Below are 144,179 nucleotides of genomic sequence, written 5' to 3' on the forward strand. Positions count from 1 at the left end.
ATTAATATCACCAGACTCTAACATCTCGAACCGTGTTAAACGAACGAACAAATCGTTTTGTCTCGCAAGATCGTCTCGTGAAACGAAGAGGGGTACGTCCAGTCAAAGCAGAAAGCAAATGAAAAGCTAACGTTAATCAAAAGCGTGGAGACCGCAGCGAGGGTGGGTTCAAGAAGCGCTGGCCATTTGGTCCATCTGGCTTGTCGACGGGATTAAAAGCCCTCACGCACGTGTTCGCGGCACGTGGCCACTGTTTGCGCGCGTTGACGTGCTGAAAGCCGTCGAAGCTTCGCTGAGACCACTGCCTCAGCTCGCGTCGCGCCCCAGCCAACCCTCATCCACCCCTTTCCTCCGTGGCTCGATCAACCCCACTGAATTTTAATGCGAATATTTACCAACGGTTGCATCCGGCTACAGTGCATCGAGCGAGTTTGTTAAACTGTTCGTTCCCCTGGTCCCTCTGGAGATTCTATTAGTACTGCTCGTAACAGGAGGAATCTTGTTTCGCGTCCGGCACTAAGAATGGAAAGCTTGTACTTCGAAACTACCTCGTGGTGGGTCTCTGTCGCGATTTATGCCAGGATTGGGGTCGCACGCGATTGGCTGGGTTCGTGGAAACTGCGCGGAACTGGAATCCAGCAAAGAAATTTATATTAACGATTCCTGTTAGTCGAAAGTTTCCGAATGAAAAGAGGAGAAGTAGCAGCTGGGGATCGATCCGGTTGGAGGGTGCCTTGGAGCAGTCGCGCTCGACTACCACCCACCCCCTCCGCCTTGTCGAAGTATATATCGGCAGGATATGAATTATGCCGGCGAAACGTGACTGTTTGCCCCGGCGTAATTGCGTCGAAAGAGTTTTTGGGCACGGCGGGGATGGTTTATCGGCTCGTTAAATCGAATTTACCGGATTCATCGTTTAATTCGGTGCGCGCGTGCCTGCCCGCGGTATTTACATAAACCGATAATCGTTAGATTGCACCGGCGTCGGGTCGAGGAATTTAATAACGGCGTTCCCGCTGCTCGTTTCACGCTCTCGTTATCTATTTCGCCGGCACTCGGCTCGCGTCGAGGATACAGATATATTTAAGGGCGATTTCGAGCAACGAGAATTGCCTCATTGGCTGGCAATGCCATGCCCTTGGCATATGCGCGAGCTATCGCAAATTTATAATCGTGTATCTTAAAAACCAGTGGACGATTTCAGAGAAATAATTGGGAGGCACGTGTGAGAGTAGAGGTGGAAAAGAATGTCAGTGGTTTCGAGCAACGAAAATTGCCTCATTGGCTGGCAATATTCTTGGCGAATACGCGAGCCATCGCAAATTTATAATCGTGTATCTTAAAAACCAGTGGAAGTTTTCAGAAAAATAATTGAAAGGCACGAGTGAGAATAGGGGTGGAAGATTGTTGTTCCATGGAATAGAAAGTCAGTGGTTTCGAGCAGCGAAAATTGCCTCATCGGCAGGCAATATCCTTGGCGGATGCGCGAGCTATCGCAAATTTATAATCGTGTGCCTTAAAAACCAGTGGACGCTTTCAAAAAAATAATTGAGAGACACGTGCGAGAGTAGGGGTGGAAGATTGTTGTTCCATTGAAAAGAAAGTGAATGAAATTTCAAGCACTTACCTCGATTTACTTTCACGCACGGTTCTTTTTGTTGAGAGATCAAATGGTGGATCAGACGAAGGGGCACAGGGGAAGAAGACACGCTGCGATCGAATCGTACTTCGTATGGTAATTTATTACAATTTGTACAGATTACAAATCGGTACCTATGGTGTCGCGTTCCTCGTTAGACATCTTAAAAGGAGCGGATATTGAGCAGAACGCCGCTCGTCGCTGCGCTAACGTTATCGTTCTCAGTTAATATTAATTACCCCTGTATGTATATCTATATATCCCTCGATACGCTCGGTGAACACCGGGGTTGCTAAACGAACACGCGTAAAACCGGAACCCAATTAAACTAGATTCAACGAAAGTACCAAATCCAACAACAACAACAACAACAACAACGACGACCACCACGAAAAAAGAGAAATAAAAACAAAAAGGAAGGAAATAAAAAAAAAAAAAACAGGAATGGAAGCCAGAGAAAAAACGATTGACAGCTACAATCGTTTTTTCGCAGGGGTGTGTATCGCGTACAGGAGGTTACAATGAAACTTTTTCATCCCCTCGCCCCGATCCATTTTATTTTCCTTCGAATTTAAACCATGCTCTCCCGCATGTGCGTATCCGTGTTCACCACTCTCTTTATCCTGTTTTTCTCTCCTCTCTATACTGTCTTTTTTATCTTTTCTTTTTTTTTTACAATCGGATAAGTTCAGAAAATCGGTGAATAATCGTCTGCGTCACGTCTGCCCCGCGACTTTCGGTTCTCCAAGCTACTTCTTTTCGCTCGCCCCTCGGTTACTGACGCGCGTTTCTCGAAAAATAAGAACACGCCCAGCAGCTCTGGCGGTTCCTCGTCGACGCTTCTCGCGTTTCAAACACACAGGCCCACTCGTGAATAAAAATCAATTGTTATTCGAGCTATCTACCCCATACATAGTAACATACATAACTGGAAGCCCTAGACTACTAGGTTTTACATGGACGATGTTTCAATTTCTCTCTCTCTCTCTCTCTTTCTCTCTCTCTCTCTCTCTGTTTCTCCCTTCGTTTCGCTTTCATTTCCGTTCGGGTCAGACGGTGGCAGTGCAATGGCGGCCGCGTGCGAGCTACCTCGACTCTGTCGTGGCGAACCGCGCCACGGTCATCGTCATCGAGGAGGAGAGCAGGAACACGATGGTAGCCAGGATTAGGATCATCGTCGTCGCGGTAGTCCAGGTCGAACTCGTGCCTGCGGAGTTAGTGCCGCCTGTGAATAGAAAGAAATCAGAGATTTAGCATTCTCAGAGGATCCAGCTTGTAGTTGATGGCTGCTCGCCCTCGATTCTTTACGCGATTAGACCCATCGATAATTGGAATTTGTATTCCAGTACCCGTTTGGAAACCTCGAAGCGTTTTCTCGTCCCCAATAAGGATTGACGCGTCGTAAACCCGCGTGAACGCCAGATTTCCGATAATCTGGCTAGAGTTGGCGCGCAAGATTGCACGCCAGATTTCCCGGGGGTGAAGGCGTCTGAAATGTCTCTGCATTTAATGCCACTGCGTTTCGCGCGCGACAGATTTCCGTCAACCGAATGCATGTTTAAGAGACCTTCCTTTCGCCACTAAACATGCCGATAAAATACAATCGGTAATGCTTCATTATGATTTTCCTCTCCCTTTTCTCTCTTTTTTTCTCCTTTACGCGTCCTTTAACCGTTGTTTTTCGAGCTTTCGAATAAACACGCGATGTTCGACGATCGAATAGCAAAAGGGACGTGGAAAACCAGAATGTCACTGGGAATAGCTTCGCGTGCGGAGCACGGTCAAATTGTACGGTAAACAATACTGACATCCAATAAAAATATTGTCCCAACGTGGATCCTGTGTCCGCAAAAGAGAATGGGAATCATTCGACAATTTCAAATCGATCGCGAAACCACTGACGAAAATCGGAAGAGGAACGTTCTCGAGTTCAGCGACGTAATTCAGCGCACGAAGGGTTGGATTCTTTAACGATAACTTTTTTACCCGCCGCGGGATGATTAAAAACCGGTGTCGAAACGAAATTGTAACGAGGATCGAATGTCAAGGGACGAATTAATCCCGAGATACTTTCGAACGGCTCTGCGGGGGTGGCCATATCGAAAATCCATTTGCCGCAGACTTCCGGAAGCGTGCGGTATTAATCAAACCCTGTCGCGGTTCCATCGAGGCCAACGTGTTACCGGTCACCCTCGTCCTAAACCAGAGGCTTTCCTCTTCAATTAGAGGCACGCCAAAAACGATTTCCCCGCACTCGATATATTCCCCATTGGTCTACCTTTCTTAACCCCCCTCGTTCTCCGCGGTCGAGATATCCGTGGCGCGATATTTCCGCTCGGTTCCCAAACCATTCGATCAAATATTTCACATTGTCGATTTCTAATTTTTCTCGAAAGCGCGAGGCTATCCAAATAAACCGCCTCTGCTCGTGAAGAGATTAATTACGATCGAATAAAATCACGGATCGGAAGGATCGCGTAATTGATCGAGATACATAGATAGAGTTTGCTGTTCTCCAGCATGGTTTCTCTGCCAAGTTCCTCTACCAGAGACCTGTGAACTGACGTCGCTACTCGCAAGCCTTAATCTTAAATTATTCGCAGAAGGGTGACCCGGTTCCAGCAGGCCAGGATCGTTTTTCCGGCATTTTGGTAGCGCGATAAATTGAGCAGTTGCTCGGTTTAAAACGGTCCGCGGGCCAGCTGGGCCATCTAAGAAGGGCCAATTAGGCACTGCGGCTCCTCCATTCGAGGCGAAATAAAATGTCTCGCGCACTCGAGCTTGTTAAAAACGTTCGAAATTTTCCGGTTAAAGTGCTCAGCCAATATCCGCTCCTCTCTAGCCGGCTGACGGTGAAGGGCCTTCGGCGAATTTTTACTCTGTTATGGATTTAATCTACCGTCGGATGAATGGTGTAACTTTTAAGCGCTACTTCGTACACCCTGCCACCCTCCCACCAGGACCACCCCTCACGCTTCTGGCGCTGGAATTATTGAAAGTTTTAAGAATACGAATTACCGCACGCCAAGCTGGTTACATTTCGAAACGCGAGAGTTTCTTGTATTCCTTCAATTAATAAGGAATCCCAGAGGGGGAAAGGAATCATTAAATCTCGGTTAACGTCGTTAATAGAAAGCTCTTGGGTCTTGTTATTTTCGTTGGACCTGTCAGAGGAGCAGTTAGCCGCAGGAATTTTCAGCGAACTTTCGTTTCATCGTCAGAGTTTGGCAAACGAGGCGATTTTAAGGAAATTTGCCTTTCGAATGCTAATTATTACCCTGGGAATAATTTCTGTTTAATCGTCTCGCGCGATTTTAGTGTTATCCCATTCCAAATGTTTTTTCTTATCGTCTGATCGCGAGCGAGCAGATTACCTTCGTATTTTTCCGTTTCTGCTCAGGAAAATAGAGAAATGAGTAGTGCTAGTCGATATTAAGTCCGTTCGAGCTTATGAAATTTCAATTCTCCACGTCTAAACGTAATGGCGAACCTGTGACCGTGGAAACAGTTTCCAGTCCAGCGCAGATGGCGATCTGGCACGGAATCGCGTTCTTGCCTGACCGTTTTTAAGCCGCCGTTTGTCTCGCGTAGATTTCTTAGTCAGGATAAAGGGAAGGCCAGAGGATCGCATTAGGGGCGAGGCGCTCGTGGCGATTAAATTTTCGAGGGACAAGAAGAAAAGTAACAGCCAACCGCGAAGCCAGATCGTGGAAAAAGCAAATTACCTGGCGTCGCTGCGAGATATACTCGTCCTGGTGAAAACAGTCTCACGAAAACTGGGTCCATTCCACGTTTCCATTTTGTTTAAACTATTGTTCGAACAACGGGCTACATGACGAACAATCTCGCGTTGAACAGCATGCAATATACACATCGTAACGAGAAGCTTTATTGCGATATACCAGAATGGTTTTTTTAAATAAATTATTCACTTCTAATAAACAAACGTTACGCAATGGACTTTTTCAAACCGTAACTTGTCGTTTCTCGAGGACAATGAATCTGAAAAAGCATGGGATACGTGAATGATTCAATCGCGTTGATGTTACGCACAGTGGTCGACTTATTTACTAATAAACCACCGCGTTGTTGATTAATAAATATTAATCCCATTCGTAATTGAACCTCTGTAATTTCACTCTGTTAAGCGAATTATACACGAACGTTCTTCGACAAATAACTAGTATCAATAACAGAAACTAGAATCTTAGCCATGAAGATGTTCTTTGGTTCGCTCGTTACTCTGTCTGACCAAATACGTTCCAAATCTGGCAGTCGTGCAAGAGTTCTTGCCTTGCTACAAGTAAAACAATTTAGTCGATCTATCGATCTTCCAAGTAAATTATATTATACATATTTTATTACATATATACATGCAATATTTTGCAGTGAAAAATGTCGAGATTCCAAAATTTTGTGTTCCATCGTTTTCAAGTGGAAACGATATTCGCGACTGTTTCTCTGGAAATCGAGGGACGAAATAACGATCGTTGTTTCGCGTTTTCCATCCACTTCGTCAGGAGGAATCGGCTCGTTCGCATTTCGCAGGCAGAATTACGCGAGGTGGAAGTCCATTGCCGATACAGCGGTGCGGTATCGGGACGCGTTCGAACGGTGGAACTATTTAAACTACACGCCGCCGCCCACTCGATACTATCTGTTAATAATTATGCACCCGAGCCGGGAATCGTTTACATACAAACGGGCATTACTATCAACGTTATTACCGGGGAAATTACGGGGCGGCACCCGCGCGCGATTCGCGAAACATTATACGCGAGGCGACCCATCGAATCGTTGCGAAAATGATTTCTATCTGGCACGCTCTGCCGCGCCGCCATTGCCGATCGAAGCCTTTCGCTTAGCCCCGTTTCCGTTCTGCGATTCGAGCCTCGATTAGGGTAGTTTTACCCTTTGAACACTGTCTCGAAGTATATATGTACGCAAATTATTAAAATGGAAACGATGAAGATGATAGGAGAGTTTGTGGGTTCGCGATTGGTGAATGCAAAGTGTTGAGTTTGTGAATAACGATTTCAGAAATGATTAATTTCGAATTGCTAATAAATTTTACGATTCGAGCCTTGGTTAGGGTAGTTTATCCTTTTGAACACTGTCTCGAAGTATATATGTACGCAGATTATTAAAATGGTAACGATGAAGATGATATGAAAGCTTGTGAGATCGCAATTGGTGAATGCAAAGTGTCAAGTTCGTGGATGATGATTTCAGAAATGATTAATTTCGAATTACTAAGAAGTTCTACGATTCAAGGCTTGGTTAGGGTAGTTTAACCCTTCGAGCACTGTCTCTATATATGTACGCACGTTATTATGAAGCTTGTGAGTTCACAATTGGTGAATGCAAAGTATCGTCGCTCATGACTGACGATTTCAGAAATGATCGCTATCAAATTAACAATAAATTCTCCGCTACTTTCATCATCTCTCAACGATCCCCAACCTCCAAACACCCGCTTCCGCGATCATCCCCTCGCCTCGCTACATTAACCACCAGGATCAAGAACCGAGGATGAAACCGCGATGGCAACGAACGTCGACGAGGAACAGCAGAAAAATGCCTCCCCCTCTAAAAATAACAGAAGAAAAAACAAAAAAAGAAAGAACCAGCCGCACGCTCGCTCAAATCCAATTAATCGAATATCGATCGTCGCGGATCCGCTCGGCCCTCCACCCTTCTGTTTCGTTTTTCCTCGAGGCGTCCTCCTGCGCCGATACCCGTTCATTACGGAAACAGTGACCCGCCTACCTGGACAAACCGTGGCGATTCCGGCTTTATGAAGCGCCGGGTTATCTCGTTCACAGGCGTCCCTTTATCGGTACAGCGTATCGTTGGGTGGGGCCACGGCTAATAAACTTTCAGACGGGATTGCCGCGGTCAAGGAAAAAGAAACAGCGAGAGGGGCAGGCGGAGGGGGGCGGAAAAAGCAGGAAACCCGAGAGTTTTCGGGGCGCATTGTCGACTGCGGAAAGTTGGCCACCGGTTCCGCAGGATGAATTATATACCGGGTGGATTACGGAATTCGCGGCGACGTTGGATGACCAGGGCTGGTCTCTGGGATTTCGAGTCAATAATGCACGAAGAACGGACGCGAACCTTGCTTTTACTAAGCAGTTGTTTGCTCTACTTTTCGAGGGATGATTTAATTCACTTTTTGCAATTTCACGTGCGAAATGAACTTTCTTTTTATTCTCACTCTATCTTCCTCTGTTGTTTTTTTTTATTGCAGACAGCTTTATCCAAGCTATTAGCTACGAGAAATTATTGAGCCGCTGGTTGTGCGATATCGTGAAAAGATGAACGAGATGACTGGTTTTTGTGAAAAATTGATATTCTTCGAATGTAGAAAACACTCGTTCGATTTTCAGACAGAGTTCAATTGAACGTTTAGAAATGAAATGTTTATTTTCGTTGATGGAAAATCAATGAGAACGTCACGGGAGGTTTGTTCATCAGAGCAGCATTCTGTTCATTAGACAGCGCGGCCATTACGAGCCACGGTTCGCCCGTAAAAGAATGTCGCCCTGTATCTTGCGGCTGCATTAATTTTAATTTATTTACTCGCCACGTAACCGGTGTGCTAAAGTATGATAAACCAGGTCAGCTCTAATACTGGATACCGCCGTTTCGCGCTTATAAGAACACCGGGAACGCCATGAAACCATGGATTAAGCTGTGAATGCAACGTCGAGTTAAAAACCAGGCATTTAAATATCCGCGGCGCGGAGCCACGAATATTAAGAACGTTTTAATTTACTTCGAAACGCCAGTAAGAAACCGACCAAGGTGGAATTAAAGTGGAAACGAATATCGCAACATTCTGATTAATCCCCGTCGGTCGAATGACAAGACAAATCGAAGTCGTTTGATGAACTTTCGATCGTCCGTGGAAAAAGTTATGCGTTTACACGCGAGTATGAAAAAGAACGTTGTTCGAGCGAAAAAAAAATACGGTCGTTAAAAAAACTGTCACGTTCTCCTCGATTAATCTCGATCGATCCAAAAGAACCACGGAAACTCTGACGGGTTGTGTCAAAAGCCTGCTATTAACGCCTGTCGCTCAAAGCAAATCCTAAACCAGAGGCCCTTCCGAACCAATTGCTGTTGTTAGCAATTTGGTGCGCGTATAACACGCGAATAATCGACGCCTGGTGGATTCGATTTAGCGGTGGAAAATCGTTCCCAGCCTTTTATCTCTCTTTTTTTAACGAGTCTCCTGTTTGTATTGGCAGCTACTTGGACGGTTGCCGGTTGACGCGATCGATGCGAGTTATTACGTCGAACAATGGACCCCTTCGTGAGATCTCGTCAGGCTTCCAAGCATTTTTTGCAACGTGGACCTCTAGAGACCGTCACAGTCCCCATTGTCGTCCCTACATTCATTGTAAACGATTCGTTACTTCTTCCTCGTATTTTTCGTGGTTCAGTATGGGCAAAAATTGCCATTTAAAAACGGTGGTTACCTCGAAGGCATGTCAGAGTCTTGATAATCTTACTCTGTTTCCTCGAATCGTTCTACGTAAAAAGCTGCATTGGATTACTCTAACTTCTAGATGAAAACTATAACCAGACTTCTAATAACCCTTTTCGTTCGTCGCACGCGTATTTAAATATTTCATGGCGAACGAGGGCCATTTAACTCAGCTGGAAAGAATATTCCTCGCGCGTAGCATTCGAAACACAAACCAGCCGAACGAGGGGTAGAAAAACGGTGAAATAAGAGCCGGGAAACATTTTCGTTAGCGCCTCGCGAAAGTTCGCGTTATACAGTTTCGCCATTTTCCGAAATTTCCATCCGAAATGCCACGCTCGACGAGTATAATCCAACATCCGCGGAACGCTGGCAAAAGCTCGCGAGATGTATGCAAATCGACTCGTTCCGTAAGAAGGGGAACCCCTTTCCGATCGCGGGAGCCGCAATTTCACGGGATGCACCCCTCGACGTGCTCGAGCCGTCGAATTCCGTTGATTCGATTCTAATCGTGCCGCGCGTTTCGCGCGAGTAACGAACGAAATATCGACGGCCCGCTTCTTTACGAGCGCCGGTTTACGAGCCCAGCCGCGCGTCGATCGTATTCCCCTCACGAATCGACCGCGCGTCATCGAATGATCTCGAGAGAGTGTTAACGAGCCCGCAAGTCGATTTTACGACCGACCCGGAAGGAGATACGGTTCTCCTCGCTCGATGGAAATTTAGCGGAGTCAGATGGTCGAAGCTGATTGAATAAACGCGTGGAAATCTGAATCTCGCGTGCGGATATTGGAGAAGACACGTTCTTAAGTACCAAATACTATCATCGAATAAATAAATAAGTGTAAAATAACGATGTAACGATAGTTTCTTAAGCGGACCAGCGATGAAACGCGAGATTGACAAATTTCTTATGTTATCTTCTGTAAGAGAATAAGTATACTCCGATAGAATTTTCTCTGCCTCCTCAAAGAGTTCCACTGCGAAGCAGAATGAACAGACTCGAGCGTTAAATATTTTCCCGGTATTAATCCGGTCCATCGTACGCGAGGCAGGTAAAAAGCCTGGTCGCCTTGCAGAAGGGGATGAAAAATGACGGCAACGAACTGGTGGACAATGCGAGAGGGGTAGCTTGCGGGGGTGGGCGAGCAGCGGAGACGTTTGAACGGCGCGATATTACGTTCTCCGCTGTGGATCATAAAGCGGATAGGAAAATGGAATAAAGCGGGACGAGCTGCACGTAAACGAATATAAATACCCGTCTCGCGGAATAATTATTAGGATCTGGAAGTGTCCTGACAGCCGGATGTTACGTTTTCGCCAAGCTAATGTCATCTAGCGAGGAGTCGACTTTTGATTACGAGGCATCGCGATGTTTCACAGCGTTTCTTGAATTATTTCTGCTTGAAACTGGTCGAATGGCAGGTGTTTTACGCGACTCGTCAAAAAAGTCGTCAGTTGGTAACTTTAGATCGAGTTGATTAGGTAATTCGTGACGTTAGAATCGAGTTTAAGAGTATTAAGTAATTATAAATGATTTGAAACGTTCGTGGGGTACCATAGAGGGTACCATAAGCTTATTAACCTTTTGCATCGTATTTGTAGGAGTGGCCTAGTTTTTAAAGCAGTCAGTTATTCTCAAACTCGTTGACAACTAGATTTCACCGATGTTTCGGTCGATTCGATGCGTGCCAGTCGACTATATATCATTTACGCGTAGACAGTCGTGGCAGGAATTACGCGCTCGCAACAATGGCCCGCGCACCCCTTCGCTCGCAGGCCGCTACGTCAAATCAAAATAACGTGTAGCGCGTGCACGCTCTCACAGCTTGGCTGTCCGCCAATTATTCGTTGGCCTGGAAACGTTGAATTTCGTCGCATCGAGACCTCCGTCCTCCCCTTGCAGCCCCAAGCGTGACTATGGAAGAGGAAGAATAGACGAACGCTGGAGAAACGAAGACGAATCTGAAGGTGACGAAGGACAGAGCGTACTTCTCGAATCGTCGAACAGATTCGCAGATCTTTCTTCGTGCTGGATTCAAAAATGTGATTCCACGAATCAGTCGAAAATACAGGCGATCCTGTTGTTCGCGGCTACTGGCTCGAAAACGTGGCAGGGGTGCGTCGGATGGGGACGAGGGGTGACTGATGTCCATCAACGTTCTCTCGTTTCTGCATCGTTCCACGCCACGGTGATGTTGTTCCCTGTTCATAACAATTTCGATAGGCTGCCTGGTGTAATTGCTTTTCCGACGCGAAACAGGCTTTTCGAAAACGTCTATATTACCCTGGCCTCGGAATCGCGTCGCGATATTTACGACCATTTCGCGTTTAGAGCGGAATTGTTTTTTTATTAGATTTCCAACAATTTTTGCCTCTCAGGGGAACAAATTTTTTTTTTTTTTTTTTTCGCGGTAAATAGAAATTCGTCGCTGCTCTGGCGGCGGTTTGTAAATATCGATTAAACGCGGCACGACGAAACGTTTACCAGCGTAAACCGATTGTCCAATTATCTCGGATTAGCCGATCGTTAATTCGTTCGACGAGGGTGCTTTGTTCCTTCGCAAATTGGGATGATGAAGGTGATGCTGTTTAGGTTTGCATAGATTAGGTGGTTCGAGAGGACGAGACTCTATTTCAACGTTACTCAGGATGCTCGAAGAACAGCTCTCCCTTTAAATGCTCAAATTAATTTCCATTATCGAAAGACCTCACTCTTCGACATCCCCAAAAATCATGGAATCGAAGTAGATCGTTTCAAGTTCGAGCGATGAAAACAACCGTTGAACGCGATCGTAAATCGAGCAGCGATCAGGGCTCGCAACTCTTCCAGGGTACCAAACCACCCTTCGAGCGTGCCATCGCGCTACTTGTCATCCTTCTGGCGATCGTTTTCGAATATTCATTTCTGTGTGTCGCCGTTTCGCCACCCATCGCGGTGTGGCGCAATCAGACTGACAGGCTGGGCCAATTTACCGGCTAGCCGAAATTGTTTCGTTTTGATTGACAAGCGGACAGAACTCGCTGACCAGCGCTATCAAAGCAGCCATAGGGTTATAGCGTTCCTCGCGCGGATTATTCCGGTCAGAGGCGCGTCAAAGCGGATCCTGTGGCACCCACTTGCGGCGATCTCTGCCTGAACGAGCATTTATTAACAGAAGACGCGATATTGTTGGTAGTAGTAGAAGATTAAGAGTCAAAAAATGTTTCGATCGCAGATCGAATCCCCAAAAAACAGGAATATACCAGCCACCCCTCTAGTTTGGCGCAGTCAGTCCATCGTCAAGATCTTCATCCCCACCGTCCATCGGAATATCAAAGAAATCATCGAAAACTCAAAGAACAACTTCGTCCTCTTATTATCGCGCGAGCTCCTCCAACACGGTGACGAGAATAAATTTCCATACTTGTACTCCACCTTTCAAACCACCCCCGTCCATTCCACTCTCTCAAATCCCCTACCTCGAGGTTGCCCGTAATTCCTGGACGAAAGAAAAACAGTCTCTCCGAGCGGAGCTTACGTTACCGAGTTACTAATCGAACCAGATAGTACCTCCACCCCTCACCTCGCTCCTTTTTATCTCCTCTCCATTCCCTTCGCCTTTTTTCCAACGCTTCATTCCCATCGCTACCTCTCACACTCTCTCTCACTCTCTTTCTCTGCCCCTCTCGCTTTCAACCCACCTCCATCCTCCCCACACTTCTTCTTCAACCCCTTTTCTCGTCGACTTCGAAGCGCGCAGCGAACCACTCTCTTTACTATTCCGGGATACCCTCGAAAGTGCAGCCCAGAGAACTCGCCTCGCATTGATAATGCCTGGCGTTACGCGAGCGCACGGGCCGAGCAGGCTCCAGGGAGAACTCGTCCCCGCCTCCAGCGCGCGAGCAACGAAGAGAAGAAAGGTCGACGAGAGGTCGAACCAGGGTATCGGCTCGCGGCTCTGAACGAAAGAAACGGCCACGGGGATGAATATTAACCGGGACCCGTCCGCGAGCGATCCGCCCGCCTTTGACTCGCGCCATCGCGTGAAACTTTCATTCGACGATCGAGGGGACGTACTCGCTCGGGTGCTTTGTTTCTCGCCGGAGTCTTTTGATGTTCCGTGGGGGATCCGGTTGCGCCAGTGGAATCTTTCTCGAGCTGTTTTCTAGGATTAGAGATTGAATTCTAGAGACTTTCCGCTCTCCTCTTCGAATCTTTCTATTCCACCCTTTGTTCGTAAAGAAACTCAGGAATTTTGGAAATCTACTGCAGTTTCAATGGTAGAGGTAAACGATTTTTTTAATCTTGCAAATTCCGCGCCTCAATTACACTAATTCAACACAGCGCGGAGCATTTCGTGGTTACCGCCAGAGATTCCCCCTAAAACTCCAATTAATCTCACCCCTTTGCCAGTGCCGCTTCAATTCAACGTCCATCGAGCATTTCTCCAATCAACCCCGGATTATTCTTCAGCCCATTCTATTTTTCCCCGTTTCTACGCGAAACGATATCTGAAGCGCGGTAAATCGCGCCCTTTGAGCCATTGTTGCCATTCGATGCTGCGTGCGTCTGAATGACTATTCAGGGTGGGCTGGTGGGGTCGGTGGCGAAAGGGATCCGCGCACTGCGAAAGGACAACCACTCCCTTCACAGGCAAAGTAATTCGCTAATGGCATCGTGGGGATGCGCGAACGCGCGCGTATTCTTCAGCGTGGCGATGTCTTTCGGGAGTGATGCAGGCTCCAGGGTCCCGTCGCTCGACTCCATCCCAGACGTATCCCACGGCTGACGCTGCTGGCACGTGATATTTCGAGGGGAACTCTCTCTCTCCTACACGGTGTTCGAGATTGTAATTGAAGTTCGGTGTCTTCTTGATCTTGGGAAGAGGGTCTCGAGACGGCGTGTCGAGACGTTGGCGGCTGATGGATTTTACAACACCAGGGTAATATCCTCTGTGTTCCTGGAAACTTCGCTGAAGTTATCGCACGCCCTAATCTGAAATACCACTGCATTCGGTTGGTAGTTTGTTGGATGAAATCAGCTCCCTCGAAGTACGATATCTATCGCTGTTCCTTATTTTCCCTTCATTGAACTTGATAAAAATAAATGTGACCATTTTGCAAGCACGTGTAGGCTGAAATGACGTCTTTAAAATCGTCGTGGAAGCCGTCGTTCGCTAGAGAACAGCTTTGAAATTCTTCGATTATTGTAGCGCTGCGAGAAATAGTAGAAAAAATGGGGGAACTAGCAGTCGTAGTGGGACGTAAACGGTAGGGGCGCGAGAGTTCACCGTATCCGGTTCGCCTCGTCGAAGTCTCTTTCACGGCGCATAAAAGGAAGTGTTCGATTTCCGGCCTGAGAGAGTGCAGACACCGCGGGTAGCGACGAGAACACGCGACAGTCCTTTAACGGCACGTTTACGCCACTTTTACTGCCGAGTAATGGTATTGGCAATCTTGTAGGTGGTCCTCTATAGCGTCGCGACGCTGCGCAGCCCTTATCGCGCCCTCTTGATCGACGCGAAGCGATTCGACCGTCAAATTCACTTCCATAGTCGCCAGGAAGTCCGCGTAAATCAGTCGCGACACCCCATTGCCTCGTCTCTTCCTGGAGATGAGTCAGAGAGCGATGTAAACTAGCGATCCCTCGCTGCTACCCCAAAAGTTGGCTTACGACGGTTCGAATGACGGTGGATGAACGAATTTAGGTTCCTCGTCGACGCGATATACTTGCTCGTGGCCACGCGCGCATTTTGCATACGAAATTTTGATCCTGTCGCCGCGGGTAGTTTCAGCTCGACGATGCCTCTCCTCGCATTTTCACGCTTTTTCCTCGTCCATCGTCCTTTCCCCCTGCAGCTTTGTCCCTCTCTCTCTCTCTTTCCCTCTCTCTTTGTTCGCTCCAGCTCGATTACCATGGCCGCTGGACCGCAGATTCCCTTTTTTTCAATTTTAATCTCCCGCCGATGGCCAAGAACGGGTTCCACGGCCCCGCTGATGAGATCGAGCGAACCCACAGCGACAAACCGCCGTGAAATTGTCTTCATTAACCGGCTGCTGAAATTCCGCACGTGTCGAGTGGAATTCTAATTTTTTTCCCCATCTTCAACCCTCGACGGGGGGTTGGACGAGGGTCGTAAGACCATCAAAGTATTCAGCTATTGGAAAAATTGAGAAATTGCCGGGAAAAATTCTAATTTCCACTGGCATGCAATACCACGCGTGTAGATTGACATTTTTTTTATGGAGGAGTAGAAGAAATGGAGTTGCACGCGAAGTTATGGAAACGAAGCTCGTCGGTTCGAGCGGAGCTGTGCGAATGCGTGAAATGAGAGAGAAGAAAAAGAGAGAGAGAAGAACGTTCCATTCTGGCTCTGCTAACGAACTCATCAACGATGGTACCAAAATGGCGGAGTCGCGCCTCAGACTCTGGCGCGAACGTTAGAGCCAGGACAGAAATTCTATTATATAGAAACGGAAGAGGAAACGAGTCACTTTGTCAATGCTTCAGTCTCTCTGATCGCAAGTGTAGGATAATCGTCAGAGAAAATTCACGGATCTTCGATCTTAGTCTACTCGAGAACCGTCGAAATCCGCTGAATCTCCGATTCATCGACATGCAATAACTTCGTAACAGTTGCCTTAACCAGAGTCAAAGACACGACGGAAATCAAAGGGCAGATGAAAACCGCGGCGTAAACGGGTTCGATTCGAGCGTGGAGCGCGTGTTAATCGTGGCGGGGCCGGATAATTGCGCTGGGAAGAGGCAAAGCCGCGACAAACGGCGAGATCGTGGCGAACGATCCGGCCGGGGATCCCATTTCCTGTGGAAGGCGGTCTGGTACCGCTGCAACAGCCACATAACTGTCACTGGCTCGCTCGCGCTCGACGTTGCTCCTCCTGCATAAATGAAAAATACTCCTCTGCATTATTTAACAGGTCTGCTGTGCGATCGTCGAGAGGAATGCTTGGATCCGTGAGATGGTTTTTTCATTTTTGTACAGCAAAACATGTGGTGGACGTTGCAGAGAAGTGGAGCCTTCTCCAGATTCAGGGGACGCGTGTTCGTATTCGCCTACAGCCGTCAACAGACGCTGATCGCGGAGAGCAAAGCGTTATCAATCACACTCCATTACGACTCGCTACATCCGAGCACTTTTACCGCGGCTCCCTCCCTCGACTGGAGTTACGCTTTGAAACGAACCGAGGAGATTCGATAAATCCTCGAGTCCTTGTAATTTCCTTATTGCGTCGCTTGATAAATCGTTGATGTCGTTGTATCCAGCGTGGCGAGCATCTTGCGAATGTACCGCTGAATTTTGTCATATTTCTGCTCAAATATTTATTGTCGCACCCTTTCGTGAAGCGTTTGAGATCGTTATATTTATTGCTAATCGCGCGATAAAGTCTTGCATAGCTGATATAATTTTAATGACGAGTTACGAAGGGTCGAGAAAAACTTTTTCAAGAATTCGGAGAATTCTCGTGGGATTATTCGCGACCAATTATTTCTCGTCCGGTTTCGACGGATATTGGAAATGGTGCAGCTCATACAAGCATAAGTGGATCAGCTGCTCGTAAACACTCGTTGGATAGCGATCGACATCACCGTCTCGCGCATGCATTATCGAATTCGCTTCTTGTTAAGCAATGCAATTATTTGCAGCGGCACGTTTAAATTGTGCCCGCCGTAGTTCATTAACGAGGCCGATAACATTACAATTGTCGCGTATATTCCTTCGCAGAATTGTTCAGTTTCATCTCTGAATATGTCGAGAGAATTCGTAATTGGAACGAATATTCGATACATTTACCAATTTCTCAAAAACCCATTTCGATGAACGTTTTAATAAATCAGAGGATTAATATCTCTTAAAAAAGAAAAGGAATACGAGTCGTGAAAGGATCGAAGAATGCAAACGTGCGAATCCAATTGCTGCAAAAAATCACTGCTACCTCTATTTTTCTCCAACAAAAGTTTCTTCGTACCCTGAATGCATCCAGGCATACCTGTAACAACCCCCGCTACCCATTCATCCCCCTCGTCGCGCCAGAAATCGGCAGCCAGTGAGCCGGAAGGAAGATAAAATTCCTCGATTCCTGTGCACCTCGTTAGATCGGAACGACGCAATTAACAACGTCGATCTGCTCGATCTACTACCACGTACGCTCGAAGACGCTCCCTTCTCTCCCATTCGACGCGGCTCGAAAATTTTTTTACCGCCAGCGTTGCTCGACGCGATTATTTAGAGGTAGAACGTAGGAACGAGGACGATTGTCTTGGCGCACGGTTCCGTTCCAACCCTCTTTCCCTTTGTCGTCTCGCGCCCTGTCCTCGACGGAGGCGACTTCAGAGAGCCTGGTTATCTCACCGCCTCCCCTGTATTGACGATTCCAGTTGCCAGGACAATTTAGATCCAGCCAAGCGATAAATGGCAAGCGATTGAATAACGTCTTGATTAAACGCGATTCCATTTCTGATAATTCCGCGTCTTTTGCCGGCCCTGAACACCGCCCCGTGGAATTTTCCTCGCGATAACGCGCAGGAATTCGAGGGATGTCGAGGAACAGTAGGGATAGATTTTTAGATAAATCGATGGAGGATTGAATGTCCTTTTTTCGTCACGTTACGTCTAGTTAAAGTATCGAAGGAGAAATTGTGGGAAATTTAAAGAGATCTCTACGATATAAAGGTAACAGCGTGTATCTCTATTCTAGAGAAAGTAGAGAAGTTCTGGTATCCTCGAAGTACTGGTTTGTGCGTGAAAAGTGAAAGATGTACTCACGATGTTCACGTGGCGGTGATTCCCCAGTGATGGAGGCGATGCGCGGCGCGTCCTCGCTGATCTCGATGTCTGCGGACTTCCGGTAGACGTCAGCGATGGAGGCGATGCAGCGCAGGTGAAGCCTGCCGTTTCTGAACATGTCGTTCGTCACCTTGAAGTCCACGGTCGACTTCGACACTTGTGAATCGTCGTCCTGCGGGATGGCCAGGTATCTGGTCCTGTATATCATGCTGTCGTTCGCAATCTGCAAAGATATTCAAACGTAGCCGCGATTTAAAGTGAATCGCAGGCACGCAGGTAGATCGCAACAGGTTTCGCGTCACACGCGTGCCTCTCTTTTCTCTCGCTCGTCCTGTGCTTAACAGCGAGCGATGGTTTTAATTATACACGATTCGCGCACGGTTGCTTCGAAAATGCCGACGAAATTCAATCGCAAACTGAGGCGAAGTGCGTTTCAGTAATTTTGCAGCGGGAGGAATTGTTTGCGTTCGTTTCTTCCCGTTTGGAGAACGAACGGGGGCTTCGTTTTATTTCCTTCGCTCTGTCAACACTCACCGGCGATTTAATTACAAAATTACTTCCGCCACGGGCCGCGGCGCGCTGGGTATTCGCGCGTTAACAATGCAGGAAAACCAAGCGTGCACGTCAAATAAATATTTAGCGGGCAGAAAATGAAACGGATTAATTCTGCAGCCTGGCGTTGCGTACGTTTCGCGTACATCACCGGGACGACTGCGAATAAAGCATGAATTATAATGCCGCGAGGAGTTCGCCACCGTTGGAGACGCGACGATGCTACCACGCGCGCGAAAGTGTCTCATATTTTTTCCGCAACACAAAATTACCCTTTGTAGAGGCGCGTGGACAGCTTTAGCGTTGCATCAATTTTATCTGTACATTTCATCGCAGAACGTAACACACGTCTAACAACAGCACCCCATCTACGCCCTCGATTGACACATCCGGAAGCAAACCACTCATCTCCAAGGCTGTCCATCCCCCAAAACGACCCCAAAGCGAACCTGACCCCGCCATGGCGCTACGATCTCGAAACATTATCCCTGGACTAATACACCGTTCAAACTGTTACTCCACGGTTATTACATTACTATCCAGGTCCTTTTAACGTCCACCCGGACAAACACCCCCATCGATCGCCACCCTAGAACGCACCCTCCCTCTCTCATCCCTATTCAATTCAATTTCTCGCTCGCTATCGAAGATGGCGCCTCGAGATCTTCCTTCGCTGACAAACCCCCAGCCACTAGAGGGGGGGGGGGGGGGCAGAGATGAATCTCGTTCGTTTCTTCTAAAGATATTACGCAGTTTCGTTGCTCTCGAGTTAAACGAACGGTAGGAAAGGGAGCTTTGAGCGTTCTCTTCTTTCTCTATGCACGTCCAGCGATCACGTTCCTCCCCCGTTTCTTCTTCTTCTTCTTCTTCTTTCGTTTCTCTTTTTTTTCTCGTGGCAAGAGTCGCTCGGCGTTATTACTCCTGGGAACAAACGAGGCTGCGCATTAAGTCCGCGGACCCGCGACGACGACGCGAGAGACTACGACGGCTTCTGTTCATAAAACGTAATGCACAACGGCAGCGCCTTGTCGCGAGCCACCCTCCACCCCCGAGTCTCATCCCCTAGAGCGTTGGAGTCGCGATGATCCCGCGACGACGCGACTTCTTTCGCTCGCAGATATCGATGTCGCGTTGCAATCGCTGCAAACTGTGAGAACGCGCCGTCGAGTCATTCGTCGAACGTGAGAATATTCTGAGAACCTTCTTCAAAGGTTCGAAGTATGTCTCGCACGTGAAGTTCATAATTCTTCAATCTCTACGTTGACGTCAGATTTCGATTTCCAATAACTCTTTAAGCTAGAAGCGTTTACTGGGATCAAGCGGTACTGTTTCACTTGGTAATTACGCCTCGACGCCCACGAAATCCAGTTCCAAACGGAATTTTGAGCAATCACGACCTCTAATCAAGCAACGGCTGACATTTTGAGCCAACCAGGCCATCCCCGCCAGACAGCGCGCGGATTTTCACAGGGAAAGTGGACCGTAATCACGGCTGTTGGTCTCTCGAGAGAATATTTCGATCGCGCGACACTTCTCATTAATTTCCCCGGTCAAATGTAATTAACCCGATATCCCGACGTCGAGTTTCCATCAGGCCACCCATCGACCAGGGGTCGTTCGGGATTTATCGAGCCCAGTCGATGACGCGTAGGCCTATCGTAACTGAAATTTCTCGTAACTGAACTTCGCTCTGAATACCAGCACGTGACTCTCGTGACGCGATACTCTCGCGTTTCAGAATCAACCCCTTCGTTTCTATCCACCTTCAGTCGAACGTAAGAGATCGGTCAACGAAGCTGGAATTTAATCCAGCAATTTGACACGAGAATTGTTCAGACTTCCAACCACGATGTTGTCTCTATATTTAATCCCGCATTTTATCCTGGTAAAGTCGATGACGCGTAGGCCAATTGTAACTGAAATTTCTCACTGAACTTCGCTCTGAATACCAGCACGTGACCTGTTACTCTCGCGTTTCAGAATCAACCCCTTCGTTTCTATGCACCTTCAGTCGAACGTAAGAGATCGGTCAACGAAGCTGGAATTTAATCCAGCAATTTGACACGAGAATTGTTCAGACTTCCAACCACGATGTTGTCTCTATATTTAATCCCGCATTTTATCCTGGTAAAGTCGATGACGCGTAGGCCAATTGTAACTGAAATTTCTCACTGAACTTCGCTCTGAATACCAGCACGTGACCTGTTACTCTCGCGTTTCAGAATCAACCCCTTCGTTTCTATGCACCCTCAGTCGAACGTAAGAGATCGGTCAACGAAGCTGGAATTTAATCCAGCAATTTGACACGAGAATTGTTCAGACTTCCAACCACGATGTTATCTCTATATTTAATCCCGCATTTTATCCTGGTAAACACGCTTTTCCACGGTCCGTCAAATTGCGTGAGGACTTTATGAGTGTTTCGCGTCTCCCGCCACGGGGGAATTCCTCGCCGCTGTAAATTCACCGAGTTTTATCGTTTTCCCTCGAAGAATTCCTTGTCGCCGTCGTTTATCTTGGCTACGTCAGCGTAACCGTACCGCTTCATACAAAATTCCTGCCGCGGATCCTACGGGCAGAATCTAGGTCGCGTTCTTTCCACGATAGAACGGAAGCTGACGGGCTCGCGCCGGTCCGGGGCCCTGAGAATTTTTTCGCGTTTACCAATCACGAGTTCAGAGTCGAGCAGAAAAATGGAAATGAAACTTTGCTGAATTCTCGTCGATTTTTACTGGGACACCTCGGCTATGATTACGCTGGAAAATTGTTCCCGTTCAAACCGTCACCGAATCTGACTCGATTCACTGCTGCAATTCGCTACATTCTTCGAGCGCAATATTTACATGACTTATAAAAAATCCACGTGTATCATAAAAAAAAATACTGCACAATTTTCACGGTAACTTTCGTGCGAAAAGAATCGTCGATGGGTTACAACGAAATCCACGTCGATCAACGACCATTCATCGACGCGTGGCGAGCTCGAATCGCGTATAGAAAATAGCCGATGAATGAAAAAACAACAGAAAGGTAATAAAATAAAAATATCAATTGAATTCTCCTCGAAACACCGTTCGTTGTCGCCTGGCCGGGTTTTCGCCTCGATAATTCCGAACACGCGAGGTGACTCGCCGCGTTCCTCCTCGAAAATCGCAACGGAGATCGAGGATCGCACAATGACAGTGGGACGCGATCGCGTGGGTGGATGACACGTTTATCGGTTTTCTGTCCGACGCCTGTGCGGAAGAAGTCCCTAACGAGCGACGCGACCCCGCGCGCGTCCTCGTTCCTCGACAAATCCCTGACAGGAACACCCCCGTCGATAATGCCTCTCTCGATGACCAGAAGCGAACGCAGAGTCGCCTTGGAAGCTGAATCGTCGCTCCTCGAAGCCTCGACGCGTCCTCGCGACGGAAGATTTGTCGCTGGGAGCTCGTCGATGTTTCATATGGGTGGATGGTGCGCGCGAGGGTGGCAAAGGGCGAGCGAGCAAACCGGAAGGAACCGCGGCGAGAAGATACGAGCGCGAGGTCGCTTCTGGATTGGTGGAAGGCGCAGCCTTGGCAGAGGATCAACTACCCACTCGGTGACTGGGCTCGAGTGTTTGTTTGAAAGCGAGTTGATTCGAGAATGGAGAAATATATCGCGCTATGGAAGGTGGAAGAGATATTGCGAGCGTGCTGTTTTATTGGTAGCCGAGGTGGTAGCAAATAAAACGGTACGTTATATTACGCCAACGAGAGGTATTCCAGAATCTAATTAACCATCCCTTATTCCAGCTGACGATTATCTGAAACGACGCTGCGATTCGAACGCTTGTAATCCAGCGGAAAATAATAGCAGGGTAAAAAAGGTAATAATACCTTCGAGCGAGGTAGACGCAATTTAATCCCATCCAACATCGCTCTCTCGTAGTCTACGAAAGCTTTTAAGTCCCGATATCAGCTGTAGCCAGCCTGGCGCTGTGTATTCGTGGACGCGCGCGTCTCACGCGAGCGCGCGTACATTTTTGCAACACCCGTGCACTCTCGCACGCGTGTAAATTCACCGTGACAGAGAAAATGGTGAAAGGGTTGGAGGGCGAGCGACGGATCGATGGAAACGATTTTCTAAGCCAGTGGCCGTGGGTGTACAGCGCGGGGGCGTGCGAGAGCTAACCACCGGCTGTTAAGCCTGCATCTCGCCAACGAGGTCGCCCTCCGCATCTTGATCTTGGAGAACGCGCAAAAACTCCACTCTCGTCCAGCCCTCCGCTCGCTCGCTCGCTGGTTCTTCTGCTCGAGCTGACGCGCGCCGCGTTCGACAACTTTTCCCAGCTCTCGCACTTTTTCTTCCTCCTCTATCCGGCTGTTCCTCGGGAGATATCTGCCTGCAGCTCGCTCGAGGAGACTTAAAACTGTAGATCGTATTAAAAGTTGCATCGTCCCGTGCCGCTCAAGTAAATACTTCGCCTTAGGAGTCCTGGTTTCTCGGATGAGCGGGGTTAAACACCTCGATTCGCTGCTCCAGGAGTATCTCGCGTTTTCAATTTCTTATTTCACTGCTTTCGCACGAATCTTGGGAAATTTTTGCAAGAATCATCGACGCAATAGATATGAAAATAAATCTAAATCGCATATCTTTATTCAAATATGCGCACAGTGAACGTTTAATTTCGAAAGAGTTCAATATCGTTGACTATTACTACTGAAACAGTAATAACGCATCTAATTAATTCGCAGCTCTTGCAATTGGTATTCGTTTCATGCGATCCTCGTGCGAACGATTTCGTTGTATCAGACACGTGGAAAGGTAACAATACTAGACTAGTTTGGGCTCGTTTGTAGTTTCAATATCCTCTCGATTGACAATGTTTGTCCTCTGAATTTCGTTCGAATCGCGGGATCGTCGGATTCGCCGACGAAAATGTCTGTGGAATTTCGCATAAACGGAACTCGGGTCGTCGGGTAGAAACGGAAACGGTCGAGTCCGCGCGAAATCCTTATTGCACACCCGCGCAGCAGTTGCGCTTCGAGAATCGAATAAACGGATTATCGGATAAATATTGAAGCTTCGAGTTACTCGACGATTTCTTCGAAAGACACACTGTTCGCCAGTTCACGAAGTCCACGGAGTTGTCTTTGAATTTCAATTAGTACACGATCCACCCTCCACAGCGGTGTACTTTATGATTCCCCAGAACTTGGATCCTCGACGTGTCAGAGTTCGATCGAGACGAATCGCTTGGTTAAAACACATTTGAACGGCGTTAAACCGCGAAACACACGAGGAATCGACCACCCTTAACCACCTCGCGCCAACACCACCCCTCCTCCACGCAACCCTCTATAAAGCGATTGGTAGAACGACGCGGCAACAAAGTAAGGGGCCGCGAGGACATTAAGGGAAAGTTTCCGACAATGGGTATCCGTGGTGGGCGGTTTGGTTGTACGGTTAGCTTAGCCCCCGTGACGCGCGTGTCAGCGTCCACTAGTGCAGGTGGAAGCCGAAAATGGCAGGGTGAAATTGCCAGCTCTCGCCGCTGCACTTTCCACCGGCCATTGTTATGGGTTGGACACGCGAATTTTCGGTCACGCTTAGAGACACCCTTTCATCTCTCCTCACCCTCTCTCTCTTTTCGTTCTCCTCTTTTCCTCTGCACGTTGTTCCATTTCGTTCGACGAGAAACTAAATCGCCGCCCGCTTTCAGCTCCCGTCGCCGCCGCGTTAATTATAACCGATCCGATCCCATAAAGCGGCCGAATTTATTCCCCTGGCCAACCGTCGAGCCGGTGAAAATTATTTCGACGGATAAATCTTCGACGATGCCCGCGGATGCAACCCCCGGACTGCAGACGCGATAGAAAACCGTGACGGGTTGGATGTATCGCGTTGCGGGTGCCCGCGCGCCAGTGGTTTGTTAATGGGACCGGGTTGCGATCTTAATTAGGATTTTGTTCGACGAAAATTTACCGTTAGACGACAGCATACACTGCGTGGCAAGAATTAGAGCGCAGTGAATGGACAACAGAGATCTAATTACTTAGTTTAATACTATTAGCGATGATATCCAACAGAATTTCCTTTATTGCGTTCAACATCCGATCGATCGAATCTGCAGCTGGACTATGACTTTCTGATCCATTGTCGAGGGACAATGCGATGGAAAAATCTCGTGCAATGGCGGTAAGAAGCTTAAATCGTCATTTATTAGGAAAATACGCGAGCTTTGAAGTTGTTGGGAATTATCTATCCTCCCAGGTTCGAATTTCTTCGAGGGCTCGCGGGTCGAGAATTCTCGTCGCAGCTTCTACAGCTGCCCCCAGCCCCGTTGATTTTCGAAGTTTAAATAGCCACGTCGGCGGACGGATCGCAGCGTAGAATGTTCGCAGCGAGCGCATTAAGCGAGCGTGGCAGAATTCGAGCGACGTGAAACATTCGCGCTGTCTGGAGGATAGAGAAGACGGGGCTAACGAGAGTCCGACTCGAGTCGAGTAAATAACTCTGGCATCCTTTCCCTCGCGACATCGCGGTCCATCTCAGCCTCCGGCGGAATTCTTGAAAGCTTCGATCGCGAACTTTCCCTGCGACTCGAACACAGCTAAATACGTACTTGTCCGCTTCCGCCTCCCCCCGACACGACTACCCACTTCGTCCCTCCGACTGCTTTCTCCACGCGGAACCTACATTCCACCCCCTCCAGCCCTTGAACATCATCTTTACGTTTCACTAAGTTTCCCTCAAGGAATCCACCGAACATCCCCCAGCGGATTTTACGGTTATTGTAAAACGTATTTCGCTCGGAGATTTTCTTTTCATCTGAATGGCTCTTTTTATGCAAATTCACTTGTAACTCGTTTCTCCCCTGTCCGCCTCGCTTTTACCATTCTTACGAGATATTGTTAGAACGCTCTTGAAACTTGCAATTCCAACTGCCACGCGCTTTCTCTCCGTCTTTCTGATCTCGAGGGATCGAACAAACTCTTTTAACTTCGCGTAAGCATAGAGTGATGTGTGGCAATTAATTCTAGATCGTTCGCCATGCGTCGATATCGATACAAATGGAAACAGTTTCATCTTCGACGCCTTCGAAGCCGCGTTTGGTTTTTTAATTAGCGCACGGTGGTGTAACTACCCTGTTCGTTGCACGTTTCGTCGACCAGCCAAACCTTCGTTGTGGAAGGGGCGCGGCAGCGAGAATTAAATTTATCGAGATCCATCGAGATACACATCCGGCCAATCGGCGCATCCGAAACGACGCGGACTGGGATTGGACGGGGCTGGTGTACACTGGCTCGTTCAGGGTGCCTCGTATGCAAATAAATCGTTATTCCGCGGTATTTGTTAAATCAACCAAATTATCCCGTTAAATCGCCGCGGCTACGATCGCGATCGCTTCGCAACACTGAATCACACGCTTTCGATCGCGACGAAGCTAGCGTCTCTGGTCGTGTCTTCCGGTTTCTCGACTTTTCCGTTCACCACAGTCGACGTTCTTTCATCGTGAGACTAAAACGTACAATACTGACGTATTTTCTCTCTCCCAAAGTCCATTAAAAAACTAGCTTTCCCCAGAAAACTTGTCAGAGAGCTCACATCGAAAAATTTGATCGTAGTAAAAGCTTTTGTACAATCAACTGTTCTAATTGCACCCTGTTGTTGGAGCTTGCTTATAAGGCGATTGAATTATCTAATTAAATGTTAACGAGTTCGATCGATGGTAACGGTTCCGCTCTAATTTCGTTGTATCGGTTATATTTGCAGAGCTTTGAAGCCAGTCTCGTATCTCGACTGTTCCTTAATAAATTGGTGTAATTTAGCGCCGCTCTGGGCGAAAGTATTCTTAATTCGAACGGTACGTGGGAGTACGATCTCGTCTGATCGCTGGTGGAGACGATATTTCCACCAAAATTGGATTCCAGGGTATCACAGGGTTCAACTCCGATCTTCTTTGGCAGCGTTCTTCAAGATTCCTGTTGGGAACACCCCAGCAGAGACAAACGACGCCCATTAAAGCCCTGAACGGGGTTATTCGACGGGTATATAAGAGGTGTAACAGGGGAAACGATATTCATTAGTTTATCGTCAGACCTTCCATTGGTTACCGTGTCGCTGCGCGTCTTTCGCAGACGCTCGATTTATGTTTGGCTTCTTGGCACTCCAAGTGGACATTTTGCCACGTCGTCTGCCCACGATGAGGTCGCGTAGATTCTCTAGCCGTTCAGCCCTTTAATTGAAATTACGATCGATATTTTTCGCATTAAATTACATATTCTTTTAAATCTTTTATATCGACAGTCCATGGATTCCATCGTTGTAGAACGCTGCCAGTCGCGAAGCGCACTTTCGATACAATTCGAAAAAACCTAGCCTCGTATCGACGCCAGGAATTCTCAGCACACTTCCGCGACTCGTTCACCCTTTCGCAAGGGTTTTTCGAGAAGAAATACTCTGGGGGTAGAACGGCGAGCGCGCGGACATGTTTCATGGAGCCCCTCCTTAACGTCGGATTTCCACGGCGCGAGATTCGCCGAGGAATCGAGGGTTCGCAGGTATGCCAAGCGTCTCTCGAGGGTTCTCGTGAAATTTACCCACTTCAAACGAACGTCGAAAGACGTCTATCCGTCCGAACGATCGATCGTATCGGTGGGACGTCGGGTCGCTAGACGCGGTTTACGTCGAGAAAGAAATTTCGCGATAACAATACTCTGTCGTCTCTCTGTCTCTCTACTTTCGACTCTTTCCGCTTTTACGGTTTTAATTCGGATAAATTCGGCGCAGAGAGTCGAGTGTGTCATCGCGCAGATTGAATCGTTTTTACTTGCCGCGATAAATATAATTGCAGCTCGCAGAGCGGACCGCTGAACCGTGGCACCGATCATTCGTGTTCACGGTTGTTTACACGCGCCGCGTACACGGGGAAATAATTCGTTCGCCCGCGCAAATTAATTACGAATTATAAGCGGAACATCAAATTGGTCTAATTAATTAATCCGTCACAATGGGCCTGAATATGTGCTCGCCGGTGCCCGACTGGCTAATACCCGGCAACATTAATAATTCACTCGAAATAATGACGCTTCGTTATTGTTGCGCGTGCACCACCCCCTTCCGCGGTACTCAGCGGCCATTTTTATCGAACAGTGAATCCCCTCTATCTTCTTTCCACGGGAAAAATATGAAGTTTCACTAGCTTTGCAATTACGAAGCTAGAGGACGAATACTCTAAAATAATAACAATATTTTTCATCGAACAAGATGAATTTTCACCTTTGGTAACCGCGTTGAATTAAGAAATTTAGTTAACAACAAGTATCACCGAATTAAATCCACTAAAACTGTCCCAAAGCAGTCTTAAAACAAGCCATCCTCAACTCCCATTCTCCAACGGCCATCGTCTCCCTTATTGCTTCCCTTTGCTCGCGTAACTCCCTCTTCAAATAGTTCTCTTCGCAAGAAACACACCGCGTCGACGAGCGTACCTGCGCCACGGGCATAGGTGCGAACGCGCGTCGAGCGCAGCGAAGGGGTTGAAAAGGTAAATGGAAGGGAACATGGCGTACCGAGCTGGCGCGTCTGAAGTTCGTGGCGCGTGGATAGAGACAGCGAGAGGTAGAGAAAGACGGTGGAAGGAGGGTGTTCCTTGTGGAACTTTAATCATCCAGTAAGGTCACGTAGCTACCGCTCGAGGAGGATACTATATAGAAGGACGCGAGGTAAGGCGTGAGGTGGTTCCAGCGATATACTTACGAGATCCCCGTTCAGCTTCCAAGTAATGTAGGAGGCGGGCCTGGAGCTGCCAGTGGTGCAGTTCGCCCGGAGCAACTCGCCCACAGCGATCCTATCCTTCTCGATGCCGATCGCTGGGTCCGTTTTAGGCGCGTCTAAGGCATAATAATTACGTCGTTTAGGGCACGCGATTGCTAGCTCGACGCCTGGCCAGACGCCAGCCAAGTGGCGAACCGTTCTCGACGAGGGCGCAATTTGGGGGATGCTCGATGCGTCTATCTAACAATTACGCGCGGAACTTACGCGAGTAATCAGTTTTCTGTGCCAGCGATTTTTTTAACGCCATGCTTTTCTCAAACGAATTCATCGATGAACATTTGTCGGGTTCTACCGATATATTTTCTGTTCTACCCCCCTGCGAGTAGAATTAATTCATGGCCATCGTTCCACGGAGTCTTCTCGACGTACTGATTTATATTTCATGCGAAACGAAGACGTAGAAACGTTCTTCTGCTAGCGACAAAGGGTCGACTCTCGCGTTCCCTGCGGAAGTTCCTCGCGATCCTGTGGATCCGACATGAAAATGGGACTCACGTAGCCGCACGTGCGCGGCATTACGTACCGCTGGACGGGATTCAGTAACGAAAGGGATTTTTTTTTTACTTCGGCCCTCTACTTCCGAGTGGAACTTTTTAATTTTCGGTCCTCGAGTCAGAGCCAGTCCTTACACTCACCCACCACCTCCATCGTGGCCTTCTCGATCAGCGTGTGGTACGAGGGACTTCCGGCGGACACTTCGCACTTGTACCTCCCCGTCAGCTTCCTCGACACGTTCACCAGCGTCACGTCGTTCGCGTTCGACTTGGAGACCTGCGAAGTTCAAGGAAATCGTGAGATTCGTTAAACGACGGAGTTCTGCAATTGTTCATAGCGAGAGAGATATCTCTAACAGTTAAAACTAAAACTAATCCTAAAAATTATCTCCGCAAAGACGTTCAGAAAAATTTTAACTACCCGTTCGAACTCCGTAAAACCAAGAACGACCGAGAGTAGGACAGAAATGGAATTTTATTCGAAACCCCGCGGTTTCCTCGATCGTGCGTTAAGCGCGTGGGACAGAGAGACCATCGACGCTTCAATTTGGACCGCGGAAGGTCCAGGAGGGGTAGTTGCTCGGGGTTGAAACAGGCGCCCTGGCCACGAGGATACTTTTACGGACGATCGAGTCGCTGGAAATCTGATAGCGTAACGGCGAACTTTCTCTCCAACCCTTTACTCCGCCATTTCGTTCTCTTCCTCAGATATCGCCGTTCGAAGTTGACCTCGACTCGGTTACCGGACGGATGCTGGGGTTAAATGTATTCTCTGCTATCGGATCGCCAGAGATTCTTCTTGCTCAACTCACCCCCGCGGATTCGATTAATTCCCACCCTTCTATCTGCGCCCAACAATCTTCGATTCTATAAGGTAGGATTCTATAAGCTTCTATAAGCGAGGAGGAAAGGGTGATACAACATTTTCCTATGAAATTCACACAAAATTTCATACTCATAATAAATTTCCATTAATCAAGACTAGTAAAATTCTAAATAAAAAGGTCGCACAATGTAAAAATATTTTCTAATTTGTGCAAATGCAATTCATTAAATATCTCGAAACAAGAAATATCTGACTTAGACCGCTTTCATAATTATGAGCACAATTGTAGAACCGTCTATTCAACAATTTTCATCATGCGGAGTAGTTTTTCAACAGACGTTCCGTATGGCGAAGAGAAACGCGATCGAGCGATATATCCACGAACGTATCATTATTCTCCACATTTTGAAAACGGGGAAATCGTACCCGCGCGTTTTCACTGTCAATAATCAACAATCATACGAGGGTAGTTCGCAAACAACCCTTTCGCGGAAATTTCCAACAGGAACGCGTATAATTTCTCCTCCCGTCGTTTCCTCCGGTTCCGCCCCTTTTTCCTCCTTTTATTTCCGGCTCGATTCTCCTCTCCACCGGTGGATCGCAGCCGACGACTGAAATTACTTTGTATTCCACGCGACCATCGACCTTCCATCCAGCAGCCACCCCCCCAAGCGCGTCTAAATCTCGATCGGACTGTATTCTCCTCCGTCCAGCCTCTCGACGTCGCGATCATTTATATGCATCGCGGATGGCTCCCTTTTGCCCGCTTTACAAACTACATCCGGACGCGGAGACAAGCCCTTTCCACCGTTTCCGCCCTCACCCGATGCCAGTCGCGACCCCTCGAAAGAAATATCGACGGCCATCCGCGGACGTTCCCATGAAACATCGCCGTCCACTATGTCCCGCGAAATGACAGGGGTAACTTTATCTCAGCCACTTTGCATTCCTCCGCTGCGTCCCCGTTTGTTTCACTCCGACGATATTTCGCGTGAAACGTAAGACGGATAGAAGGTAAAGTTTCCCGTTGCCCTTTTACCGTCAACTTTACAATACCCGCGCCACTAACCGTGTTTCACTTTCGAACGGAACCTTTCAACCCCCTCAGAACGTTCCCGCGGACACTTAGTTCGCTTCAGCAATTCTATTAAATCCCAACGAGAGAACGTTGTTCGTTACTCGCGTCCCTCGATCAAGCGAGTATATCGTTTCAGGGTTGAAAAATTTTTTTACATGACTACGAGAAGGTTTAAAAGGGGCGAGAGGGGTTGTTCGCGGATAAAGTCCGTCGAGCAGCAGCATATCGTGGCCAGCAGTTTGTTCAGCCCCTGTGTCGTGATAACGTGTAATGACCAATAAAAGGGGATACGGCTAAGTGGCGATAAAAAGGCGGGATTATCGGCTACGTCGAGACAGCCTGGCCGAGGGTTATCATCCCTATTGGACTGACGTAATTCTGTCGAACGTAAACGGGGGCCCAGGCGAACCAGCGCAGCCCTTGCTCCTCGGCTACCCACACCTCCCTGCTTCCTGTAAATATTATACGAGCCGTCGTTACTTTTACACCATTGCGAGCTGAACGTTTTCCACGGAGATTACGAGATTTACTTTTCACGTCGTCGATACAACGGCTCGTTGCTACCGCGCCGCCATCAGGAGCTTCGCTTTGCTCGCTGGCAACGATATCGCGCTTTTCGAGATTTCTCTAGCGATCACTCGCCATTTGTTGAAGCTCTTTCACGGATAAATCGTGGGGATCATTTACAGCGCCAGGGACGTGAACGAGGCTGCGAGAAATGGAAATCGGACTTTTAAGATCGACGTCGCGAAGTGGCGCTCGAGAAACATTTTTTCTCGACTACTTCGGCGCGCTTTTAAGCGACAGTCGAGGTAGAAAAATGACGTTGTCGGTGCAGGAGATCCTGAGGGTGGTCTGGGTTGGAAATTTTATTAAAGATCCCTATCCCGCGGTCGCTCGGTGTCGCGCGAGTGAAAAATTTGTTTTCCACTGTCTCGCGGTCGACTCGAGGAATCGAATCGATTCCCTCGGTCTCCAAACTCTCGCAACTTGTCAGCATCGATTCGCCACCTTTGGCAAATGGGCGCCAACCTATCTGCCCATCTAGAACCGTCTACGGACCCTCCGTCTCTACCGTGGAACGTTTCAAACTTGTCGGTTCAGTTAAATCGCGCGTGTATCCAATATCTTTTGGGGATGTATCGAAATTTCATTATACGCGTACCCCTCGACGATTTAAGCTTTTGCTGTTTCGTTGCTATCCGTTTAGTTTTTCGATTCGAATTGAATAAGTTTGATAAACAATTTCGTTATCGATTTTTATTTTTCACATTCTCACGAAACTGTTAAAAATGAAATTTAAAGCATCGTTCGACCACCACCCCCAACGGTCTCACGTATATTTCAGTAACCACCCCGTTGTTTTCATTCCAAAGAGTTTTTCGAGCAAAGAAAACGCGGCGAACATCATCGAAGGGTCGTCTTAGTTGACCCGCGATCCATCACGAGGCGCCGCGTCGATCGTTGAGAATTCTAGCAAGCGACAGCTATTCTTCACGCGATAAAGTTAGCCAGGCTCGGCTGGTGTACTTTGTTCGAGACAGTGGCGGCAGGTGGACTCGATAAAAGTGTCGCGCGCGCGGACAGGGTGAAACTTTTTGCGGGGCCGCCCTCCTTGGGGAGCGTTCCGGGAGCCGCGTAAGTGCGAGAGGAGAGCGGTGGGCCAGCCAGCCGGGGGAAATCGATAGGGCTGATTTATGGCGTGTGCCACGACCGCGACACGACCCTTTGGAATCCTCGTTCGAGTGGATTTCACCCTGGCTACGGCGGCTTTCCTCCGCCTCCAACGCGAATCCACAGGGCGGAGTCCACCCTTTCGAGTTTCGACTCGTGTCGCGGTTTAAATATCTGTGGCGATACGCGAGGTCGTTAGGGGGTGGTTTCATTGAATCGAACTTGCCAGCTGAACTGGAAAGAGTCGTTGCTTCGAGCGGTCTGAATAGACTGATTGGATAATGGATTTTTTATTTTTAGGATATTGGACACTTGTATCTGTTTGTTGGCGATATGTTATTATTAATTGGAATGTTAATGGTTTAGCTAGTGTAGTTTTTATTGCAGTTCTTTATAGCTGAGATTTTTCTCGATTTAGAAATTTGGTCTCTCGCAATACTTTTCCACTTTGAGCCTTAAAACACTCGAGAAGCGACAAGCGCCGCCAACAAAGGGAGGCGACCGCGTATTTCACATGGAACAGAGAAAAACTCTCGTATCTCGTAACGCGGCGACTCTGGAGTGGAGGTCGGAAAAATTCCCGTAGAAAACGCAGCAGCGAAGTTGGAAAAGCTGAGCGATACCGCGGCGGGGTTAAAAACGGGGTGCTTGACGGGGGTGGCGGAAAAATCGGGACGATACTCGGCCTTATCTACGCTCGCTTTTCGAAACACAGTAAGGCGACTGATAAATGGACGTCGCCAGGATCGTCCTTGCGTCGACTCGCGAAAGAACGTCCCTGGTTTTTCCATCGCCTCTTCGTCGTGGAAATTTATCAGCGACGCGAAACGATCGACGCGTGGAATTTTTCTATGGACAGAAAAGAAAAAAGGAATGTTGTTACTCGATGCGACGCAGCGATGCGTGCATACGAATGCGAATACGAGGGACGTTGACGAATTTCTAACGCCTCCTCGAAGAATCGCGACATTGAAAGCTTCGTTTAGGGAGTGCGTTGATTCGCAGAGCCTTCGTTACTCGTTACGTGGTCTTCGACTTATCCTTTGGCTTCTCTTCGCGATAAGAAACGCTGTTCCCTGAGAAACATCGATCCAAGGAGAAAAATATAAACATACTCGCGAGCTCGCGTAGTACGTTCCTTGGAATCGAGAATTCCTAGAAATTCACTAATCGTACGCAAGGTGATTCGTACGAAGGTGATTTAGTCAGTTTCCCTTAGTCTGTCGAGCGTTCACTACGTAAGTGACAGCTCGCGATACTTTTATTCGAGTTTCCAGTGCTTCTTTTATCGCAGTGTTAATCACAGTGCAGTGTTAATTATCTCTACATCCGCATCTGCTACTCCTCAACATCTAACACGGTAAGCAATACACAGAGAATAGAACGGAATTATAAAAATGACAGATCTCGCGTCCTCGAGGATCGTTAAACGAATGGATGCGTAGGCTGAAACGCACGGGTCGTAAAGCTAACTGGCGCCTCCCGTAACGAACTTTTATCATAGCGCTCATTAGAAGCGTCGAAGTTTAATTGCGCGCATTAAGCAGCAGATTCGCGCGCAACAAGCACCGTTTTCGGGCCACCCCCACACCCTGGGGGTAGACACCGTTCCAGGCGTAATTAACAGCGTTTCGCGTTAACGGTGGAACTGTGTCGACCCTCTTCGAGGGAACGTTTCGCGTATGAATCTCTGCTGTCGTTTATCTCTGTCTCCGCCCCTCGTGGAAGTCAACCAGGACGAATTCATCCTTTCACGCGACCATTCAAAAACGCGTTCATCCGATTCTACATCGCATCTCCCCTAATTTCTCTTATCATATTTGTCTACATAAAAATCTGTTGCTTATCGAAGATCGTGAACTCGAAGAACACTCACGTTCACCTGGATTCCATCGACATCGAAGGTGCTGTACGGTGGATTCCTGTCTGGATCGTATTTGTAGAACTCCGCCTCGCCAAGGAACCATTGTATCGTGTACAATGGCAGGCCTTCCAGGTTGTAATGGCAGGAAAGCGTCACAGTGTCGCCGGACCGCACCACAGACGGCACGTTGATTGTCAGATCCTTCAGCCCCGTCGCACCTGTAAGTACAACAAGACAGTTCATTTCTCTCGTCGATTCTCGATCGATCGCCAAGAAATCGTTTTGCAGAAACGAAACGGAACCCCGTCGATTTCCACTCCGTTCTCGATGTCCCAGAAAACTGTCACTTGTCCCGTCCATCCTCGTCGTTCGATTGGACCAACGAAACGCGCGAGACCCTCTGTGTTACACGCGAGACTCCGTCTATTTTTCCACTGACTACCTCGCGTTTGTTCAACCGATACGGGCTAAAATGCTCGAGAGTGACCAGCAAAAACCGTCGAACGACGGGGGTGCGTTCGTTCCGCGAGCACGATTTTTTGCAATTAACCAACGACTCGAGAATCGCTCTGCTGTACGTTCTCACTCGTCTCTCTTATGGTCTGCAATTTTACCACGAATTGTTACACCTATTCGCGATCACGTTATCCTATCAAGATCCTTGGGTAGGTAATTTCGAGTGAAAGAAAAAAGAAGAAGAAGAAGAAGGGTGGAAAGGATTACGTTGGGTGTCGTTAAAAAGAATGTTCTCGCCAGGCACCTTTGATAAAACTATTATCGTATAGTGTGTAATATATATATATATATATATAAAGGTAGTTTTATAACAAGGCGGCGATAAGTTTAGCAGTGGTTGGCTGAAAGGATTAAAAACCATGTTGCGTACGGGCATTGTTCTTCCGCCCCTTTAACGCTTCCATCCGGCCTGGTTATTTATCGTTCTAATTAGATATTCCGGGCGTGGAGGATGTTAGGTCGTACGACAATTAAGGCCCGTTCCCAGCGCTAATCTAATCGCGCGAGCAAAGTCCATTTAGACCGCCAAGTATCTCTTTAAACGGATAAGCGAGCCACGGGTATTACGCCTAGCCTGGAAAACGTCTAATCTTGACGTTTCGCAGTTTCCGCCACGGTTCTCTGCCCCTGGCGTTCTCTGTTTCCGGTTTAACATCCATCCACACCGCGTCTTTCGGTTCCGTTCTTCGCGCGAACAAACGCCAGCGACGAAAGCTGCTCGTTGTCAAAGAATTTCATTTTTCTTAACCCCAAAACTCGCTTCTCAAAGCTGGCTCTCTAACTCTCTCGCGAAACGGAATAATTTCCAAAATGGAGACATTACGCGATTTCTAAACGTCACGCGACTTTCAAACGCGACAGAAGTTTCGAGAAATATTATTTTCCAATTCTAAACGCGACGAAATACACTGAACATTGGTACGAGCTTCTGAGAGGCTCGAATTTCCATGCCACCCTTCTTGGTTTCATCGAGAGGATCCGCTCGGGGGTTTTATTCGGTTTCACGGGTAAAAGGAGACGTCGCAGGCGAGCAGACGTACCGTAACGCGATGCATCCGTCCCGTTCGTCTGTTTCCCTTTTAATTTCATCGAGTCTTCGGCTTAGCTGATGGAGAGAAAAGTAAGAAGGAGTGTACCATGAGATACGTCTCTTGGAATCGAGTTTCCTTTTATTCTTTATACACGGTTCGCCTGGTACATATGAAACGTACATAAAGGGGAGAAAGAGGGTGCCGTGGGATCGATCCTCTCGCGTATTATCGATCCGAGTTCGCAGATGTTTCATTTCGCGCAGCTTGTTTTGCTTTTCGTTGCGTCTCCGTGGAACGTGAACCAACGAATCCGCGGACTTCGCCTCCTTTTGGTCACTCGAATACGAAAGAAATGTGCTTCGAGCGATCGACGACGATAGAACCGTGGAAGATACACTCGCGAACGTTTCGACGATCAACACCGTCCACGTTCGAGACCGCGCTTCTAATTATCGTTACGTCGACGTGGCAGCCGATAAAATTGCTTCTGAGAGCGATTGCACGCCTTGGCGAAAAGTCACGCTTTGTCTCGTTGGGGCTGCCAACCCTTGAAAGTCGCTTACGACGACGAAATCGTAGAATCGAGGTTACAGAAATTAAATTCTAGCGTCGAATCGTGCGAGGGTTGCGATGTAAAATTTATTTCCAAATTCGTGGAACGATAGTCACGGGGTGAAAATGAAATTCTCGTATAAAATCGTGGGACACGGTGTGGAAGGTTATAAAGCTCAATTTCCGTCTAAAATCCTGAAATATGCTCGGTATGATCAGTTATGGTATCGAAGAGTCCAAAGCTTCGCGAATTGTTAAAAATCCCTACGAATTTCTCAACAGTGAAAACCGCGAATAGTTTCCATTTGGAAACAGCGGGAATGGAACATCTTTCTATTATTTTAACGAGATAAAAGCCCTCTCGCTATAAATAAATGGCGGAACCCCATTTAGCCGAGTGCGAACAGTGATAATAAAGCGAGGGAATTTTTTTTTCTACAGAATCCCGATTAGTCAGAGAGAGGGGCGGCAGCCGCCTTTAAATTTCACCCCGCACGGGGGGGGTGGGGGATGGAAGGTCTCGCGAGCAGCTTTTAATTCCAGGATAATTCGACGCGGTCGACGAGAATCGTCCGGAACGGGCACCCCCGTCGATTTCATCGGCCATTGTGTCGCGTTGAAAAGGTCTTTCGTCGCTCGTTAAATATCGATTTTAAAGGGAAACGGACGCGACACTCGCGGTGGCCGTGTTTTTACGCGCCAGTTTAAACACACGGCTCGAAAACGGTCGTGTGCGCGCACACTCCTCCCTCCGTTTCGATATAGACTTATTCAGGGGATGAACGCCCCGGCGGGAACCAGCTCCCTCGCCGTCTCCAGCAGGCGAACGATATTGCCAATTCCGTCTGCCGCGACGAAACAATAACTCGCACCCCCCCTTGGGAATTATTCACTACCCCGTGTCTTTCTAATCCTTTGTTTCTACGGATATTGTTGGCACTTTTCTCCACATCCTAACGGGTTTTGTCGCGTAATTGGCGTTCGTTAATCCTCTGGTTACGGTTCTGAATGGAACATTGAACGGTATCGCGGTTCTCTTTTACAGTGACGCGTCTGGACGATTTCCAAAGAATCTTTTTCATTCGTTTTTTTGTGTGAATTAAATAAATTTGCGAGAATAGGTGTTTTGAAGAGATTGATTACTGCTAAGATATTTCGATATTTCGATGAGGTAGATCAATTGTTTTCCTAGCGATAGATTATAATTGGCTGCTCTCTCTCTCTCTCTTTCTCTGTCTCTTCTGTGAATGATCCGAATTGGCACGCGTAAGAGGCGACGATGGATTTGCACGATGACGGCCGTCGCGTTGGTCGAGATATTCCAGGCATCCGATCGATTCGCATTCGCATATCGCGGACAAATTAGCCTGCAATTTCGGAATGCTGTACGGAATGCTGTCGTTCGCGTTGACGATCCAACGCGTTCGTTTTTCTCGTCATTTACTGCGGTTAATTGGCGGTTCCAATGAAGGAGTGAATATTTTCTTTGTAAACTTTACAAACAGTTGTTCCATGGTTAATTCAAACACTTGTCTTCTTCTGTCAAATATCCTAAACTCACGTCAGAAGACTCTAAATCCCTCGATCAATCTCAATAGAAGAACCAATGTTTAGAGTCGAATAAAAATCGCAAACAAACCGGCCCACCATCCGATCCGATATTAAAAAGCGCAGAGGCAAACGTGCGTGGACCAATTTCCAGCACTCTCTCACCAGCGGATTGTAAATCTCCGAATGTACGTTCGTTTATTTGGCCAAGATCCGAATAAAAACACCAAAAAATGGGAAACAAAACGAGAGAGGAACTGCTCCGCGAACGTACAGAATTTCCACGGTGAATTAAATCCAGGGATATCGATAGCGTTAATCGTTGCCGTTTCAAACAAACCAGAGCAACGCGGTCAGCAGAAGCTTGCACGTTGATTTTCTCATCCGCGCCTCGACTAATTGGTTACACGCGAACTCCTCCTCGCACTCCATCGTAGCTCGCAGTTCTTTCCCTTAAAAACGATCGAATCGAGTGGAAGCCATTCGTTTGCCTCTTAATTTCGCTCGACCAGTCGCGTCTATGTCGCGGCTGTTAAAACGCTGGTCGCAAAAATATTTTCGTCCGTCCGCTGCGGATCGACAAACAGACGAATCGTCATCGAACCGTGGCGTCCATTTATTCGTTTGTTGTTCCGCTCGAGCGAAAAACCAGATATTAAACCGTGGCTAATTTCAATTCGCGCGCGGATCGAAGCGTTTCGAATGGTCGAGCGTGGACGAAGGGCGCAGCAGAGGAGCGCAGGGAGATCGATTATGATGTTCGACTGGTCGCATAACGGATTACGTGGGTGTGCGCGCGTGGGGTGGGCCGCGTGAAAAAGTAATCGCCGCTGCGATTCGAGCGTTCCGGTGCACGGCTTCAATTTCGAGCGGGCCGCTAAGTGAAACACAGGACGGGCCCGTGAAATGGCCATGTTTGAGCCGGCCTCGGCCTAATTACGCGGATAATTATCGGGGCTGATTGGTAGGCGGCCTGTCGGTGTGCCCCTCTAATGAATATGGATAAATCGTAAGTGGCTCGATATTGGTTCCCGCCAATACCATTTCACCGTGTAATATAGTCGATTTATGGAGATTGCCATCGGTCAGATTCGAGTTCAAAGGTGTATGCTAATCCTCCTTATCTTTTCGCTAACCTTTGTCATCACAAACTATCCTCTGACGCTAAGAAAGCTAGCATTTTATTCTTATTTCGTGAAACATCGCTATAAATTTTTTTCTTAATAGTTCATTCGCCATTATTTCGAATATAAGTTCACTTTTGGCAATTAAAAGGATCACAATCGCAAAGAGATCATTTTCGTTGGTACCACGATATCCAGTAGAGCTTCGAGTACGAGTGGACCATAATTTTTCGTAACCTTTGTCATCTCAAACTATTCTCTGACGCTAAGAAAGCTAGCATTTTATTCTTATCTCATGAAACATCGCTATAAATTCGTTTCTTAATAGCTCATTCGCAATTATTTCAAATATAAGTTCGTTCTTAGCAATTAAAAGGATCACAATCGCAAAGAGATCATTTTCGTTGATACCACGATATCCAGTAGAGCTTCGAGTACGAGTGGACCATAATTTTTCGTAACCTTTGTCATCTCAAACTATTCTCTGACGCTAAGAAAGCTAGCATTTTGTTCTTATCTCATGAAACATCGCTATAAATTCGTTTCTTAATAGCTCATTCGCAATTATTTCAAATATAAATTCGTTCTTAGCAATTAAAAGGATCACAATCGCAAAGAGATCATTTTCGTTGATACCACGATATCCAGTAGAGCTTCGAGTACGAGTGGACCATAATTTTTCGTGCACCCTGCAAACTTTAGTGCATCGTAGTTAACGTGATTCAGAAATTTTCCTTCCGCTGGAACTCCGTGTGCATAGCCCAATTAGGACGGGGTTCAGAGGCTCGCTGGGCTTCGTTGCAAGTTACACAGAATTAGTCGTCCAAATTTGGGTATAATGCCTGCAAAGATTCATTCGCTGTACCGCAGCTACGTTTCTCGCGTGAACGTGTGCATATCCGCCATCTCGCCAGCCAAAACCCGTGGCTAGCACCGAGTACAAGTAACAACACGCCTGCACCTCGATATTTTGTTGCATAGTTCCACTGAATGAATCTGTGCAGAGCACACCCTCGTCCACTCTCCTTCCTTCCCCAACACCCCCCCAAATTGCATTACTTTTTGAGTTAATGCACTTCGCTTGGGACTAGTTGCAACACACGCCCTGAAGGAAGTCGATTCGCGGTTATTAGCTAACTTGGCGAGCCAGCAGCGAAATATTTATTCGCCACGAATCACTGGGGAATTTGTGGCTCGATGTTAGTCGAAAAAGTTGAGGAGCAGAGGATAATCGTGCGATTGTAAAATCGCATGGAAAACGAGGATCGCCTTTGGCTTGGGACTCGAACGCAGCTCGACGCAGTGGAAAGCGTTGACTTCGACTACTGAGCCAACCATCCCCTTGTTACTCTCCTTCCTTTGACGGTTTTCGATGTGTGATATTAGTGCTGTTAATAAAATCTGCTCTCTTAACGTAATTAACTAATCCAATTAACTTCGATTCTAATCCAATAATGTTATCAACCCTGCGTCGCATAGTTCCTTTGCAACATCGCTCGAAGCAATTCCACCACAATTGTTCACCACGATTACCATAGTGCACTGTGGAGCGTGTTGTGCCAACATAATTGCTTTGAAAACGTTAACTTTTAAGCGGATAATTCCCATTGTGCTCGTAAATCGCCCATTAAAAAGCGATTCTAACCTGCTTCCAATTACCAGATTCTAATTGCAATCTATACGGTAGCAGTGTTATCACGAAAAACGATGAACTTGAATTCAATCTATGCGCCAGTCCGCTTCTAATTCGAATACAATCAGACGATCTCTATTGCAGTCCAATTCTAAACAAATCCCACGCTCGTTCGAATGTTTCTCGACTGTTCCACGCGAGTCGCGTTCTCGTTTGTCAGCCGATTTTCAGCACCCCCTCTGCCAGGTACGCGATCAGTCCATCCGCGAATTGTGCAGGCGCCAAGTTCCGCTCGCGACGCGTGAAACCAGCCGGCTGATAAACGCATTAACGACCCATCGAATAAACGTAATCACGCCTTTCGAGTCGCTTCACGATTAGTCTGATAATCAGCCGGTATTAGAGGTTTTATAGCCACGTGCGAATAATCGCGTCCGCGGTGCGCCACCGTTCCACCCTCGAAATAACTCGTAGGGCTCTGGTGACGTGGTTTTGATTGAACGAACGGGGATGGCGTGGACCAGGTTGAACAAAAAAACTTCGCTCGAGATCGATTTTGCTTGGAAACGGTGGGGAAATGATAACGCGGAGTCTGTGTTTGGTTTCGCTCGGACGTTCCACGCGGTGACAGCCTAGAAAATGAAGAGCTACCCGAAGAGTCTTTTTTTTTCTGTTTTCAACCCTTGAATTTAATTGCATTTTAACGGAGAATCGCATCCCCGTTGGATATTAATCTTAATTGAAAAAATGTCGCGTCTCGCGAACTTGGCTTCGTAGGTTGGGGCTGTAGCGGCTAGCAGTAAGGTACAATAGAAGACCTTTCGCTACAAACGACTAGCACGGTTTATGCGCAGCAATCGAGTCATTTTTGAGGAACCGTTTCAAGCTTCTAACATTTTCCAGGCATGCGATAATTAACTTTCTCTAACGGCCTCGATGGCCCAGCGGAAATCTCGCTACATGATCTGGTACAAATCTGGTAACAACAAACTTAGTCCTCACCAGAAGCACCACCATCCTTCTGTAAGAAGTTGGTGGCCTAAAGCAGTCAATATTCGGTGATTGACCAAAGCAGCCAAAACTGAATATCCAATAAAAAGTCGCGAGAGATGTAACGCGCCAACGAGGAAAATAGAAAAACAGAAAGACGATAGTCTGCGCTGAGAATTCCTCGGAAGAACATCTAATAAAAAACGATCGATTCTCTCCAAACGATTCTTGACTTACACCCTGTTTAGAACATCCTGGACACGCGTTAACAGTATAAGACAATCCCTTCAGCGCCAACTTCCCTCGCGTTCTCCAGTCTCGATAACCGCGATAATCAGTGGGTGACTGCGCCTGGTACCACGCACCTCTGGCGGCCATATTAACGGCAATCGCGACGGCGATAACAACCGTGGATGTAGACTGGGAAGTTTACCTGCTCGGAACCCGATCGTGTAACCGCAGCGGTATCGCGTGTAACGCGCCTTAAGGAGCTCCCCGATCGGCGTTCGAGCAGAAACTTGTAGCTAAAGCCTGCCAGGGACCGAATTTCGGGCAAAACTATCGCAGGTGTCGGGGATTACAGCGTAAACTTCCCGTTTAAGCCGTATTCGCGACTTCCTGCCCGCCCCTTGCGGCCCTCGCAGCGTCGTTTCCCCTTACGATCCTCGTGGATCCCCAACGAGGGATCCAAGTGTTCGTCTTAATCCCTAATTCTTTCCCCCCTCTTCCTCTTTATCGTCCTCTCCCCCTTCTCCTACAGTTTATCATCTTCTGAACTTGATTCTACTTACCTCGATATCTTAAGAAATTATCGAAATTCTGTTGGGATGAGTTGTTACGAAACCTTCGAATAACAGAAATTCAGTAACTTCCCAACAAGAATTGTTACGTTGCGATATTATATACGAGTGAATGAATTAAACAGTGTGACGGAAGAGCATTGAATTGTACAACAGTCATTAATAACTGTCTCTTCGTGCAGCAGCTCGTTCCATCCATCGCAATTACATATCACAATTGATTCTATATTATGGTTTCACTAATTAAATCGTTGGAACCTTCGCGTTATTTTTCGAACCTCGATTATTTCAAAAGGTCGCATGCAACGCCCGAATCGTTCTCTCTTTTTTTGCTTCTGTCAGATTCCGCGCGGAAAAAATTGCATTTTTATTCCTTTCCTTTTTCGTTGCGCTATTTTTATCCATTTTTCACACAGGGGCTCGCCTCTTTTCTTGTCCCGTTATATATCGCGTTGTATATTTCCCGGCACGGCCGTTATTCATTTATCGGGTAACGTAAAAACGCCGTAAAACCGTGCGTGCATAAAGCCTCGTCTCGAGCGATCCGCCATCGCGAACCTAACCGCGAAGTCCTCGCCGTTTCGATTTTTCGATCGTCTTATCGTCCCATCCACGGGCAACGGAAAATAATCGGGTGTTTCACGGCGTCTTCCCGCGGGATGCGTTTCTTTGTTCCGTCGCTGCTACGTCGCCGTCGTTGGGTGGCCATTGTTCCCTCTGGCTGTCACTTAAAACGCCATTATCTTGCACTGCTGCGCGCCGATTTATCCCGTTGACAAAGGTGTAAAAAAAAAAGGGAAACAAAACGCGCCACTGCCCTTCTCCATTATTTCCTCGCGATGTAATATATTTTATCGCTGCGATTACTTTTACGACCGCGCAAGCAGTAACTGGGGATACTTTGGATCGAACCAAGTCGAACCAAATGTCCTGGAAATGTTTCGATTCAGAGTAAATATAATACGAATTTATTCGTGTATTTATTTGTAAAAGAATAATTTATTAATTGAGTGGTTGGAGAGATACACAGGTCATAGTTGTTGGTCAATCTCGAAATGTAGAAAAGTGTTTTTTTATTGTTGAAATATCGCAGAGGGAGAGAGCAAGCTGGTTCATATCGCGTCCTTATCCAACATAGTGTTATCGGTCAAAGTGTTCCCAAGATCTCCGCGTTTTTCCTCAACGATGCCATTAAGTATACATCTCTCTCTTTTTTTCTCGTTCCAGCTGGATTGTCGCGGTATCTTCCGCCGCCTCTATAATCTCTTATCGCGGCAGTCCACATTTCCTAAGATACGCTGAAAATAATCGCGGCGTTCGCGATATTTTTAGGGCGATGCATCCCCTTTCGCGCCGGCGCTCGCGGATCCGCTCCACGCCGCCATTATTCCTCGCAGCTTCAGGCATAAAACTTCCCTCGCACCGTCGCTACGAAACACTCTATCCTTCCAAAAAATCTCGCATTTAAAAACACCATACGAAACTCAAAAAAATATATTTCAACCCCCAAATCGTCGCATGAAAACATTTTATTTAAAAAGATTCCTCTTCCGTTGGAAGTTCGATTCGAGAGGAGGCGTTGAGATACGAAAGTTAAGAGCCTTCTCGTTCGCATAAAATCTTGCATTTAAAAACACCACATAAAACTCAAAAATATATATTTCAACCCCCAAATCGTCGCATGAAAACATTTTATTTAAAAAAATTCCTCTTCCGTTGGAAGTTCGATTCGAGAGGAGGCGTCGAGAATACGAAAGTTGCGCACGAGGCCCAAGACAAGACTCAAGAGCGTTCTCGTTCGCGTTCGATGAAAAGTAGTCGAGCAGAAGCTCTCAGGAAGATTTCCTCAGCTCGAGATAAACACGCGTTTGCAATGGTCGCGTTATTTTAAATATGTCTGCCAGAGGAAGCAGCGATCGGGTGCGTTCTCCAGTTCATCCCCTCCCGTTCTCGTCGCCCTCGAGCGGATAATCTTCCCCGTCCTGGAATTTCGCAGCCGCGAGGCGCGATATCGCCTTAAGCTCGTCTTAATTAAGCGTTTCTAATTACTCGTACGACTACGGGTGTCGGGTACGCGTTCGCGGGAAATCTGCATTTAGACGCGTTTACGGTAACTTTGTTCATACTATCGCTGATAGTTTATGCTGTTGGTAGTTAAGGGAACGGTTATGCAGATCGTTCTTTTTGAATAATTAATATCGCTGGGATTAGGTGTATTAATGTGTGCAGGAAAATATTGCGTAACGCGAGGATTGTGAGACTATAAATCAGAGAAAAGGTTTCAAGAGTTATATCAACGCCTGCCTTCGTTTCAGCATATTGGTCCAGGTTATCTGTCGCTGAGTAAAAGAAGTAATAAAGCTACATTCGTACCATTATTTAAACGATGTGTTTTAAACAATTCAAGCATCCAAATTGATATTTATCTTTTATCGCATCTCGTCTAATTCAGCCAGTATTTCTTCACGCTAATTCAATTGTAACGAAGCAAAACCTTGACCCTACACTTCTAACTCTTCACTCGCAGGTTCAGCGCACGGCTATTAACTTCCAAACCACCCCTAACCTTCGCCCACGACGCACTTACCGCTCCACTAATCTCCCTAGTCGCTTCATCTCGCCTCCAATCCACCCCCTTCGACGTTCGCGCGCGCGTACAGACCCACCTTCATCGTTTCGCTAGCCGAGGAATCTCGTTTCTCAGTGTCGAACACTTTCACCCCCTCGCGCGAAATCCTTAATCGCGATCCGAAAAGGTCTCTCGCAGTCGCTGCGACTCGTTCGTCGAGGTTCACGCCGTCGATACGCGCTTTTGGAACACCCTGCGAGCGGGGCTGGCGAGGCTCCAGGCGCTCCTCTTAACCTGATTAAACGCCGTTTATTGTCCTTGCGAATGGGACCACGCAGCGGAGTATATCAATCTGGAGAAACAAAGGGTGGGAGGTCTCGAGGAGGGTGAGATCCAAGGATAGGATCGCAACGTCAGAGGGGTGAATAAAGTTACTACGTTTCCTCTCTTTAATATTAATACTCGTATAACATTTCTAGAGGGGGTGTGGGGACGATTTATTTCGTCCACAAATTTCATTATCGAATCGATATAGATCGGTACAGATAATTGAAACGACGCGATTCGTTGATGTTATTTCACCGATAAATACCCCGTTAATCATGTCTCGTTGGAGGGGGATCGATGGAATCGTTACCAAAGGGTGATTTATCGCCCTCGAATAGAGATAGCGCGGTGGATTTTTCTTATTTGCTCTGGTATCTCGACGAGCCAGCGTGGTGATGTTCGAGGGTTAATGGAACGTGATTTAAGATTCCTGCTAGAGGAGGGTTTGCTGCGTCGAGTGTTACTTTTAGTGGGAGCATCTGAATGGTGTATAGAATCTATTTATCCGCTTCTCCCTGTGCGATGGGGATCAGAATACATCCACAGTATCCCCTGCTTGTCGTAAAAGGCGACTAAAAGGCGAGGGGGTTGGTTAACGACGCGTTCCAATTCACCTTTCCTCTCCATCGAATCAATTTCCAGCAATCAGTCTCCATCGAATGATATTCAAGGACTCGTCGCCAGCGTTCGAGCAGCCTTTACGAATCGAGAAGACAATTAAGCGGATACCCGCCTCTTCGAGGGGTTGCGACCACCTCGAAAAATCCCGGATCCTTCGAAGACGCGACCAGGACCACTGGAGAACGATCCATCTCCAGCCTGGCAAACTCGTTTCCTCTCTGATGCCACGTAACCGACGAGTTCTATTCGAGCTCGATCCACGGTCTGATTTTGAAAAATGCAACGAGGGGGCTGAAGAAGCACTGAAACGGGAGGCTACACCGAGTTTTATCAAATAAGAAAGCTGGTCGGCGAATTGAATTCTCCATTCGCGAGCCGTTGGTCGAGACGGGGGTGAAACATAGGAGAGGGTAAGTTTCCTCTTCGCTCTCCTTGGAATTGGTGGATTCTTCCTTTCGTCCTCTACCTCGCTCATTTTATTCTCACTTTATACGAGCTTTAACGTCGCATTAATCGCGCACAAAGATCGCCACGCATTTTATTAAAATCCACTCGGCTGGCATGGCTAATTATTCTTGATTAATTTTTAATTTTGTTTGCGATAGACTCTCTGATTGAAATATGATCCAATTAGCGGAGTGAAGAGCATTTAACGATCGCGCGATATTCCACGGCAACAGGATTATTCCGTCAATTTATTTCCAATCGATTATTATCGAGTCGAATGTTCAAAGAAGAGCCTCGCGGGTGAAACGTTCCGTTAAACCGAGACGGTGGTTCGATCGCTTGAATTTTATCGCACGCTGTTTAGATCCTCTATGAAAGGGAACAGTTTCGCGGTTCAGTCGGAGTCACTGAAACTTTCGTCGAAAGTTGTTTCCATTTCGAATTTAGCGCGGCTCTCGAAACTGGAACGGTTTAGTGGAACGTGTTTTGCAGTTGTCCGACATTTGCATTTGTCGACGGCTCTGTTACAGAGTAGGTACCAGGAGCTTAAGCTCCCTCTGTCTCTGCATATTTTCCATTACACAACCGTACAGCGTACAACTTTTCCAATCATACTAAGTTCTCTTGCCGATCTGAATCCTGTGCAAGAGAAATTAGACGACCAGAAAAGTGCAAGAAAACGTTGAATCCTGTGGAAAACGAAGCTACAATATCGTAACCATAGAACGTAACAGTGTAACACAGTTGGAGGGGGAAATGTTGGGCAGAAGGAAATTAGCAGCGCGCAATCGAGAACGATGCCAAGCCTCGAATGGATCACCGCAGGAGGGCATCGTCTCGAGATGGTCTGAGGTCCTCGAGAGGCGGCAGGATCGGTGATAAGCCTTCCATCCGCTTGTCCTGAGGCTCGCCTCCTCTCCTATCACGGCTTCTTGCCCCCTCACAATCGATATCGCGGCTGCAATCGACCGGCAACGATGTTACGCTCTCGAGATAGTTGGTATTGGCAGACGGCTTGGACATGCGCCATTTCTTGCCCCCTTGCAAATGCCACCGGAAGAAGACCGTCGTCAGAGGGACGTCTCGCTGTTCGTCACTCGAGGGATTATCGGGACAGGGTGACAGGGGTGTCTTAGAGTGCTCGTGGGATGTGATATTATTCTCTTGCAGGAACGAACCGTGTTCTTCTGGCACCGCGAACGTCTGTTACCATCGACGATTTCTTTAAGAGTTTCCTTCGTTTGAAGATACTCGTTTGAGCGAAGCGAGAGATCTGAGACAGTTACTTAGATGATTTAGTGGGTATTCCAGGCTGAAAAGTCTTCGTCACGCGTTTCGCTCGTTTGCGAAAGAACCACTTTTTATCTAAAGTGGTTACACTCGAACTGTCGTAGGGAAGATTCGATCCAGTCTCGACTGATTACCTCCTTTTTCTCTCAAGCAAGAATCCTTCGAATCTCGTACTAGCTTAAAGATGTACACGTGGTTGCAATCGTTAGATTTGCGTTAATTTTCATGGCACTTCTAAGGGAAGAAATCATTAAATAGAGGGGATTTCGAAGAAAATACACGAATGTAATTCGACGATCGAGTCACTTGTTGAGGCACGGAAACCTAGCCAGTGGAGGGAACGCAAAGTTTCCAAATTTTCCAGCCGCTTTCGCGAAAATTCGTCGTCTACCCCGCTCGCACCCCTCGTTCTGTTTGCACGGAAAGTTTCGACCGAACCGCCAGTCAATAATTCAAGCATATTACAGCCGCGGACTATATTTCTCCTCGCCGCGCGGCAAGTTTCACAATAAGTTACCGCGGACTCGTTCGTTCCGCCGTGGCGGCTTGAATAATTCTCCCGGCGGGTTAAAACGAACCACCGACAGCGCTCGACCACGCGAAATACCCGGCTACCCACTTATGAACGCGAGGGGCGGCCGCGATTTTCCGAATACTTGTCATTTCAATTAGTCGCGCGCCTCGTTCGTTCCTGAGGGAATGCGCGGGCCTGGAAAGAGAGAGACCAGCGAAAACAGTGCCCCGTGGCTTTCGAGTAATTACACGCGCTTGTACGCTCCTGCATTTCAACCTCAATTCTGTTCTTCGTGCATTATAATCGAATGTACACGTTTATTGTGCCTCGCAGATTTTTAATCACTGATCATTTTATCGATTTGTAAATTTATGGCTTTCATAATACTCTTTCTTTTCACTGTTCGACTGACTAGATTAATTTTCGCGCTTGTACGCTCGTGGATTTCAACCTCAATTCTGTTCTTCGTGCATTATAATCGAATGTACACGTTTATTGTGCCTCGCGGATTTTTAATCACTGATCATTTTATCGATTTGTAAATTGATGGCTTTCATAATACTTTTTCTTTTCACTGTTCGACTGACTAGATTAATTTTCGCGCTTGTACGCTCGTGGATTTCAACCTGGATTCTGTTCTTCGTGCATTATAATCGAAGGTACACATCTACTGTGTTTTTCGGATTTTTAATCATTTTATCAATTTTTAGATTTATAGGTTTTGTAAGACTTCTTTTTTTCACTGTTCGACTGACTAGATTGATTTGGGTACACAGTATCCTTCGTTTAAACACACATTGGTATCTCGAGCCGAGAGCAAAGCACATTTTCTTGGCGAATCGCAATCCTCCTCGTCAAACATCCCTTACGGAAGAATTCCCTCGCAACTAGCACGCGAAATCCATCGCGTCTTAAGGAAAACGGCGGTAGCAACGAAAAGAAGCGAGCTGAGTCAGTCGACGAAATTCCATCCCCCAACGGGCACAATGGGATCCCGATCGCTCGACTCGCACCATCGACCACGTTCCCGACGAGCGTCGCGGTTTACCCTTAGCAAACTACGAGAGGAAAACACGAATTCGAGCCGCGAAGCGAACGTTTAGCTTCGCGTGATAAAAACTCAACTGAGGGTTGATATCGTGGGTTCGATTTTCGAGGTTGCGGGCGCAACGAAGAAGTGTAATTGCCTCTTTTAATACGTAGGAACGTTATCAGCGATTCTGACTTTCGATTTTTAGAATTCTCTATTCGACTCGAGCGAAACCTCGCGATGATTCCTCTTCTTTTAAGCGATTCGTTGAATATTCGAGGTTAATGGATTCTCTTCTGAGAAGGTTTACTTGTGACGTTACTATTGAGTGAGCAAAGAATTCTCTTTCAGCGTGATTAGTGGAAGACTCTTATTTTTATTTACTCCATTTGCTCGGTTGTTCTTTACAAAATAAGAGACTACGGATTCAAGGTATGCATCGAATATATTCCAGTACTATAGTTTCGAAGCGCGAGCGATTTTTTGCGGCGAACTGACGAAAATAGAAAGCAGCGCCGTGAAACCCTGTGCACGTACTCGTTTCTTTCTCGACGCGAGACGGTATTTTCCGACACGCGGATACGTCGCGTTAAAGAACGAGCTTCCCGCGGAACGATTCCGTATCCTGACACTGAAATCTCTTTTCCAGGCCAGCGCGAGAGGACCCTCGAACAAACGCGTCACGTATCCAATCCCGTTTCACCCTCGTCCGTTCCACGGCGAATCTGCGTTCGAGATTTCGCCTGGGTTAATTTAATGACCCCGAGGACCGAACTACCCTTTCAACCAGTGGGTTCGAGACCTAGCCAAGACTCCAGTTTATCCTGTCTGCGTTGAAACAAAGAGGCCCGCGGGCGGACGACAATAAGACACGCGCAACATTGGAAACTGAATGAACCTTGCGCGCGTCTGCTCGCTGCGTCGACCAGATTTCACCCCTGATTCGCGTTTGTGAAACTCTGCACTCGAGCGGGACTTAAGGGTGGAAGTCGAGACGATGACGCGTCTCTGCGATCGACGATGGTATTCCATTTCGTTATTCACTCTTCTGTGGAACGAGAGCATTCGAAATATATTCTAAAAGGATTCTAACGATTTTAGAAATTATTATTCACTCGCATTCATAGCACAGGGTTGCAGTTCAGCGTTTCGATACTTAATAATTAATTAATTTTCGAAGGGGTGAGATGATCAGACGAGACAGAGAGGTGCGAATCGGTGCATGGAAATTATTGTGCACTCACATGCATAGCACAGGGTTGCAGTCCAGTGTTTTGATCCTTAATTATTAATTAATTTTCGAGAGGATGAAACGATCAGACATTTCGAGATCGAGTAAGACAGAGAGGTGCGAATCGAATCGGTGCATCGTGGTATTCAGGGTGGATAAATCGAGGCTGGAATCAGGACGCAATTCTCCCGGAAGCGAACAGCCATCCGTGGCTGCCGCAAATTCCCCCGTCGAGCCGTCGCGAGAGCCAAGCATAATGCATCGGTGAAACACGCGTCCGAATATGCGTCTGTTAACCGACTGCACGGGTGCCCAAGGAACGCGAGACATCTCGGATCGTATTTTCCGTGCTGTCTGCGAAGAGGCGAGGATAGAACGGTTTCGTCTGTCCACGACGTTCCTTCGTGAGAGTTCCAGCGAAGATCCTGCGGGTTGGACGTTGTAATCAGGATTGAATTAGGATAAAACTGTGGTACTCGCGTGGCAGCCCGTATTCGAAGATTTCTCTATGGAAAGGACAAAGGTTTGATTCGTTGTAAGTGGAAATGATAGACAGAGGATATCTCACTTAATCTTTTGCTACTCGAAACACTTTTTAGCGAGTCGTATTGAAATTTATCGATCACAGTATTACCCATAATCCATATAAGAAGTGTTTACGATATCCTTTCGTATCTCAGCTAATCAGAAATCGAAATCAATCAAATCGAAATTAGTTAGAACCACTCATCGAGTTCCATCGAGTTGTAAATCGATGGCACCAGAAATCAACCTGCGAAGATCGCGACGCGTGTATCGTTATTGCGTTACAACGTTGCTTCGATTATCGATAATCCAGCGATAAGGAGTAGGAACGGGTAATCCGTAGGCGAGCGGATAATCCGCAAATCCTCGACAAGCGAAGCGCCACGCTTTATTACCATTATGAGTGGCCATGGACCCCCTCGAAGTTTCGAGTTTAATCCAGAAACTGGTATTATCCATTCGTGGATAAGCGAGCAGTTTCCTCGTGACTTTTGGGCCACTGCTAGATGCACAGCAGGGAAACAGTCGAATAGAGTCGTCGTCGTTCTCCATCGTAGCCGGAAGTGGAGGATCCATGGTCCACGGTTATCGAAAAAAAAACGAAATTCCGCACGGTTATTGGTCCGTCTCGCGGGCAACTGAACTCGAGCAACGAAAAAGTCAAATTTCGAACGGTTATCGCTCGCCTCTGTTTGCCTCGTTCCTTCGTCTATGGAAATTCTAGACACGGACGTGTCGACGAATTCGAGTTGATTTTTATGATTGGAAGCGCGCGAGTCCATTCGATTTTCCGGCGAAATTTCCACGCTCTGTTTGCGTAGAAGGTTTATCTGGATAGTTAGCGATCGTTCGACTAGCTTCCTTCTTTTTGTTTCTCTCTGCGAACGTTTAACGAGAATGGAGAATGTTTGTAAGACCAGCGATCGATCAATGAAAATTTTCATCCCCTTTCACTTCATACTCTTTCAATATCCTTTTCAAATATTTCTATCGTTTCAAGAATTTTAAATAGCTAACGTTACTTAATAAATAACAGAGAATGAAATTTGAGATTCGAGTAATTATCGTACAATCTCTCGATTTTCACTGAAAATCCTGCAGGCTTCCTCGACGATGGATCGTATCCATCATCCACTCTGATCGTTTCTTTATCCATCGTTACCCGTCATCTCCAGTGATACATCTGGGCCATTATTAACAGACATGTTCCAGTAATTCGATCGTAAGAACCGTGTCCACGTTGAACTGGTCCAGTTGGCAAGTATTACTGCCAGACGATCAGCGAAGACTAATCGCGACCAGCGTGGGACTGATTAAGGAAAAAGCGCGTCGCATTAATCACAAGGTGGATACTTTATCGCGGTGTAAGCTGCGTTTCCGTCCGCGGGACGGAACGGCTTAACGCGCGATCGATGCGATACGATCGTCGAGGATATTTCTTCCGTCGCAGGACAGGAACGGCGGAAGTCGATGGAAGCTTGCGGTCTGTTCCAGTCGCCACCGTTAATCGCGCGTTGGTCGACACGGTTTTTCCGCCCGACGCGTATTTAACGAGCCTCTGATCTTAATTACAAATCGCCCAGGAAATTGAATTAATTTAAACGTCCATTCGAACTGTAACGCTCTCGCCAGCGACTTTTAGTCAGTCTCACACAGCTTATTCTCTCGTTTTTCGACGTTCCTTGTTCTAATTAAGAAAATACTTTTATTAATTCGAACACGTCGAAGTCAATCGATTGAACGTAGTCGTTTCTTAAGGTAAGAATTATTCGACAAATTTTTTGCTCGATGTTGAGCAGTTGAAATTCGAATATTGTCAATGAAAGAATGTAAGTCACTTTCACACAGCTTTTTCTCTCACTTCTCAACGTTCCTCGTTCTAATTAAGAAAATACTTTTATTAATTCAAACACGTAATCGATTGAAGTTGATAGATCGAACGTAGCTGTTTCTCAAGGTGAAGCGGCTGCGCTGCTTCGGTTTTCGCTGTGCTGTAAAGATGGAGGAAGAAAGAAGGAAGGAAAAGAGAGGGGAAGAACGTTTCGTCCTGGGCCTGCTAGTGGACTCATCAGTAAGGCTACCTAGCAGGCCCTGCCTTAGACGCTGGGATATTAGGGACAGTTCAGAACTTCTATATATTGGAAACGATGGGTCATCGGGTACTTTCAGGAAAGTGTAAATGGTGCTGTCCCTCTAGTGGCGAGTGCCGCCACAAAGGTAAGAATTATTCGAGAAATTTTTTGCTGGACGTTGCGAGTGGAAATTCGAGTATTGTCAATGGAAGAATGAAGCTTAAGCAGTGTTGGAGGCGCAAACAATCGGCGGTCCAAAGGAAACTGGCAAGCCTCGGAATAGCCTCGACGTAATCGAGCGGCACGCTCGAGTTTCTCGTTCCGATCGAAGTGTCGGCGATTAACTCGATCGTCTAATTAGACGCGACATCGGCAATTACGCTGTTCCAGCTGCTGCGTCGCCTCGAAGTTTCGTTCTACGTAAGGAAACCTCGCATCGATACGAGCTGGTCTGTTTAGCGTCACGGTTTCCGTTTCCAAACGGCTTGCGCGAGTCCTCTTATTAATTATCTCCGATAACTTAAGGGCTTACCGGCTTCGCTCGGTTTATTCTGGCCAATTAATTCAATCGACGTGAATCGAGGTACTTCTTTATGGAGATAAGTATGAAATAGCTGGCGTCCATTTATTTCTTCGAGTATTGGCTATTAGTAAATTGTTTATAGATCTAATTTATTAGCTTAAGAACTTTATCGAAACGAATTTTATGTTCCACGTTACGAATTTTTATGTCTTCATTGGTTTTCTAATTTTCTGTACAGACGTGGATATCAACGAGGACGCAGGTGACCGGAAGAAGGGGTGCCAACAGTTTTCAAGCTGCCCCGCGGGAGTAATCCAGTTATCGCGAGTGGACCTGGTCTCGACGCTATTCATTCGAGCTCACCCACCGTCTGGATGATAATTGCTTTAGGACTCAGCGTCTACGACGTCGTTGCGTGGCATGGAGATCCTGTACCTGTCAAATTGGATCCCTTCCCTCCGGCTGGCCATCCTCTGTCACCGATCGACCAGCTTATCCACGCGTTCTCCCATTTCTGCTTCTCATCTTTGTTTCTATGATACATTCTACAATTGCATGCTTCCCTTTCATTGAATAGTTTGATGATTTTTAACAGTCAGAGAGCTCCATCATTCTTCACAGAGGACATCGCTGCGAACTCTCAAGAAACGAAGAAGAATTATTCACCTCGCAACTCTTAATTCCTCCACGTCCAAACGATTAAGAGTCTCTAATATGAAATTACCAGTGTTAAGTTAACGATCACGTAGCTATTTACATCCAACGAGATCGCTGCGAACTCTCGAGAAACCAAAAAAAAATTATTCATCTCGCAACTCTAAACTCCTCCACATCCAAACAATCAAGAGTGTCTAGCATAAAATTACCAACCTTAAGTTAACAATCACGTCGCTATTTATATCCAAAGCGATCTCTATGCGACGATTTCCACACCCCCATCGAATCGTCGACGCGAAACACTCGCGCGTAGACGCGAGTCGAACTCCTTCGCAGGCAACTCGTCGTGGCCCCCGTTAATTAACCCAGAGTGGCGTGAATATAAACAACTACGAGCCAATCGAGCCAGTAGTTAGCTAGGAGTTAACTGCGTTAACAAACCGGACGCGTCTCGATCCAGCCAGGGTCACGCGAGATTTTCTCTCGCAATTGTAAATTACCGGCCGTGGCGAGCGCGATGAACCTTTCCGATCGGTGCACCGCGAATTGCAACTGCGACAGGGGTTGGAAATTGGGAATGGCGCGGGCAGCGGGGTCGAGGGTGGTGCTCATTATCGGCTCGCAGTGCCTGGAGTCGCGAATTCACCGCGATTCTGGAATATTAATCGTTATTGGGGGGGCTAGTCGAGGGTTAATTGTTTAGATTCCCGCCTCGATTACATTTATTCAACGATGGCCGCTCTTTTCGTCGCGCGTGGAGATTGCGATCGCGCGACGGACTCTATTGACTCGTTTTAACGCTTGAAACAGCACGGAGGCGATATACGTAGGCTATGTGGAGATACACGTGTGCGTACAGTGTTTAAAGCGAGGCAGAGAGGTACGCGAGGCAGCGAACGAAAGTTGTAACTCGTGGTAATCAGTATAAATGTACAGGGTTGTTTAATCAGACGGTAAATCACGATTCAAGGGAGCGCTGGTAAACGAGATATAATGGAATCATCCTCTCTCATAGCAGGCTACCTTTACTGCCCGTAAAATTCCACTTCATAGAAATTCTAGCCCCGCAGCAACTGGTCTTCAAACTTTATCTCCAAATAACAGTTTACGAAACTTGAACAATCCTGCAGGTTTAACCACTCTTAAATCCACCGTTGTCAGACCAGTTACAGCGATTAACAAGCTTGGAACGGCTCGCGAAGAGGATTCGACGAATCATTCTCGTACGTAGTCGCGTGTGCAAGGTTAAGAAATGTTTCTGAATAGTTCACGATCGAATTGGCTTCGCGTGTTCGCCATTGAACAACAAATTCACCATAATAAGGCTATAAAAAGAGCACGCAGCTCTCTCGATCGAGGGACTCTTTCATCGCAGCCAACGACGCGTTCCACCGTGAACCAATCGGCTGCTACTTCGCTCTACTACTCTTCATCGGTTCTTAAACATCGATTCTCGTGCCGTGGGTTTGGTGAGAATATCAAAATCGCGGTCAGTGGAAGTTTAACGCTATTCATTTTCATTGAAAAAAATTCAGTTTCACTCGTGAAACATCAGACAGACGAAAATTCGTGAACGTTCTCCAAACGATACTCTCACAACTGGAGTCTTCAACGATTGTGCTATGAACACACGATTAATCTCCTTTGCTTTTCTTTAATGGTTAATTGATTCTTAAAAAATTTACCAGAGACTCGAACGTGACCATTATTTCGATCAGAAGATGATACCAGCAAGTACAATTAAATCCTCGCGATAGGAATGTTTCATTATAGCGATGGTAGGTGCGTTCAAAGTAAATCTCAGTCGAGTGTTTCGCGTTGGCGATCGAAAGAAGCCATTGATCGGCGCGTAAAAACGTTTAGAGGCACGATGGAAGCGCGGAGAACCTTCGTCCGCCTGTAATCGGTTTGGTATCTCCACGAGAAACCTTTGAGCGCCTTTTCTTGCGATGGTCAAAGGAGAAGAAATCGTCTTTTGTCTCGCGAACGCTTTAAAGTTCGATCTGAACAATGGAATTCGCGAAATTATTCATTTAAACGATACTGTACCCGTTTAGAAACGTTTAAATAACTTCTCAGCTCTCTTCGAGTCATTTGTTGCGATAAATTTTACCACCACGAACTACCCTTAAACAGTCTTTAAAGGTGTCTGGAAAAATCTCGCGGAAACTTTGATTCGAGGGTTGCCTGGCTGAAAGTATCGAAGATTCTCGTGGCAATTTACAAGAAACCCGCTGGAAGAAACCTGTAGGATGGCGGGGGGCTAGCCGTGCAAGTAATCCGTTGGGTCTACGCGCGATTAAATGGTCGTTCCTCCGTCCATGGTTCGCGCTTGCCGCGCCGCTGCTGAATAATGCAGCTAGACGCCGGTATCCGTGAACAAGCGGTGCGGTAATTACCATCGTTCCATTGAAAAGAACCTGGCTTGATCATAATTTCACCATTAGCCCTGCACCAACCTCTGAAGCAGTGGAGGAGGATGGAGAACGTGGTGGGGGTGGAAATCGGTCTGGCGAACGCTCTTGGTTACCACAAAATAGAAAATCGAGGGTAGAATAAAGAAAATCGTGTACAGAAGATCGAGAAAAAATTCGCAGAAGAAGAATAGAAAAACAAGAATGAAAAGCAAACGCGATAATGGAAAATGAGGGGATGCAAGAAGAAACGAAGGAGGCGAAGAAAAAATCGCAAACAGGGGAGAGATGCGAGAGAATAAAAAGCTTGGAGGTAGAAAGAAGATGGTGTTCGAAGAAAACAAACGCAAGGACGGAGATGAGAGCTTTGGAGAGGAAAAAGGAAGAGAAGGGATAAGCAACAGAGCAGACGACGGGATGGCGAAGATTCGAATAACAAAGAGGATGTTATACGAAAAAAGGTGAAAGAAATTTGATAATGGGATGGATCGAGGATGGAGGTTTAGCATGGAGGAAGAAGAAGCGCGTAGAGAAGAGGAGAGATAGAATTAGGGACAGAGGAAAAAGAGAGTCTCTACGGTGTAGATGTTTGAGAAGGTGGTTGATGCAATTCGCGCGGCCACCGCCTGCAGTTATTGCATTTTTATAAGGCGCGGCACTGGTTCCTCTAGCAGCCCCTACCCGCCATCGCGTCCTCCCTTTGTTCGCGCGAAAGACGCCGCTTAATGTTTGCCGCAGTCGCAGTTAACGACGATGTGATCACCGCGTTAAAATGGCCCAGTTCGCGGTTCACCGTCGTAATTCGATTTGTGTCTTTCAATTCCTGGATTACCTCGAAACGTCTACGCGGAGATTTCGAGGATTCGTGTAGGATTCGCATTGGAATATAGCTGAAAGCATCTTCGAGAAGAAGCTTTTTAAAGTGAACTGACCATGGTTGGAGTTTTCTACTTTCAATTCGAAATCGCCAATCTCATTCTTTTAATTTCAACATTTCATTTTGTTTTCAGTGTCTGCTTTGGACAAAAAATTGTTCTTCCGACGGAGACTTCGACTTAATATTTTTTCTCCCCAACACTCGTCGATTCTTTCAGCCCTCAATCGACGAGGGCCACAAAATTTCGTTTCCCCCGCGTTTCGTACACAACGCGCGCATATTAGCCAGCCCATCCGGCCAATATGTACGCAAACAATCGCACGAGTTGGCCGTCTTCCGGCGAACTTTCAACTTAACCGAAAGTTCCACGGCTGACGGGAACAATGCCAGACGAGTTTCATCCCCCGCGAGGGCACGCGAGACGAGGCCAGGCTGGGGGGTTAAAACGATCGCAAAACAAATTGCGAGAATGAACGGGGGTATATCGAGCCTGGCGGCGATTGGTTAGCGTGTACCATCGAATCGATACCTCGAGTTACCTCTCGCGGAACGGAAGTCGAGGAGGGGGTTGGTAGACCAGTTCAGGGGATCTCGAAACTTCTTAGGAAGACTGCCGCGGAGACTAATCGGATTTTTCGACTCGAACGCGGATGGAAGCAGATTTAACGTATCTCCGCCTGGTCCCAGACTCCTCTCCCGTCGAAAGTGGAGATTATAATGGATTTCTGAATCTTCGATGGGATCCTGTTTACGATATCGTCGCGTGGCTGATATTTCTTAACGGTTCGATCGAGTGGAGCGATTAATATTCATGGGGGTCAAAGGGTTAAGTTGCTCGGTTGTCGACTCGAGTCGACGTCGAGTGAATTATGGTCTCGCGGTCGATCTCGAAGGATACCATAATTTTTCTCGATCCATGATAATTATTTCTGGACAAGTAGAAAATAATATAGCCAGCCAGTCGTAGAAGCTCGCAGAGAAACATATATTTCCGTCTGGAAAGTTTCGTACGAACACGCTAGCGGGAACGGCTAGCGTGCTAATTAAATTCCACGGAAAACTGAAACGTTTCGCGCGAAGACCCGACTGAACATCTTCCGCTGATCAAAAGCAAAAGCTCGACAACATCCACCGGCAACTTTCCCCGGCTGTTGCCCTTTTCGAGCCAATCTCGCGAAGCAAAGCCTCGCCGCTCGCGGGTAATCATTTCAGACAAGTTCGCCGGGGGAACTTTAACCTAATTACCCGATGCGAAAGAAACTCGATTAGCGGCCGTGACATCGTTGAGGAAACGATGGCCAGAAACGGTGAACGGGCGCGGAACCAGAATCGAAAGGCGTTCTCCAGAGGAGACGCGCGCGAGCCAGGTGGCCCGCGATGGGGTTGTATTAATCAGCAATTATCGGGCTTCCCCGTTTCAGTCGCTCGCACCTCGCCTGCTCCCAGGGTTAATTAGTCGACTATGCCCCGGCTGGCAGCTCGCGAGCACCTCCGTCGGCAATTATAGCGACTCGAGATGCCTCTAGTGACCTGTTTTCAGCGTGCACGCGTTCGCGTGGAGATCTGGCGTCTGGTTCGACGGGTGGATGGGTCCTTGGGATCTAAACTCGGCCCCATTGCGAGGGAATTGGCTGACGGGAGCTCGAGGAAATAATTATCGCGGTTTTGAACCTGTTGCTGAAAGTTCGAGGATCATTGTGTATCGGCTGATTAATTCGTGATATAATCACGTTCGTCGAGGAGAATTCGTTTCCGGATTAATCACGACTTTGGCGAAGAGTATAATTAATGAAAAAATTCCAGAGGATCGATTCGTACCACGGTGTTCGCCTAATTCCATCGCGTGCATGCGAGGGGGTTAAAAGAATTCCTCGATCGTCCAGCATCGCACGTCGCCGCCATTCCAGAACTTTTTCCACGCGTCGCGTGCCAAAGGCAGCCGCGAACCGCACCCCAGACCCGTTCACGTTCCATCGACGAAACTTTGAGCAGCGAACCGTTCCACACGAGGCGCACGTTCGCGATAAAAATCACTCCGCGAGAGATCCAAACTAATCGCTCGCGAGCCGTCGAATACCAACAACCCTCTCCTGGTCACGCGTCGTTCTCCACTCAACCCCTTCAGAGCGCTCGAGAATCGAGCCAGCTCACCCTTTCTCTCTTTCTCTCTCTACGATTAATTCGTTTTGAGGCTCGTCCCAGTTTCTCCTCGGTCGGCGTTGCCGCGTGTGTTTGCAGGTAGTTAGGAAACGGTCGGTTGTTGCGCGAGTCGAACATTAAGGCGAGTTCTCTTAATTTCGAGGCCAGGCCTCCGCCTCGAGTCCCTCGAATCCCCGTGGCAGCGCGGAACCAGGCAAAAACGAAGCGTCTTCCGCGTCCGCGGCTCCAATTATGCTTCCTTCTCCCTCTCCACGCCCACCCCTTCGTCCTTCTCCCTCCAACAGCCTTAATTCGGTTTCTATCCAGCTTCCACGCTCGTCTTGCCGCGCGGCACAGGCTACGTCTCTGTTCCCAGGCCCCCTTTTCAGCCGGCAGCAAGCATCTCGTCGATGCTCCCGCGTCTCACTCGAGATTGCAGTCTCTCGTAAGGAGAGCAGACGTAATTAGCCGCTCGTATTTTGATTAAGTCCTCCATCGGGCGAGGGAAGGGGAGGGACGTAGCGAGGGGATGAGTCGAGAGAGTTGCGCGCCGCGCTGGTGTCCTCCCATGAATGACAAGCTTCATTAGCGGACACGCGGTAATTAGGCGCAGTCCCTGCGCGATAAACGTCGCGATATCCTTTCGACGCGATTCATCTCGCACTGGCTCGCGACTTTCGTTTCTGGCAGTCTTTCTTCCACTTTTAATCGCTCCAGATGCGAATTATACATGTTTCTATAATCTAATGTACAATGTACAAAATATAAGTAAAATAGCAAGACTGGATTATTCGTTCAGATACTAATTACGAATCGTGACATCATTTTTCACGCTGGGCTAAGAGAAAGTCGTGGTGAAAAAATGTATATCAAGGCAGACGGTTCGAGTAACCCAGGTGCCATTCATTTTCCATCCTTCGACTGAATTACGTCGATTTTCCCAGGGCGGAGGAACAGCGGACGTAGCTGATTGGACAAACACAGGCGCGTCTTTAATTAAACCCGTCAGAGAGACGCGACACCGCGAGTACGTGCAAGCGAAACAAACACTCTAATGACGTTCCTCGTGATCCCGCGTGCATCGACGGGGCGGCGTCGCGGATCGATTCCACGAGACAAGATGTCGATTCCACGCGGAAAAACGCCACGGTGCACATCCACGAACGACGACGACGACGAGAACGGGCCAAGTGACCGTTGGAAAGTTTTAATTAACGTGCTCGCGTTCCCATGGATACGTTCGCGACGTTAATCGCAAGGATCCGCGCGATCGAACTTGGAACGCGAGGATCTAATCCCTCGAATTGAAAGGGGAGAATCTTCGCGCGAAGATCCTGAGGCGAAGAGAATCTCTTCTTCTCTTCTAGATCAATTTTTCTTACCCTGGATTACCATGTTTTTTTATTTCTTCTTTAGGGGATGACGTTCGTTTGTTATTCTATTTTTTACGACCAATTCTGGATTACTTCGCTCGTTAATCTCGCGCGGAACGGAAACTGTTCTCCAACTTGTTCTGCACACGACAGCCAGTGGATTACGGAATGAGGGAATTTTTTTTTAAATTTCATTTCACCCCGCGATAAAAGTGCAGCAGCTACTACGGGGACGCAGTTAGGTCGTCATAAATTCCCAGGGACATCTGCACGAAGGTCACGCGCTCGCGAATAAATCGAATATCGATCTGGTCCCCGTCTAGCCTGGCCTGTCTCAGCCCCCGACCTTTGTTCCTTAATTGATCGAACAAGGAAGATCGGTGTCCCGGCGAGTCTTCCGCGCCGCCTCTGCCACCCCCTTTTCTTCGCCAGCTAGCCCCGGATTAAAGTAACGAGATCGAAGGAGAATTCGAATCCTACGGCGAGACAAGAAGCGCGAATTAAAATGGCCGTGGGGATAACGAAGTGAGCGAGGGAACGTGCTCAGCCGGTTCTTCCTCCGTCCAACCCCTCTCGCGCTCCTTCACCTCGTTATCTTTTCCCCGGTTACGTCCGGAGGGATGTTTCGATTTATTTCTTCTTTGTCGCACGGTGGAAGGGGAGTAAGGGGATAATTTTACAAATTTAAAGCGAAGTCCATTTAAATCCGCAGCCTGGGACAAGCTGCGTTCTTCTCGAGCGTGAAATTAATTTATCTATATCCCTTTGGACGCGTTCCTCTGCTCTGGAGCGAGGAACTCTGAAGCACGATCGAGTTGGGAGAAAAGGACCGACAGCTGATTTCGAGAATTATTCGCCAGACTGTTTTCGCTGATGATATAACTTGGATGAAATAAGAGGAGAAGGGAAAAGTAAGTTTCAACGTCGACACTTGCGGAAGCCAAAATCGATACGTTTTAATACGACTTCGATTCGACGCGCGACAAGAAACAAATTCGAGCTTTCGGGTTGTATCGACGAATGTAGGTGATTTCCAGAGGTCTTTTGGAACAGCAGCGGAGAAAAATCGACGAGAAGGGATAGACGCGAATTTGTTTCGGTGAAATATCCGCGAACAGTCTGACAGCAATGGCTGGCAGCGGCGTTCCGCGTTGGGGGTTGCTCGCGCTCCGCACGAGACTGTTACCAGCGATCACCCAGCCGCCATTTCGATGCCTCGTGGATTTCTACGCCCCCAGTTTCCTCTGGGAAATGTCCACGAAGTCGCCTCTGGTCCTATCTCGACGACCAACGGAACAAACTGTCGACGATAACACCACGAATCTCGAAACATCGAAGACAACCACCCCCAATAGTTCCACAAAAAGGTACTGAAGACTTCGATTTCGAGGTTCAACAAAAATCGCTATCGTCCACAGATACGTGGCAACAAAAGAAGCAATTACTCGATCGATAAATCTTATCTACCCCTTTCCAATTCCCCACAATTAACCCAGAGGAACCACCCCCTTAGTTCCATCAGCTCTAACCACCCTAAACCAGCGCAATCGTGTCGCAGTCGAAAATCGAGTCGACCAATCGTCACGAGGAAAGTCTCAGCCCCTCTCTGCCCCGTCAAATATTTGTGGACAAGCTTCGAGGCCACGGGGTAGGGGGTAGGTTTGTTTCCAAGCGTCGAACGAGAGCCAGTCGCCTTATCAGCCCGTTCGTCCGCGATATGGGGGCTGCTCGTCGCTTTTATGCGACGCTTTCCACCGTCTGCCAGCCGGCGCACGTACGCGTTTCCACGGGAACGACAGTTCCCAGCGAGTTTTGCCTCCGCCGGACGGAGATTTTTCGCCAGGATAAAGTGGGCGAGTCTTATCGGAGGGCGAGGCTCGGTAACAACTTGGACGATATTATCGCCGGTCCGCCGCGACGCGAACGATTCCGCTGCTCGGTTATACGACTTGTTTTTTTACGCCCCACGTTTCAGGGGTGGCGGAGAAATGGGTTTGTTGTTGAAGATCGTTCTGTAATGAGAGACACAGCCTCTAGTTTTCGAGTTCTAATGCATTTGGCTCTGATTTGTTATTTTCTCTGAGAGTCTCTCTGAAAGGTAGACAACGTCTCGATCTATCGACTAGCTTAGATCGTTCTGTAATGAGAGACACAGCTTCTAGTTTTCGAGTTCTAATGCATTTGGCTCTGATTTGTTATTTTCTCTGAGAGTCTCTCTGAAAGATAGACAACGTCTCGATCTATCGACTAGCTTAGATCGTTCTGTAATGAAACACACAGCCTCCAATTTTCGAGTTTTAATGTCTCTGGCTCTGATTTGTTAATTCTCAGTAACAACACTGTTCCTCGTTCGCGAGTTCAGTTCTTATTTTCTCTGAGAGTCTCTCTGACAGATAGATAACGTCTATCGATCTATCGACTAGGTCGGAACGAAAGTATCTTTCGAAGGGGGGTGGTTGAACGTACTCTTACTCGCGCGTGAAATTGCACGCGAGTCGAGAGAACGGTTTCACGGCGGTTCGAGACGGTTACGCTTAGTTTCGGGACGATAAACGAGAGCAGGCGACCCTTGGAAAATTTCTGAACCGCTTGTTGACTGCCTCGAACAGCCCGGGGCGCGTTCTCACAGTTGGTCGCGCGAGTGTGTGCCTCGAGTCTGGTCCCGCGTCAAAGGAAACGAGCTTTCCGCCACGATTCTTTGTTCCTCCGACTTCGCGGCGATGGTAAACGTCCAAAGTCGAGGAATAATTACTTAATAAACTCTCTATAAGTCCCGAATAACATTTAAACGAATTCGAATCGCTTCGCAGCGTCTCTGACAAAGATCTCGCGTATCGATTCCAGAGAAACGAAGAATTAACGCCGTGCAAGTAAAAAATTCTCCGTGCACGAGCACAATGAGAGGCCATAAACCATTTCGAGCGAAACGAGACAAGGATCGGAACACGGGAACGTTATTTAAACGTTGCCAGCGGGTCGATCGAGTTTTTCGAACCTGCTGAATTTCCATCCCCCCGCGATTCTCGCGGTATTTTGTTTTCGCGAAATTCTTCCGCGGCCCTTCGTTTCCCCCGCGGGAAATCGCGCGGAAAAATCGGTCGAGAATTGGAGAGCGACCGCACTCGGTTGGAGAACGAAATTGCCGGGACCGGATAGTTGGTCCGCGCTGCGAATAATTACTCGTCGAACAAAGGGGGATGAGAATAGACGAGGGAAGAAATGAAATAGGGAAAAAAGAACCTCGAGGTGGAAGAACAACGTTTGCACCCGTTATTGCGCGTATTAGTATCGAGCGGAGGGTTCGATCGACGTGGCTCTTTCGCTAGAAACGTTTGACGTTAATGCGCGCGAGGCCCAGACTTGATTAAAATTTTCATTTCGAAAACAGCTGACACGAGAGTTTCGAACGATCGATACGTTTGTCGCGCGACGATACAACGCGCGGTTGAACGCGCTGCAGAAAAATATGGCGGACATTAAAAGTGATAGAGCTCGATCCTCGGTGGTACGTGTCTGACCAGTTACGTTCTGCGACCACCGCGACTCAGAGGACAGCAGTAATTACGAAGCGTGGCGTTTTATGGCGGTCCATTTTACGAGTGACCCATCTGCATATCCTTGGCGCTCGTGGTTTAACGACCGTGCTGTTTCTCCCGACGTACGACAGAAGTAACTTGCGAAGCCCTAAATTTTGGCACGCGCACCTTCTAAAATAATTAAATTTCCCTGCTGTTTAATTGAATTCCGTCATCGGGACGAAACGAGCTGCGAAACGAGCGAAAAGAGGAATCTAATATGAAAATGCACCGAAATGAATTGCTAAATCCTCGCTGTCCGATATGAAAAATGCGCGAAGAAATAAATCGAAGGGTCGTGAAAGGTTGACGAACATTTTTTGTCGTACTTCGTTACGCTGGCTAGCTTTCATCGCGAATGGAAGCTCAGACTTGACAGACTATAAATCCAATCGCGTTACAAATGTTGGTAATGACGCGCTGCGAGTGTATAGTCGTAGATAAATACGTGAGCAGCTTTCATTTGAAGAGCTCTGGACTCTATCTAAGGGTCGAACGAACCAGCTCGTAAATTTCCTCCACGATTCGCGGGGGAGAGATATCTGCGATCGTCCAGTCCTGCCTGGACGCGTCGATGCTCGAAGATCAAGTTTTTTCCTCCCTTCGTTTCTTTTTCAACAAAAAATCGACGCGTAAAGCAAAGAAAATATAAAACTCGAGGAAGTTTTCCAGCTGAAAAATCGAAGCGCTCTTTTTTCAATTGACGGAAAATCATCCCTTCGATTGGTCAATAACGCGCAAAAATCCGTAGAGCTTGCACGCGTAAATCGATCCTCTTCGTTGGCGAATCATTCGAACGATTCGAATAACAATCGCTATATTCGTTTTGAAGTTACGCGCAGGATTGAAAAGCATGACAATATCGTGGATGATATTTCGATCCCTTCGACTCGTTCGGATAATATTTTTTTCCATAACAACGGTCCATCGTCGACTCTGTTCCATTAGCGAGAAATATCTTGGGAAATAAAAAGTGTGGAGCGTGGAACGCGGTATCAAATTACGAGTCGTTAGGCAGAACAACAACATTTCAGATTTCGCTTACGGTCGGGACATGAAACTTTCATCGCGAGCGCTCAGGGTGATTAAAAGCGTTCCACGCGGGCGACAAGCGTCCACCGTTCCCGGGAGATTCTCCCCGGGACGCGAATGTATTTTTTATCGAGCGAACGCGAGACGCGTTCCTCTTTTTCCCCCCTTTCCACCCGTTCGCTTTATTTATCCGGGGCTGAAGTTCGCAGCCTAATATCCAGCGAGCGTAACGAAGATAAGACACGAGAGGAGGAAACGAAGCGAGTGGCCACGGTTGAACGTCGAAACTTTTCGCGTAGACCAAGCTCGCAATTGCAGCGACGCTTTTCCGCGGGAACGCCCGCAGATAAAGCTCGCGAACACCACCGAAACGTTATTTACAATTACGAAGGAGTCGAGAAATATCCCCAGGAATGTTTTACGCTTCGCAGAATTCTGTTGCAAGAAAAAAAAGGGGATGTTAATACGTTTCAATCTTCGAGGACAAATACTGGAACGAAACCAAAGTTAAAAATCGAAAACGAGCATCTGTACAAATGTGAATTCACGTGCAAAAGAAGCATCTACAATCAGATTGAGTTGTAAAGTAGAAAAGAATCTTTCCCGAGGTAAAAGATACTTTCCCAAGAAGATTCACAGCTTTAAAACAGTGGAGCTACCGCAGTTAAAATAAGAAGAAAAAGGAAGCTCTCCCTCTCAGACGAAATACCAAAGAGAAACCTCGACAACTAACCGATCTACTAAGAAACAGTGTCTCAAAGAGTGAACGCAGCCGGGGTCTAATCCAGGCTTTCACCTGCAACCCCCGTGGCGCGACCACCCCCAACGCCACCCTTACGATTCAATCGTTTCTGCGCCCACTTTCGATCGTCTCGCGACGATGAAAATAAGAGGCACCCCTCGCGTCAAGGAAACGAAGGATTAAACGTCGACGATAAGCCACTAGAGAGGAACGAGAGGCGTTTTGGGGGATGAGTCCACCCTTCGTGGCACTGCTTTCCGCGCGCGGCTACGATCAGAGCAACGAGGCGGAGAAAGGGCTGCTTATCGACGACAGAACTGGGCGTGGATGGCGGCGCGCAGGATGGAACGACTTCCGTCGAACGTGGACGCGCGCGACAGCCGCTCCGAATCGGGACAAACGACGGACAAAGGGTACACGGTTCACCCGTAGAGCGACGGGTGAAAACGTTTGCAGAGGCACGTACGATTCCATTCGCCGTCCAGGCGAAAAACCGATAACAACGCCGGCTGCGTCGACGGGGGTGGGCGAAAGACTGACAGAAATCGAGGGAGCCGCGGTATGGACAGGCGGACGGACAGCGGGTTCAAAGTGTATTCGTTAACGTCGAGTTCGCGGTGGGTGAGTGGCGTTTCTCGGGATGGAGGATTCTCCTGGATGATCCTGCGGGTTGAAGGGTTGCTCGATGGTGTAGATGAGAGATTCTCTGTTAATAGACACCTCGAGATACCTTCTTTTTGCTTTTTCTATATCTCTCTGAGTAGTTAATAAGCGAGATTGTAAAGTGTACGAGGTGAAACATGGGGATGTTAAATTGGGCAATTTTTGTGGGAGGTAAAAGAATAATTTTTTGGTTTTTGATGGTTTTTTATAATCGAGAGTGAAAGTGTATAGAGATGACAGTATTACAAGGGATGAAGAGAACTATCGAGTTTCTTTCTGGTTTTTTTGTATCTCTTCGAGTAGTTAATAAGCGAAATTGTAAAGTGTACGAGGTGAAATATGGGGATGTTAAATTGGGCAATTTTTGTGGGAAGTAAAAGAATAATTTTTTTGTTTTTGATGGTTTTTTATAATCGACAGTGAAAGTGTATAGAGATAACAGTATTATAAGGGATGAAGAGAACTATCGAGTTTCTTTCTGGGTTTTTTGTATCTCTTCGAGTAGTTTATAAGCGAGATTGTAAAGTGTACGAGGTGAAACATGGGGATGTTAAACTGGGCAATTTTTGTGGGAGGTAAAAGAATAATTTTTCGTTTCTTGGTGGTTTTTTATAATCGAGAGTGAAAGTGTATAAGGTAACAGTATTAGAAGGGATGAAGAGATATCTGGTATTGTACTTGGCTGTGTAATTACGCGTATCGTTTACATCATTCTCCAGCGAGCGTACCTTTCATCCGCACGCATTACGGTGGACTGTTAAATGGAATAATTCAAGCTCGAGTTTCAGTATTCCCGCGAATCTCTTAGAACTTTATCTTCTGATTACCATTTGAATCCACCTACCTCGAAGCCGTTCTCCTCTACAAATACACCGGAGATGTTTCGCCCGCGTGTAACGCGATTTAAAGCGTTCCGCGATGCCTTGTTAACATCTATCTCGCCTTTGCGTTCCGATTTCAATTTTACGAAACTTTCGCTGAACATCTTCACTGAGAGTATTTTATTTCTGTCGTCGAACAGCCATCTTCTACGAACCGTTTCACGTGGAACCAAGTCAACGCGTCAGCTCGACGAGTCGTTAACAAACAGACGAGTTATATTTATTCCTTTTGCATGAAATAAAGCGCAGCAGAGCAGCAAATAATACGATTTGCTCAGTCGAATATCGTCGCAAACAAACGTTGTTTACCCTTAATTACGATCGCGTAATTTTACCGTCCACTCGGGCCAACCCACCCCCTCGCGAATCTATCAACGAAATCGAATCGCAGACTCGAAAAGGAAGCTGAAAGAATTAACGGACGCTCGAATGGGAACCGTGAAAAGGTAGTGCGGTGCAGCTTCCGACAAAAAGGTCAGAAGGCCAGACTGGAAATAGTTGAAAGCTGCGAACAACCAATACTCATAATGCCTATCGATCCATAGCGGAGGGGTCGTTCTCAAACGAACAAAAAATAAAAGAAGAAAAATATTCGTCTGGACGAACTGTTTTCTGGCTATCATCGAAATATCTTCCATTAATCCGCGTCTACGAAACGTCGAATTCTCGTTAATCAATCGCAGCAAGAAGAAGAAACAAAAATTTAATACATGTCTTACAACTAGCCCTTCTCGAAGAACCGTGAGATTCCATAATTTTCGAGGGTTCTTTCCCCTCGATGAGACGAACGATCAGTTTCGATATAATTGCACCGTTGATTACGAAATTCTTCGTTATCCTGTTACTTGTTCCTCCTTAAAGAGAGGATTCTCGAGTGGGAACAGAGTTTCCGTCGATCGAGAATTAAACTCGATCGTCGACGAAAGCATATATCTATTGTTGGCTGTTAACAGTGGGAGAAAGAAATGATCGACGATTAATTAAAACCCGATCAAGCCTCGACAAGGGAGAGAGAGAGAGAGAGATGTAGCCCAATTAATTGGAGCAATTCTTCGCCGCGTCACATGACAAATCCACTGCCTCGAATCCGAGCCCACTGATCCGATCAATTGATCCTTCTCCACCTCTCCTTCCACCTGATCGAGGCTCTCTAAAATCCTTGGAACAATTCCCACCGTTTCTACACCGTCATTTACACAATGTCCGATACTTTGCAGTATCCACGATCAGCCAGCAGTGCTTCGATTAATTTCGTCCGTGCAACCCTGTCTAAGAGACGCCTGCGATTGGATTTTGATAGTGTTCCGAAGCGAGACAATCGAGTTTCACAAATTTCTGCTCGATTCTAATTAACGAAGATTCTCGCAAATAGATCGACAATTGCTGATTTTGATTTCGTTGCTTGAAAATATACACCAGAGTTACCAGTAAACGAGGGCCACGCGATTTTTCCAGGGTCGAACGGTTCCCAAGTTAATCGCGCGGCATTCCTAACAAGCCTTTCCGTCGTGGAAACTCGCGAACTATCGCGCGATGGATCGAGCCAAAGCTCCGTTCGAAAGAGCAACCAAGAAGCCGAGTAAGTGGCTGGAAATCGGAGTTCGCTGGCCAGAGTCGGAAGCCACTTCCGGGCGCGTATAACGAGGGGTGGAAACGAGGGTGGGGGCGTCGATCGCCGGCTGTTAAACTTCTGGACGAGACCGCGAAACTCGATCCCCTCGCGTCTGAGCTACCAGCTGGGAGTGTGGGTAAACTTGAGCCACGGGTAACCAGGCTGTTAATAAAAAAAAAATTAAGAAACTCTGGCGCGCGTGGGGAGCCCGCTGCGACGGTAACTTCCGGTCAATCGGGAGCGCGAGTTAACCGCGGCCAACGGCGACCGCTAATCTTGGAAATTATTGGAAAACCGTGGACAAGTTCGCGCGTCCCTCGAGAGAGGATCGTAGGGGGTTGAAATCTCGCGGTAATGGGTTCAGAGGGTTTATTTCCGGTTGCGTCGCTCGAGTATGCGATTTCGTGAGTGGAGTAATGCATCTTTTGGGCCAGATTTCGATAGTTAATTTTTAATTTACGTTACAAAATGTTTGCAGTACAAGTATAGAGTGTGGAGAATGTATATTTGGAAAGATAATTACTTTCAACGAGTAGTGTGTTTAATAAATGAATTATCAAGACCGTTTAAGAGCGGTGTAATTGCCCGCGAGATAAAAGATCCGATTACGTAAGCGGTTCCGCGTACGCGGAACTGCATTGCAGTCTGGTCCTCCGGACACACTCTCTCGTTAGGTTCACAGAGACTAGGTGAAACAGAATTTTTTCAACCATACACGAAACGTTCATTTCGGCTGCTTATCCAGTCTGTAAGCAGACCTGCTCGTCCCTTGCCCTTTGTTACCAAAAAAAGGTTAAAGAACAGCCTCTGAAACGTTTTCTTTCTAAACCTTTATAACGAGCTGGTAAATCTGTATAATTACTGGCACTTGTTAGCGAGTCCGTTAAACGAGAGACATCAAAAGGATTATCACGCAAAAACAGCCGAGCATTCGCCGCAACATTATTCAGACTCGAGTGCCCGCACTTCCGTCCCAGGCGAGCCTCGCAATTTCCTAAACAATGCTTTCAATTAACAAATTGCCCTTGTGAACGGGAAACTTTTAAAGTCGCCGCGGCAAATAAGCCGTTTTATCGAGACGAGCGCCACGACTGAGGGTGCACGCGGAAAGTTGCCAGAAACCACCCCAGGAAATAAACGTCTAACTGCCAGGAACACAGTTTCCCGTGCACGTTTCCGAAATGCTTGGAGCAACGCTGACATACCACCACGCGGACCCACTCGTTCGACCCTCCACCCTATACAAAGGGTCGCCTCCTCGATACCTCTCAGGGGTTGAATCCAGAGATATCTCCCCTACGAAAGTAGGATAATTGATACGAAAATACGCAAGAAGTATACAACGATACTTCGAAGATACTACGAAGATACTTCGAAGCTAGGGAAATTGGAGCGTGGTGAACAGAGTACGGGGTAAGAAAATGGCTGACTGGTATCGCGCTCTGACCGTATTGCGCCAACGTCGCGTACGTTATTACCATTCATATATATCCTCGCGTGTGTGCTCGCGTCCCAGAGAAGAACGCTGGACGAGAGATATATAAGGGGGACCGGTGTTATCGCGGAAAATAAGCAAACTCGATGGCCCGTGTCGCGTTCTCGATGACAGATAGAGCGCGCGCGTGCCGTTGGAAACTTCCGCCCCGTAATATCGACCCCTCCTCTGGCCGGGGACGTTGAAATATCCCCCGAAACGTATCGTATCCCATCGTTGGCTTATTAATATCGATTCAGCGGCGCGTTTATTGCCGCATTAACCGTGGACCCGTGGCAATTTCGTCATCTGTTAATGAGTAATGATATGGACGGCCCCGCGCGGAAACAAATCACGAGCCCGTCCTGGTTGGGTTCGGTGCTCGCGCACGCGAAATGGCTGCTCGTCGACGCTAACGAATTTCCGTCGAATGCAGAGCGTTCTCCTCAAGGGTCGTGGCGGTGGTGCGAGGAGAGGGTGGGCTCGTGGGTAACGCGCAACGCGCCCTGGCCGGATCTCCGGTTACGCTCATAAGTTATTTACGGTATTCGAAATTAGATCCCGTAAAGTTTGCCCGGGTAATTTACCTCGGGACGGAAGCACCGTGCGCACCCGTTTTTATCGCCGAATTTCCCACAGAACTCCGACGGAGGCCCTTCAGACGCGCTTAAGCGCTCCGCTGTAGCCGTAAACCTGTTTGCGCGAACGGTGCGCAGGCTTTTCGTTTCTGTTTGCTGGAAAAAGAGGAGAGGGACCAGCCAGGGAGTTTTAGGCGCGAGTCGTGAACGATTTCGATCATTCGAGTCTCCTTGGACTCGTTAACGAATGCACGGTTACGCTCTCAGAGCTTGGCGAACCTCTTGGTTTCCACGCGCAGCTCGCTGGGCTTCGAGATCGGTTCACCTCGTGTCCTACTCGCGTGGTTGGTTGAAACTTGCGACCAAGTCAAACGAGGTTTGAATTATTTCGATGCGTTCGAAGATGAAATTCTTCTCTCTTGTATACTGAGTGACGTAAACGTTTGACTCGAGACGACATCCTGGCATTATCGATGGTCGTGTGAAATTTTCAATCGCAAAGTTTCGAACTAGTTGAACAATTTGTTAATCTTCATTTTGGGAGAACGAAGTGTTATTTGAAATGGTTGATTTTTATGTTCAATTGTGTCGAAACCGGTAATGTTAGCTACGATAGAGTTGCAGTTATTGGAAGCGAAGTTTAGTAAACGCGCGATTAGCCAAACTCCTGTCTGACTCCTATTACCTAATCTGCTGGCGAGCGACACACCAGCACAGGAAATCACGGCTAGCAGAGAGGGTGAGTCTGCGAACTTCTATTACATAAACAGTTCCGCTTAAACGGGCTGCTTGTGCTCCAGCGCGATCAGATAAACCCGGTTCCATCCGTCGTCCCTCAAAAAACGCGGTGGCTGTGATTTCAGCGCGAGATTCGACCAAGAATTTCCTTCCGTTTATTTTCCTAACGCGAGGGCCTTTCGAAGGTGCTACAAAAATACTTTACCCACGCTCACAGACGAGGAAGGGTCGCTGGATCGATCGTAGCCACTTCGAAAATATTGAAATTCAAATGGATTCCCGGGACGTACCTTTCTCGCACGACCGTTCGTTCACCGTGGAAGGGACATGTCATGAGAAGAGTATGGTTAATAACATCCCCCAGTCAGAATTTTAAGTAACCATCCAGAGAGATCATCCAAGGAGATTGCCAGCCAAAATGAAACCCCTCGTGAATTCAATCTAGCCTTTCTAAAAGCTTGTCAACTGGTCGATTCTTCTGTACGAGTCCTGCATACCCTTGCATCTCTTCATAATTCCAAGAAAACCCCAAGAAACTTGTCTAATAACACCATAACTCACTCTCTCAACTCCTCGAGTACTCAGAGTTAAACACGCGAGTCTTTAACTTACGACTCTCACTTAAAACAGCAAGGAACACGCTTCGTTCAATCTGACCAAGGAGACAGAGAGTCCACGCGAGTAACCCCTTCGAAACGTTCTGGAACCAGGTCCCACGGGTGCCGATCGATACGATCTTTCAGAGAATCATCCCTCCCGCGCCCTCTCCACTTCCTAGGCGACGCAGAACGGTTACTCTCGCCAGAAGCGTCCTACTCTTTCCCACCAGCTCCACTAAATCCTGTTATCGGCGTGTCACGGCGCGTTATCAGCCCGATTGTGCGACCCAAAAGCCCCCGTTTCGCGATAGATCGCTGTAGGGCGCGGAACAGCCTAAGCGTCCGACGCGCGCCTCTCGCACCCCGCGTGAATCACGCGGCTTATGCCGCGCGTTCGATCCAATTTCCAGGGGGACGAGACCCGCGAACCCGCCAGGAACGACGGGACCAGCGACGATCGCGGATCGAACCTCGCGTTCACCAGCAACGTACATCGAAAAAATTGCCCGCCTCATATCGCCACGAGATTGATCCAATCGGGACGGAAGGATTCTTTCTATTTCGACGCTCGATACCACGACTCTCTCTCTCTCTCTCTCTCTTTCTATTCGTGCGAGTTCCAATATCGATATTTTTCCGCGGAAGTTCGAGCTGCGCAAGTGATTTCTATCGGGATTTGGAAATTCGAGAAGGAAACGCGGAGTGGACTTAATTTTTCGCTCTGATATGTGGAGACTGCGCGAGGGGTAGGTTGGCAAAGAAATTGGGAAAGTTGAGACGAATTTCTCGAACTCAGTTTCATTCTTGCACTTGTTCGAGTGAATTTTTTAAGTAAAATCTTGCTGCTATTAAATAATTCGACTATGGAATGGCAGAAAAATTAATAAATTTCGCGAGTGGCGCAAGTGTCAGCTGTCGTATTTTAATTAAAATTGTTCAAAGCCCAAAATTCCGGGGCGTGCCATTTTTTTTTTTTTTTTTTTTTTTTTGTTGGATTTGTAGGTCGAACAAATCAGAGGGTCGAGCCGGTGGGATCAACGGGCGATCGTCAGTCCGTTTCGTTGTCGACGGAAACGCGAAACGAGATACGTCAGGCATCGACCATGGGGGGGTGAAATATCCTGATCTATTATTGGTTTATCAGCTGGATCCCGCCGCGTCTCTACCCGTTACAGTCGATTATCGTAAATCGTTACAATACGTCAGTCACGTTGCGACAGCGCGCGGGACAATAATTCTCGGTTGACAATCTAATCCCGGATAGCAAACCGATGCGGATGTAATTTAATGGCGAAACAAGTCGACCGTACGTCAACTGCTGATTGAGAAGGAGGGCTCTGGCGAAGATAACGGCGTCAACGTCGAACTGGGAACGGTTTGACGAGCCAGACGTTCAAACAATTTCGACTCGTCAAAATCCTGGTAGCGTACAGGAGCCAGATCGATCGTACTTCCTGGAATGGATCGTTGCTCTCGCTCGCGATATTCCCTTTCGCCTGCCTCGTAATCCACAGCCTATGAATTCACCGTGATTCCATGTTGGGAATTCGTAAACTTTGCTACGGTTTCGATACAATATTAATAGTAAAGAAAATGAATTTTCTTCCGTGTTTTTTACTTCTAAAATTCCATTGCTATATCGTTACTATTGTCCTCGATATCAGATTCATTCGTTTCATTTGTACAGTATCTCCTTTCAATCGTCACTTGAAAAAATCCCCTGAAATCTGGCACGCGCCAAACTTTCTCGTCCTCGAACTCTCTGAAACGAGAGAGAAAAACGAAGAGTATCTCCGCTCCGCGTCCGACCGGAAGTCGCGTTCGATCAGCCAGTGGTCGCCTGGCGGGGAGCGTGGCACTCAACCGACGCCGCGACGAAAAAGTTTCCCTCTGCAGCCGCGAGAAATTCCAACTGGCATCCTAACCGTGTTGCAAATGAAATCTGCCGACTTCCCGTTGAACCGTCGCTCGGTGAAGTGAACGCGGACAGGAGAGAGAAAGGAGCGGGGAGAAACGTGGAAGGGCCGCGTCGAGTGAGAAGGGTGGAAGTGAAAACTGAGGGTGGATGCGAGGCTCGGTGGAAGTCGTAGAAAACTCGATGTACGGGGTGTTGTACGAGAAAGCGGTTCGGTTGAAACGTCGCGCAGGAGAGGGAGCAGCTCTCCACGTGAAACTTTTCAACGAGTTCTCCCACCCCTGCGCGCCAACCCTTCGGTCTTCCGCGACACTTTTACAGGCGGGACAGCCGCGGCGCATACACGCGCAGAAACGTTTCCTCCCCGTCTGCGACGGGGCTAAGAATCGTCCGTCGCGTCAAACTGATCCTTCCACGACCCTTCTCTGTCCCTCTATCTTACCCTGTCCCGACGCTACCAGCGTCCTCTTATAGACGCGCCAGTCATTCTCTCGACGCAGTTTCGCTGGAAAGTTTCGCCAGTTTCACCAGCCAGAGTTCCCGATTCGAGGACTCCGGAAACGTGACCACTTAACGGTCGCGAGAATGGATCCGTGGGCTACGGTGCGGGGGTTGGTGCAGAGGAAGTGATTTTTCGAAAGTGGGAGAACCCTCAAGAAGCGGCTCGTTGTCTCGATCGATGAATTATGGAGGATCCGAGGAGGGTAGAAATAGGGTAATCGGTCCTATTCGTTAGCGGATGGTCGATGGTTAAAGGAAGGTGAAAAGTTTTAATGGGATTCGAGAGGGGGAGCTTAATCTCCCTTCGCATCTGTGAAATGGAATTTGAGGCGTAATGGGCGTCGAGCGAAGGTGAAAGGGGTGGAAAAATGAATGTTCCTTCGGATGAATCTCGCGGAGTGATTTTAGATAAAGCTTTGATGATGGTTTTTTTTTCTGATTGATTGTTTCGTTTTTTTAAAGGGAGAGAAAGAGGGAGGCATTATTTCGATTGATTTTAGACGAAGGATACTGTTGGTTTTTGGGCGCGAGCATTCGTGAAATTGGTTTAGCTGGTTTCAGTGGCTACAAATTGGTTGGATCGAGCACTTGTACGCGGACTAGGAATAATAGATGATTGCGGTGGCAGATATGTCTGGCCACAGAGCTGACTGCTTATATTGGATTAAATCAAGAGTACACGATCGATCACTCGGTGATCGATGACGACTCCATCGAGTTGCAATTCAATAGCGGATTCAATTTTCCATGCGCTCGACACGGATACCCTTTAAACGAACCCAATCTTGTCCACTTACGAAACGTTTACAAGTCCGTTAAATTGTCCACTGCGAACTCGATCGCTTGAAAATTAACCTCAACCATAATTTCGTTTAACCTACGCAAGAATCATCTAGCAAGTGATAAAAGACAGTATTTAGAATCAACCTCTCAACAGTGAGACGCGTGAAGGTTTCACAATCGCGTACAAATTCTACGAAAATTCCTCGCCAAGGGAAAAAATGGTGGCGAACGTTTCCAGTTAAACTGGCGGGCTTTAAACAACCCCCAACTCCCGTGCGCATCTGCGACACCGCAAGTTGACGCCTTGGATCCGCGTTTCGTGGCCCAGGCAGCCATAGAGGCGGACAGAGGCGGGTCCTCGACCGTTCCTCGCTGGAACCGTCGCGCTGCCGGTTATTTACATAGATATCCGTCCAACGGAGGGGTGGAGGACGCGGATTAAGGTCGACGTCGCCGTTTCCAACGGCGTATTCATTGCTCCCCTGTCGCGGCGGTGATCCATCGCGACTGCCGAGAACGAGCGAGCCGAGGGGCGAAAAAACGAGGAACCCGAGCAACAACGACTTTCCGCGTGCATGGCGAATGGAAAACGGCGAGGGACGCGAGGATACCACGGTACGCTGGTGTAATAACTCCGAGTCCGGCTGAAATATTTCCTCTCTTCCGAATCGACGCCTAGGAGGTCGCCTCGTTCGGTACCAGGCGATATCTCTCGCAACTTCTCTCAAATCGACGTCTTCTACATTCTCGACTATTTATTTTTCCACTTTAGAAGGAAAAACTAAACGATTGAATCGTTTCAGCCACGTGATTGTACAGTACTGTATGGAGATTTCTTGAGAATTGCAAAGATACCAGACGATCACTGGTAATTTTTTGCATGACGAGCAGAAAGCGATCTGAATCGCTTACTCGCGATGCAGGGGCAACCACCTGGGGAGCCAAAAACCAGCCGCGTGACAGACGCAATTAATTCTCCGCTGAGCCAGCGACACCCCCTTTGCGAGGGAATCTCTCGCGTTACCAAAGAAGCCGAGAGGTAAGCGGCGGTTGAAGCACCCTTTCAGCAACCGGAAACAAACCGTAGCCGAATCTACGCGACAGCCCGTCAGAAAGCGGTGGGAAGATTCATTTTGGGCAAACAATGCGACGACGGCGGAGCCGGCTACCGGAAACCGAACGTGCAACGTTTCAGAGGCGCGAGAGCGTCGCGACGCGATCCGCGCGATCCGTAAACGAGGAAAGCCGAGCGCTTTGGCGGCGGCGTGTAAATCGCTGGGCGTACGGTTCACGATGGCTGCTGGCAATCAGCCTGAGACGCGATTCTGTACACACAGAGAGAGAGAGAGAGAGAGAGAGAGAGAGAGAGAGAGAGAGAGAGAGGGGTGGTCGCGTTTCCATCCGTGACTTCTCCCAATTATCTTCAATAACCGCGAACAGAGGGGGTGGAACGGGGGCGAGGACGGAGAGACGTTGAGTAATCTTCTCACGTTTCGAGCGGCTTGCTCCAATGCCGGAAATAAATGACTGCGCGACACGACGAAACCGCGACCATTGTTTCCGATGCTACAACCGGAGGACTCGATGTAGGGGTGGTTTGGATTCGCGGTCGCTGGCTCTGTTAGACGCGCGCTGGGATTTGGCGACGTACGGGTGGCTAGTTTCGATGGAGTGCTTCGAGATCCTTTGTCGCGTGTATAATGCTATTTGACGAGGGTGAAGGGATTTCGTGAGATTTAATGAATCCTTCTTTTCATTGTTTTTATTATTATTACCTTGCGTCGAAGGGGATTCTCGGTTGGAGCGATGCTAGAGTGGAATGGAACTCTACGGACGATGAGTGGTAGGTTTTTTTATGGAACTATAAGGATTGTGTGTGATTTACAGGACAATAGACCTGACGAGAACCGCGTCTCTGCTTCACTGGAGTATGGAGAAGTTCATAAGCTGATCAGTAGGACAAGCAAGGTCTTTGCTCGAGTACGATATACGAGGAGATTGTGTGAGATGTACAGGATATCGAGAGGAGGAAGAATTGCTGGTATCGCAGAGCTCCCGTACATTCAGGTCAACAGCATTGAAGTGGTTTGCTTGAAAATGGGATTGTTTTTCGTGGAACTGCTTGGAGATTGCGTGAGAGATACTAGATGCAACAAGAGGTCAGAGAAATCTGTCGCGGAGTGACATTTGTGGGACCAAATTGAGACGTACGAAATGAAAGAGTGAAACAATTTCGTACGTGAAAACTCGTTCGGATTGGAATTGATTAATTCAATCCCTCGAATAATCGACACTTCCGTGGACAGCGTCGACGAGTAGAGAAACGTACGTTTCCTCTCGCGGTTCTCGGCTGAAAAGAGAAAAATCGAGGGGGATGCTCGCCCTTCGAGGCTCGCCTCGACCAAGCAGCGCTGGACGAGGAATTAATATTCCACGATCGAAGAAAGCCACGCTCGGATGTGCCGACGGTAGGCAGGAAGTTGACGCATTCACGTGCACGTGAATGCGGCGGAAGTCGAGCGATAAAAACGCCGCGGCGCTGGCCAGGGAGGAAGGCATTCTTGCGCAGCGCCGTTTCACCCGGCGCGGTTCATTGTTTGTCGAATGCCTCGAGAGGAGGCTGCGAGTGAAAGAGCTCGTCGATGCCCCCCAGAGAACCGCAAATCCATCGGCGTCGGTTCGATCTTCCGCCCTCGTGCCTTCTCTCGTGACGCGGCACGACTTTCGCGCTCTGTTCTCTCTTCTTTCCACAAATAATTCCGTATCTTCCATGTATCTTTTCTAAAAATTCACGCGATGGATAAAAAAATTATTCTGAGGGTAGTTTTACGATTAGATCGCAACAGAATTCGTATAATAATTTAATCGATGAAGGATTGCAAGATCGCGGCGTCACGACTTTCGCGCTCTCTTCTCTCTTCTCTCCACAAATAATTCCGTATTTTTCCTAAAAATTCACGCGATGGATACAAAAATTATTCTAAGGGTAGTTTTACGATTTCATCGCACCAGAATTCGTATAATAATTTAATCGATGAAGGATTGCAAGATCGCGGCGTCACGACTTTTGCGCTCTCTTCTCTCTTCCCTCTTCTCTCCACAAATAATTCTGTATCTCTCCTAAAAATTCGCTCAATGAATCCAAAAATTATTCTGAGGGTAGTTTTACGATTCGATCGCTCCAGAATTCATATAATAATTCAATCGACGAAGGGTATCAAGAAGATAACCGATCGGCTCGAAAATTTCGCCTCGCCACTGTCACGGACACGCGCGTATCGCGGTGTCACGATTTTCTCGCTCTCTTCTCTCTTCTCTCCACAAATAATTCCGTATCTCTCCTAAAAATTCACGCATCGAATCGGAAAATTATTCTGAGGGTAGTTTTACGATTCGATCGCTCCAGAATTCGTATAATAATTCAATCGACGAAGGTTATCAAGAAGATTACCGATCGGCTCGAAAATTTCGCCTCGCCACCGTCGCAGACACGCGCGTATATCGCTGCGTCGACCAATTGGATCTCGTCTTCCGCGGCTGATAAACTCCAGCCGCGCGGAATAATTCCGCTGTACGTATCGCCGCGGTTGAATCCTATTAAGCCAACGTAGGAGGAGCAGGACGAGGAGGGTTGGTAGATCGCGGACGCGGGCGTCGGTTGGCGCAGCGTGAAACAGCTTTTTGCAGCGGCCAATAAGTCGCCGGCAAATTAAGCGGAAGGGAGAATTATCGGGCAACGAGTACGGGTAAGCCCGAGATTCGATCGCGACCGCTTGTTCCGCGCGACGATGCGAGTTATCCCATCTTTTTACCCGCTGGCCGCCCCGGGAAATTGACCGGACCCGCTGTGTATCCGGCCAGTTTGATAATTGACCAGCACCGTTTTCGTTTTAATTGGCCTCGGCGTTTTTCTCAGCGTCACTCTCGCGTTTTACACAGCCGAACGAAGCTTCTAATGTCGACCGCGTTTGTTCGCCTGTTATTTCAACGAGACGACGAAGCACGCTCGATTTCGTGCAGGAATAAATTGCTGTTTGCAGGAAGCACGCGACTATGTTTCTCTGTACGAGTGGATGCATATTTGACCAGATAATTACCGAGAGGTATGGAGGTCCTGTTGACCCTGCGACTCCTGCGGTCTCCTGCTTTATCACATTCTGCAAATAGCGAGCAATTACGTAGAATCGACGAATATTGCTCGAGTAACGGAAGATAGTGCTTGGTCAGCAATTATACGGTAGAACAGCCCCCAGAGTTTTCCCTCGTTTCATTCGGTTCGAAGGGGGACAATACGTATCTGGTCAGACGCATCGTAATTGCGCTTGGTCCTGCGAGTGCAAGTAGAATAGCATAATATACGAGCAGACAATCTTGCGAATATAATCAGTGGTAGAATAGACATCGTTTACCCTTTACGTGCTTCTGTTTTATCGTGTTTTACACTGATTGTACTGTCGCTATTCATCGTCCTTTGAACATTTCCTTAATGTCCAGAGTCAGCAAGTAGAACGTCACTGTATATGGTCAGACAACACCTGTGCTCTTGTACTTATTAGATTCCACAATATTTCTACCCTTTGTTTTTTCAAGTAAATTAAATAAAAATATTTAGAGAACGTATTCGATCAAAATTGAAAACTTTCTTAGTACCTTGGAATTATTTTCGAGACTCTAAACTGTCTATCCACGAGTCGATGCCAAAATATCGAGGATTCCAATACCAAACTCGAGAGATTCAGAGCTGGAACTGGTGACACAAAAATCGTCCGCCGTATTTCGCGAAGACTCGATTACTCAATTAAGGACTCTTTATCTTCAGCGACGTCGGGCGTCGCGACAGCGGGGGTTGCTTCTTAATCGACCCGCCCGAAACGGGGATAAACGCTGAGCGGTGTAGCCTGGATCCGGATTACTCGATTGTCGGGCTTGATTGGCCGAGCTGATTGAATCGCTAAGAATCGAGAGAGAAAGAGAGAGAGAGAGAGAGTCTCTTTCTCATCTCTTTCCTTCGATCTGTCCTCACTCCAGGGACCTCACTCGAGAAGCCGCGACGGCCTCGTTTCTCGAGCGTCAAATAAAATATAACGAGCGTCCTCCGAAAGAAGTCCAACGGAAGTGGTGGAGGCCGGCTACGAAACATCTTTCGCCGCCTCCACTTCCGACTGAGCGTCTTGTCGTTCGAGTGGACGAGAAGTGTTTTCTCATCGAGATCTCCGCGTCTCGATTTTACTGGGCCATCCGTGATGGAATATTGTATCTTGCATACAATCGATTCGTAATTCCCTTTATAAATCCTCGATATTTATCAATTCTAGCAAATTTACACAAAGTGTTCTGTAATAATTAATAACTAAGAACAACGTTATCTCGTGCAAGACACGAGGATAAGATAATACCCAGTTCCATCGTCGTTGTTTCGAAACCAGATTAGTTACCCATAATTACACTCGGTTGTTACGCAAATTTGTCCAAACTGTTCTAACTCCGTGTCGCGTGCGACTTAATTAAATAGATTTAATATATGCTGAACGATTGTTAAGGTTTCCCTGGACCATCAGGAATTCTGTAAATATATTTGGTCTACGTGGTGTTACTCTCGAGGGAGGATCGAACGTTTTCCATTTAAGAACCGTCAACGAGCCATTGCAAAAGGTAGAGAGAAGTTCGCGTAACGTGTTTAATGGACCGACTTTTTGCGATAATGTCGTGGCACGGTGATTTAATATGCTGAAATTGATGGAGATTTTTGGGAGAGATAAGAATCTGGGAACTGGGGCAGGGTGATAAGTAACTTTGTGTAAAGCCCCTGAGGATGGTTACTCGAGGCTCCAGACACTCCCTCTAAATGAAAAAGTCTCCGCGCGATTCTTTGAACTCGTTATTAACTTCATTGTTCTATTTTCATTTTCAATTTAGAGATTTAGAGAATTTTTTTCGTTTCACCCCACTAAACTGTAACCTGAACATTCTCTAACGAATCAACGCGTCACGCGGCCTGCGAGGAGCATAAATTTCTCGAGAGTTGAAAAAACGAATGGAAAAAATACGATGACAGTGGGAAAAGTGGAGAAATACGCGGCAACGGCTATTTTAAATCATTACGCTGGGTAGCCCCCAGGGAGGGAAAGTTTCGCGCGAATTCCACGGCGGGAAGAGCGCGGGATTTAAAATTAATTCGCCGCGATGCGATTGTGGCTGACAACGCGGTGATTAATCGACTCGTGTTTAAGTGAAGTGCTCGCGCCTGCGGATTTGTCGCGATTCAGGAAGGTTGTGTCTGCTCTCGTGTCTCGTTCGCGTTGCAAACATTAAATCGCGGATCTTGCATTCCTTGCTACTTCATTACATCGTTCTTTAATCGATTCTCCAGCTTCCAGACAGAATATAAAAATAGAGAGTGCGTAATAGCTTGCTACTTCATTGCTTCGTTCGTTATTCGATTCTCTATCTTCCAAACGGAATATAGAAATGGAGAACGCGCAGTGGTTGATCGTTATTCTAGCAATGTTTCAAAAATAAACAGCTCCATCGATAAAATCGTACTCTCACGGTTTGGTATCGCTAATTATCGCAGCATTCGCGTTAATCAAATGGAACGCGGATTAATCGAATCGCGATTGATCGCGCGCTCGTTGGAGCGAAGGAACACAGGCTTAAACCCCGCTTGAAGAGCGACGGTTATCACGCGCAGAAGGTGGGATCTTCGTGTTACGAGTAATTAACTAAATGCACGCAGCCGGCTCATTATCGTTCATTTAATAAAGTCCACCAAGCGAAACTTTGTCGCCTTTGTTCCCAGCCTATTGTCTCCCGAATCCTACTATCGTAAAGTACCATTCTATCGTGGCAGTCGTGCCGCCTGGGTTTCCACCGGGGATCCGTGCCTCCCAGAGATTCCCTCGAACAAGTAACAGGCATCCATTCGTGGGAGAATTAATTCCCTGCGATCATCGAAGAACACTCTTCGTCACCAAAGAACCAACATTGAATATTCCATCGAGTCCGCCATTGTTACTTGACGCGATCACTCTCGATTATTCCGTGGGAACATCCCAACCACCTGTTTTTTCATCAACCTCACCTTTACCCCGAGTATTCCCCTTGTTTTCTCGATCCAACGAATGTTCATCGAGTCAACGCTTCCTTCTCATCGAAATCACTCTTAATTAGTCTATGAATTGCAAATTATTTGAATATTTTTATGTAATTTCTGCCAATTATTCTATGACAACAGCAACCACCTGCTCTCCACGAAATTCACTGCAATTTCGATTTTTCGAATATTCCAATAATGGCGGAACAACGCGTATCGATCGTTGCAGAACTTCCGTTGACCAAAAACTCGCAGGATGACGCTGTTTCCGGGGGTTACCGACGAAACGACGGAAGTGTCGCGCGTCACGGTTCTCTGAAAAATTGATGAACCGCATTGGAAAGGTTCGAAGGGTGGCGGAAAAGGGTGCAGTTTGACCCAGTTACGTTCGAACCGCGTCTCGCGCGAATTCGTCGCGACTCGTTGCAGTCTGGGGTGAGATCGACAGGGTGGAACCACCTGTTTCTTGCGACGTTAACGCAAACGGGAGGCTCTGCGGTTGGTAAAAATTCATAACGACTCGCCGTCGTGACTCCTGGGACCCTCGTGACGGAGAGGATCGACACGGTTACGTGACGGTAATGCTGAACGTCGACGGAGGTTCGAAAGGGGGTCACGCGTCGATCGAAACTTGTTCGATTTAAATGTCCTCCATCGTACATCTGATATATCGTTATTTAAATACTTGTAGGAAATTTATTAAGTAAAGACAATTACAAGATTTTGTAAATCGTTTTTTTCAACTGAGACATTACTCCAAAGACTGGTAATGAACAACTGCTTCATCGTTTTAAAACATTCGCACGAAAAACTCATTTACTCCACACATTCGCTCTCTCTCTCTCTCTCGCATTCTAGAATATTCCACGCACATAACACTTGAAACCTGAATAATTGATTAACTTTTGAATTAAGATAATTTCATTATACTTCATATTTAAAGAAATTAGTTTAGCTTTACGCGTACGAGGACGGTTGTTATTTCATTCGAAACGTTCTTGTATTTACCCTGTTATTAAATTTTACTTCCAACCCCGAAAAATCCAAGCGAACAGGATGAAAATTTCAAATAAAGCTTGGAGGTCTTTCGAAGAGGCTTGGACAATTACGATTTATGCATTTCCTCCTGCAACAATTAACTCACAATCTCAAATATTCAATTTCTCGCCATCGACCAGGTAACCCATGCTCTCCTCCATTTTGGTTCACAAAACAAACATGCATCGAGTGTGCATCCCCTTGGAAAATCTCTCGTCATCCACGCTGACGACTTTTTTCTTCTTCTCCCCAATACTATTTTTTTTTCGCGACCATTCCTCGTCCTCTTGTTCGACGAAAAGGCGACGAAAGACCGTTGATTAATTGGAACCTTATCCCAGCGTAAAAAAAAAGACGACAACGGGACGTTGAAACGCGAGACGTTGGTGGATTCATGGAAGGAAGTGGTGTTGAAAAAAGAGGAGGAACTGGCTTCGCTAAGACGACGGGGAAAATATGAAGGGTGGCGCGTCGACAAAACGGTGAGAACCTGGAAGCTGACGGAATTGGGTGGAAAAGTGGCGAAGTAAAAAGAGCTGAGGGAGGGTGGAAGTGTTGGGTGTTAGTTTTCGATTAGTTTTATTTGTTCGACGGTGGCGCTCTTTCTTTTAGAACCGTCAGGTGTAACAGTGAAACATATCGATCGTTTTCTTTCTTACATTTCGCACACAAGTCATTGCTTCGATTAATAACGTTATCGAATTTCAGTTCTATCGAGCTTTCCACGTACGATCGCAGAGTTCCGCTGGTTTCTTTAGAACAAATCCCTCGACGAAACTTTCCGTCTAATTATTCCCCGCTACAATTCCGTTTTGCCATTCGTTCGTCTGAATTGCACGACAGCGCGGCTTCTTAAAGGGTTGGAAATAAATTTCTCGTTTCTGAGCGGCGCGGGCCAAGAGGAAAGGGCTCGAGGACTCGCATAAACGTGTTACCATGTAGCTGAATGTTTGCATTCGCGCGCCACCCCCGCGACGGTCCGTCACGGTCTGATTCCCGGAATTAAACGGGGAATTATTAACGCTCCGGTGTTATATTATTTTCCACCGTGGAAACCGCGCGAGGGGGTTCGCGTCCAAACCTCCTCTCTGCGAGGGTCGATTCTGATTTCGCGAGTTTTCGAAACCAGACCAGGACGATTTTAAACGCCCCTGCGACTCCTCTCGCGAGAACAGTGCTGGCTCTCTTCGCTTGGTTTGTTTCTCGTAAATTGTTCCAAAAATAATTTCAAGCGTTACAGGTAAATGTACGAACCACCACGATGGCCAACGACGAACCAACAGAATTTACGTGCGACGAAATGTTTCTAAGGCACAGTTTACGTAGCTGGTTTCGCGACTTCGTTTCAGTATTCTTGATCCACACGAGGTACTCGAAGCCTGTACATCCGTGAACTTCGAAATGAGCGACGATAGACGTCCGTCGTTCGCCAGAGAGAAACTGAGAACGATTCTTCCGCGCTTCCTTAGTCGTACCCGGTGTTTCGAAAACGGTCACGCTCGGGGGTTGCGCGCTTCTTCCTCGAGTTTGCCAGTTAATTCCCGAACTTCCGAAGTCTGGCTGCGGGCTGCTTTTGTGTGTCGAATGCGGGGAGCCGCGTCAAAGCGATGGAAAATTGGCCGTGAATAATTAACTAACCCTCTAACCGTCCGTATCCATCCGAATCTCGTCCCTCTTCATCCCCATCTATATCTCTATCTCGCAAACGTGCCTCGAAGAAGAGGTAACAGGGACGTTTTTCCAAATTAACCAGTTAATTCGCACGTATCCCTGTGCGGCTGGGATCAGAATACGCCCACAGTAACCCCTGCTTGTCGTAAAAGGCGACTAAAAGGGGCTGAGAGGGGACGAACGTGGGAAAAACAGAATTTCATCCCCAATGGATTCCTCTGGAAGTGTTTCGCAACGTTCTCCAGGTTGATTATTTAACCTCGCCCCTTCCACACCCCCAGTTTCACGTTCAGAATGGAACCAATGGTGTTCGCGAGGTTTTTCTTTTTTTTTTTTGTTTCTCCATCGTTGAACGGACAGGGGTGGACGGGGGATGGTTAACAAAGCGGAAATTGATTGCACCCAGGCCGATGTAACCGTGGCACCGATTAATTCGATCGTATCAATCGTTCGCCGTCCCTCGAATTGAACCCCGACCCGCCCACAGTTCCGGTTAGAGGGCTCGTTTAATTCCTTTTCAAAGAGTTACGACCGAATTCCCCGGATTCTGATAAGGCAGCGACGATCCCCGGTTCTCGAGTATCTCCGCCTTAAAGAATCGATCTGTCTTTGGGGGGAAAGTTTCTTGGAACGAAAGAAAAGGGGAGATGAAGGGGATGGTGAAAAGTTCTGGACACAGAAGTCGAGTAGAATTGTTCTGGCATAATATCCGTTGATCCCGGTGTGCGAGGTGTTTCCTCTCCTTCTTTTAATTCGCTCGATGATCTCTGAAGTATCCTCGCGGTATCTCGTCGCGAAATTTGTATAAATACAGGAAGCAACGATCGCTTGCAGAAGTTGCACTCTGCGTTGTTCATTCTCTACTTTATTTCGAACGAAGTTCAAGCATTGCTACCTGCTTCTCTCCTCTGTTACGCGTGCAACGCGTAATTTCGTTTCACAGTCCGCTCGATCCTCTTTAAACAGGAGTAGCTCGAAGAGAAGTCGCGGGTCAACGTTAACGAATCCGAACGAAAAGCTAAGAGGCTACCTGCTGTCAGAAAACAAGAGAAAAAGTACCGCAGGGGGTGATTCTTTATTAAAAGTGGCTCGTAGAAACAGAGAGGAAGGGAGAGGGTAACGAAAGAGACACTCTGCGGGTGGGACAAACGAAGGGATGGAAGAAGGGTAGCCAAGGGCAGAGGAGAGCAGGGTGGAAACGAGCGCATAAATTATGCTTATGAGCCACTTCGTGTGTTCTCTGGCGCCATTTTAAAATTATACTTTTAAATGCGGCCCCTGCTGTTCGCGAGACGCGCTGCCACCCCTTCACGACACCCGTTCGACCCCTCTGTAAGACTGAATCCCTTCCGCGACATCGACTCGCCACGTATCGCGTCGCTCGAACCCTCGAGAGTTTGTTGTCACCGTCTGACGACATTATTTCGCGAAGAGCACCAAACCAGTTGTTCGCCAGGATAAATTCCGCGCAGCGAAAGGAATCGCCCTATTTATCGTGCGGCGAAACTCGAAACAGCCGGCTCCTTCTGCAGCTGCGCCACACCGCGGTGATAACATTTATTATCGCGAAAGAAAAGGGTCCCGCGCGTCGTCCCTTATTGTTTTGCCACGCGTCACACACACCCCCACCGGAAGATCCTCTTATCCCTCTCCACGCCTTTATCGCAACCCTCTCGAGCGTTATCAAGTGCGCGTCGGATGGCGAGAGCTGGTTGCTTCGCGTGAGGAAGATAAATCATGTTCGCGGGCTTTCGAGCACTGGAAAGGTTGCATTTGTGAGGTATTATGGGTAAATAATGGTGGCAATGGGGCAACAGTTTCCATTCTTGTTCGCGAGCTATACTAAACGCAACGAATTTGTTTCGTTCTTTTTTTTTTTACAGAGAATTGTGTTCGTGGATTTTTGTCAGAGCACAATAGAGTATTGTAGAACAGAGAATTGACCGCGTACTATGGCAGAGGGTGGTTTTCCAAGAGTCGCGTTCATGTCTGCGTTATTTTAAAAAATAATGGAAGCTATGAAATTGTAATTCGTTTTTCGGAGAGTAGAACTGAATTGGCCGAGGGAAATTCAGAAATTGCTCAGCGTTATGGGAGGATAATTGCGCGAAACGATGGAGACCAGGTTGGGAGGCAGTAAAAATGGAAATTGGTGGGGTAAAGCCCGCTATCTGTTCGCCTCAATTAAAATAAACCGCTCGGGGAAGAAAAGCGGGTGCATTATGCGCCGCGGCGCTTTCCAGCGTTTCAACAAATTCACAATGATCCGCTTACATTTTCCAGGCCGTGGCTTACGCGACCGCCCCTAAACACACCAAAGAACATTTAGCGAGATCGCTTCCTTTCCCCGTGAATCTCTGCCAGATCCAACCCTCCCTTCTGCGGCCTGGAAATTACGCTTGGCGGAAGTGTAAATGGCGGTTCATCGACAAAAGCGAGGGCCAGTGTAACCACGCGTTACCACAGTCTGTTCTACAATGAAATGAATCGATATTCTTTTGATATTTCAAATGATTCGCTCTTCTAAATTCTCTTCTCTATTATTCCTTATAATTTAAGTAATTTTTTAATTGAAATTCAATTCGCAGGAATTTTTGTTGAAACATACAGTTTGCCTCGAAGGGTTTTAGGTATCGATTGATTTTAAGTCGAAACGAGCCGAGTGTTGGGAAAAGTTTCATCAAGGAGGGTAGGTTTGTTCGAAACGGTAGTGGTTCTACTTTTCCAGGGGTGAAATAAGAGTAGAATGCAGTGGAAGAAGTATGCGATCCTTCGTAATGGCCAGACGCGTCGCAGCTCCTGAAGAACTTTCGACACCGAGGTGAGTCTCTTCTCTCTGTTTCTTTCCGCTGCAACACCTCCGCGTTTTTCCAAACCCTCGTCTTTTCATTTTCTCTCCCTCGAACCACCGTCGTCTGCCTTGTTTTTACGCTCGATGTCGTTTAATGGCTTCTTCATCGCCAATCGTTTCAACTATCTCTTTAAAAGAGAGCAGCGTTGGATTACGTTGTCACGCGTAAATGGTCAACGTACTACTTCTCGACTATTTCTCGATTATAATCGTTTCTTTCACTTAAATTCAGCGAACTTTTTCGAGCTTCTGATTTTTGCGAGCCAATTGAGCTTCAATTCTTGGCGACAAAATCGCAATTAGTCGCTGGGTAGATTAGTTTGTCCGTGAAAAAACGTCTGTATCGCGAGACCAGGGTCCATTGACATGGAAAACGGACACTCGAGCAGCCGAAGCTACCCTCCTCGCGCTAATTCCATTTTATCCCAAGTATTTCTCTCGCAGTGTTTCACCCGAGACACTGCCGCCGTGCCGTAAAGAATATTCCTCACCTCTCGGCGAAATTATTCCCCATTCTCTTTACCAACCTACCCCTTATCCTCGTTTCTTTGAGGATTATTCTACCTGCCTTCTGTTTCGAATCGTCTCGACCCACTTTCAACCGGTGCTTTCCTCGCGAACATCCGACTCGTTTGCTCTTTCGCATTATCGTCTTCAGTTCGTTAAATGTTCCTCACATTTCTTTTTTCCTCACCAAGAATTCGCTCGATTTCATAGAAACGCGATCGATTATACGATCAATCGCGCACAGAATAAATTATCCAATAGCTGCAACAAGTACAATCAACTTCTGCATCAGACTCTTGTCCAACATCCACACGGATAGCAACAAGTTTTTTTCTCACTCAGGATTGCACAGTAGGCCCTCGACGAAGCTCAACTTTGCCCACCCAGGTCCCGTTGTTCCCTCTCAATCTTCCCTGGCCACCCATCCGCTGCCCACCCCCTCTGTCCAGCCATTGTTTCTCTTCCTCCTGAAGGCTTAACGGCTCTTTTATCGCCGTGGTTTCTTCGCGTCGGCCTCTCGCGCTAGCCCGTTAGAAAAAAGCCTCGATGTAAGAAAACGCGCGATCTCAGCGCGTTCCGGGAGGGAACAATGGGAAAATGGAGCCAGCCAACAATCCACGCGCGCCCACCCTCTGATAACAGCCGCCACCCCTCGCGCCGCGTCGCCTGTATTCCGCTTCCATTTCTATGGACGCCACCGCGGATACGCCGTTCAGATTATTGTAAACATTCCAGGAGAGGAGAGACTGTCGTCCACCATTGTATCGCCGCGGGACACCAGCGGAAAATTGTGAGCAGGATCAAACCGTTCCCGGCTTTTTTTCTCTACTTCGCTACCTTCTCTTTTTAACGACCGAATCGACGCTGGTAACTTTTTAACAGCGATTCCAGTGACGTTTCTTGAAGTCCCCTCGTGTTGGTTTCTACTTGTCCCTTTTTTTTTTGTTTCGTTGGTTCATCCGGTGTCTCGATGCTGCGAGGAAGCAATTCTGGCGTCCGCGTTCGCTCGCTGGGATTCTTTTGAGGCGAATATGAGAACCGCGATTGTGGAAATGTCGGTATTGCTCGTTGTCAGTTGGTTTTTGAGGATACGATCGGATTAAGAGGATTGCGATGGAACTCAGGATGCTTTGTTGCAAAAAGAAGAACAGAGAAGTTTATTAAACCCGCAAATTAATATTATCTCATGCTTCGTATCGAAATTTGACACTCTGAAAGAGTTCAAATTGACATTGAACCCATGGTAAAAACACGCGCGAACTTCAACGCCCAAAGACGAGATTGCACCCTTCTTCCATCGATGATAAAAGCGACGAGGACGACGCGAGGGTGAAAGAAAACTATCGATACCAAGGATTCCAAGACGGGTACATAAATAAGTCTGAGAGACGGGAGGACGAACGAGAAATGCTTCCGGATGTAATTCTCCAAATAGGTTCCGGTTTCGGTTCCGCTCAACCGAGCGTGACCAGGCGGCCCGTCGTCCAGTTCCGCGAGCCGATGGTCCGCGACTTTCTTTGCGGTTCAGAGAGCCAGAAAATGGCCACGTGCACCCATCGTGCCCTCTCCATTTTCTTTTACCCTTCGCCAGTGTCTCATCGCGGGATAATTCCATCTACAAGAGCGAGAGACTCGATTAAAGGTTCCTCTTCATCTCTCTGGCGGTTCAAAACTACCCTTGAAACACTCTGCGAGTAGCACAACGTTACGCTTAGTCAGACGTCTGGCTTAAATCGAAAATGTAGAAACAAAATGGCAACGATATTCGCGAAACCACCACGGCGATTCAGAGATCCAAAAAATGGCCACGTGCGCCCTTCGTGCCCTCTCCACTTTCTTTTACCCATCGCCAGTGTCTCATCGAGGGATAATTCCATCTACAAGAGCGAGAGACTCGATTAAAGGTTCCTCTTCATCTCTCTGGCGGTTCAAAACTACCCTTGAAACACTCTGCGAGTAGCACAACGTTACGCTTAGTCAGACGTCTGGCTTAAATCGAAAATATAGAAAGAAAATGGCAACGATATTCGCGAAACCACCTTGGCTAGAGTAATAATTCGTTTCCTCGATCCAGCACGGCTAAACCTGAGCCATCACAAAGAGCAATCGACACACGGCGCACGTGTAGGGCTTCGCAATTCAGTCGAGAAGATTACGCGCACGCAATAGACGCCTTCATCTCGCTGCTCTCGATGCCGCCTCGCGGCGAAGCCTGATTTAATCACGAACAAGACGATCACAGAGAGAGGTGGCGCGAGTAGAAAGCGAGTGGCGAATTATTGATGGGCTTCGCGAGTCGTTCCGCCGGGGAAAATTCCCGGGGAAATTCCACAGCGGCTGTATCCCTCCTCGTATCCGCTTGGCAATTCCAGAATTCCAGAATCGCGCGAACGACACTTGACGCTAAACCAGCCGCGCCCCACAGTGGCTGGAAAGAACGTCCTGGATCGTCGTCCGGTGATTGTTACTCGTTTCGCCGTTAGCAATTTCCACGGGGCTACTCGAGGAACTCAAAGAGCTGAGCTTGTCAAACGCGTAAAAATTCATCGCTGCGGTAACTCGAGTGTAACAGGTGCGTCGAAAGAATAACGCTCTGCCCAGACGGCTGCCTCTTCCTTTGTGGGCAACAGCCACTTCGAAACGTTCCAATGAGATCACGAACGTACGAAAAAAGAAAGAAACTTTGAAAAAAAAATAGCAGAGAAGCGTAGCTCGATAAACGTGGCTGGCGTTTGAAGAGAGCCTTCCCAGGCAGTCGTCGAAGGAACCTCTTATCTGCGATGGAAACATCCATTCTCGAATTGTCTTCTACTACGAATCCACGTCGAAACGTTCGCTGAAACGATACGGCTGGTTCCACGGGAGCCAATATGCGAGTCGTTTAAGAAATTACGCCTGGAACTGGGTCTCTTTAAATTTCCCTTTTCCTCGGAGATGCTTTCAGGTTCCTTCGAATTCGTTTCTCCGTTTCTTCTGGGGTAGGCCTCTTTTTTTCTCAGAATTAAATTTCCATACATATTCCAGGGAACGTTCTCCGCGTTTGATCCCAGCATCGCTTAAGCGTAGCTTAAACGCGCGTTTTGAATAATATCTCGGGAGTTTTTCAAGCTTGATGATCCAAGATCCACCAGGTTACGCTACGAGGAGGTATTACTACCTCGAAAGAAACGAAGAATAAAATGGAGTCTACTGCATCGATCGCTAAGCTCGTCTGACGAGGCAGCATAACACGATACACCTTTCTTATTCGCTTATCGACGCGCATTCTTCTTTCTCCATTGACGCTTGCATTCGTTGGTGAACGTCGCTCGAGACGACAGACGACCCATCGAAAGGCTACAAAGAAGGAATTTCCGTCGTACAGCGTCTAGAAAAAAGCTTCGCCTAGCAACAACGAACTCTCTCGCAGAAACCATTCGACTACACCTTCTCGAGGCGTAACAATTTACAATTGAACGTGAAATGAGCTTGGTTCGAGCTTGTACGCGAGCATCACGGGATCCATCGTCATTTAATCCCATTATCACTTAACGAACCCAGAAACTATCCGAGCACGAAGAACAGGGCGGAAAATTTCGCGTGGATGCAACGCGTTGAGGAATGGACGCCCTAAATGGGTACACGGAGGAGAGGGTGGTTCAGAGGGTGGTGGCGAACGTTGCGCAACGAATCAGGTTAGGAATAACACCGGATAACGAACGAATAATTCGTTTTAATTGAACCCAGACGACGACGCTTGGATCCTGCGTCCTCGTTTAATTAATTATTAACCGTGGCCGGTGTTTAAACACAGGCTACACGCGGAGGGCGCGCGCAGTTGGCTCTCTCGTAACGAAGAAAAATGGCGCGCCCTGCCGCGTTATCGAAACGGAACGCAACGGGTGCAGCAGCGAATTATTCCGTATCGATTGGCCGGCGGTTACCAATTTCGACGCGGGACAAAAGCGTTCTCGAGTATCGCCCACGGAATATTCGTTCGATTCGGAACGATTAGAGACGGTTCAACGGTTTGGTTCGCCAGGATCGACGCCTGATTCCGCGTCGGCCGTGAAAACGAACGAGAGTCAAAGCGAGTGCATTTCGAGCGTTTCGATGGAGGATTTGAGCGGAAGTGGATCGCGAAAAGGTGAGAACCTTACGCGTGATGCTCGTTCGATGGAATCGAGACGATAACTGGCGAAGATGTTGCTGTATTAATTCGTATCGCGCCATTTTGGTCCACTTTCGACTGTCGAGTGAAACTGCATTGGAACGTGAAGAATCGCGAGAGAGGACGTCGAAGAGAATTAACTGCACGAGACGACGGAACAAATAGAGGCGAACTAGAGCTTCATCCAACGCTGCTCGTCATCGTCTGCTCGAATTGTAACCGTGGAACGACGAAGGCATCTGCGAGACGCGGTGGCGATAAACAAACGAGCGCGAGGAGATTGCCAGGAGAGAGGAACCGTCGATCCTTAAATCGCGGCTGGATATTGAAACGTACAGCGAGACGGGTTTCATTAAAGTCCGCCTTCGCGTCAGGTCTCTCTGTTTAAACGGGAAGAAAAAGGAACCGAGCCTGCTTTCATTCGTTATGCTGATAATTAGCGAGGCAGCTGGCTCGAGCTTTAATTGGACCTCGTTTCGCGCTCTGTTTTTTCTTCGATTGCCCAAACTCGTCGACTGACCCAGGACGATCTCTATGGTATCGTTTGTTAACGAACAATTCCTCAAATCTACTGACTACTCTTTTCTCTGCCTCCAAATGCGTCTCGATAAGTGATTTTTGGTTAAGAATCGAAGAATCGTGCGAGTAGAGTCACGTCGTTCTCGCAAGAATCGAGTAACATAGATGGTGCCACGAATAATGCGATATAATCTGTCGTACAATGTCTACAAATCGAGGGAGCACCGAATTGCCACGCCGTAAGCATCCGGGAGAGGAGTTACACTATCGAAGTCTCATTAGCATAATAAGTTGGGCCGGGAGTTAGAACTTCCGCTGGCGTTCGCGAAATTCGATTCCCATTTTCACCCCTTGAACGCGAACGTCGAATAAACCTCGAAATAGTTCGCCGATCGAGCGGCCAGCCGACGCGTTTAAAATTTAAATTCAATCCCTGGGAAATTAATAATTCATCGTTCGAAAAAGGAGCGAGAAAAAAAAAAATAAAATACTCCGTTGCTCGGTAACTTCCTTCTCGCGAATGCGGGGAAATCGACTCTCGCTGGGGGGCTCCGCGCGTGCAAGTCGCGGCGCGATATCGACATTCCACCCCCCCGCAGAGGGTTAACACGCGACGCCAGGCGGTAAAAACGCATACATGAATTTATTCGCGTTTCTTCTGGTCCCGTTATCGTCCCGTGCGCGCGTTTCGCAGCCGCGCGTTACTTCTCGCGCGTCTACACGCGAAAGAAGCCGGTCGAGCGGCGACAAATCAAGATCAGAGACGACTGCGAGGGTGGGTTCCGGTTCGAGAGAATCAGTCATCCCTCGAAATCGTGTGTCGACTTGCCGATCGAGGGGCATAATAAATAAGACTTAAGAGCTCGAATCGACTGCGTCGAGGTTGCTCGCACGTGCTAGCCACTCTCGCCTGCGAAAGCCACGATTTATTATTTCGAGAATGTATGGAGTTACGCGGAGGCGTGCCTCGCTGGCTCGCTCTTATTTCCCGTCTGTGCACGCGGAAAAATGTCGAAACAACTTACAATTATTCCAAAGCAGTGCTGGCGTTCGCGAAATGTTCGCCAACGCGAATCAAGATAAATAAAACGAAGGGCGCGACGGGGATGTAATATCGCGAGGGATTATGAATCATGTAAAATGCAATGAGAATTTATTACGCGACCCACTGTGTGTAACGCGTACGCTCGAACTAAATTATTTAAACAAGGAGTTGAATGAAATTTATGTCACGAGTAGATGATCAGATGCATACGCGCATAGCTTGTTTATTAAAAATTGCGAATGTAAGCGTTCGTATATCTCCATGAACCTCTGTTTCGTATCGCGACCCAGAGGAAGGTTCACCAAAGCCACTGAACGCCAGCAAAATTCACACTGGCATGACGTGGTACTGTGAACACGAACAAAGTCACGACGAGCTTGCGATTCGCGGGTACGCTCGCCACCGTGACTTGTTTATTCTCTCCAAGCATCTTCTCTATAGGTGGCGTTTAAAAAATTGTCACGTAGCATTGTATTCGCCCCGTTCTCTCGCCTGGAACCGCCTAGCAGACCAAGCTTTGATTTCCATCGAATTGTTTGCGAACGACCGTTTACGAAAAACCGTCACGTGCCACCCTCTCTCGTCTTCACCCTCTCGCGCGCGCGTGTATGTATGCGCACGTGCACGGTGTGCGTCGTCGATCGAGTTCCTCGAGAATGTACGCGCGTGGACGAGAGGATTGCGACGAATGATTCGATGAAAGAGAATGGAGATGCGTCCACTCGTGAGACGAGGAGTGGACGAAGGAACTTAAGGGTTGACGAGGGGTGTTTACGAGTCGACGACTGAGGACTGGCGTTCGTTTTTCGCAAACGAGTCCGCGTGGCACGTGTCTATCGATGACTGGGCTCGCTCGTCCGCACGACTGGGCCGGGAAAAGCGACACCAGAAGTCCCTGGGAAATCGTGACACTCTGGACGCCACGTTTGCTCTGTCGAGGCAAACCAATTTCACATCGAACGTAGCTTTCGTAAATTGCTCCGTTTCGTGGCAATCATTTTCCAAAATTGCCGACTCTGTTCACTTTTTTTTCTCTCTTTCTCTGCTTTGCTACACGGACACGAGCTTCTTTTTGCTAACACAGCTGGACCAGTGGTACGGGTCAGCGGTTGTGTCAGCCAACGAACGTGAGTCGTGGTTACGTTCGAGTCGAAAATATCGAGAGTGCGTATAAGAGGATTGAGAATTACGTGAATTATGTTGACGACAGGCATTTTTGGGGACTTTGTACATTCGCGTGTCGTGGAAATTGTGGGCAAGTGGTACGAGTCAACGCTCGAGCGAACGATCAAACTAAGAAACGTGGAAATAGTAACGAGGCTACTATGTTTAGGCTGAGAGGAACGGAAATGCTCGAATATCGTCGAGATTAGGTCAGACACGGAGGTATCAGACAGAGAATAATCCTAACGGGATTCCCGACGGAGTCGCGTCACGGAAAGAAGAGCACCGACGGTGCATGCCGGTATTATGTTTGCATACTGCATCGGAAAGATGCATTCTCCTTGGATCCAGCCTGCGCGCGGCTTGAATATTCATGCGGGCCTCGTAGCCGATGGAAACGTCGATGCGCTTTGCACGAGCCACTCTAATCACTCGTTTCGATGGCAAAAATTATAGAATTGCATGATTCAGCGAGAACAACTCATCTATCATTAAACATTTCGAATATATATATAAAGTACCAAGGATAAAGAGAAGATGGAGTCGATGAACCAATTAAACCTTTTCAAACAATAATCAGCACTCGACACTATGATGATCGACAATAATCCACGAAAGAATCATCGCGAAAGTCCTCGACGAGCCTCAGCCACTTGGTATCCCCAACGATCGAAACCCTCCGCGTTTGTACAGTTTCTATTCTTCATCAACATCCGTGGCACCGCTGGGGCACTCGTTAATTACGAAAACCTTCCGCCTGACCAGCTCGCCGGAATCTTGACCTGGAAACCATCATCGACCGCTAAAAACCGCCAGGTTGCGATTAATCAACGCCGCGTCGACTTAATACAGTCATCCCCGCGTCGGTGTATCCCTCGAACGTTCGAGCGGGGTGGAAACCGCGGGGGCGAGACGGCGTTGGTGGAGGATATGCAAATCTGGACCGCGATGAATCACCGTGGCGACCAGTCGGAGCGATAAAACTCGAGACTGGCGTCGTCTCTCGTTCGGATAACGGACGGGCACCTGGAGCGATTCTGGACACGTACACCAGGCACACAGGAAGCGCGCGAAGAGTGTACAAAACGTCGAGGGGATGAAAGAATCGTTAAGAGGGGACAGTGGACGCGGCGTTTCGCTCGTTTCGAGGCGAAATAAAACTAGCGCCACCTTTTTTTTTTTTCGTTTGCGCCTCGCATCCGGAGGACTCGTCTCTCTTCAGAGGACGACGAGGCGAGATCGAATGTCCGAGGCGACGCTGGGGATCCTTCGTGCACCCGGTCACGCCACCGATCAGACCAGTCCAGAGAGACTTCCTTCGAGCGAACAAAGAGCGAGAAGATGACGAGCAACCGTTGAAACACGAGAGTCGAGGAGGAACAATCGGGGTTAAAGGGAAGGAAGACGAGGGGGTGGGTTCTGGCCGATGAGGTCGTCGAGTTGCGAGAACTAACGTCCGCCTCGTTTCTGCATCCTCCGTGCTTCGATTTCAAAGGAAAAAACCGACGGATGGAGAGGATGAAGATGGAAAGGGGTGGAGGAATCGAAGAGGAAACAATGTATCGCCCCCCGGAGGCCGCATTCTGAATACCACCGCCTCCAGCAAATTTTCTAGCTGGTCTTCGACTTCCTTCGTTGCGGCGTTTGATCCTAGACGGGAACAGAGGGCCCTCGAACCATCCTGGACACGAAGTGAACCCTTGAACGGAACTAAGAATTGAGAAATCGATGTGTTTCGCTTGCTGTACGATTATTTTAAAATTCTCGATATCGTCGCGTATGATTATTAACCCTCGTACTCCAGTTTTTGTTCTTTTACTTGAACTTCAGACGATTTCTCGATTTCTCTTAAAGCTTGACTTGATTGTGTTGTATCTTTTAGGAGTACGATGCATACGAGTGAGATGAAAGATTCACGCGTGACACTGCTCGCGAATTTATGACGGACAGTTAAATCTCGCAATTATTAACACGCCCATTGGCCAGGCTTTTAGCGTAGTCCACGCTCGCACGTCCCACGAAGTAACCACCGACCATACAGTGCACCTGTGCATCAAGTATGACGCATGGACGTGGCAAGAATGAAGCCCTGCGTCACGTACTATTCACTGTACCATGGACGTTTCGATGCTATGATCGCGAGTTACATTTGGAACAGTGGGTGGTCTGATCGATCGCGAAGGATCTTAATTCTTAGAGCATCATTTCGTACTTATATCGAGTATAATATCAAAGCTATAATTCTGACGTTGAAATTTAAACTTTCAAAACGAATGAATCTTCCATTCGTTGTCCAATTTCGTGTGTGTCTCGTTGAAAAGCGAACGCAACGACGGGCTCGATTATTGACAAGCAGAAAAGGATCCAGCTCGTCGAAATATCCGACGTTAAGGCGATTAATTCGTAGTCGACGATCAGACCGCAGCGCTCTCTCAGCCGCGCGCGGCTCGTTAAACGGTGTAACCGACGAGCGGATAATTCGATCAAGTAATTCAGAATAATTGCCAGGGCAAGAGCGCGCGCCAACTTTACGTCCCGGACAAATGCAATAATAAGAAAGCTTGGACCCGGGGCCAACCGCTCGATGCAATTAGCAGCTTCGAATCAACCTCGTTAGATCAAGGAATTTCATTTGCCGTCGTCCCTTGAGACGCTCGAAAGGGATGGCAACAATCAGGAGGCATCGCCCTCCTATCTCGCTTAAAAAAAATTCCCCCTCAATTAATACTTTTCTTTTAATATCCAAGTGAAACGAGATCAGAATTATCGGTTTTTAATCGCTCGTTTCGTTGGAAAAATATAAATCTCGCTCGATATTCCGTGCTCGAAACAATTCGATAGTTGATGATCTGCGGGGTGAACGTGCGGATGAATCTCTGGGATTTTTACAGAATTCATCGCGCACTCGTTAACGGAAGAAATAACGCTGGAATTCATGGAGGGTGTAGAACCGTGTTTGTCTTTATAGTAGCATATTTTTTTTGGGTTCCCGCTCGCTGGCACCTAGCGATTCGTGTATCCGTGTGTCTGGAAATAAATGAATATCATTTCTGGCCAAATAGATCCCGACGAACGGCGTGGTTAATGGTCGTCGCGCGGTATTTATGGGTTTGCATTTGCGCCGCGTCTACGCCGTTTATTGCGTTTTTATGGGGCACGCAAACATCGTTTACAGAACGGTAACGGGGCATCGGTCGAACCCTCGTAGATCTTTCAACCCCCTGAACGGTTTTACGCGGACCTGTCAATTCTGTTAACAAACAACTTCATTCGCGAGACCGTTTCGCTCGACCTGTTTGCGGCTCTCGGAAAATAAGCATAATTGGATCGAGTAAACGAGCGAAGCGCGGAGCAGAGAGTGCTTTTAACCCAGCGACAGTTTATTTTCACGAGTATATAAAAATACAGGACAATAGAATCATCGCGTGGATTTCGTTTGCTTCTAAAAATTGCTCGTCCGTTTTTTTTTTAATTAAACAGCGACAGCAGGGTGACATTCTCCTTCGTGGCAGCCTAGAAACGGTGGATCGATTCGAGATCGATGAGAGATTCGAGTCGAAAAGGGTAAAAGGATTCTCTCGAAAGAATCGACGAAAGAATGCGCAATCGACGCGAGTTAAATTCTCCACTGCGCTGCTCTCGAGGACGCTCGCGTTTCCGGGGGTGGCTCGTCGAACCGCGACACCGTGACGCGGAGAAGAAGAAGAAACGGCGCAAATTGAATTAAATCAACAGAGAACCCCAGGCGAGACGCGCGTCTCGCGGAGCCGCGTTGAATTAAGAATTTACTCGGGAAGTTTCCCCTTAAACAACCGGGCCAGACTTCCGTTCGCGCTGAGGAACGCCGGCGAGCATCCCCCGAAGACGAAATAAATGCATCGCGGCTGAGAGATTTCGCAGTTCCCTCTGCAGTACCTGTGCCAAGAATAATGCCTTATTTTTCAAAACCCACCAACCAGAAACGATCTTATCGACGTTCGACCATTCATTTTCATCTACGATCTGCACGATACCATTTCTGCACGATTTTCATCTCGAATTTGCACGATACCATTCGCGTGATCGTCTTCTCCACTTCTTTCCTTCGTCCAAAAATTTCGCAGAGAAAGAAGAGCAACGTGGACCACGAGTAACCGCAATTACCAGATTGAGAGTCGCGATAGTTTCCTCTCGAGCTGCTGTTTTCCTTCTCGATACTGTTCTCTCATTCTCGGGACCGTACGTCGAACGAACCAGCGTGTACGCGTCGATATACGTCGGTTGTTCCGCGGAAGGAGCGACCCTTTCAACGAGGAACGCCGCAAGACGAGAACAAAACGGGTCTCCCGGTGTTCCGGTTTTCCGCGTGGAAACAGAGAGGCGATGTGTTTCATCTGCGGATTTTTCAATCCGTATAGCCTCCGCCCCGTTTCGCATCCTAATAATCCGGGCTCGCAGGTGGTAAGGAGCGCTGGAGGGGGGTAAAAAAACCCGGGCGCAATTAGCAGATTGAAATCAACAAAGTTTCGCGGAAGGATGAAAAGGGTTGGGAACCGGGACGGGTTGATTTATTTCGCTTGGAGAGCGGTGTCCCTTTTGGGATCAAGGGATTCGAGAACAAGGGAGATTTAATGGTCACGCGATGGTCATAATTACTTTGCTTTCGCTGTTGCGGCATAATTAATTCTGAGAGCGTGCGGGAGTGGAGTTTCGTAGAAATTGATTTCGTTGGCCACGCTGTTCTATTAGAGTGGGCACATACGACAATTTATCGTTATCAGAATTGCTCTCTTCTATGAAAATCTTATGCGCGAAATTTGAAGAATATTCGATGCGATAAACGCGATAGAGTAGCTCGATAAACGCGAGGGATATCGAGATGTATAGCAAGCGTGTAGCGTCGAAATAGATATCCGTAAATTGAAAATGGAAGCGCAAATGGCCGGGGAAAACAATTACCCGCGGCACCCGAAATCGCAGCTACGAAATTGCATTTCTAACAAACCGTGAACGATTCTCGATCCCGCCTCGTCATCCCCCGCGAACGATGAGTCATCTATTCTCGATGAGAATAGCGAGAGGTTAGCCAGCTCGCGAGAAATATTATTTACATTCGATCAGGCAGGAAAGCGACGGGGTTGAATTCCAATATCCAAGCGAGAACCAGGATGAGCGCTAGGGTGCGCGACTCCAAAGAGGACCCTTGATACGCGGCGTACGTGTACATTTCTGCGCGTGTTCGCCACGATTTGTCCTGGCACGGTTTACAAATCCTGCACCGTGGTCGAGTCGCGAGTCAGTTGGCTGGAAAAGCCGCGGTCCCGCGTCTGTCCACTCAGAAAATTCTGGAAGCCATCTGTGCCCTCGTTCGATTCGAGAAACTCGTCGAAATAAGATCTTCTCGAGAAAGAAAAAAAAAAGAAACTAGAAATTGAGTCGAATGTTCCTCTCAATTCGTACGTTTCCTTTCGCAATGGTTTTATTAGTCTTCGAAGAGTGAAACGGAAAAGCATTCCAGCAGTTGGTACCAAGTACCAAACGACGTCACTGCAAATTAATTGCTGCAAGCAGCAGGGTCCGAAGAACCCGCAGGACAGTTCCGCTGGGGTACCAAACCAGGGATGCGAATGGTATCCTTCGAGAGAGGACAAAAGTCAGGGTAACGAGGCAATTGCTGCCGGGTCGTAGACTCGCGTTAAACGACTCCCATTTCGGTGGAGGATCCGCGGGTAATCCTCAGCCCTTCCTGCATCAGCAGATCCTCAGGGTTCCTCGAACGACCGGATCGAACTAAATCTGCGACGGTAACTTTGGTAGAACCTTTGGTTCTGCCACCCTTTTCGAATCAGTTCCGTGAATAGTAGAACTGTCTGCCTTCTGCTCTATCGTAACGTTCGTTTGCAAACCAACTTCCGTTCAACTTGCGAATCTACATCCCGTGGCGGGACCATTTCTCGCGACCTTGTTTCTCGTTCGAAGTAAGGGTGAAAAAAGAAAGAGGGAACTCTCGAATCCCTTAAGAACTTACCCCCCACTATCAGCAGCAGGTGGAACAGAGCACGTCGCACTTTCCCGCACTTCCGTCGAACGTCTTTATCCATCCTGCGAACCTCTGATACGCGTCGTTCCTTCCAGCACGATCCAGACCGGGAACCTCCGCGTTCCCACCAGACTTCCGTTCTCCGTTACGACTCGAACGTGACGTCGTCGTCAAGGGGCTCGTTCAACGACTGTCATCGGGCCCCCTGCTCCGTCTCACCCCCGTTTGCGTACCCGCACGTCCTTCCTCCGCGTTTCCACGGACGGTAAACGAGAAAAAGGTATCTTCGCCTAATCCCTCGAAGTGCACACAAAAACACCGCGAACCGGCACACACGGTGAGAGCAAGTCGCACGCGCGCGCGCGCACTCTATCTCCTTCTCTCTATCTGTGCGCGTATCTGTCTCCCTACCCCTCTCTCTCCCTCTCTCTCTCGTTCTCGATTCGGTGCGGAAACGGTCGCTCGCGTCCTCGCTCGCCACTCACGCGCCACGCGGACGCGACAGTTCCTAACTTGCAACTGACGAGGGATGCTGCACGAAGAGTTTGCGCCAGCCACGCGCCCGCGCACAGAATCCTTACTCCCCTGCGTTCCTGGCGCCCACGGTCAGTTAGTCAGCCCTCCCTCTAGTCCGACGACTTTCCCTCCGTCCCGCGAGCCACCCGCTGTAGGACAAAGACGGTGTTCGAGTCTCTCTTTTTCGGGTTCCCCGCCTCCTCCTCCTCTTCTTCTTCTTCTTCTTCTTCTTCCTGTTCGTCTGCTTCTTCTATCCGCGTTGCCTCTCGACTGGTACGCTCTGGTCTTATCCTTACCCCTGTTCGTACAGCGCTACCTTCTCCCTCTCGGTATCAACACGCCACAGTTGCACCCCTCCTCGCTGTCCTCCTCCAACGAACGTTACTCCCGTTTCGTTCTAGATTGGGTTCCCCCAGGGTTCACTGTTTCTCCTGGTATCAGGATTTTTCCACGCTCCTCTCCCTCTCCTTCCGTTAACGCCGCGTTAGGGGCTGTTCCTCTCTTTTCGGTTCGTTTTCACCCCGCTTCTTAGTTAGTCCGCGCCCCACCACGCCAGCGCCCCTCGTATCCTACCCAGCCACCCCACGCCTCGCATCCTTTCGCCGGCTGTATCTCAAACACTAAAGAGTTTCTTAGGAAATTGAATTGAATCCCCCAAACCCCGCCGCGTGGTTTACCCTCTGTCTACCACCCCAACGGTATACGCTTGTTATTTCTCTCTTACCTCGCCATTCTACCCTGAACCTATCCAGACGCTTGTCCCCGTTCGTTGTTTGGGTCCTGTCTGTCTATCTCTTCTCCCTTCACCGCCCTTTGCCATCCTTGGTTTCGCTCAGACTGGCGATTCGTCTTCGTCTTCGTCCCGTGGCGCGTCGCGCGACCTCAGGTTCCCCTCAGACAACCGTCGACCCCTCTGCTAGCTTCGTGGATACATCCCCTGGCTCCCTTTAAACCGGCCGTCGTCACCTCTCGCGCCAAGGCTTCCACGGGGACTGATTGTCCCGCCGTTAAGCGGCAATTTATATGTTAACAGGCCTGAATCGGTCGAGAGTCATGCATACGTTTAAGAAAAGGGGTCGAGAGGGATGGTCGTCGCGAGGAGGTCGCGTGACGACGTTTCAGGGACGCTTCGCTCGTTAGCGGGGCCTACGATCGAACCGTTTCGTCCGATAGCGATCTACCCCGTGGCTCTCGAGCTCGTGTAACCCCTTGTAACCCCGCGGGTTATCGCCTGCATGGAAATTCGGGGGATCTGAGACGGTACAAATGGCTCTGACGAAAAGGGCGAATACCATTCCGCGAGGGTTGTATGGTTTTTTTTTGCAACAGTTTCTTAAATTGCGCTGGGGCTGCTCAAAGTCGACCCTGTCGAGGGATGAATTTGCAAAATTTCTGCTCCACTTTCGAGACGAACTCTCGTCGTATCTCATACCTGAAGCAATTTATACGCGATGAAATCGAGTAGTTAAAAACGAAAAGCGACTGTGTATGAACCTTCTGTTTTCGAATTAGATTGGGTAGGATCGAAAGACCAGCAGTGTCGATCGTCACGCCGATCACGATCGACGATCGCTCTCCCGGTTCGATATCAGAAATTGCGTGAAATAAAACTAGCAGATGAAATCGCTACGTGACCGTGAATTTCATTTTGCCAGACCGTCAGCACGGCCCGTGGCGCGCAGACAGGCACGGAAACTTAAATTACCAACGGGGGTGGACGTGTCGACGGTGCAAGGAACGTGGCGGCGGCACGCTCCTGGATCAAAGCTGAATCGATGCGTGGGGGGCAAACAGACGGGGCATTAGCGCGTCTCCACTGTTCAAATCGCAGGTTGACACGTGTCGCAGCCTCCTCCGTGACATCTTCCAATCGTCCTTGATCTTATTGGAAGCCCCACGTGTCCTGGTGACACGCGCAGACACCTGGAAAATTTCTTACTCGCTGGTCGAACAATTCTATTTCATCCCCAAGGATATTTGTATCCCATGCGTTCTTTTTTTTTTTTTTTTTTAACAGTTCTACGTTCACGGTTCAAGCGTTTTATTCAGCGCTGCGAGGATCCTCGACGAGGAATCCTTCGCGCGAAATCTCTTTCGAATTATCCGTAGTCGTCGCTCGTTGACAGGCAACGAAACAATCGCGATGCTCATCCGTATCGCGTTCATAATAGGCGAGCGACCCTCGAATCGAGCCCCGGGAACATTAACTCCACGACGAGCTAATCCCCTCAACTTTTAACGACTCCGCTGGCCGCCGTTATTTTCACTCGACCCGGTCGCTTTTCCCGACGAGTGAAAATACCTGCTTCGTGGTCGACGCCGGGCCAATTCGCGTGCCTCTGCGGTGAAACTTCCGCCGGGGTCCCCGGTTTTTTTTTGTTATTTTTGTTTTTTTTTTACCTACCCCTTGGCACGAATTAAAAACCACCCTTCGACGTCGCGTCGCGCGTCCGTTGGCCCCTCGATCGAACTTCGGAACCGGAACGATTCACGTGAAACGGGCGCGTTACGGAAATTTCTGACAAATTTTTCGAAAACCCTTTTACCCGCTACAGTAAATTCGAGCGAAAATCTGAAGCCACAAAGCGCAGAGGAGCTTATGCGGTGCGCGTGATATTTTCGAGGCCGCTGTCCAAGCTTCTGAACAAGGGAAATTCCAGGATCAAAGCTTCGTTTCGTTAATAAAAGTGCACGACGGGGTTGAAAGGGGAGGTGGCGAGGGGAGGGCAGACTGAAAATGGCGGAGGCACCGCGGCGCAACGCCGTACGCGACGTTAATCCGACTTATCATCGCGAATTCGGGATTATGGATCGCGCGACGATCAAGAGGAGGCGCGAGGGCGTTTCATGGCGCGCTGGTGGATCGTCGAAGGATTATCGCGACCGCGTGAAGCATTAGCGTCGCGTATAGAGCCGCTCGATGGAAAGCGGCCCAGAGCAGCGCTCGAAAGGGCCGAGCGGGACGCAATTTAATGCAATTTCTCGTTTAGTCGGAACTTTTAAAGTTGTTAGCGGCAGCCGGTCGAGAGGGGCCTCTCTGGTTCCCCGCGGCGACGCGCGCGTTGCAACCCTCGCGGGCCACGCGCGGCCATTGTCGAACGAGTTTCGCGTGCGAACGAAACGGATGGGTAATTGTATTTTTATAGTCATTCGAGAGACTGCGAACGTCGAGATCGACGGTTAAAATTCATTGTTTCGAGGAGATGAAGGAGTATACTCGAAGAGGATTCTTCTGATCTGTCGAGAATTGGAGCTTGTAAACTTTTCACGCGAATCTTCGAAGATACACGAAAACACCGTGAATCGCAGCCAGTCGTTGAACGAAGGCGACAAAAAGTTGTCGACGAATCTGGAATTAACTTGCTTTACCCGGGCCCCGGTGCTTTCGTTGCGGCAACCGTCTCATTTAAGTCGCGAAACTTCATAACGAATGTAAACTCGCCGCTCTTAACCTCTCCACTACGGTAGAGTGAATTATCCTCTTTTCAAATGACGGTTTAGTTTCATTTAGACGACGGGTGGGCGTGCGCACCTTCGTCTCAAGTTTTCTGCTGCTCTGAGCGCGGCGTTCGCACCCTCTGCGCACTGTAGAACCTCGATTCCACCCTAAAATATCCCTCAGACGATACAGTTCTTATCAAATGTAGGATAACAAACGTTTCGATCCATCAGTGGACTCGTTCAATGACGTAGACGCGAGGAATCTTGGTATTTAAAAGCAGTGGAGCCATCGAAAGCACCCAAGACAAGAGTGAAGAGAGAAGGGTCGTGCAAGGGTGAATCGATCCGCGAGTTTGACTGGGGATAAGGACAAAAACGATCCTGCGGAATATACTTCAAAGCACGATCCAGATGATCGTTGAAACACTGACTGGCTTTGTTGTGAACTGATCCGAATGCCGCGAGCTCCCAGTGGCTCGACGCAGGGCGTCTCGCGGCGTCGACGGTCGCGGGGTGAATGGAGACAACGCCCGTTATTCGCGATCCACCGTGGAGCGGCTCGAAGCGTCAATCCCGCGGGAGATGTTACTCTTTGAGAGCAATTTCCACCCACAGCCTCCACCTCTGACCAGCTTTCGCTTTTCAACCCCTTTTTCGCGCCCCCGTGGATGTTAACTTCGGATAATTCGCTTCGACACTCGTCGTTAAAGGGATGCATTAAGGGGGATGATTTTTGACGTGCGCGATAAAGTAGTTCCTCGAAGTTGGTTCACTCTTTGCGATTCTTTTTCGCGTTTCTTCGCGATTTTTTTACCTAGCTCTTTTGTTGTACCGTTAGTTTGCATTTGTTGGATTATTTACCTGAAAAGGTGGAATGAAACTGCGACTATGCGAGGTGCTATTATGTTGCAGATTTTTGTTTCTCTCTTTTTTTTTTTTTGCATTCTCAGGTCGTTTCGCACGGTAAACTAACAACGCGTCAGACTTGGCCACGAATTTTGTTCACGTGTAGCGTGGTAACGAACGAGGTTGCCCCCTTGAAACCCCCGTGTCATTGTACACGGTGAACATTCAATTACGATCTTGCAGCGCCGCGGAACACGCTTCGAAACTTGAATTCACTTTTATCCCTTTGTCAGTGGCAACAAAGGGTGCTTACGCCGACGTTTCGGCTCTATCTCTCGCCTTGCACAACGGGACGTTTTAACGTCGCCGAATTCGGCGCACCCACGGTCGAGGCTGGCGCTTCGACGCGCGTCTTTTAACCGAGCATCGAGCGGGCGATGAAAAACGAATCGATTCTAAGCGATGATTGCTTAACGCTCGAAAGTCTCGATAGACTTTCGACTATTTTTCTCGAATCCTTTCGAAACACGAATTTCGAGGCAATATCTCAAAACGCTGTCGTCGCGATAATTATTACGCGGCCAATTGTCCGCTCGATGGAAGCGGTTGTAGCTCGTAGGTGATCCGATGATTTCCATCGGCAGGCTTATATTTTATTTACCGCTCCATTACATCGCGAACGTGGCACCCGGGAAATTGTTGAAAACAACCAAGGGGAGGGTTTGAAAAAAAAAAAACGGAGAGAGAGAAGAAAATTCACGCGCAAACACGAACAGCCAGGAGCCGCGTCAGTTCAGACAGCCCTTTAAATCGAATTCAACGATCGAATTGCTCTTTACGCCCGCCCCCAGCCGGCTGATATTGTTAATTACTTGTTTGTCACGATGTCGGTCGCTAAACAGACGCGCTGGCAAATTGCGCGCGACATATACGTAATTCTAAACGTACACGTGTCGCCAGAGGGCGAAAAAATAGGAAGCGCGAGCTTTGTCGCGATCGACGTTGCAACGAGTGCTTCATTTTACGACGAATTTACTTTTAAATAAAGGGAACGGTGCTAAACGCGATGAAAATTTGCCGCACCCGATATCGAACCGCCCTCGATCCGATTAGAGACCCGAGCGTCGAGTAATACAAGTACCAGGCAATATTTCTCGCAGCCACAGTGTACGTGAAACATCGCATTACGGACTTCAGACACCTGTCCGTCCCCGTGACCCCTTATTTTTCATGCTCGTCGACCAGCGACAGGCTGAGCCAATTACGGAGCCATCAAGCGTCTCGATATCCGCGAATCTCGCGGCTTCAACCCCCGCTCGAAGGACATTAAAGCCAGACGCGATGCATCACGCTATCCGCGATAGACGCAGCCGTCGCGCGACGATGATAACGACGGACTCGCGGAATTTTTCTGGCCAACCACTGTGCGTAAACTGGTGGACGTTAACGGATGCAAAAAATAGCAGAGAAACAGATACAGGCGATAAATTTGGTTCGCGAAACGGCGGAGGGTTTCGTTCTTGGCTCGAGCCAACAAGAAACGAGGATGCTCCGAGGCTTCTTCGTGGTATTGAGACGAATTCAAGTGAAAATAAGTGCGCACGCTTTTGCAGATTTTGCATACTATTTATCTAGGCGTTCGTTCGTTCAGATGATGGCTTTATCTATCCGTTTCGCTTGCAAATGCAATTTTGCAATCAACAAACGATAATATCGCAATGATACGTATAATCGAGGGTGGCGATTCTGGGCTCGCGAATAGTAACACGTGGCGCGGTTGTCTGATTAGAAATGGCTCTATCTAGTGTCATCGTTTCTCATTGCAAGACCGCATCGAGCGATTGTATTAGTGGCTCGAAATCGTTACACGAATTGCGTGTATTATTTATCAACGTATCTATTAACGACTGATTAAGGGACTGCGGAGCGTTATCAGGTAATTACGATGCTTGCTCGATACAGGCTCTATTTAGTTGACATTGTTAATATTAGAGATGCAATTTGGCATCGAAACTCTAAAACAATTCAGTTTAACGCGAAAGAGTGGAGATGTCGTTCTCTATAGTTCACTGGGAGTTTTTTAAATGTATTTTTAACCTGACGGCACTTTGGTCAAGTCAACGTTACCCCCATCTGCGATCGTTTTGGATAATCTTTCAAATATCGAGGATTGCCTACAATACCAGACAGTGACGGTCTCTCTTTTTTTTTCTACGTTGAAACATCCCTCGAACGGGCCGACTGAATTTTTAAAAGCACCCTTATCCGACCGGATTTCCAGTTGGTTGCAACATCATCCCCTGCTGCCCCTATCTTCGCCATCGATCGGCGAACGATTCAGCGTTTCGATATTTGTTACGCGCGTAGCTGGAATTCGATGAAAATTCCGGAACAGGCCGTCCATCCAATTTTCCTGTTCCCCACCCCTGCCGCACCTGTGCGTTTCGCTGCTCTCACCCCCCCCCCCTGTGTTCTTTAATTTCTACGCGCAACTATTTACTTCCTTTTTACCAGCTGGTTTTTCGGTTTTTCGTTGAAACGATCAACGTTTCGAGTTTATCTTCGAGAAGCACGCACGGCTGAGTTCATTTCGACTAACCATCGCTGATATTTTCGACTTTTTCTCACCCCATACGAAATTATTGCGAGAGAGACACGCTTGGAGTAATTCGTGGTATCCTTAGCTCGATTTACGACAAATATTGTGGTAAATTGAGGGTATGTGACTTGGAAGAATCCTGGCAAATTTAACCAGCAAGTATCCAAGCATCGTTCGACTGTCCACGGAGAATAATTCCGTTCGAAACAAAAGCCACTCGAACTAGGAGCACGGTGAACAGGGGACGCAGTAAAAATCCGAAAGGAAAGCTGATTTTAAGACAGCGTGCCGCGGTCGTTCGTTTCCCATCGGCGAAATTAAGAAAACGTCGGGCTGCTCGGAAGCCAAGAAGGAACGAGCCTCGAACGAGCGTCGAGACGAATCACGCCGTCTTCGGGGAATCCCCTGGTGGCGCCAACTCTCCAGATATTAACCCAGCGACCGCTCTCAGGGAAGATGGAACACGGCCCGGGCAACGGAGCGTCGTACACCTTCATTAATTCCTTAAATATCAAACCCAATATTGGATCGTGATGAAAGCTTACCTACACCAAGGTGGATCTATAAATTCTAATCTCTATAATCTATACAATAATGGTGTAGGAGCAAATTTCACAATCGCTCTCGAAGTTATAGGAAAATCGAAGGAGAAATGAATCTTTGTTGTTGTTAAGAAAGAAATATGTACTTTATTGATTAACAGACTTAGTTGATGGACGCTCCACTCTAACTCGCTCGATATTTCGCTAAATACTCTTTGATCTTTCTTCTATCGCTACTCGTTGAACACTGACTCTTTCGCTTCTCAGATTCACCCTGTTCCCCACGCATTCTTCATGCATCTACGTCCACACCACCCTTATCATTCTCAGACGATCCTTTCGCTTGGTTCCAAACACTCTTCTTTCGTACCTTGGCCTCTCGAACCGAATCGCACGCAGTCACTTAACTTATCTCTTTCCAAGCACCCTTTTTTCACACATCGACCTCACAAACCCAATCGCACGCACTCACTCTATTCATTTCGCTCTAAACATTCTGTCGCCCACGCGTATCCATTCGCACGCACTCAGAATCGCTCGCACTCCACAGTAGCGCGTCTCATTTGCAACAAAATTTTATTTGCAGAAAGAAGGGGCAAATATATCGAGATCGTACCAGTCTCCAGCCCTTCGAGCAGAATTTATGCGCGACCTCCCGACGAGATTACGCTCGTACCTCTCTCTATCTCTCTCAGTCTCTGTCTCTCCTCTCATCCTCGATACACTCGTATTCCTTTGGCCTCTTGGCGAACCCATTATGCGGGCCATGTACAGGCTTGTATGATTATTGTATTTCTGTTGGCCGCTCGTGCCCGGGACATCTCTCAGTTCTGTCCCTGTTTCCCAGGGACATCCACGCCGCCCCTCTGTTCGAGATGTCGCCGACCTACTGAACACGCTCAGGTTGCCTCTCGAAAATACACCAAAACTCTGAGTCTTTGGGTATCGAGAATGTTTGAGAACCAGGATTTTCTCTTTTTGTTTCTTTCTTTTAGAGTTCTCGTGGATTTTAAACAGAGAGATCGTTGGCTGAGGGTGAATTGAAATTGAACGACTGCAGAAAGCAGAGAATTCGATCGTTCTGATAGCGACAAGATGTTTCTTCTCTTGCGTCTTCGTGATTTCACTCTTGTGGATGTCGTTGCGACTCGCTGGCTGCGGTGTATTTTTAAGAACGACCGCCTTATCGCCGTCGCGATGCGTCATAAGCGTTATCAAGGCGCCTCCGTGGATGAACGCTCGTTGTCGCGACGACGTGGTGATTGTGGAGGATTAAGCCAGGGGTGTCATCTGCGACTGTAGCATCGCGTCGAACCTGGAACTAAGAAACGCGAGATAGTGAATTGAACGCGAACTGAGAATTCATCGTTTCGCGAATTTCCAAACGAAATTGTTCGAATCGAAAAGTTCCCGGATCGAGTTCATTGGAATTCAGATGGTCGCAAGGTGAATGGCAACAAGTTGGAAGCTATCGAAGCAACGAACTGAAGACTTCCGTTACTCGATTCGATTGAATGTAATGCTTCCGTATCTAATTGCATCCCGGATCGACAAACTTTCGATTTCGAATCCTCTGCACCCCGCTATTCCTCAACGAAACCTGATTAAACGTGACGTTGAAATTTTAACAATTACAACTACCAAATCTACATAACTGCACCAGCACCATTCATTTACAATAAACCACCCCTTTCTTCATACACCAAGCAATCAAAAAAATTGATGACTCTTCGTACTAGAACCCAACAAATTATCCCATAAACTTTCGATTTCGAATCCTCTGCTCCTCGCTATTCCTCAACGGAACCTGATTAAACGTGACGTTGAAATTTCAACAATTACAACTACCAAATCTACATGATTACACCAGCACCATTCATTTACAATAAACCACCCTTTTTTTTTATACAACAAGCAATCGAAAACATAGATGACAAATTATCCAACGAATACGATCAACCCTGACCCCTCGAAATCAATCGAAACCAACCGAAGAACTACCCCAAATGATGACCAGTCTCCGTCCACAAGAACCAGTCCACGTAGCATCGTCATTGTCCCAAGAATGGAAAGCAACCACCCTCTCTGGCGACCGCAAGCCGCGACAATGACGCGCTCCACCCTCGTACGTCGTCGAGGGTCGATGGCGAGGGGTGGCGGGTTCGCGTGTACGCGCGTGCACGCTAATGGCACTAGGCACGGCTCGAGGATGACATTAAGCAGCAAGTGCAGCGGAGTGTGCGTTGTCATTTTAGTTGAATGTCGTCGCGCGAGGGTGGCACTGGCGAACAGGCCTCCGCTCTCTTCGTGACGGAGGTGCTCGCGTTCGCCAGCACCGGTTACGAACCCCCTCGGCCCATCTCTCGCCGCGTCGAACGGTTACTCCAACCGTTGGTCCAGGCCACGTTTGTTTCCCGATACAAACACCGTGGCACGCTCGTCCATTAAGCGTAATAACGTTTCGATGAATACGCGCCGCGGTCTCCGTGTTATTAGTTATGCATTTGCATAAACGACCCGGCAGTTATTACGCGCCCGCGCGATTATTACGCGCGCGAAACAGCTGTTGACCAGGCGTTCGCCAACGTGTTGGGTCAGGAGACTGCGGTGCAGATGGATTCCTCTGATTCTTCGATTTTTCTTGTCGATGGTAATTGCGAGATTCGTGGTGTTTTAAAGTAGCGACTGTTACACAGTACCACCTGTTCTATTTTCTTCGTCGTTTGGCTCCGCGTACAGCGCAACAATTTATCCTTATCAACCAGCGCAAGAAACGTGTATTTAAATGAGCACGGCGATAAACAGTCCTTAACGAAGCACGGGACCGCTCGAATAAACATTTCTGCCAAGCAACGGTGCACGCCAGGCGACGAGAAAAGAGAATTACAGAGCAGGGATAAAAAGAAAGGACGTCATCGCGTGTGGTATTAAATCGCCAGCAAATCCTACGCGCAGAATTCGAACGGAGATGGACGAAGGCGGTATAAACGTGGGTGGAAACGAAAACGAATCGCGAGAAATCAATCGACCACTAACTCCGTCGAGATAGCCGCGATGTTTCCTGTGTCGCTGTTTATTAAACATTCCGATTGCCGTGCATCAGCGTTTATTCGCAAATACTCCACGTGGAAATCGAATCGCTGGTATCGGCTCGCTGGTCGAGCGACGAAAAACCGTAGGGTTGAACGCATTCTTGCTCGACTTCGACCACCCCCGTACCTCGAACCGGAGAACGGCTAGCGTCGAAACGTGCCTTCGAGCCGCGAGTGGATCGTCGATTTCTTGCGTCGAGCTATCGAAAGTTTCGTTAATTGCACCGCAACTCGCGCTGCTGTAACCGTCGAGGCAGCCAGGATAAACTGCGGGTTCCAATTCAGTTTTTCCTGTCCCGCGAAACTAAACATCGCGTCTCTCGTGGAAACGATTAAACGCTGCGAGTCGAACGATTCTATGAACGACGTGTTTTAAGATCCGCGAGAAGCCGGATCATTAGCAGAGTTTCTAAAGAAGCGTGGATCTCTACAGAATTCCTGCTGGCAGTCCTGTAATTGCTTACCACGTTTTTCACGCGCGCCACTGACGCTCGACGCAGACGGATTGTTTATTTATTTCACTTTTCAATTTTCCATCGATATCGAGGCGGCAACCAGCCCTTTCTTCGCGACACGCGGGTACACAGAAAGCGTCTCGAGCGGGAAACACGAGGCCATAGACAGGGGTTGGAGATAATATCGCTCGAGCGGGCGTGGGCGCGAAAATTCCTGCGCCGCGATAATTATCGCGGATTCCACCCTCTCTAAAAAGAGGGCTCGGTTTCTTTGAAACCACCCCGACCGCGAGCGTGTTAATTTCCACTGAATTCTATACCGAATTCCGTCTGCTTTATTATAATCCACGCGCGTTCGGTGGATAAATAACGTGGGACACGTCTGTCTGCTCGTAGTAACGAGTCTCGATACTCGTTCGACGACGTCTATTTTAAAATCCCTCGAGCGAACGCGAGCCAGCCGCTGCTCGAGGTTGAAATAAAGAAAAACCGCTTGGGTCGTGGCTAGACTTTTTTCCGCCATCGCGGAAGATTCCACGGCGAATACTTTTCTCCGTTAAAGAGTCTCGTCGACGGTTCCTCGAATTCCAGGAAACCGTCGATTATTCGTCCCGTGCCGGAGGAAATCTCGGATTATAATGCGCCGTCCGCGTTTCGAGGGTGCATCCAGCTACCGCGCCACCCTCCGTCTGGTATCGTTTATTCCCTCCATCGATGGCAATCCACAGCGTCCCCTCTGCGCTCTTTCTTTCCGTTTCCGTCTGCGTAACGTTCTCACGGGCTTCGTAGTTTCGTCGAAACGTCGCTGTTCGCGATGCGAGCTTCAGAGAATTATTTGGCAGCCATTTTGAATCGTGGCTATTGGAATAATTCCTCGACGCTCGTGGCTCATCGCGAAAAGTCTGTTTTTTAGTGTTACGAAGGACCATCGATCGCAACGAGGCTCAGAATTTTGTATCATCCCTTGCGATTCTTATAGTTCGAATTAATTCGTGAATTATGTATCTACGATGGCTTTAGACTCGTCGAGGCGTTCACTGAGATCAGCTTGAACCTCTTTGATACGCTGCCAATGAATTGAGCAGCAGGTACAGTCTGTTTTTTGGAGCTGCCTCTTACGAACCAGAATGCTGGGGTAACGATAACGGTTGCAACCCCAATAGCCAGCGACTGCGCGAGTTAATACGCTTGTCCATGACAGAGAGGGCCACCCTGGATTTGAATCTCTCTGGAGGCAGCTTTGTCTCCGCTGCAGCTACCCTATCAACCACCTGCGAGGTCCCTGAAACTGCCAGCCGTTGATTCTTTCCGGCTAAGCGAATTATTTCTCGACAGAGAGCCTTAATTAAGCGACGCAGCGGCAGTTTCGCGCTAAACGAGATACTACGTTCGCATTATTTCTCGTCAAATAATCGGGGGACCTGAACCGCCACGGTGCTTAATAAAACGGAAATGGAATTTTTGAGGAGCCAGCGATAAACATTCGCCCGTACGAAACGATACGAGAGAGGAATCTATCAACGAGCGGAATCGCGAAACGGATTGAACGAGTGCCGCGCGCGAATAAGCTGTATCGAGACTCGTGACGGGGATGATTTGCGTAAAAGCGACGCGTCCGTCTCCATTGTTTTATCGCCTCGACGCTGGGAATAATAGAGGCGATACGAGCACGAGGGGGGGCACGAAAATGAACCGCCGCGCGTCGACCGCTTCGTGTCCCGCGGGATATTTCATTCGCGTGACGTCAGTGGACCGCAGGTAGCCGAATAGCTCGCATTCGTCGCAGACACAGTCGAAGTAAACCGACCCCTCCCCTGTGCACGGGACGCGAAACATTTAGTCGACCGTGGCGCGTTCTAAGTGACGGACGAGTGTTATTGTGCTTCCATCCTGGCCACCGATACCGCCTGCGATTCGAGGCATTCCGATTAAACGACGTTAAACAACGCCGCCAACGCGGCGTGCGCGCACCGCGCAAGCGTTCGTTATATTCCGTTGCACCCTCTGTGCACGCGTGCGTCTGTATTCGTGTCTGTGTGTACGAGTATCAAAGTGACGCGGACAATCAGCAGCCAGGTATGGATATTAAAGCGGATATTAAATGAGAAGCGAAGATTGCCAGTTAAATGGATTAATTATTGCCAATTTCTCGGTATTAATACCGTACTGATTGGGATTCCGCGCGAGCTGTGTCCTCGTATAGGACGCTCAAGCGTGGATATTAAAATCGAGCGTCGAGGGATTTGCGTAGGCGCGACATTCGGGAGTCGAAGCTCGAATTTAGCACCCAATCGCGAAGTGGAGTTGGTTATGGGGTTGAAATAGGAGAAGAGGGATAGAAACGATGGAAAAAATCGTGGCGTTCTTGTCGCTCGAAACGTGTTCGTTCGCGAGCTCGAACGCGCGAGACGAGAAGGAACGAGGGAACGAAACGAACGAAAAAAGCAGTCGCGAGTCAGCTTGGCGGGCGTCTGTGAAAACTCGAAGGGCTAGGGTAAACGCTCGACGCCGGATGTTATTCAATTTCGCATTCATTACGCGGAAAACAAGGAGGGAGTCTCGCGATCGCTTCAGGCGGTTGCTGGTTCGTTAAAGCGTCCCGCCGCCTTGGCATCGCGGCTGTATGCGTTCGTGCAGCGAAATCACGGGCACGTATACGTGTACAGGGTGCTTCGTAAGAGTACACGAAAAGTTGCGCGTAGCTGGTGCTGCTCGTAACGACGGATAAAAAGATGATTGCGAACATGTGTTCGAGAACGAAGCATTTCGATGATATTGAATTTTCAATTGGTTCGAACGGGGGTGAAATAAATTGTATCGTAGCTGCAACGTAGCCGAGGCTCTTCTAATCAGCCTCTGGATCTTGGAAAATAAATGCAAACTCTTAGAAAGATTTAATAGACCTTGAAATAGAATGTATACAAGATATATTTCATATACTCAGTCGATATTAATTCCAATACCGTCCTGGCGCGTGCTTAAAATGCAATGGCTGGGCAAACAACGCGCCATCCACCCCTTCGAACGGTGAACAGACCGTGTGTGCATAGGCGACGATCAATCTTCTTAAGAACACGCGTGGAACACGTGACACGATACTCGATGCAGTGATACGCGTCGAGCATAGTGCTACGTGAATACGACGAGCCTGACGGTAATGATAACATCGACGGAGGGGGTGGAACGATGTTTCGAGGCGTGAAACGCGAGACGGTTCTTAAAACGTTGGAAATTGTTAGCTGATAAATTCGAAGGCTACCCTAAAGAGAGGAGAGGGTTGGAAAAATGGAGAGCACACACGGGTCTCGAGCGATCCCAACAACAGGAAGCGATCGATCGCGCGAGGGGGTTGCAGTTTCCGGAGGCGTTTGGCCGGAGTTTCGGCTGACGACGCGCGACCCTCGCCCCGGCCAGCTAAGGATAAAGTAATTAGCGCTTAATTGCAACCTCTTCGACCTTATTTCGTCGGCCAAGAATTACGGGACACACGTCGAATATTTCGCGACGCGTTAAGCCGACGGGCTCGAGGAAAATTTTATCCCGTGGCAGCCGCTGCTTCCTCGAGCCGCGCGATAAAAAGAGCCAGAAGACGTTTATTGGGTTAGTTTAACGAGAATCAACGCGTTCCGCTCGGGCGAAGGGCGAGAACGGCTGGGAAAAAGCGAAAAGTAATTAGGATTTCGGTGAATTCTTCTCGCCGGCTACTTAACAGCGTGGCTGAGTTAGGGCGCTCGTTTCGAGGGAGACGCCTACGTTAACTCGAAATAAGATGGTCCATAATATTTGTCAAGCATTATTTTACAGCTATTCAACGATACTTAACGTTTATCTGTTATGCTATGCTCGTAAATATTTTTCAACCGTCCGCGTTCCACTCAGCGTCCGTTCAACTCACCCCCATCGACTCGCTCTGTTTCAAGTCGAACGTACATCGAGAAAATAGCGAAATTGCCGTCATAAATGGGCGCAGAGGCAATCAGCCGATACACACGGATTCCCTGTAACGCGATATGCAATCTCGAATACTAGATATTGTTATCTATCGATTCGATGATCGCGTTCCGTTGTCCGTTCCGGTGCGCGCGCGCCCGCCATCCCCCTCGCCCCAAAACGATATCGAGTCGTTTATATATTTTTCGAACTGCCGTCCGCGCTTTTTATCCCAGGCGATAGCTGTTAATATTTCGATCGAAAAGAGTTTAAGCACACCGTCCGGCTTTTAATGGGCGGCGCGCACCGTCGCGTATAACAGTCGAGGTAATATCGACGATGGAATAAATTTAATTCCCCTGTTCCGTTCGGGACTGGATCGATCGCGCGATTTCATCCCGGTTGATTATCGACGAGGATGTTCAGTCTTCGCGTTCTCAATTCATTCGCGATCGTTTCTCCTCTATTTCTTCGTTTTTTCTCTTTTTGGGGTGGTTCCTCCACTCTTTCTCGCGTTCGTTAATTTTTTAACCGGCCAGCTCGCGTAAATTTCGATCCTGCTGGAAGGGAGACACGTTTCGGATGTTGCGCAACGTTCGACGAGATTGGAAACGTTATTTGCCGCGCTCTTTGCGTCGCTGCAGAATTAACTGTCGGAGGAACAACAACCCCTCTGTTTGCGAGCCTCCTGCAATATGCATAACGCGTAAGGGAAATGGCCGTGTAGGTTATACAGATTTGCTTGATTAAATATCTGTCCGGTTAACAAGCCGGCGACGCGGCTGTAAATCACGCGATCGATCCCGGATTCATTCGATTAATTACCCGGTCGGTTTACTTATTTAAAATGCCCGGACGGTTAATCGGACAACGTGATTACCGCCGCTGGGGAAAAAATCGCGTTAGCCACGATCGATTCGATCTCGCGTTTCAATTCGACTAATTTCTCGAATAAATCTCGAATTGATTTCAATGGTTCTTGCTACTTTAATACATACTTTCAGACAGAAACGCTAAGAATAATTACATCGCGTGTGCGCGAAATCTCAGTGAAACGAGATAGACAAATTCTGACGCGACACCCTCTCGAGTCCATCGCTACTTGCAGGACCCCCATCAGAGACGGCTGCGAATAGCAAAATATTCCTTCCCCTGGACAAATAATCACGCTGGCGGCAATAGAAAAGCACGTCTATTTTTCTTGGACCTCCTAAAGCGACCGTCTTCTCCCCAGCCCCGTTCCAACACCCCTCGCGCTACGTGCACGCGTCCCAGGCGACGTGTAAACGCTCTGCGACGAGCAGGAGGAAGCTCGCGGTGGAACACCCCGCGGGACACGGGATAAGTCGACGCGGACATCGAGGGAGGGAAGAATTCTACCGACCCTGGTGCCTCGCCAACGAAAAGCGTTCCCGTAGCACGAAAGACTCGTCTTCGCGAGAACACTGTACACACTGGTACACGTGTACACGCGCAGAGGCCACTCGATTGTTTCGTGAGCGAGCAACTGGACGATCGAGATCCCCCCAAATTGGAAGGTTCGTCGGGCACGGGTTACCAAACAGCTTCGATTCCATGCTCGACGTAGCGAGAGTTGGCGTCATCGAGTTTGCAGGCTAAAGAGTTGACGAGGACGCTCCTTTTTGGGGGTTGCAAACCACTGTGTAAGGTTTCCTTCATACCTCTAACGAATTAATAATTGTCTGGACAAAGGATCCTTATTGTACGCTAATTATATTTGTCACAGAGTGTTATCGAAGCTTCGTAACAGTTGAAAAGGGTAAGAAGAGAAACTTAAGTTTGCTTCGAGTAACGCAGCAGGGGTTGAAATACGACGCCAACTCTGGCTGATGCGAGCGTAACACTCGTTCTCATTCCTGGACAAGGGAGAATAGTCGGAGGCGTTCGGGGGTTGAAATCGAGTGGATATTTAATGTAAAAGGAAACACCGTCCCAAAAGAGGGTTAAGAGCGGGGAATTGAGGCGGGTCTGCGAATGAAAGGAGGGCAAACGGTATTAAGTAGACTCGTCCGTCTGCCGCGTGACGGTTTAACAATAATTTGTCAAATTTGATGGAAAAGCTTCGCTCAGTGGAGCTCTTGATGGTCTGCGGGAGGTCTCTGTGAAGCTGCAGGGTCCTTTGTCGAGAGAGGCCATCTTCGTGGAATATAAATGATTTTAATTCGTCGGGCCATTGAAACGTTTGTCCCTATAGTTGGCCCGTTTCTCGCAAAAGCGTAATCTCCTCCAACGTTCCACAATTTCCCCCGCGCTTTTCGTTACGAAAAAAAACGATTTGCACTTCCTGAAACAACCACGGGACGTTCGACGCGAGAGCAGAGCCGAGGGCGAACAGGTAGGAACGATCGACGGAAACGGCTGTTCCAATGATTTCGTTTCGAGTTTTAAAAACTTTCCCTCTCGTCACCCTCGACCCCCACCACTGTACTCGTTGTTTTATCTGTTTGTTCCAGTTAAGTCGCTCGATAAAACGGCAGCGCCGTGCCATCGGAATTCCGAGCGACGTTTCTCTCCCTTTTTTTTCTCTCTCTCTCTTACTCCCTTCGATTACCATCCCCTATCCGCGGTTGTTTTTTACCGTTTCGCGCTTAATTTCTTCGCAATCTCCGCCCCGTGCACGACCCCTCGAATCCTTTGTCTGGCCGCGATCGCGTCCGCGAATGAAACCGGCGCGGAACCGCCTCGTTCCGCGCCGTTTCGACCGCCTATCGGGCACGTCCGCGACGCTTTTATCGGCGGCCGTTTAATTAAAATTTATTACATCCATCGTGAAACACCGCCCGGTTCTGCTCCGCCGCGTCCCACCCTCTCGCGCACCCCCTCAACGATCTCCATTGGCGCTTCATATCATTTCACGCTCCATTCTGTTTTTAATAATATCGCGATCGAGCCTCCAATTACCGTTCAAACGCGGCGGATCCCCTCCATGGAGAGGGTAGAATGGTCCTGAACAGACACCAGGGCGAAACGTTAGTTAGGAGACCCGGATTCATAGCGGAATTAATATCGACAGTCTCGCGGCTGTTTAATTTTCTGAATATTAATTGTCACGCTCGATTAATTGCTTTTCTTTCTTGTTTTAATCCCTTCTAGTTACTGAATCCGTTTCGAAGTGTATATCTCTCTTCTGGATGAAATTAAAGGACTCGTTATAGTAGAGTTTTAATAGAATCGATGGAGTTAATTAATTAGTCAAGAATCGTCGAGCGGAATTTCTAAATAAAACAATTACCGATCCGTGGCTCGCTCGATGAGGCACGTTCGATCGAGCAACCCCGTCGCACGGAAGTCCTCGAAGAAACCGCCCCGTCGCCACGAACCGCGCGGCTCGTCTGCAGAAAAGTTGGCAGAGCGCAGCCTGCCACCCCCTACGGGCTTATGTTAATAAGCCATTAAATTCTTATCGCTCTGCGGATCGTAAATGAGTCCGTCTCGCGGATTCGAGGCACGTCCGGTTTCGGTAGCCTCGTGGAACGTCTCGCGTATCCTCGCCACGGTGGATGCTGACCCCCGCGGTCGTAAAGGTGAGGGTGGGCCACTGTGGGTCATCGAGGAGCGAGAAGAGACAAAAGAGAGGCGAAAAGCGCCGCGTGGTGTCTTCGTTCGTGAATTCAGACGGGAAGTTGCCAGTGTTGGGTTCGTTAAAATTTCAACTTGCATCGCTAACCAACCCCCTCCGCAGCTCTCGTCGTCCTGCGCGCAGACGAACGGGGTGTTTCGTCTGTTTTCTCTGCGTTTTTTTTTTCTATGCTTCGTGTTCCTGGGAGGATAAGGTCCTGCGACTGGAATAACCCACGCGCGATTAAATGCCCCCAATGGTCGCGAGTTTCTAGCGAGAATTATTCGTCCTGTCTCTTCCAACAGCCCTCGATTCCTAACAATTCTCTATTTATTTAGACGTGCACTGTTAAGAGGTTCCCCAATAAATTTTTAATGGAAGTTCTGAATAGAAAGATTTGATTTTGACGCTCTTTACATCATATACTGAGCCATTCTACTTAAGGGTGAATTCCATTGCAACGTCACGCTAGAAAAGACGTTTCTCTTGCTTCTGAATATTATCCTCGATATCCATCGCAAGCTTTAAAATTCGATGCTTCTTTCTTCTTTTTTTTTTACGAATTTAAAAATCGTATCCAATAAGATAAAGATTGTAGCGCCATACGAATGGCGTCGCGAGAAGTCTCCGATATTCAGTCATCCCTGGCCGACATCTGGCCAGGATCGCGCGTCCCCCTTTTTTCCTCGTCCTCCGCGTTCCGTTCCGCGAGCGTTTATTCCCGGCGAGGCGGTCGTAAAAGGGGTGGCGGACGGCCGCGCGCGAGCCGTTTAAATTCGAGTTATTTCTCATGCGAGAGGAGCAAGTCGGTTGATGCTCGAAAGACGGCGTCGAAACGGACCTCGTTCACTTCGTATCTACCACGGCCGTCTGACGCCCCCGTTCCACCCTCCGACTCTTCCTCGCAGCCCCTTACGAGCCTGCGAACAACTGCACGGCCATTTTGTAGACACTCCTCGCGCGGTAATTCGATCCACCGGCCGTTTCACCTGGCGGAATCGCGTATTACGCCACGACCGGATTTCCCCTTGGATCCTCCGGTTCTCCGCGCGATCCTGCGCGACAATTTCAACCCTCCCTTCGAAACGCTTGACGTTCGAGTGCAATAGAAAAAAAAAAAAAAAACATTCTGAGGGATAGAGGATGGAGAACGTGGAGAGTATGGATTCGTGGGAAATCATCGTTCGAACCGGAGGATAGAATTATCGTTACCATTATTTTCTAATAGCTCGTAAATCGAACGAGATTGCGTTCGTTGCAGGGTCGTGAATCGGCTCCACAGCGGACGGAAGCGAAAGATGGAAGCGTCGCGGGAGCACGAAAATTTCCTTTGCGCCCCTGGTTAAGGGGAAACAATTTCTGGCGCAAAAGGGGCGGCACGTGTAACGCGAGCCCCGCGTTACCTCCGCGAGTACCGCTCTTTCATATCGTTCCGCGAAATAAAAGTACCGTTCCAAACGAACCGGCTTATTCTGCTTCGCACTTTAACTCCTCCAGCCTTTTATCCTTCCCAACCAGCCGTACTTTTTTACTGCCGTATAAATCGCTGGGAAATTTTCTTAATTCCTCGTAAAAGAACCTTCCACCTACTCCGTGTAACACCCTGGAAATTGCCTGGACCCGACCTCGATAACTGCAATTCCCTGAAACGTTGTTTAATCGCGACGCGGCTATCGAGCGTTCTTTAATCGTACGAAAGGACACCCGTTGCATCCGCGACGCATGGTACTTCGTCGATAAATAGAGCGATGGTTAGCCATCGTCCAGCAACGAGGCCACCGCGATTCATCACTTACGAACGAGTCATATCTCGTTCGAAGAGGAGCGATCGATCGAGAAAGAAATTAGAGCGATTACCACCCTGCTCCTTTGTCCGTGATTAATGGCCAGCATTTAGAGGATTGGAACAGGCGAGCCGGGATGCTCGATGATGCTTGCGGATGGCGATAGAGGCGAGAACATTGTTGTGGAGCTGAAAGAAACGCCTTTTCGAGCTCCTCTCCGAGGTCGACTCGCTTCGCGTCTCGAAGCCACCCCGTTTCAAACGCGATTTAACTTCGCGCGAGTTGAACGTGGTTGGGGTGCTACATGGATTCCAAGAAACCGTGCAGATGCAAAGCCAAGAATGATCGTGCAACGGTGAAATTAATTTCTGCGCGAGTTCTTCGAATTTAAGTTAACTTTCATCGCTCTCTCAACGCCTGCTAACTTGCCATTCATCGAAATGAATTTTTACTGGATCGCTGACAATTCTTTGCCTTCCTTCATGAATTATCGCTGGCAGATTTTTAATAATTGAAGAAAACTTAATTTCAGATCCATCGAAGATCAATCAATTCGTCGGCGCAGCGAAGACGCAGCGATCCTCCTACGCAGGGTTCGAGGAGCGTCTGACGAGGGTGAAGCGGCGATAAATTCAGCAATCCCCATGGCAGAGCTGTCGAGCGGACGTCGCAAATATTATCAGTCCTCCTCACGCTAATGTCTCGGAAGATTACACGCCAGATAAACCCTTCCTAAATAGAAGAACTCGCCAGCATCGGGAGGGGGTGTAATTTGTGAAGGGCTCCGCGAGGGGGTCGTGGAAGGTGAAAGGCAGAGGTGTTCCGGTGTATCCTAACTAGATATGAAAGTTTAATGATCGCTTAATGATAGATGGAGTCGTTAAAGGGACGACTTGAAAGGAGCCGGTGATCTTTTCGCTTGGGCGATAGAGAACTTTGTAAGGGGTGCGTTTCGCGAGCGTCTGTTGGTTTTATTCCCTGGACTTTCTGATAGAGAGCGCAGTTACGGACAGCTGCAGCAGTTCCTGGCGTTATCTCTTGGCTCGCGACGAGATTAAAGTAATCGCGAAGCGGTCGAACGGAAAATAAACTGATGAGAGAATTTCGAAAACAAATACTCCCTGAGGGATCATCGTTACCAATTCCAACGATCATCAGCAACAACCTCTCGCGTTACCCTCTCGAAACATTTAAATTGACACTTAAAACCAACTCCACCGGATTCTTCGTTGGTGGTTCGCGTTGGAACATGCCAGCCACGAATGAGGTAGATAAAAATCGAACGGGAAACATGATTTTCCAATAAGAGAACGGTCAGCATCGCTCGCGGCGTGCGCGGTTAATTTAATCCAACCCCCCGTTCGATTACGCCTGTGGAAAGTTCGCGAGGAGGCTTGGAAACCGGAACCAGTCGACGATCATGACGGGAATAATGGAGCGGGTATTCGCGATATTCGAGTCGATCTGTAACCGCCTTAACGGTTACCAGGGATAAACAAGACTGATGAGCACGGACTGAACCCCACGGCTAGCTTTCTTCTCGACGGATCTCTTCAGCCCCGTGCTTCGAGTACGAGGCTCGCGAGGGTTAATCGACGAGGATCTCGAGGTATTTCATTCCAGAGATGGCTAGATTGGGATATCGAACGGGGTGTACGTTTGATCTGGAACGACCAATGCCAGAGTAGTATCTTTTAATTTCAAAAATAATATTCCTTTTAATTCGACGATTTTTCTTTCAATTTTTTCTCGCCACAGAATCTTCCCAACGCAATTTCAGAGACTACACGAACTCAGCTTCGTTTATCGCGAGCAATTTTTCTCAATCAACGAAACTCGTTCCTCTGGCGCGCGCTCTAAAATCGAGTTCGCCTAGAGCCGCGTTTCGATCCTGGTTAAAGCGGAACGAAGAAACATTGAAACGGGGTGAGCGGTAAAAAGAGGGGAAGAATGCCATCCGCGGTGTTATCGCGCCGCTGGCGGCATTAATTAACCACCGTGGACCGACATCGCCGCGGGGAACGTGTTCCCTGAAACGATACAAGCCCGTGGATTCGAGTCCCGTGGATGGACGCGCTAATTCGAGCTGGTCGACGATCGCTTTTGTCCTTGCGCGACCCTTTGTGCCAGTGGCGCTAATAAACCTGGCTCTCACCCTTTCAGAGCCAAGGAGGAAGGCGAAAGAAGGACTCCGCTGAGGGTGGCTGCGCGCACCAGCGTTGGCAGGTGTAAAACGACAGGCTCTTACGGTTTACCCGCGTGTCTATCGTAAATCTGTACGTGATAGGGTTGTTTACGAGGGTAGCAGCGTAAACTGTAAAGCGAAAACGTCTGATGGCAGAGGAGAAACTTCTCGCGACGTTTAATTATTTTTTGAACGAATTAAATAACAACGAATATGTTATCGTGACGACGTGCATAAATTTGACGGCTGAATATTCGAATTTAAATTAGTTATATTTTAATAACGGTATGTTTAAATTAATCAGCGGTTGCCCGTTATGAAACTTTTTCGCGAACCAACGTATTAAATTATCGACGTCCAATATCGGCGAATTAAATTTCGCTTCTCCCGAAGCATCCTTTGTTCTATTTACATCACGTTTACCACGCGCAATCGAACGAACATAATGACGTAACGAACATTGCTCGCGTTAAAAATTGTTCGAGGAATACCCTTGATAATTGCTTGCCTCTCGAATCCGCGTAACGTATTTACCAGCCCGTTGTTCATTCGAGTCGACGCGTAAAGCGCAACGACGCGTATCGCATCGGAGAAAACGGGAATACGACATTGATATTTCGACGCGAAAGGTTTCGTCGACGCAGAGAATATTTCCAAGATAGATAACCCTCTGAATTATTTAAGAGAACCTCGATCCTCCCTCTTGAGCCTCGCGCGATACCCTCAATAGAAGAATACACGATCGTTCGCGATGTAGCCGCGGGAATGATCCAGCAATTTGCCCATCGGAAGCATCGACGCGAGGCACTCGTCCGCTTCGCCGCTATTCTTCGCGCGTCGCCCTCTCCGCGGTTACGCGCGCCTGTAAATAAGCAAAGCGGAACGCCGAGTCGAGGAGGAATCTGCGTGAATGCTGCGGTAAAAAAGGAAAAAAAAATGAGAAGAGAGAAAGAGGGTCTCGACTGGATCGTTGGAACAAGATTGCTTAACTAAGACCTTAATGAGCAGGTCTTCCTTTTCAGGTAGCCGCGAGGCGGAAGATCGAGTCGAGATGTATCCTTTGACCGTGGCCAGCCCCGCGCAACGCCGATGAAAAGCTAACGAACGCTTGTCAAAGGACATAATCCGCACCGAATTCTTTGCGTCCGCGAGAAATCACCGTTTCGTTCCATCTCCTCGCGCTCGTACATTCGAGGACGCGAGAAGTGGATAAACTAAGGCTGATTTGGACGAATGGTCGACGCGCGTGGGCTCTATCTCGACGATCGCGTTACCATTGTTGTACGGGGTGAAAAGGACCGGCTCGATTGGATTACCCTGTTTCGCGCTGCTGAAAGGAGCGCAGAGGGTTGGTCGTTTTGGATTTCGAAGTGATTTCAACTGTCGAGGCTCGTTTTAGACGCCACGGCAATCCTTTTACCGTTTTAAGAGGCTTTGCTGCGCGCTTCTGTTGCATTAGCCCTGTGTTTCCCTCTCCGAAGGCCTCTATCCGCCCTGTAAGTTTATCTGAAAAACCGATATCGCCAGAAAGGAGATATCAGCAACGAAACTCCCGCTAATTTCATATAAGCATCGACCTGTTTGCCAGCGTGGATACCTGCGGATTTAATTTACCAAATAACCGAGGAATCCAGGTCGCGTCTCGCGGGATAGAGAAGAATCACGGCCAGACAGGGGTGGTTTTCTTCGCGAAATAGAAATCCTGGAGAGTCAATATTTGCTGGCTATATGAACGCCTCTCGTTGGATAGACGCACGTACGTACACACACCGTGCGGTATCCTTGGCTCCGCCATTTTTATCGACGAACGTAATATCAATTTCCTTGCCGCTTCCGCTCACGGCCACCTGTTATCGTACCGCGAATCAAAACAGCCGAGGAATCTCCGCTGGAACTTGGAACCGATACTCTATCCGCGACTCGATGTTCCCTCGTGGAGACCACTCGAAACGTCTTCCACTTTTCCTGGCGAACGGATGCTTTAATACGCTCGGACGAAACGAAGCGGCCAACGAGGGTGGCGGTCCGTTCGAGAGCCGCAGGGGTTCAGTTTCTCGCGGTCGAGTTATGGTCCTCTTCATCGCGAGCACCCTAACGAGGCCAGCTTAGGTGCCACTCGTCGCTGCACGTGCGCTGTTACATCCTCTGTTGATCGCACGGCTAATTCCTCTGGTTGACGTGTGGCTGCTGTTAAGGAGATAGGGGTGGCGGTCTCTGACGAGCGATGGACTTCATTAAATATCGCGATGAACGATCTTAAGATCGGATAACTCGAGTACAGAGGTTCTATATACGATTCTGAGAAGGTACATTTTGAGAAGAAAAGTTGCAAGGTCACGAAAACAGGGAATTAATTAAGGTTAATAGAGATGAATCATTCGAATGGTGGCGGTTTCTGACGAGCTTCATTAAATACTGCGATGGACGATCTTAAGATCGGTTAACTCGAGCACAGAGTTTCTACATATGATTCTGAGAAGGTACATTTTGAGAAGAAAAGTTGCAAGGTCACGAAAACAGGGGATTAATTAAGGTTAATAGAGATGGATCATTAGAATGGTGGCGGTTTCTGACGAGCTTCATTAAATACTGCGATGGACGATCTTAAGATCGGTTAACTCGAGCACAGAGTTTCTATATACGATTTTGAGGAGGTACATTTTGAGAAGAAAAGTTGCAAGGTCACGAAAACAGGGGATTAATTAAGGTTAATAGAGATGGATCATTCGAGTGGTACCACTGTCCATCCCCTAGTGATCGAAGCTGAACTGGGGTAGCAGACGATAAATCGGGGGAAACATTAAAGCCGAAAGTTGGACCGTACGATGGAATTACATTTTCTCGAGGCTGTTGGCCGGGGTTGGACTCGATGGGGAGGGTAAACGTTACACATAACGGAGGGATAGTGGAGGAGGGGGACGGAGTGTACGACAGACGTTCAGCACGGAACGAGCGGAGCAGTGGCGAGGAAAGAGGGTGCGGCGCGAACCGAAAGGCGGCCAAAATCGATCCGAACACCCGCTCCTCTCTCCCTCTCTCTCTCTCTTTCTCGCTCCTTTCTCGAGCTATAAACTTTCGACATGTCAGAGGTAATAGCGACTTTGGAAACGCGAACTTCGTTTAATCCTCCCTGGCAACTAGGCTAACCCGCGCGCGGTAGCTTGACGCGGGAAAAATCGCTGCTACTGTCGACGAAAGCATACTCGTTTCGAGGCAACCTGCTTGCGTCTCTTTTTCACATTCGATCGAAGGGGTAACGAGAATTCGCGATAACTAGAGACACAGTGGTATAAACGTATATTTTTTCGTCTGTGGTTGTTCGACGCGTCGCGTTAAAAAGCTGCTGAACTAAAAAGCTAAGGAACTATAGAGACGATGGAGCAATACTTGCGATTAACAGTGTCTAAATTGACGAAAGGACGATATTCGATGATGAACAGAGAAATGAGATACTCTCTTTCGAATTCCACGATACACGTGAAGCAAATACAAATAGAAGATCTAGAATAAACGAGTAACGGATTCTCTTGTGAAGAAATAAAGGAGAAATCAAAGACAGCAGGACAGGCGTGCAGAAAATGTTGGGTTCGTGCTTGAAAATCTATAACGCGCGTGGATCGAATAAAGATCGCATTAAGAGGGGTAAGAGAATGGGCAGGAATGTCAGAGTCGAGGAAGGTGAAACAGAGGGTGGCAAATTTTGTCTGAAATTCTGTGACGCTGGTGGAGCCTAAACGAGATATATGGTCGCGGAATAATAGCGAGGAAGTCTGTAAAACGTCGTGGCAACAAAGAAATAAGAGGAGAATAGAATTGAGGGTTGCGAAACGGAGAGGATACAGCGGAGGAGTAGACGGCTGCACGAGAAATTCGCTGATGCGCGTGAATCGAGCCCAGACAGAATAAATAGCCGTGGAACAACACTTGAGAATTGCTAAAAGGTTCGAACAAACGAAGAGCGAATTCTTCTATAGAGAAATAAGAAAAGGGACGCGGAAAGCAGGACAGAGGGATGTACGATTTTTACCTTACATTCCACGATAGACGTGACTCGAATCTGGATACAGACAATGGCTCTAAGAATAATTCTCAAAAATGCCAAAAAGTAAAAATAAATTCCTTCGAACTAATAAACTATACGTACGATAAGCTAAAGAATCGCGAGCTGTAAAATAAAAAGAAAGTCTTTGCAAACTAATCATTGCGGATATCTGAAATGTTACAATAAACGTGGAACCAATTCACGAACGAAAGCACCGAGCAGAGAAGAATTTCGAAGCGAGAAAGTAGAATAGGAAGCGATAGAATCGGACGGGCAATGACGCATAGGGAGATTCAGAGGGTGGAATCGAACGGGGAAGCCAGAGATGAGTTTGCGGCGAGTATTTCTTGCTCGTGTCCATCGAGCACTCTCTCTCTCCTTTCCATCTCTCTCTCTCTCTTTCACTCTGTCCCCACGCGAAAACGCTGCTTAAGTTAATGGAAGTTCGAAGAACTCTCTTCCATCTTCGTTCCTGAGAGCCACTCGAGGAGGACGCGCGACTTACCAACAACGATGAATATTGTTACGTCGACGAGTCGCCAGGAAATTGGCAGCACCAATCTCAGTATTGTCCGCAAACTCACGAAAACTTGTTTCAAAAAAAAAAATACATCCAAAACGACTCGATTTTTCGATGTAAAATCATTTAAATTTGATTTCTGGTCGAACGTACGCGTCCATCGCGAGGACACACGCTCTCGAGCTAAATCGCGCGTGTCCCGAGAAGATTTTAATACGTACGACTGGGCCAGAGGTTCGACTCGACGGAAATCCGGGCTTTATATCACGGCTGAGGGATAAATCGAGCAGTCTCTCCCATCCATGGCGACCTTATCACGCTCGCAGTTCCGGCTTATCGGCCCCTGTTTGTCTTGCAACGTCGCGGTGACCCCGATTGCGAGGGGCCAGAATCGAGGATCCGAATCCCCCAACACTTTGAAGAACCCCCAGAGCAGCGTCGATTGAAACGTGCCCCCTCCTCCTCCACCCTCGTTCGTCTTTTAATTGTGCTCCGCTGGTCCCTCGAGCTGAACCTTTCGATTCTAAAGCCCTCTCGATGCGTCTCCCTTTGAGCTTTCTCAAATAATTGTCCGATTTCTACATAGAATTCTCCACTCAATCGATTCGAGGAGTGTACTACTTTGCATAAAATTAGACGAATGGGTGGGTTACAATTCAATCTTAATATCTCCTTGTCTAGTTATCATCCGAGGCAAAACAGTTGGTGGCGAACAGAGGCCACGAGTAGGTACAAATCGTTAGGGAGTTTTTAATGATCGACACAGGTCTCTCCCTCGTTTAGAAGGCCTGAATCCATCGAGCACCCTTCGATCCTCTCGATCGTGCATTGAATTTCGATCGCCTCGCTCGAACCTGCAATCGTCTCTATTAATTCCCTTTACACAACCTCGATAAGATTTTTTTATTCCAGCTACGGCGAGGATTCAGAGCGGACTTCAATTAAAACCGTCCAGCATCGCGACGAGTGTCTTTGGCGATCTTCGCGGACTCTTTTTCCCACCGACGAACCGCGGGAAGGGTTCGAGCGCGGAGGCGTAAAGCCGCGAAGTTGTCTCTCTGAATAATTCATCGAAGAGAGAGAGAAGAGAAACAAGGACGAGCGAACGCGGAACGTTTTTTTAATTATCATCCGTATTTGCAGCTGTATTTGCAGCTGCTCGCGGAAGGATTACGCGGCGACACGGCCGACGTGGAGAACGGCGTGACTCGGTTTTTATGACATTAGACGCCCTCCCTGAGCGGCGAGGGAAGCTTTACGAGAAGGAAAATTGTCCTTCTCGAGGGCGGCTCTCCGTGTTCGTTTCGGTGGTCGCCGAGAGGCTTCTCAAATACGCGTTGGGGCTGAAAAATATAACGCGCTGCGAGGAATAAAACCTGGTTCCAGCTCGCCGCTGAATTACCTTTACGTCCCCTGACAGGGGAGAAATTATTTCCGTTTCTGGTGCTCTTCCGCCTCGAAATACACCCTGCTGCTCCTCGTGCCAGCTCTGCTGCGCCGGATCTTCCTCGCATTTTGACAACGAACAAAAAAAAGAATCGAATGTCAGCTGGTCTGATTTCTACAAAAATTCCCACTTTAATCGCCTGTGTGTCTCATTCTCGATTCCTTTTCCGCGATGGTTGCTGATCGACCGTGTAGAGGACGTCCAATTTTGTTGGTGCGAGTTACCAAATGTGTATTCAAGAGTTAAACTCTCCCCCTCGGTTTACCTCGAAAGAATCCCTTTCTCTCTGCGATCCACGCTGATTTAACTGAGCCAAGCGCTGTTCAAACCAGCCGAGTCCTCCTCTGGAGTAACCCAGGGCTAACCAGCCGAGGAGAAGGGTCAGGAGGTCGGCGGAAAAAAGAGGAGGGAACACTTTGAAACGGGCACTCGGTGGATTTAATTAAAATCACACGTACCTTCGCAGAGCAAACAGAAGATTCCTCTTGAAGAAATAGAAGGAAAGACGGAATCGAATTCTTCACGTATTCTTGCAGGCCATACGTTCGAACTTTGCGCTACTATCGTTCGAGGTACAAGACAAGGTACAACTTCACTTTATTTCCGTCACAACGATTCTTCTGTTTAATTAATTTCGCGTACGACGATGTTGCAAATGTAATTTCTTCAACGGTTCTATCACGTTTATAATATTAAACGTGTACGCGTTTCGTTTTGCACGAGACAAGAAGATCCACCCTCCACGTTTCACATCTTTCACCCCCAAGTTTTTTAATAAAGCATTTGCGAACTTCTCCTCGCGTGATATTGCGATATCCACGTTCGAAACTCTAAAACACGCGAGGACAGCGAAGTTCAGCAGTGAAACCGTCGCGATGATCCTTAATTCAATCAATGTTACTCGAATATAATCCTTGGAAGTAGTAAACGCGTAACTACCGGGGAAATCGTGGGCGTAACGGTTGAATAATCGGGTTTAAAGACCGGGAGGGCAAGATCGAGGATGGAGCAGCGTCTCAGGATGAAGGATCGGGGGGTCAGAAGTCGATTATCGCCCGGTACGATGAGCATTTTATTGGTTAACGAATTTATGCGGCGCCTGGAGCGGCCAGTAAAATCTAATGTAACGAGACACAGTTGGCACCGGTCCGCCACCTCGTAAAGCATCGCGACGCTGCGCTGGCTCGAGCGTACGACGCTCTGGGGAGCTGCGTGGAATCCTCAAACCTCTGAGAAAGCCGATGCGTGGCCTTTTTCACCCTCCTCGGCCTCTAACGCGACCCGTTTCGCGAGACGGAGGGTTGAATGGATTCGAAGTGGCTCGTCTGGTCGCGAACAACTCTCTGCGTAAGGCTTCGCCAACGCTTTGGCCAAGTCAGTGGAGAACGAAGAGGGTTAACGTGTCCTTTCGTCGCTCGATGGAAATCCTGCGAAGTTTCGTCGCTGAATGATGGAATTTTTAAGCGGAGTACAGATTTGCATAGAAAACGAGCGTGTTCGTCCTTCTGACGAGGTACTCTGCTATTTTATCTCTCAATTTCGATTGCGAAATATTATCAGATATTAAAAATTTTTATATTTTCGAGCGAGAGAAGCATCGTGAAACAGACTCTATAGAAGGAAAATTTCATTAGCAATTTATGGACGTTCCAAGACGATAATCCTTACTCTCAGAAAATAATTGCAATTCGAATTGTCTGGAGCTTGACAAAGAACGACAAATATATTAACAAACCTACATATCAGTGGATTAACCATGTGCATAGTTGGACAGTCAATTCCCACGGTCCACCAAGCAACGTTATTCCTGCACAACAAACTCGTGTTCGAGTGTGTACCACGTAGCCGCGATGGCGCGCATCGGGAGGCTTGTCACGAAAACACGATCGCGGTAGCCTGGTGTCCGTTTAAAAACAACGTCCGACCATTACGGGTCTGTTCCAGTGGCGGGCCCCCAGAGCGTTCCCACGTACGAGCCTCGAATGCTCGCCTCGCGCCAGCGTCGTCCCGCGCACCGGTAGAAAAATAATAAAAATGTGACACCCGGGGGCGAGCAGCACGAGACAAGGTCTGTCTGAGCACAGAGGCGAGAAGAAGCGAGACAGAGAGGAAAAGGGGTTGGCGAGGAGGAGCGACGTGTTGCGAGTGCAGCCGGTCGGATCGATTTGTTTCTTTCGGATGGCGTCGCACCTTTTTGCGGGCACCCACCGCCAAGAAATCAAGCCCAGCGTCACGTACCACCCCTGTCCCGTCCTTGCATCGCGCTTCGCCCCTTTTGCTAGCTGCCCTCTTCGCCAGGATACACAAGGAACGCACGGACGCGCGCTTGTTATTCGAAACACGTCGCTCGATACCAAATGGTCCCGTGGATTACTGATGCACTTATGGAAACTCGAGTTCGTGGACGGGGTTTGCGAGAAAAATTGTTTATCTACTCGTCGAGCAGGCTGCTGGAAGATGCTCGTACGCGTTGGTTATTCTCAGGAAGGACGAAGGGAGATAGTTAAAAATTGCCAATTATTGGAAGTTATTAATTTAATAAAATGGTAAATTGAACTGTATAATAGTGCACGCGGGGATGCAGCAACAATAGAGAGTTCTAAAACAGCATAATCCCCCAAGACAATGCCTTCGAACTTCCCTTACCCGCTATAATCCTATTTCTAATACCGCAACCCTATTCCCACCGAAACTTCCCTCAGCGAATCAGCACACGCGCCTCGAATTTAACCCTCTCTCTCTCACACACCCTCTGTCTCTCTCATTTTCGACGCTTTCGCTTCCGTTCTCTCGCTTTCTCTTCTATAGTTTCGAGCGTGGAAAACTAGCGATACGATAAATCACCTGGACCGATAATCCGTGTACACTTGGCGAGTAGCTGATTTACGAGACGACGTCGCGGTTACGCGTTTATCCCGCGATCTTGGCCCCGTCTTTCGTCGAGGATTTCGCGTTTTAAACAGCGCGCGATGCGATGACCCACCCCCCGCGAGCAGTTTTTCAGCCAGTTAATTGTTCGCGTCGCCAATTAATTCCTTTCTTACGGATTAGTCGGTGTTTTCTCAACGACTGCGCGATAAATAAGGATAACGAGAAACGGGCACAAGCGGCGAGGGGCGGTTGCGAAGGATTTCGCTTTTTACGCGCGGCCTCGCCCGCTTAAAAATGTTAATTAAGCGCCTCAAATATTTACTTTGGTCGCGCGCGACTACGCCGCGGGGTGGAAGCGAAAGAGGAACGGGAATAACGGCGCGTCGCTTGTTATTCCCCCGGTTCGTTTTTAGTTCTAGTCGCGGGTAATTTTGTTAATTACGCGTGGGTGGTTGCGGGACGGGGTTCGAAACTTTTTCAGTCGCCACGAAAGCTGCGATTCGAGGTGCTGGCGTAATTATTAGCTTGTTCGCGTATTGTTGTAATTGTTTGAACCAGAGGAGTGTGCGGTAATTGAAATATTCATTTCGTAATTTCGCGATCGTTTTCATCCCCGTCCAAGACATCCTTGGCAAGCAGAAATAAGAAACGTTGAGGTTGGACAATTTTAGTAAGTCCAGTGAGAGCGACTGACTGATCAAAAGGGTAGTTTCGTCTTGTAATTAAGAGCCATCGCGTTCTCAAGATCTCGCAATAACCATGGAGAGCTTGCTTCGATATCTGGAAGCTGGTCTGCGTAAATCACGCTCGCCAACGAGTTACTTCGCCCCACGATGAACAACCCTCGCGTAACGATGCCATAACTGGCGCTACGACCACCCTCATTGCCTCCATTAGACCGAAAAGCGAACCGATTTTGCGTTCTGTCACTTTTCGTCTCACGATCCAACATCGCGAATCCTATAAAACGATCCACGAATTGTTCGATCGATCTCTGACACTAATTAAACACGACAGTCGTGTACTTGATCGACGATTAAAATGGCGGACGAGCGTCTTTCGAACTAGTTCGTGCGCGCACATCTCGCGAAGGGTGGACGAAGCATTATTTAAAGTAAAGTAAAATTCAATTAGCTTACAGACGGGTGCACGTGTGTTTTTTCATTTATATTCTAATGTCGCGGAGCTGTGCTCGATGCAGTTTGTAACCAGGCTCTCCGGCCAATTTAAATTTCGATTACGTTGATTTAATTCACCTTGAAATTGGCCGCGATCGAATTCAGATTGCGTTCCAGCTATACAAACGATAATCGCGATTACATTCTCCCCGTCGCGCGGACTCGATACATATTAATAAACGACCCCGCGAAATTTTTCGACCAACTCTCGAGCCGCTTCGCGTGTCAACGAATCTCGAAAAATAATTCGTGCATTGTGCACGCTGGTTAAATTAACGTTCAGCGGTCCTGAACATCGCTGCGTTTCGAATAAACGGAATTCGCGTGTCCAAAATTCCCTGGGAACGGAGAACGAGCGTTCAACCCCGTGAACCTCGTCCAGGGGACGCTGCGAAACACCTGTCGTCGACGAGGAACCGAGCAGGTACCTCGAACTTTCCATACGGGGTGCAAAAAATTGAAAGGACAAGAAGAATAGCGGGAAAAAGGTGGGAGACAATCCAAGTCCACAGGAAATACCTTCCAGGATCGCTTTTTCATCCCTCGATCGCGGCTGTCGAAGCCTCGAAACCGGGCGCAGGTGACTGGCCGTGAATCGAATAATCTGGATAAAGGCGGACGCATTTTTTCCACCGATAACCCTGAAAACAATGTCGCATCCGCGTGCAGCTGCAGAGAAACGCATTCGAACTCGTCACAAGCTGGACGAAACCGGTGAATTACATTTTTACACTCTGCGACGAGGCGTTTCCATCCCTCGCCAGAGCCACCCTCTCTTCCTGCGTCTATTCTTGTCGCTCGTTTACTGGTGTCTCTCTTCTTCTCTCTCTCTCTCTCTCTCAGCTCGTGGATTGCACAGGTCACCCAGCCAGCGGAGAAATAACGCGGATTTCTCGTCTGTTGATTCGAGCACGGTGATTGTGCCAGTGATTTACATCGGGCGGCCTTGTAAATTTTTCGTACGGCGATACGAGCCCGCTTGGCTGCTATACAGCAGGGTCGTTTCGTATTCTGATTCTAATGGAAGAAAATGGCGGCGCTTTTTTCAGCTGGCGCCTGTGAATTAGTGATCAAGCGCGGTACGGCTGGAATCGCACGGATGATTGGGTCGTACTACTTGTCAGACCGTTTCTAACGTCCCAACGCTCTAAATTATTGACCCGTGCTACTTTTTCATTTCCACAGAGAAGGTTCTCGATGCGACTACGCGCAAATAGAAATTCCATAGGAATCATATCCACCAGACAGCCGTCACCCAACAGCGTACACCGTAAGTTCGCTAAATATTGACTCTGACTACTAGCAGAAAGCAAACGTTCGCGAAGGAAACGCGAACAAACCGACTGGCTAGCTTATAGTCGTTGCTGGTGGACAAGTGACAACCAGCCAACCAGACGCGTTCGATAAATCATCGAGCCGTACCACTGACTAACGCGAGCGGCCACGATATTGCAGGTTGAATTATTGACTCGCACTGCTGCGGACGGTAAAACATTCACCCAAGAGGCGGAAGAATTGCAAGGAACTCGGATGCCAGAGAATTTCCAGATCAGATACTCGAAGCGATCGCCGTCTAGACGACAGGGGAACAACGTGTTTCGGTAGCGGAACGTTAGACAAGCGGAAGTTATCGTCGCGAGGAGGGAGGAGTCGTTTCCTCGAGATCTCTCTCGCGAATTGCCGAAACTTTCCTGGATCGAGCCTCCCTCCATCGGTCTCCGCTCACCCCGCTGCTGTTTTTCTTCTTTATGCCTCGCTGCTTCTGTCGCGGGGACGAAACAATCCGTGTAAAAGCTGCCAGTGGCCGGAAGCGAGCCGCGTATTTACGCGCCGCGCTAAACGGGCCGCGCTCGAGGAAAACAGTCGACGCACGGAGACGCATTAAGGCCGCGCGCGGCGTCTTCGAGCTGGATGCATCCGACGAGTGCCCGTTTCGAGAGGCAAGCGGCTCGTGGGCGAGGAAATGGGGCGACGACGAGGCTGGGGACGAAGAGGTAATGGTTAGAAAAATATCAGCGCGTAGATCTCGTGCGCGAATGTGCAAGCGAGCTCGTGTTTCTCGCAAAAGAAACAAGAGTGTAAGACTGTCGTCAGGGTGAGTCGTTGGTATCGATCCGTGAACGCTCTGATTTCCGTGCTTCGACGTTCAAATTCAAGTTTGAGTGAGAAATTAAAGTGAGAAATTTTTATTCTCGATACAGAGGGAATGAAATATTAGTTAGAGGTTGGATTTTTGACGATAATCCACGGTGTGGTCGAGGCTTAAGGGACGCAGGATCGTGCGAGAGCAGAAAGAATGGCGGAAGGATAAAGGAAAGGGGTGAAGGACTACGAAAGAGGGTGGCAGGGTTGGGCGAAAGGCGGCTGGTAGAAAAGTTGGTCCGAAGGAACGAAGTAATTTAAAAACTTTCTGCTCCGTGACATCTCGCGATAACAAATTATCCCTGGCCCATTATCCACAAATGCGATTATGATAAGAAAGAACCGTCGCGGGTGGGGATGGGGTAAACTTTAATGCAGTGAGCTCCAGTTAGCGGCCTGCGGAGGAATCGCTTCGCCGTTGGATATTGTAACGTCCGCGTGCCCGCGTGAATCGCGGACAAACCCACCCCTTTGGCCAGTCGAGGCTGTGCGAAACGAGAGGGGTGAAGAAAGGAACGATGGAACAAGTTGTAGTACGAGTTCGCGATTTCTGCGCGAATCCTGCGAGCGAGTTACCCTGTTGGAGGCGTACGCGACGCGTTCTTCCAGATTAAGAGGGAAACTACCCTTGTCGTCGTTGTTGGAATGGAGCACCAAGGGGTAATAATCTGTTCGCAATCTTTTTCTCGTCGAATTGGTTGTCGTCGACGAAAGTAGGTGCTGAAACACTCGAGCAAGTGATTATTCGTGGTTCATTGGAATAGGCGCATCGCGAGGAATATTTATTCGAATTGGTTCCACGCGGGGGTTGAAAATCTCCGCGAGAGCGTGGGGTTATCAGCAGCCGACGTAGCCGCGATGAATGTCGCAAATTGCGAAGATTAAGGAGGACGATTCTCGTTGCGATTCTGAAGTTAGAATAGGGCGAAACGTGTAGGAGGCGTTGGTTGTCTAATCTCTTGGCAGAAGTCGTTAGTGTCCGTGGATGATTAATGTAGATAGCGAGAGGCGATTCGCAATTGTAATCTCTGGTAAAACGGCGTAACGCAAACGCTCGTGGAGCTTCCGCGAAACCAGTAGATATGACAAGCAAACAAATTTACGATACGTGCGCTAATACCTTCGAAGAGTAATTTCCAAAAAAGGAGAGAACAGAATTAGTGGAAAATTATTCCAGTGGAGCATCGAGTAATTACGTGAACACGCCAGGCTCTCAGAACTCTCTGTAATTAACTATTAATTCAGGATCAAGGGGGATAATTCTCCAACTGGGCAGAAAAATCCAGTTCCTGTACAAGTTCCTGGAATTTCGCTAATGCTACTATTGTAAATCCAACGGGAAAAAAAGAAGGGAGACAAAACAACGAGAGGGACAGAGAGTGAGAGAGGTGGAAGAGAAATGCTGGAAAGAGTTTTCGAGTGACCAAGAGGATTAAAAGGCCGAATTAAAAGCTGCGTTCGGGGGTGGGTTAACGGGACGAACGGCTGGGAGGGGTGGAAACAGGGTTAATTAGCGAAAAAAATCGCTGGCTGCCAGGAGAGGGATTAGCGAGACGCGTGTCGCGCGTTCGCTCGCGCATATTTGCTCGATAAATCAGGATAAATGTATTTCTGCAGCGATGATCGTTGATCGGACGATAAATCTTTGGTTTGACCAGGCAAATATATAATTTTCGCGGGCGCGTCGCGCGATGGGTGATTTTGGAAGTCTGTCGCCATATTGCGAACGGCTGCACGATCTCCTCGAGTCGTTCGTTGCCAGGATGGTCGAGTTGATGGTTCGTTGCGGCTGTAGAACGCCAGTTTCGATGATAATTAGCCGTACGAAGTGTGGTGTTGGTCGATTACGGGAATGGAATCTCGAGTACACCGTGTCGGTGTCTTAAAGACTCGTACGAAGCAAATGGAAGGGAAGAACGTGTCTCTGGTGGACCGTTTCAACGATGTTGGTTCCCCTGGAAATTTAGACCGTGGAAATATTAGGTCTGGCTGTTACTTCAGATAGCAACTTTAATTTTATGCGAGTCTTCTATTTTCTATTTACAATATGAAACGATATTGGTAGATCCTCGATATTTTACCCACCCCCGTGCAATTTTCCCTGTACTGAGCACATGTTTTATGAATATTGAAAATGTAGCGCATGTAGCGAGACATGAGATATCGCTGCCTTATTGATTATCGTTTCTTCCGCCGCGTGCGGGGTATTTTGGGTCATAAAATATTTCCAAACCAAGGAGCAGCAGAAATTACGTCCCTCGCGTGTAACTCCGCGCGAGGGGCGAGAAAATTAAATATCCGATGGAGAATGTTCGAACAAATGGAGTCTGACAATCACTCGAAGGGGCATAAGAAAGCTTGGCCTATTTACCAAAGTTCCTCCGGGCTCGAGCTGGTCCCGTTCTAAGCCAGGAAGCGGTGAGCGAGCGTTTAACGCGAGTGGACGTTGAATCACAATGAAACGGGTAGGACGATAATCCTCCACCCCTTGTCTCTTAGCGTCCACGTTCGCTGGGAATCGCTAAGTCGAGGAAAGCAAACGGCGAGAGCATTCTGTACTCGCGATAAAAACCAGCGGGGTCTCCGTGCGCGTTCTCGAAAATGAATATTCGCGTAACGATGTATCGATCTCTCGCTATCGCCTCCCCTTGGACGTACCGTCGACGAGTTAGGGGATGCAAACAGCGATGAAGGGAACGCGAGGGTGGAGACATATTTTCTAGACGAACGAAGGGTATTAGAAATTGTCCGTCGGCTAATTTATGTCGATGAGACGTCAGAATGGATCGATGGGGCGCCCAGACTTGCGAATAATCAAGTTGCTGGAGAAACGGAGAAGTGGCCGCATCCATTGGGAGTGATACCGTTGGAAACTTTACCATCAGCGTGTTTGGGGGAGCCGCAATGCGAACTGCAGTCGCGAGAGGAACTCGTAGTGGCGAGGGATGCAAAAGCTTTTTTCAGATAAAAGAATTTCCCGCGGTTCTTCGTTATACTTCACCCACCGAGTGGATGTACGTATCAAACCTCTGCGAACTTTTTCATCGAAACGGAAAACTCAACTACATCTCACGGCGTTGCTGTATTTCATTGACCACTGTTTAGATTAAATCAAAATTAAGATACGAGGACAGCGAACCGACAAAAAAACCGCGGCAATAAAACGAAAACACCGCGCGCATTTGAAGAAAATGTGGAGCCATCGAAAATAATGACACCGGCTAACCGAAAGCATAATTCTAGCAATAAAAAATATGAACAGTATAAAGGACGTATACTCCATCGTAAAACAACGTGGAGCAGTAAAAAACAAACGGCAGCGATAATAAAACCCCACGGGAACTCTGAACAGCGAACCTCAACTTTAACCTTCAAAAACCCTCTCAAGAAACCCTTCGAAATTCACCAAACGTATCTCAGTAGATAGTACGAAGCGTGCCCTTTGAAACGCGCTGCGTTTCGTCTCGATATCGCTATCCGTTCGGAAGATACAGCGGTTTGAAAAGTACGCGGCGGGAAACGGAGCTGCGCGGCAGGCGTGAATGGCTGGGACACCCGGAAGCGGGGTTGACCCACTTTTTCGCGCCCCTCTCCTTACGCACGGCGCGTAGTAACGGTACTGGTAGTGGAATGAGAGAAAAAAACGTGACCCAGTGAGCGTCCCTCACTGACCAGCGCAAGGCTGTCGCGATTGGGGTAGGTCAGTGCGCGACGGAGAGAGAGAGAGTTCCGCGTCGAGCGACGAGGACAGCGACAGCCAGTCGGTGAAAATTAGGGGCTGCTTTCGACGATGATATCTCCGGAACGGAACGTCGTATCGAGTTGAAACAAAAAGCGTTTTAAAGAGCAGGCTTTCTTGCTTCTGCTGACGCGAGATCGATTCGCTGTGGTTTTTTGTTGGTTATCTACAGAGGTTTTTCTGAGACACTATTTTAGTTTGGTTTAGGGTGGTTTTTGGGGTTGATTTGTGCGTGGTTCTTGGTTCGAATGATGGGTAGTGGATAGTATTGGAGTTATTGTTTATTTGAGACTGTTTTTAGAATGGGTAGAAGGTACTGGAGGAACGTGGAATGAAAGTTTGAAGAGTGGTCGCTGGATAACAGCGAACGACGGCCGTAAGTTGCGATTTACAAACGTTGAACAACTGATTCGGCGAGGCAAAAGGTGGAGACGCACGTGAGGCTTAAATCGTCGAACGAGTTATCGGAAATCCTCGATACGATGTATAAAAACGCTGATAAATCAGTCAGAAGATCGGCTCGACTTTTGCATCCCCGCGAGGAGAGCTTACGCTAGGCGAGCTGAATTTAATTCCAGCTTTCGCCTTGAATCTACTCGCAAATTTCGTACGAAAGGATACCTCCGTGTATATTACAAACGCTGGTGTACAGTAACGGTGGTTAAAACCGACTGAAACTCTTCCATCGAGAATCATTCGCACGAATTCGTACGTGGAAATCTCGATAGGTCCCACAATATATAAATACAATCGAAACAACAAATTTGATACGATTTAACATAGTCACAGGGGACTAAAAATCCGTTGTTACAAGTTTTCATAAACGATTGTACCACGAACCACCATAAAATAAAGAGAAGCAGCCCCTGGTAGAAACCAGGTACAACCAGGCGATTTTCATCGAAAGCGAGGGGCGTCGAACGCGACCAACCCCTGCTCATAGAACCATAGAAAACCCGTAACATCGCGTACCACGAACCGTGAAATAGACGAGCACGAAAGTCGATATTCGTCCCGCGGACCAGCCCCGTTTCATTTTTTCCCCTTTCCATCGAACGACGCGACTTCTCATCCGTCTGCGAGCCACCCTCTACCAGGGTCTCCCTCTTGCCCTCCGTCTCGTCCCTTCGAAAGCCATTATATCGCGAAAAAGAAAGACGACGGCAACGGAACGAATTATTTTCCCCACAGTAAGATCGACTGCTTTCCGGACGATCTCATCGTCGAATGGATCCACGTCGTGGCTCGAAGGTGCGGAAAAGTTGCATGTGCCTGCGAAACGTAATCCTCTACACAGCGAATGGATGCTTCGAAATTCAAATGACTGCCGTCTCGGTTCGCACGGCTGCGAGGAGTAAGGGTTGCGGTGGTGCAACCCTCCTCGAGACGGTGAAACGAATCCACCGAGGTTGATCCAAGGGAACGTCCAGCAGGCTGTTCAATATTTAACAGCGTTCGAAGGGAACGCGTCAGTGGAGTTTGTGTCCTGGGGCTGGTTTAATAACATCCGACAGCTGATCGCGATTTTACGCTTTCCATTATTTCCCAACGAGTCCGACGAACTAATCTTGTTAACGTTCCACAGTGAAACAGGTCGCTTGGTGTCACGTTGTCAGAGATTTCTCGATTTTTCTCGTCCACTGTCGACGTACGTCCTGACGTTGTCGTCAAGAGAAACATAAGACGTTTAAGGTTGCGATACGACAGAAAATCGCGAGTTATATCGATCCTATTTACCATTTGTCTGGCGTGGAACGCGAAGGGAGGTGGGATCCTCGCGAGAAATAAACGAAACGAACGATCTAATGAGCTTAAGGCTTATTTCGAGTGTGCCCGCGCGCGAGTTCCATCGAAATTTCGCTGGTTCAGAGGGAATTGCGGGCGCAGACGGTCGATCGCGTCCTCCACCCCCGTCGTTCGTGCTCCTCGACAGACAGAGCCCGTCACCTAGCGCGTGCATCCTGAGGGGGTTGGTTGCTCGCGCGCGAGCAATAAGCATCGGAGGCAGCCGGCGCGCGGCGAAATTTGTTGCGGCCTTAATGCGATTACGCTCGTCAGCGTTCCGCGACGTTCCGCGCGAGCATAATGCGAGACGAATTCGACGCGAGACCCAAGCGATGCACCGTGCAACCCTCGTGAAACTGGATCGCTCGACAATCAGACTGCGCTTGTGTCCCGTCTACGTTTACCGTGTCGTTTGGGGTGGGCGCTTGTTAGCGGAGGTTCTCTTAATTCCCTTAATTCCACTCTTTGCGTCTGCAGAAATGCTAGCAGTTCTTATTGGGTGTTCGATAGTTTATTCTTTCGTGTCGATGTTAACTATTTCGTTTGAGACTCGATCGTACAGGAATCTCTAAATGAAATCCAAAGCGTCAGCGATCTAGCAGCTACGACAAGTCCCACCGTTTCGTCGAGCATCCCCTAAGAATCTGGTTATTACACAAACGATCTCAAAGAGAAATTGATGCTCGAATATTGAAATCTTTCTCAGCCATTGAATTCCTTTATCCGGCTTCTCCGAGATTCCCATCCTGGCCGTCTTAAATCACGAGGAAATCAGAGGGTCCCGGATCAGACGATCTACCCCACTCTCTCTCTCTCTCTCTCTCTCTTTTACTCTTTCTCTGTCTTTCCATGAGAAGAGGGAATATTTTTTGGAAATCACCACCGATTCACCTGCCACGGAAGGGCGTGGACTCGTCACGGTCGATCGCACCCCCGAATCCCGCGCCGCCATCACCCGCTCGAGGGATAGGATAATTCGCAAGCCGGATTCTTTTCTCTCCCCAGCCACGCGAGGCCGTCTCCTCGCTTTACGAGCCCGCGAGGCCCGCATCTTTATCCGCCCGTAGCTATTAGCCCGCCAAGATTTCATAAAATGCACGCGGTCCCAAGCAAATTCGCCGGAAGAACGGCTGAGCTCCTCGTGATTTATGAACGTCCCCTCGGATGGCGAAAGTAACGTCGACGAGACAAAAGAACGCTTCGTTCCACGCGTTCACTGCCAGAAATCTTCGTTCAACTTTCAATAGAAAATTTAAATAGTAAATTCGAGAAACAATGTTCGACTAGAGATAAATATAAAATACGAAGTTGGAAGTA

The 144,179-nt window shown here is 48.1% G+C and overlaps 1 protein-coding gene across 1 annotated transcript; it reads right to left on the bottom strand.

The window, feature by feature from the left end:
• Nucleotides 1-2,690: 2,690 nt before the first annotated feature.
• On the bottom strand, nt 2,691-102,401 carry LOC143428082 (uncharacterized). Its single transcript, XM_076902700.1, has 6 exons — nt 102,157-102,401; nt 34,228-34,433; nt 28,915-29,050; nt 28,202-28,335; nt 17,900-18,143; nt 2,691-2,864 (listed from the first exon to the last, which is right to left on the bottom strand). The coding sequence occupies exons 1-6, from the start codon at nt 102,227-102,229 to the stop codon at nt 2,725-2,727; spliced, it is 933 nt and encodes a 310-aa protein (XP_076758815.1). The 5' UTR covers nt 102,230-102,401; the 3' UTR covers nt 2,691-2,724.
• Nucleotides 102,402-144,179: the final 41,778 nt, after the last annotated feature.

The sequence above is a fragment of the Xylocopa sonorina genome, chromosome 10, assembly GCF_050948175.1.
Source record: "Xylocopa sonorina isolate GNS202 chromosome 10, iyXylSono1_principal, whole genome shotgun sequence".
Lineage (NCBI taxonomy): Eukaryota > Metazoa > Arthropoda > Insecta > Hymenoptera > Apidae > Xylocopa > Xylocopa sonorina.

Coding starts and splice junctions, on each gene's coding strand:
- LOC143428082 (XM_076902700.1), bottom strand. CDS start 102,229: ATGGATAAAGACGTTCGACGGAAGTGCGGGAAAGTGCGACGTGCTCTG. Junction 29,051..34,227: donor TCGATGGAATCCAGGTGAAC/GTGAGTGTTCTT, acceptor TGAACTTCGCAG/GTCTCCAAGTCGAACGCGAA. Junction 28,336..28,914: donor GGCCACGATGGAGGTGGTGG/GTGAGTGTAAGG, acceptor ATTATGCCTTAG/ACGCGCCTAAAACGGACCCA.